This window comes from Amphiura filiformis, chromosome 2 (assembly GCF_039555335.1).
Source record: "Amphiura filiformis chromosome 2, Afil_fr2py, whole genome shotgun sequence".
Classification (NCBI taxonomy): Eukaryota; Metazoa; Echinodermata; class Ophiuroidea; order Amphilepidida; family Amphiuridae; genus Amphiura; species Amphiura filiformis.
This window is the reverse complement of record NC_092629.1, coordinates 24016837-24136117: the sequence shown is the minus strand read 5'-3', so window position 1 is coordinate 24136117 and position 119281 is coordinate 24016837. Positions and strand designations below refer to the sequence as shown.

The 119281-nt window shown below is 37.5% G+C and overlaps 2 protein-coding genes and 1 non-coding gene across 3 annotated transcripts; 2 read left to right on the top strand and 1 right to left on the bottom strand.

Moving 5' to 3' along the window:
- Nucleotides 1–34780: 34780 nt before the first annotated feature.
- On the top strand, nucleotides 34781–44141 carry LOC140146008 (CAP-Gly domain-containing linker protein 3-like). The gene is made up of 9 exons (XM_072167747.1): nucleotides 34781–35118; nucleotides 36213–36462; nucleotides 37027–37217; nucleotides 37893–38042; nucleotides 38501–38636; nucleotides 39080–39235; nucleotides 40133–40267; nucleotides 40816–40939; nucleotides 42207–44141. The coding sequence occupies exons 1-9, from the start codon at nucleotides 34876–34878 to the stop codon at nucleotides 42289–42291; spliced, it is 1470 nt and encodes a 489-aa protein (XP_072023848.1). The 5' UTR covers nucleotides 34781–34875; the 3' UTR covers nucleotides 42292–44141.
- Nucleotides 44142–63680: 19539 nt separating this feature from the next.
- On the bottom strand, nucleotides 63681–89377 carry LOC140146012 (uncharacterized). The gene is made up of 6 exons (XM_072167753.1): nucleotides 87854–89377; nucleotides 85203–85447; nucleotides 74787–74951; nucleotides 67177–67376; nucleotides 65738–65927; nucleotides 63681–64464 (listed from the first exon to the last, which is right to left on the bottom strand). Exons 1-6 carry the CDS (start codon nucleotides 87874–87876, stop codon nucleotides 63821–63823), a joined length of 1467 nt encoding a protein of 488 aa, XP_072023854.1. The 5' UTR covers nucleotides 87877–89377; the 3' UTR covers nucleotides 63681–63820.
- On the top strand, nucleotides 76665–76736 carry Trnaa-cgc (transfer RNA alanine (anticodon CGC)). Its single transcript has one exon. It is a non-coding gene; the product is annotated as a tRNA-Ala (tRNA).
- Nucleotides 89378–119281: the final 29904 nt, after the last annotated feature.

Here is a 119281-nt window from a genome sequence, read left to right as displayed (position 1 = left end):
TGGACAACACCTACTGATAAATATTATGACCATGTCGTGCATTTTGTTGATGATGTAGCTAGCTAGGCCTATTGAAGTTGAATCCCCGCGCACGTTGTTGTTGTGATGATTATTAAAACTTGAAGTGTTGAAAGAAAAGAGATATTAAAATTGTCTCTAGAATTAAGTTATTCACCCCCCCCCCCACCACCACCACCTTTGCAGCAAATAGAAGATACTTTCAAAAGAAAAATTGCTTTAAAAATGGAAAATCAAAATTGAAATCGTGTCAGACACTGTCTGACTTTGTTTCAACTCACAGGGAGGCAAATGGCCGGATCTTTAAAAACCGAATTTGAGCATAATATACGTGCATTTTCACCCAAATATTTGTATTACATCAATTTAGGATAGTATATAAAAGGTGAAATATCCTAAGGCAGTCGGCCATGATATATCGTGCATAAACTTGGCGCATTGTTTCAATAACAAATGGTATTGTGAACGACTCGCGGCGGCGTCCTGTTCACCCCCCCCTTAAAAAAAATTCTGAATTGCCTTTGTTTTGTATTTTGTTTGCTTAAATATGGATAAAGTTTGATTTCTGTTGTTAATCATGCAAATAAAATACAGATGAGAGATATCAATTAGTTTTATAAACGATTTTGACTTCTTTTTCATTAAGTGTATCGTTTTACCTCAAATTTATATCTTTGGCCGCATGCAGTTCGTGGCACATGATCAGTTAGCGCGCTGTAACGTTGTTTTTTTAAGTCACGCGTAGCCTATATCATTCGGTTCGAACCCCACCCAAGCCTTGTCTCACGCTTTTTTTTCTTTTCTGTTCTTTTCTACATTTTCCCAGCTTGTGTTTTTGAATCATATTAAACTGGTCAAAAACCCGTATTTCATTTTTTTTTTTTTATATGATTGGAGGATATGGGGGGGATTATGCAATTTTGTCGGTTTGTTAGGCCTTCATGCTCTCAGTCATTCCTAATTAGAGTTTTTAAAGCACACAATTCAAGTTTCAAACGTTTTTCTGATTTGCTCCCGATTTGCTATGTTGAGAAAAAACACGTACGAAAGATATAGGCCTACGTGATCCTAGATGATCATATTTTGGGAAATGAGCTTCCTTCCCACCCCCACCCCCTCCTCCATTACCAAACACCCCCCCCTCATCACTACCCCTATTCATATAGGCATATATAGCCTATACACAAGCAGTCATAGTTAATAATGATGACTTGTTTTTCACCAAAAGACCGCTGAAACAAATCTGATCATGGACCGCGAGATTTAAATGTTAACCAGCCAACCGGGCCAGCCAACCGTCACACGCGCGAGATTTAAATATTAACCAAAGGCAAAACTGTGCGAGGAGTAAAGGTTCAAAAAAGAAATATGAGGCAGTGGACAGAGGTGAAAACGGCCTATATCATTGCATCTATGTGGGGAGCAAGGAGTAATCGTTGTTCCACACATAAAAATATTTATTGGTAGGTGTTGTCCAAGTTTCATATGCTATGTGGGGTCATTGGGTGAGAGCATGATTTTTGGCATTCGGTGAGAGCAAAATGTAAAAAATATGGGGTCATTGGGTGAGAACATGGCCTTTTTTTAAATGGAATCTTTGGGTGATAGCCGAAACAGCGCTACAGAAACCGCGAAAATCGAATTTCTAGTTCTAAATGGCTTCAAAATTTAAGTTCTTTGATTGTTCAAAATAAGTAACAAAATCAGTGATAAATGAAAGTTGCTGTTCAAATTGAACTTGTAAGGGTCTTTGAGTGACAGATCAAATGGAAAAATAGGGGGTCTTCGGGTGACAGAGCATGTGTTCGTTAAAAAATCATGGGGTCTCACTTGTAAGGTGACCCCATATTGAACTTGTAAGGGTCTTTGAGTGACAGATCAAATGGAAAAATAGGGGGTCTTCGGGTGACCGTAGAGCATGTGTTCGTTAAAAAATATGGGGTCTCACAGCCCTACATAGGCCTACGCGTCACCTCCAAAGTTGGAGTGCCCCCCCAGTTGCAACACGTCCCGGTATAGTCATTTGTATTTAGTACCCCCCTGGGTTCTCCCCAAGTTTTGGCCTGAAATCTCAGTTGCCCCCCCCCCCAATAAATATTGGTCACCCTGCGGGTACACCAACTTAGAAGAGAAGCCGAAGAGCTGAGGGGATAATTCAATTGCTTCAGCTTGCTTCAGTACCCCCTCCCTCAAAACTCTCAAACTCCGGCCCCTGAAATTGCCATCCCCCTACTTCATGGCCAGCCAAAAATTGCTTCTCTTTTTGAGATTTTTTGCTTGCCAAAACATTCTTGCACCCCCATATCGAATACCGTAAAATGGGGTAACTTCGGTCAGCGGGGTAACTTTGGTCGGTCAAATATATTTTTTTAAATGGTCATATTTTCGTACAGCAATATTATTTTTAGTCATATTTGGTGTCAATTTGTTAAGAAATATGTTTGGAAGAAATAATAGTCGCTCATGTGTAATGTCCTTGAAATTTACGAAAAAAGCGGGATTTTTGACCAAAAATCAGCATTTTTTAAACATTTTTTTCAGAAAAAATAAAAATCGATATTTGTGAGCAAGGATGTGTGTTTGATTAATTTTGCAAGGTGTCAAATGTCACAAAAACAACAACTTGCCCATATTCAGCGAAGATCAATTTTTTTGATTTTTTTTCCTTCATGGAATGTAATACTGTGACCAAAGTTGCCCCAAAGGCGGGGTAACTTTGGTCAGGTCATTTTTAACCCCTAGGGCACCCTTGCAAAATTACTAAAAAATCTTTTTCAACTTCAAAGTGTAGAAGGAACCCTAATGTCACAAAAAAGAGTTAATTAGAAATATAATTGGTTTTGTTTGGAAGCAGTGGTTTAAAAACTCTGAAAAGTGCCCAAAGTTACCCCATTTTACGGTATCCATACAGTCAGTCTACTCTGAAGTACAAAGTCGGACGCGGACGCACATTGTGCCGACTTTGAAGGCATGCATACCCCGGATGCATACCTGCAGCAGAGACGCAGCACTACGCACTGTTAACGCGCTGTATACGCGCGCGTTGTCACTTTGTACTTCAGAGTGAACAAACTGTAGCCGGGCCCGGGAGCCACAGTGCCCGGGAGCACAGTAACCCATATAAAAAACACCGCCAGAATGTCAGAAATCTAGAAACGCTGAATGATGACGGGCTCTGTTTAACAGATGAAAAAAAAAACGCAACGCAAGTGGAAAGAAAAAAAAAAAATTTGTTTTCACAATCACAAATAACACAAGTTTACAATGATTTAATATTGGTAGTATAAGGTTAAAGGTAAGTTAAGATTTTCCATTGGGTAAAAGGGCTGTTTTCTATCATAAATTCCAAACCTGCTTATTTTTTCGATAATAAAAAGTAGGCAATTGCATGATTGTATTGAATTATCAAGTACAATGAAATTAGTAAGCTTAGGTAGGGCATGGAAGAAAGAGATCTCTTTCTTCCATGGCCAATAGGCAGCGCTTATTTTTATAATTAATTTAGGCACGCTCCAGTTGTAGTCACTATGAAATTTTTACACTGAAAATCACACTGATATCTGAAACGAACACTGAAAATTTAACTCAATGAACAGCACCACTGGCACTGAAAATAACACTGAAATAAAGTCTTATTCAGATTCCCTTTTACAAATTAAGCGTACTGTTAGCCGTCCAGCGCGTATTATTTTGCACAAGCTCCAATGCACACGCTTGGCGTCGCGCGCGTATACGCGATGGTTATGCTGTCAAAGGAAATCTGAATAACACTTTAGTTCTTTTGACATTTTTTTGTTATTTCTGTATGTAACCATAAGCCCTTTCACAATTTCGGAAAATTGCAACTGCGCATGCTCAGACATCGTCACACAGTTCTTTAACAAGAGATAAACACGAGGAGGCTGCAGTGCGTTTGCAATGGTGGCGAACTTTGCACTTCCTTCAAAAACATATTTTTGTAAAACATTTTTTATTCATTCCTACATATGTTAATATTTCCTGTGAAATACAAATATTGTGAGGGAATTAATGAAGACCAAACTCAGTCAGCGAAATTTCAGTACAAAACGTTTTTATGCAAACATCAAAGTTCACCTCATTGAAAATGTACAGTAGCCTCATGATCGTGTTTATCTCCAATTTTATCGGCAAATATTACCCATGATGCACCATGATCTGGAATTGCGAAAGGGCTTATTTGTCTATGAGAGGCAAACCTTAGTTAACACATTTGCTAGTCAGCCAAATTCGCCTAGACTGGGGCCCAAACACAATACATATATTTACATAGAAATTGAAAAGGACAGGCTGGTCAAGGAAACGTACATAAATTATATGTTTTCTATACTTCACTTGACCCAAATATATGATTTTTTATGGTGATATGTCAATCGCACATGGGATTTTAGAGGGATTTTGATAGCAATTCCATTAAAAAAAGCTGCTATCATCATGAGACTAAGATCTAGAAACACCATCGAAATGCTGTTTTGGGGAATTTTCAATATTTTGCTAGCAGAATCTTTTTGATGAAAGTCAATCTTTGACAAGATGTAACTTTGCTTCGGAAAGTGCTGTGACAAAAAGGTTTGAAGTTTTGGCTTTCTTTACTCAAGGGCTTTAATTTGATTATAAAATGATGCAGTTTGATGGTAAATTTGAATTCACCTAGCATACCTGTATTGTCCAACCACCCGTACTGAAAAATGGACTGAAACTCCTCTGAAAATCATTAGCCAGTCATTAATCCAGTGCTGAAATGGATTTAATCACACTGAAATGAGCTGGCCTGTTCTATTGTTTGGATCAATATGAGTGCCCTAGATCATTGCTCATTATAATAGCCACCTGATATATACCACTGAAAAATACACTGAAATACCACTGAAAACAATTTCAGTCTAACAATTTCTTTTGTTCTGATGATTTTCAGTGTTACCCTATCATTTTCAGTGTGATTTTCAGTGTAAAAATTTTATAGTGAGTAAACTACAAATTTCGAACGTTTGAGGACTTGTTCTCAAGTTGTAGGAAGTGCCATAGGGTGTCTCTTACTCAAGAACTCTAGCATCGAATGCGTAACTATCGTGTGCAAATTCGAAGCTAGAGTACTTTACTATGGTTTTTCGGTCGGACAGCGGTGCAATTTTTTACACCGGAGGTTATTTATTCTGTTAATGTTGAAATTTGGATGAAAGTTATTTCGATGAGACAACTGTATCTTTTGAGCAAGATTTGCATATTTTGGACAGTCTAAAATTTTGCTGAAGTGTAATTTTAGCAACATTTTTGATGCAATCGCCTGTCGTGATCGGCTGTGTTTACTTCTGAACTTCCATTGTTATACGGTGTCATGCTTCAGCGAATCCGACTAGATTTTGAATGCAATGGTCTCTAGCCTAGAATGTGAAGCTATCGGTGAGCAAATTCTTGGCTAGAGTTCTCGAGCAAGGTGTCTCCACTCCAGTGTAAACTGTTTTCATTATTAAATGTCGCAAAATATTAATATCGACAATAACAAGATTCACGGAAGAATAGCTGTCTACTACAGCGTCACTTTAATTCACCAGCGAATGTTGTCAGTTTTCACTCATTGTTCAAAATGTGACGTGACATGTACACCAAATACAGCCCCCGAAATGGTCTACCTTTAGCGGACCTCAACTCCAAAACATTTATGAATATTTCTTCCATACTCCAATTGTTCCAATGACATGTGGGCATTATCAATCATCATGCCATTCTTCCGTGAACGGCTGTCTACTACAGTGTCGCTATGATTTACCACACTGTTGATGTGCGTTCGAGAATCGCGCAGGTCCAGAACCGCGAAATTCTAGTTTTTAAATGTTTTAAATACTAGTACATACGTATACATGTAGTAGCAAACAAACTGAAACCAATTATCCTGCTGGATATGCCTAAAATGAGTAGGCCTATACTGTTGTTTTGTGCAAATTATTTTTCATTAGGCCTACATGTACTTGTTTTTTATTTGCCACTTTACAGTACCTGACATATTTTTCACTCAATATTGGTGCTCAAGAGTTAAATGAAACCACTGTTCTGTAGGAATGTGTACATTAAATTTATGATCACATTCTCAGCTAACACTTACTTCTGAAACATTGAAAATTACATTCTCTATTTTTTTCCTACAAACTTGATAAAGATTTTTTTCAATCCCCCCCCCCCCTCAAACTTTTAAGTTAAAACTGGAAAAAAGCTGAAAAAACTTTTGAAGTTACTATTATAGTTTACTAAAAATCATAGACTGAGACTCTAAATTTAGAGTCTAAAAATACATTCAACATCAGAGGGTTGACCTTGTTTGGGGACACAGAACAAGAAGCATGAACATGATGAATTGGTTGTTTACAAAAGACCATGAACAGCAATTAAACCTAATATACTTGACCATGGAGTCATTCCAGCCCAGTTCAATAATTTTGGCACCATACCTCTTAGATTTTGCTCAAATTTGGTATAAAGGTGCATGCAAGTAATCCCCCCCCTCAAACTTTTAAGTTAAAACTGGAGAAAAGCTGAAAAAACTTTTGAAGTTACTATTATAGTTTACTAAAAATCATAGACTGAGACTCTAAATTTAGAGTCTAAAAATACATTCAACATCAGAGGGTTGACCTTGTTTGGGGACACAGAACAAGAAGCATGAACATGATGAATTGGTTGTTTACAAAAGACCATGAACAGCAATTAAACCTAATATACTTGACCATGGAGTCATTCCAGCCCAGTTCAATAATTTTGGCACCATACCTCTTAGATTTTGCTCAAATTTGGTATAAAGGTGCATGCAAGTAATCCCCCCCCCCTCAAACTTTTAAGTTAAAACTGGAGAAAAGCTGAAAAAACTTTTGAAGTTACTATTATAGTTTACTAAAAATCATAGACTGAGACTCTAAATTTAGAGTCTAAAAATACATTCAACATCAGAGGGTTGACCTTGTTTGGGGATACAGAACAAGAAGCATGAACATGATGAATTGGTTGTTTACAAAAGACCATGAACAGCAATTAAACCTAATATACTTGACCATGGAGTCATTCCAGCCCAGTTCAATAATTTTGGCACCATACCTCTTAGATTTTGCTCAAATTTGGTATAAAGGTGCATGCAAGTTTAACTAAGATAAGTCCGAAAGGAAAAATTCTAATTCACTTATGCGTTTTCTACTTCTGGCTCAAATCAAAGATCTTCTGTCAAGGCCAAAAATGGGGCTTTTCTATGTTAAAGAAAATGCAAAGGCACTTTGAATGTGCTATATCTGCTTACATCTACAGCCTATGACCTTCTTTTTTGGTGGATTGGTAAAACTGATGATACACATCAGTTCTGTCATTGCTTTTGTTTATATTTTACGGGGGGCCAAACTTGGCCCCCTGAAAAGTCTCAAAGTTTGACATGTCATTTTTAGAGGCCCAGGGTGATTAAATAAAGACCAATATTAGTGTATATTTGATGTCGTTGCATTCTTTAGTTGCCCATGGCAAGATTCAGGCACATTTGAAACTTTTTGTGACCCCCATAGTCGGACAGGGGCCCCCAATATCGCTCCAGCCCATTTTTTGACCAAAATGAACCATTTTCAAGGGGGGAAAATGCAATGTGGGATAGGTGGTAGATTTTTTTAAACTAGATATTCTTAATCTATGGGACTCAATATTATTAAGGAATCAAAAACTTTTCTAGGGTCTTGCCTATATGAAATCGCACACTCAAAATGGGCTTAGAGACCGAAAATTAGACCATTTTATCATGGCTCGCATCATAAAGCCATTTAATTTGAACAACTAGTGACAATGAAGGGTGACTAGGTGTTGCTAAATAGCATTTTTGTGTTGTATGTTGATCATATAAATAAAGTAAAACGGATTGGATGCTTGGGGGTACTTACATTTTTAGATTGGCCTCCCTTAATTAGGCTCAAAATCCTGCATGCGCCCCAAAATGGCCCAAATTATTATGAACTCGAACAATATGTCTTTTCCCTCAGCCACCATGTAAACACAAGGATGAAAAAGTGTTGCTGTTGGCATATTGTGGTTTTATATAGATCAAATAAAGATAACATAAAGGATGGGATGTCTTGGGATACTTAAATTCTGAATTTAGACCCCCTAAAAAGGGTAGAAATCCCACAAATCGCCCATTTTGTAACAATCTCAGAACTAAAAGCCACTTTCAACAAGCCTCTTCTGAAAAACATGGATGACTAGGTGTTGCTAAATAGCATTTTTGTGGTTTAGATCAAAAAATAAATTTAACAAAAAGGACTGGATGTCTTGGATACTTAAATTCTTGAGTTTGGACCCCCTAAAATAGGCCTAAATCCCACAAATCACCCATTTTATACAATCTCGGAACGAAAACGTGGCCACTTTCAATAAGCCGCTGCTCAAAAACATGGATGACTGGGTGTTGCCAAATGGCCATGCGTTTTGAGTTGGGCCAGTAATGTGTTACATGTTTTCGAGAGATGAAAATTGCATGTTTTTTAGTTTATGCACATCTTTCACATATGTGACATGATCAAGGGGAATGAGTCACATGTCGGCCCTGGTTGAAAATGAGTTTTACATATGTTTCTAAAGAGGACATTTAGAGCTTTCTGAAACTGAAAACCCCATGTTGATACGACTTTTCTTTGCAAAGTTACATCAATTTATCAGATGCTGAAAACAATATAAAACAAAAGAATTTTAACACTTTCTTTGCCAATATCTCAAAATCAATATTAGCGACATCAGACTCATTTCCCATGATCGAGTCACATATTATTCCCAACATATATAAAAGTATACATTTTCTTGCTGCAAATGAACCAAGGAATCCAAAAATGCACTTTAAAATGGCACAGGGTGTAACACTAAGGAGTTATGAAACTGAAAATACCAAATATTTTAGGAAAAAATGTAAAATTTGACAAATTAAAAAAAAAAGTTAGCTTCACCCCACATATTTAAAAGTTCCATATTTGAATTCCTCTCAATCAGAGCTTTAAATACATATAAACATCATAGGGTTCAATAAAATTAAAATGATTTTGCGCCAGCCTCTTTCAAGGCATATTTTCCCATTGACTTCAATGTGTAACCCGCACGGAAAATAAAATATGCAAAATTGCTTCTAAAAGCAAATTAAATTACTGGAACATGATTGTATGGTGTTATATTATGCAGTTTTAGGTGAATTGTAAAAATGTGACAAAAGAAATGGACCTCTAGCATCATATGACCCCTGGGGGTCACTTTTATCAAATTTGCTCCTCCTGACACTAGGAAAAGTGGAACGGCGTCATTTTCCTATTTTTGGCATCAAATGGCTTCAAATGGCATCAAATAGCTTCAAATGGCATCAAATGGCTTCAAATGGCATCAAGGCGGAATCAGTGATGCCAATTTGGAATCAGTGATGCCAATTTGAATCACTGATGCTAATTTGGAATCACTGATGCCAATTTGGAATCAGTGATGCTAATTTGGAATCACTGATGCCAAAATGGAATCAGTGATGCCAAAATGGAATCAGTGATTCCAAATTGGCATCAGTGATGCTATCTTATCATCAGTTTGGGTGTCAAGTACTTTTTAAGCTGTCAATCAATCTCATCTTTTCTTGTTAGTTTATGTCTGTTTGTTTAGCACCAGTGTTGTGCTGAAACCAATGGGCTGTGAATATAAACAAGCAGCAGCTTCATGTTTGAGTTTTTTATGGCTCAGGGTCATGCAAGCCTATTTATCCTACATGCAGAGGCCTGATATATTGATTTTTTCCACATAATGTAAAGACAAGTACATTTTTTAAAAACCACAGGAAATCTATTACGGTAATAGTATTACTGAAAAATAAAGTGGAGTAGAACTGAGAAGTAAGCCAGAGACTTGTCAAGTATGTCACAGACTCCATTATTGTTACTCTGAACTTTTTGTATCTAAAATGAGAGAGTCTGCATATATTTATAAGACTAAGGAGCTTTTAAAAGTTCATATTTCTGGAGTTTTTAACAAGATTTGGGATATAGTTCCTAATCTTTACACCCTTGTATTGCCAAATTATTCAAAGTCAGAAGCAAATTTAGTGTTATAATTATGATTTGCTGCATTAGTTGAAAACATATCGTTAAATGCTGGGGGGGTAACACATTCTTGCAGTATTTTTACATGAATGTGCCAATATTCAGTTTACATTATATTTGATAAACAGTGCATTTGAATGACTTCTGCACTCACTATTTACTGATTGCCCGGAAAGCAAGTTTTTGTAACATGTGAAGCTTATTTTTAATGCCTGCACTCAGTCGATCCTGGAAATCTTTCCAGGATATGTGCTGCACTACTCCAGGCAGTATGCCATAATTACAGTACGGTAATATGTTTTTATTATAAAAGTGCTGTTATAGGAAGATATATTTTGACCTTTGGTCGTTGGACATTTTGACCTGGAAAAAATTGGTAAAAAGCTGATTTTTGCACCAGAGAAGCAGAATACATCATAGAACATCATATCCAAAATCCCCAAAAATCCTCCTTGGGGAATTCTTTTTATCCAAGATGGCAGCCAAAATGGCCGCCACAACATATAATTAGCTGTATCTCAGCTTCTGAAGCAGATATGATGATGATTTTAGTGTCTTTGGATAGGTTTAAGAGGTCAGAGAATTCAAATTTGTTAAAATCTAACACACTGATGTCTTCATTAACATTGGAATCCAAGATGGCCGCCAAAATGGCCGCCACCGCATATGATTAGACATATCTCCGCTTCTGAAGCAGATATGATGATGATTTTAGTGTCTTTAAATATATTTCAGAGGTCAAAGAATTCAAATTTGTACTTATCTAAAACACTGATGTCTTCATCCACTCAGGAATCCAAGATGGCTGCCAAAATGGCCACCGCCACATGATATAATTAGTATATTTTGGCTTCTGAACAATGATTTTAGTGTCTTTGAATAGGTTTTAGATGACACAGAATTTAGTTTTGTATTTATCAAAAGCAATAAGTCTTCAATCACGCTGTAATCAAAGGCCCTCAATATGGCTAAAATTAATCATGATTTGCTGGATATCTCAGCTTCTGAAGCCAATATAATGATGATTTCAATCACTGAATGCAGGTTTTAAGGGTCACAGAACTCAATATTGCAATTACTTAAAACACTGAAGTGCCCAGTTGCACTAGAATCCAAAATAGCTGTCACCACATGTGATTATCTATATCTCAGCTTCAAAGTAGCTGTCTTCATCTTCATCTGCAAGCAGGGGTATCTATTCTTCCATTATTCTTTACCAAACTTGCCAAAGAAGGAGAATTTTGTGTTTTGAAAAAGAAAACAAATAGGAGGGGGGAAAAGTTTACAGGGGATTTAAGGAAGATTAAAATAAAATGAATTTGGAGAACAAAAAGTGTATAACTAAGCATGTATTATAAAATATGAAGATGGGGATATTTTGGGATTAAAATAGATGGTCACTTATGCATGGTAGCCTGACAGTGACTGCTCTTAAGTGTCATTTGGAGAAGAATTATAATCCATAATTAAGCAGTCAAGTTAGCTCAATCAATAAGGCGTTCGACTATGGTGCGAGAGGTTGCGGATTCGAACCCTGGTGGTGTCTAATATGCTCTTGTGGAAAAATTGAGTTAGCTTGAAATTCCCCTGGACAAGGAACTCACTGCTAATTTGTCTCGTTGTAACCCGTACGAAACTCGGGGAGCTGATCCTGGTTGCGATGGTTATTTGTGGTATGTCTAGGGTGTGCGCTTTTGAAGCAGCAAAGTCCCTGATTTGTTGTTTAATGGTTTATGGAATGATGTGGGCCATAGTGGTCAGCGACAACCTGTAAAGTGTGCTGAGGCTTGTGGATCAACGTCTGGCGTTGTGCCTGTGCGTAGCGCACTATTAATCACTGCGCTTTTTTTTTATGTATACCTGTAGTCAGTTCTTTGGCTTTCACTTATCTCCTTCCAAAAACATTGATTGTTTTTTTGGGGGAACCATGGCACAAAACAGAGAAGAGTTGGGATCAGTAATTCTTCCCTGCCTGGGCAAAAGTGACTAGTGTTGGTATAACTATGCTTTGCATAATACGAACATTTTCTTTTCAGTAAGGGAAACCTGACTATCTAGGGCAGCATTTATGGCTCTATAGGAAGACAGAACCACCAATTAGCCCCATGAAATAAACATGTCAAAGTTTGTCTTCCCTTTAAACCTCAGCTTCAGATCAAAATCCTTGATTATCCTCTATGCAATAGTTCAGTGGCAAATGTCCAAACTGTGCCATGAGACTACTATCTAAAGAAGAATTTTAAGAAGGCTGACATAACAGTTTTTAAACAGGGGTGTAAGTCAACACACATAAAAAGCCGATGAAATATCATGAAAACAGGTAGCACAAAGCTCAAATTTGGCAATATTCTTTACTTTTCTACAGAGCAAGTGTGCAAAAACATGCTGGGGATCAAAACCAAGAAAGCTGATCTCTTCTTTTACCCCTGTTAAATAATACAGAACCTTGATGTATTTAACTATCCAAGTTTGTTCCCGTTGAACCTTTAGTCCTTAGATGCAATATTTTCGTGTTCAGACTGTGCCAGGAATTTTATGTTTGTAGAGAAGACAGAATAGAACCACTCACAATTAGCTAAAATATGGTAACAGTTGTATACAAAAAATTTCTGGGTCTGACAAATGCATTAGTCGTGGGAGGGAAAGAACAAGAAACAATACAATAAACAGAATTTATATAGCGCCTTAGCATAAGTATGAACAAAGCGCTTTAAACAAGAAGGAAAAGTATGGCACATGTGTAGGCCTATATAGCACACCATAAAATTTTCCCTTTTGGGTGCATTTCAAGCTTAGTGGGGAAGGATGTGGCCAAAGCCAGATAGCATGAGGAAATAGATTTTTGGAAGAATAGATACCACTGTCAATTGTCTCCTTTAAGTCCATTTTTGCGGCAGGAACATTCATTATTTCCACAAGGATTCCTGAAGGATAGTTTACATTTGAATCGTACAAACTTAAGCAAACTTTGTGGTTGTGATTCCTCGTTTGCAACATTTGAACATGGAAAGACAAGTTTGTTGAAGAAGAAAAAGCAATCGGAAAAGTTACAGCAGCTACATTTGTATAATCCTTGATGAGCGATCCTGAGGTGACAGCAGAACAGATTGGGGCCGCTGGCATCCCAAACAATAACTTGGATCCAAAGCAATGGGGTTGGAAACTCTCTGACACAATACTAGCACTGGTCCTTACGGTTTAGATGCAGCACTACAAAGCTTGCTGAAGTTGGTATAATACATTAATGCAAACTATCCTCCAGGAATCCTTGTGGAAATAACGGATGTTCAAGTTGCAAATATGACTTAAATGTGTCACAACTTGTGGAGATTGCAGAGGAGAAACTTGCCAAAATGCTGAGGCGATTATACTTGCAGATGAGTTTGCTTTAATTACATGGGGTGGCAGCTATTTTGGACTCTGTTGCGACTGAGCACTTAAGTAATTACAACATTCAATTATGTGACCCTAAAACCTACATTTAAAGGTTAAAATCATCATATTATTGGCTTTAGAAGCAGATATTTCATGTTTGATCTTAGCCATATTGAGGGCCATCTAGGATTACCATTTGAGTAAAGACTTAGTGCTTTAGAAAGTTTAGATAGATACGGAATTGGATTCTGTGGCACCTAAAACCTATTCAAGGAAACTCAAATCATTGTCATATCTGCTTCAGAAGCCAAAATATACCTAATTATATCATGTGGTGGTGGCCATTTTGGTGGCCATCTTGGATTCCTGTGTGAATGAAGATATCAGTGTTTTAGATCAGCACAAATTTGAATTTTTTGACCTCTGAAATATATTCAAAGACACTAAAATCATCATCATATCTGCTTCATCAGAAGCAGAGATACAGCTAATCATAATGCAGCGGCGGTCATTTTGGCGGCCATCTTGGAATTCATTGTAAATGAAGACATCAGTGTGTTAGATTTTTACAAATTTGAATTCTCTGACCTCTTAAACCTATTCAAAGTCACTAAAATGATCATCATATCTGCTTCAGAAGCGGAGATATATCTAATCATATTCGATGGCGGCCATTTTGGCAGCCATCTTGGATTCCAGTGTGAATGAAGACATCAGTGTGTTAGATTTGTTGAAATTTGAATTCTCTGACCTCTTAAAGCTATTCAAAGACACTAAAATCATCATCATATCAACTTCAGAAGCTAAGATACAGTAAATTATATGTCGTGGTGGCCATTTTGGCGGCCATCTTGGATAAAAAGATTTCCCCAAGGGGGATTTTTGGGGATTTTGGATATGATGTTCTATGATGCATTCTGCTTCTCTGGTGCAAAAATCAGCTTTTTACCAATTTTTTCCAGGTAGTACCTGTTTTTCACCTTCAACGACCATACTATATACAAAATTCTAATGCTATTTGAATATTTTATTCGCAAGTTCATCAATATGATTTTCCTAGTCAGATTTTGATCAACAGTAACACCCAAGAATTTAAATTTATCACATGATTTATTTCTGTGTTATCAAGTGAAGGTTTAAATTTGTCTTTAACTTCATTAGTTTTAATATGATTTCCAAATAGCATATATATATTGTTTTAAAGAAAATAATACATGTAGCACAACAGACTCATGTTTATTTTAAGGTTTCGTTATTTTTCTTAATTTATTTATTTTTAAATTCTTGTTCAGTTATTTTTAAGCTTTACAATAATACAACCAATTTTAAATCTATCTGATTTTGTTCCATTATTGGTCCACACCAGTCTTAAATTTGGTTCAAAGCAAAAATATATACTTGATTGCACTTTAAAGTATTTATATTTTAACAGTTAAAATTCACATCCAATGAACTTCTGTATTAACTTATTGATTTGTATTGATGACAAAGCAACTAAGTGGAAGCTATGGAGCTGAATGAGATATAGGCCCTACATCATGTAGTGGTAGGCGCTGCCAGGAGTAGTGGCAGTGTGAAAGATGGTCAGCGTAAGTTCCGCCAGGCGTACGTCTTGGTGTATGTAGCGAGCTAGCTGTAATATCCGCAAGGCATATGTTGCAATGTGAACGCTGCTATATGCCTGGCACCGGTGTAAGTTTGACCTTTTTGATTGGAATGACATTTCACATGGTTGCAAAAGGTCACGGAAACACCGGATGTATGGTAGCCGATATACGCCAACCAGAAGTTAATGCTTGGTGGAACTGGTCGGTGTAGTACTAGGAGTAGGTTAGGTGTAGACACGTGGTAGGAGTAGGGAAAATATTTGTGAATTTTTATCAATGTTAGCGCAAGTTTACGCTGGGTGTAACTTAAAATAGTTACACTATTAGCATGTGTAGTATCAACAATATTTATTTAAATTATATGTTAATTCAAAATGGTATTGGTTAAGTATAGACGAATCCAACGGTCAGGATCTGGTCGGACATCTTTGGCCTTGGGTAGCCGCTAGCACCAACCTGGTGTTTTGAGCGTCCAATTGTGCAAATAAAAGCCGCCTAACACCAAGAGAAGATGCAAGGACGAGGAGGGTTAATAGAATAATAGCTAATAATATATATAATGGAGATAATTCCAGAGGTAATCCCGTCGCATCTATTCATACATATAGTCCTTTTGTTCGCAAGTACATCAATGCATAGATACCGCGTGTAGTTTAATCCCGATTATTATGTCACTTCAACAGCGAATAGACCACGTAGAAGCTGTGTGTTTTGTCGAAGGGAACTGTATTGTGTTTTTAATCATTCATTGTCTACCTGTGTTTTCGCGGAAGGTGTAAAACGGGTGATGGAATGCAGTTTAAAATTTCCGCCAAGGCCGAATCATTTCACATTTTGGGTGCATTGTGGAGGGAGCCTAACCAAATTGGAGTCGTAGGAGACTATGATTTACGATCGTTCAGACATATTATCATAATCTGAAAAATCATGATAATATGTCAGACCAACAGAAAATCATTCCGTTTTACTACAAATAGGGCGAATTTGACAGTTTGCTCATAGATTTAAGTTAGATCATGTGTAAGTATTACAAATATTACAAAAAATCGGTTTTGAAAAAAATAAAAGGTATATTCTGAAAAAGATCGTATATAGGCTTTAAATATCAGAAATTAAAAAATATATCAAATGTTAATAATTTGTCATTAATTTAAATTTGTATTATATCGCAAATTTTAAAAAAAACCAGAATTATTTGATATCGGGAGGACATTCTTCGTATTCAGAATGCAATTCTATATGTCTGATGTCCTCTCAGGTCCCACAACAAATACTGTGCAAACGTTGCTATCCGTGTCCTTAAACATTCGAAACATTACATTACTCACTTTTGACTCACAAACATGGGTACATTGTATTGCCACCATGGGGCTTATGTTATGTGTATGACATCCTTTTTGTATAATTTCTGACAAATTATTACAAGTTCTTTAAAAATTCTAAGTAGAAGTACTGATAAAGTTGATGAACCTAAAATGTTAAGTGACGGTAGAGCTGTCATCCTTTACATAATCCCACAATCATCCACCATAAAGATTGTGAATTTGCTAGAAGTTTCCTGTTATAAAGCACTATTATAAAGCATTGTCCATGGGTGTGTGCAATTGGTTTCAATTTTGTTTCCTCACACCAAATGACCCTTAGAATAAAATGACATGAACAAATATTAGAATTTGACCCATTCCAGGAAAATAAACCTTCAATGCATTAAAAAATGTTTCCCCTCCTTTTTTCTAGCTTAGTTTGTCTATTTCTCATATATACAGTGGCGTACCGTGGCCGCCCCAACCCCGGGGGGCTGAAGAAGAAACAATTTTGCCGCCCCTTCCTTAACAGCCGAAAAGGTTGACCCAATTTTTTCACAGTCGTTTGAAAAAGTGAAGAAAAAGGATTTTAGGCACTAGCGCCCTAAAAGCAACCTTTTTTCAAAATTTGTCATGCTTTTCAATTTTTATGCCTTTTTCTTTCTTAATTAGTTTTGCCGCCCCCTTCGTTTTTTGCCGCCCTGTTTTTGCCGCCCTTAGGTCTTCCGCCGCCCTTCGTTTTTGCCGCCCTACTTTGACCCGGGGCTGGCGCTAAAGCCCCCAAAAAATACGCATGATATAAATATCAAATTAAAATGATTTAAACATTGTTATCAGCCAAACAATCAAACACACTAAATATCTAGAGGAAATTTCACCTCTACAGCCTCATCCTGGGAGTTTTCATCATCCTTTTGTACATTTTCTGACAAATTCTTACAAGTTCTTTATGAATTCTGAATAGAAGTACTGATAAAGTTGATAAACCTAAAATGTAAAGTGATGGTAGAGCTGTCATCCTTTACATAATCCCACAATCATCCACCATAAAGATTATGAATTTGCTAGGAGTTTCCTCTTTTTTTTTTTAGGGAGCACTGTTATAAAGCACTGTCCATGTGTGTCATGGGTGTGTGCAATTGGTTTCACTTTTGTTTCCTCACACCAAATGACCCTTAAAATAAAATGACATGAACAAATATTAGAATTTATGACCCATTCCTGCAAAATAAACCTTCAATGCATTAAAGAAACATTTTCCCTCCTTTTTCTAGCTTAGTTTGTCTATTTCTCATATATAAGTATCAAATTTAAACATTGTTATCAGCCAAACACACTAACTTGATCTGATGAGTCAAGATTAAAAGAGGAAATTTCAGCTGTACAGCTTCATCCTGGGAGTTTTCATCATTCTTTTGTGTTTTCTGACAAATTCTCACTTTTGACTCCAGGAATCCATGGTATCACAAATGGGGCTTATGTTATGTGTACAACCATGGGGCTTATGTTATGTGTATGACATCCTTTTTGTATCATTTCTGACAAATTCTTACAAGTTCTTTATAAATTCTGAGTAGAAGTACTGATAAACAGGGGTAGCATTAAGGCCGAAAGTCTGGTTGTTTTCCGTGTTTTTCACTCCCGAGCTTGCAGAAAATCCAAATAATAGTGATGGTAGAGCTGTCATCCTTTACATAAGGGTTCATACCACTAAATCGGCCTGTGAAGCGGTTTCCTGCAAAAGTTTATCATGACTATAGTCCCAACTTTGCATACAAATTGTAGAAAATCGGTACAATATTAACAATTTTAGTGTTGAAAATTGTGTTTTACTAGAACTTGTGAATGTGATCTCTACAAATTTGAAAAGAAAATGCACAAATTTGAGTGATGTATATGGCATCTGGCCTTTTTATATGGCGCTAATTTTCTCAAAAAGTAGACCTAAAATGTTGTATAATTTTCAGATATTAAGCAGAATTTTGTTTTGATTAAGATGATATCAAATATATGTTTCAAAGTTGGAGGTAACTCGACTTATGACCTGAAACACAACCTTTTTTTGGCACGTAAAGTCTATGGAAAGCTATTTTGCGGTCTGTACCCATAATTGCGGTCTGTGTGTCATGCTGAGACGAATATACCTATAGGTATTCGTCTCAGGTGTCATGGGTGTTTCAATTTTGTTTCCTCACACCAAATGACCCTTAGAATAAAATGGCATGAACAAATATTAAACTTTGTGACCCATTCCAGCAAAATAAACCTTCAATGCACTTAAAAAATTGTTTCTTTCCTATTTTCTATCTTAGTTTGTCTATTTATCATAATCTTTTATATATGGGTGATCAAATTAAAATGATTTAAAAACATTGTTATCAGCCAAATAGTCAAATATGCTAAATATCTAGCTTGAGTCAAGTTTAAAAGAGGAAAGTTTTTTATATTAATTCTGAGTAGAACTACTGATAAAGTTGATAAACCTAAAATGTAAAGTGATGGTAGAGCTGTCATCCTTTACATAATCCCACAATCATCCACCATAAAGATTAGGAATTTGCTAGGAGTTTCCTCTTTTTTAGGGAGCACTGTTATAAAGCATTGTGGATGTGTGTGATGGGTGGGTGCAATTGGCTTCAATTTCATTTTCACACACCAAATGACCCTCAGAATAAAATGACATGAACAAAATAATATTAAAATTTATGACCCATTCCAGCAAAATAAAAGTACCCCGGTATATTTGTTTTTTTACAATGAGACTTACAAAGTTAGCCAATTGTTATATTTATTTTCTTAGTTTGTCTATTTCTCATGGCTTGTATAGTAATCAAGTAAAAGTATTTTGTGATCCTAGAATCCTCTTTTTATGACGTTTTCAGTAGATATCCACAAAAAAATCTTTTCCCAAAAATTTCAGTAGAGATTCCGATTTTGCATTTAGAAGTTATGCATGATTATGTGTATTACACTGCTCCATAGACAATGTGTTGTAATTTTGTTCTAGTGTACCAGAATGAAATTCAAACTACACAATATTTATTCTAAACGAATTAACCATAACTGAACCAGGTCTCACTAAATCTCTGAAGTTGAAGCACTAGCAGTCTTGATGTTGATCATGGTAAATCATATGGAAGACTAAACCTAATGTAATGTTCAAAATAAATCAAACCAGACTCAATGCTGGATGATGGTGATTTCAAGTGGGATTATAATTCCTGGATGGCATCATAATGTAGATTGTCACCACTTGACTTGTCGTTAATCAATAGTTATCAATTGATCATCTCTGTCAATGTTCATGATAAATAGGCCCTTAATAATTTTTTTTTAAACAGCATTTTTTTTTCCTTTTAATTTTTTATTATAATACTTGTTTAATTCAAGTGCACTCAATTATTTTTTTCACTTACCATCAAATTCTACTGGAAGTGATTTATTGTACATATATAATATAATTCAGTTTTCATTAGGGGCCTACTTACATCTTGCGAATGGTAGTGAGCTTTGACAAAAATTGCTTTGATCATTTCATAGTGAGCGTGTAGAAGAATTCAAATATCACAGCTATACTTTTGTAGGTTCTGTGGTTCTTGAGTTATGTTGTAAAAAAGCTGAAACAACAACACTAAGCTTAATCGACTTAACTTGAGAATCATTTTATACTTAATGTATTAAAGGAGGATTTTGTGATCCTAGCATCCTCTTTTGTAAAAATTTTCAGTAGATATCCACGAAAAAAGCTTATTCCCAAAATTTCAGTTGATTCCGATTTTGCATTTGGGAGTTATGCATGATTATGTGTATTACACTGCTCCATAGGACACTGTTGTAATTTCGTTCTGTTATACCAGAACGAAATTCAAATTTGATGATATTTTAAACTCAACGAATTAATCTGCAAGAAATTGTTGGTACATAAACATTATGTAGCCAGAGGTTTCCAGTGGTATAAAAATCTAAATTGTTTTTGAGAAAAGTGGGGGAATGAGGCTGTGGATCAAGAAATGCCCTTTTTAAGTAAAGATATAATACCTTCAATGGGGGGCTTTTTGCGGTAATTTTAAGCAAAATTTGTTGATTGCCCCCTGAAATTCACTTTTCCCCAATACCCCCCCCAATAAAAGCGCCGCCACTGAATACCTTTTGAAACTAACAAAACACCACCCCACATTGTAGCTCTTATTTCGAACTATTATGACCATCTAATTTTGTTCACACCAGCCTTTTGCCATATAATTTCATTTAAATTAAGACCAAAAAAAATAGCTTCAAAATTGCTAATGTTAATATTTTTGTATGATGACCTCTTTGGAAATCAGTTCTACTACTATGTAATTTTTGTCACTGAAGTATTTTAAATCCTGAATAAAAAAGCACAAACAAATATTAAAGAATATAATACCCTGAGTCTGGGCCCTGACCAATGATTTGTTGTGCTATTAACTAAAGCTACTGACCTTTAAGAGCACAACACTCATGCTTAACAAATAGACACTTTACTTAAACAAAAGATGAGATTGATTGACAGCTTAAAAAGTACTTGACACCCAAACTAATGATAAGATAGCATCACTGATGCCAATTTGGAATCACTGATTCCGTTTTAGCATCACTGATTCCATTTTAGCATCAGTGATTCCAAATTAGTGTGACGGGATTCGAAATATTAAATATTATAAAGTAGTATCCTTTAATTTTATTATCCAAATCACGAAGTGCGCCTTTTTAAAGGCGAATTTTCGTTTTGCATTACGTCATTATCAATCAATCAATTAACTGGTAATAAGCCTCGCTGATTGGCTGCTTACCATGCGGTCGCCGGAGTGGAAATTTCCCCACTCCGGTGATGATCGTTTTAGATTCTGGCGTGGTGTATCTTAGCACGTAAATTGGCCCGGGTTTACCAATCAGACTTTTGCCGTTGTGTAGCGTGTTATTGGTGGTACGGCAACTTGTGTTACTGTTACCTGCTGCCCGGTTATTGTGACGCGTGGGACAGCCTGCTGGCCAGATTAAAAGCTAGTGTTGATCGATATGTGAGATGGTATTACTTTGTGGAGATAAAGTATATTCTGGAAGCCGTAGTATGTAATACAGATAAGACAAGTGCCACGAATAAATCAGTATACATTGTTGAAGTAAAACAAGCTATCACTGTAGTTTTCTTTGAGGTCCATCACAGTCTCCTCCAGTGCATAGCCGGATTCTAGCTCCGGCAAGCCCACCTATAAAGCAACTTGCTAAGTACCTAGCCGCTCGGTCCCGTCACAAGTGGTGGCAGCGGTGGGATTTGTTTTGAGATTAGGAGGAGTTGTGAGTTAGATGGACCCAGGAACTGCGGTGGTGTGAACGGAGATTAACAAGTCGAGGAAGTTGAGCTAGTAACCCGAAGTCTTGGAATACCGTGAATTTAAAGAGAATTAAAAGAGCAAGTTGAAGTAACAATAGAGGATCAGTGGGTGTATTGAGCAATGTCGGGAAGTGAAGTAGGCAAAGATGGCGGTAGCCCTGGATGGAAGGAAAAGTGGGAAGGAGCTCGGCCCGGTGATAGTAATGCATCAGAGTTAAAGTCAACGGAGGGCAAGGTTGAACTAGAGCAATTGGAGGAGGCAGGCAGTAATGAAAGTGATATTGAGAGTGAGTCTGGAAGTAGTTTAGGCGCTGTTAGTGACTCAGATATGTGGGACGAACCTGATGATAGAGGCGAAAGGCTGCACGATCTAAGAACATGGCTCGGAAAAGAAGGGATAGTACTTCTGAGGAAGGGAGACAGACTCAGAAGAGAGAAGTAGAACAGTTGCAAAGAGAGGTAGAAGAAAGACTCGAAATGTGTCTGAAGAAGAACCACCTGGTAGTGAGATTGAAGGTGATGGCGCTAGACAGGAGCGCAGAGGGAGACGGTACAACCTTAGATCTAGGGGATCTGAGAAGATGGCGTCAAGATTGGAGGCAAGAGAGGATGGTGATTCCCATGAGCAGGGTCAGGTGAGAGAACCAGGTGTTGTAGTGCTTGATGTGAGGAGTAAAGGGTCAGACCAGAGGTATGGGGAAATGCTTCAACGCCACCAAGCGAATACAGCAGAGTGTGAAGTGCTGGAAAAGGTCATGTGGGAGAAGGAGAAGGAACTCGCGGATTGGCGATGGGGGTGAAAGTGAAGGAAAGTAGTATTGAGGATGAAAAAGGGCTTTTGAGGAAGCAGCTCGGGATCATAAAACCTGGAGATGGCACGCAGGGAAGCAGGAAAAAAGAACAAGTGGAGGAAAATGCCGGGCAGAGCGTAAAATGCAGAAATTGGAGGCTGAAGCCCAAGTTAAGCGACAGGAGAGGCAAAGGAGGAAACAGGAAATGCAAAAGGAGGAAGAGGAAGGGAAACATGAGTTACAGATGATGGATCATAAAATACGGGTGATGAAACAGGAAGAACGAGAGAAGCAGGAGAGAATAAACCAGTTCTTGAGATAGTCGTAGAGAGCAGGAAGAGTGTGAGAGGGTGGAGCGAGAAATGGCGAGAAAACGAAGAGACTGCACAAGCACAACGTGATGAGCGGCAGTGGAAAGAATGGCAAGAACGAGAAAGGAATAGCAACCAGCAGGCACTTCAAATAGATATTGGGAGTCTGAACCGAGAGAGGGAACTAGAGGAATTGCGAGGCACGCAGTGTGAGCGTAAGTACGGGCCTGTGAATATGGCATGGCCATCCAGAGAAGGGGTGGAAGTAGGCTGTCAGACCGATGATTCCAATTCAGGAGAAGAAGTGAGACGGCAGTCTAAGAAACAAGGTCGGCAGGATAGAAGAAAAGTACTGCGCAAAGGGCACAAGGATGGTGACACTGCAGAGCAAAGCCAGCCACCCCTCTTAAGTCGTGATAAGAGACTGAAGGGGAAAAGCCAATTTGAGGCCAAGTTTGGATCCGTTTCGGGAAAGGCAAAAGCAAAGGGCACTCTGCATGGCCAGGAGACTAAGTCAGATCAAGTAGGAGGTAAACAGTCCAAGAAGAAGACGAATAAAGTACGGACATGTTCGAATAAGTCACAATTGGCTAGCGAGACTGGGACTAGCAGTGAAAGTGAATCAGAGTCCGACTTTAGGCCTAAATCATCTTCCAAGAGAGCAGCGGTGTCTAGGAAGAAGAAAGCGATGGAAGTAGAGAGTGAAACTGAGAGTAGCGATAGCAGTGGGAGTAACTCTGAAACAGTGTCCGAAAGTGAGGACAAGCCTAAGAAAGTCAGGAAAGGGGCCAAAAGGAGCACTGCAACGGCAAAGCTACTGAGAGAGTCCAAGGGGTCAAGTGACGATGAGAATAAAGCTTCCTCAGGAGTAAAGTCAAATAAGAAGAAGTCTTCAAAGGGGAAGAAGTCGCGGGGAAGGAAGAAAAATAAACCTGCATTGACATCCACGGATGAGTCCACCAGTGCAGACGACACAGTTAAGAAACGAGGAAGTATGAAGCCCCAAAGTTCAATGGGAAAGGCTCATTTAAGGACTTTGCCGCCCAGTTCGATGCGTGTAGAGACTACAATGGCTGGTCAGATAGGGAGGCAGCCTTCCAGATGTTTTCTTGTTGCCAAGATGAGGCACTGGCCACGCTGAATGTGAGCGATATTAATCCACGTGAGGCTCGTTATGCCAAAGTAGTGAAGGTACTTAACGAGAGTTCGCCCACGTGAGTGTCCGAGAATTACTTCCTGTCTCTTTCTCGGCGTGAGCAAAAGCAAGGAGAGAGCCTCCGTGAACTGGGGAAGCAGATCAAAAGGCTAGTGGAGTTGGCGCACCAAGTCTGAGAAAGCGGAGAAAGATTACATAGCTAGAGAACATTTCAAGAGGGCGATAGCTGATACAGAGTTGCGCAAGGAACTCTTCCGGTCGACCCCTAAAACTCTGGTGGATGCTATAGGGCTTGCTGAGAATGTAGAGTCATTCTGCAAGACGGAACAGACCAGAGGTCGTGGAAAACAGGTTGGCTATAGTAGAATAGCGAGTGAAGAGAAAGACTACTCACCCAGAGATTCTGAAGTGAGTGAGTTGATTGCACGTGTGAGTGAGATGGAGCGTGACTTGAGGTCAGTTAAACAAGCCAGACCTGAAGTTGCCTCTGGTAGGGGAGAGAGAAGTGATAGTCTTGGATACCAGAGCCAAGATGAGATGGTGAGGGTCTTGCTAGAGAAGGTGGAAGGAATGGAGAAGACGATGAGTGGCGTGAGCCAAGGTCCAGTTAATAAGGGTCCTCGGCCATCTCCTGCAGCAAAGGCACAGCAACCACCGCCAAATGGTAGAGTGAGTCCGCGTTCTCCAGCTCGTCAAGACTTCCCACGGAGATGCTTCAAATGTGGAGAGCCAGGGCATATGCAGAGGTCCTGTCCACAGCTAGCTGGTGAACGGGTAGACCAGTGGAGTGAGTGTCGCAATTGTGGAGGCCGTGATCATATTTGGTGGCAATGTGAACGCCTCGTTGGCATGTTTTGAGTGTCATCAGGAAGGACACATGTGCGGAATTGTCCTGCAAGATGGCAGGGAAACGAAACGAGGCCAAACCAAGGGTCCTGGGGGAGGCCACCTATGAGGAGGGACCAAGGCTGGAGACCGAACCAATTTGCGAGACAGGGGAACAATCAGAGTCAGACACCTGGGAGACCGAACTTCCCACGGACATAGGAGAATTCGCCTTGGGGATAGGGAGAATGAGCCCGGGAAATAAAGGATCTATGGGTTTCAACTGTCATACAGGGAGAGAGAGTAATGCTTTGTGTTGATTCAGGGGCCTCCAAAGTAACATTAACACCAGAGCAGTACCGTCAGATCCCGCAGGCGAGACGACCACCCTTGAAAGAAGAGAAAGTATACTTGCGACAGGCTGATGGGTCCAGAGTACAGATAATGGGATCAGCCTATATGGAAGTGCAAGTTGGTGGTCATGTTGAGAGTGTGCCGGTCTACGTTGCGCAAGTCAGCGATAACTTGCTGGGAACGAATTTTCTGAGGACGTGCGGAGCTAAAATAGATTTTGATAGTCTGCAGCTGATAATTCGCGGTGAGAGAGTGGATTGTCGCACAAAAGATGACAAACCATTGTATTCAAAGCTGGTTACGTCATCAGAGATTCGTATACCTGCAGAACATGAAATGGTGGTCCCTGCATGCTTGGCTGGTAACAGGAGAGGTAGCATGATGTGCTTGGTGGAACCCATAGATCAGGGGATAGAAGATGATGACTTAATGGTAGCCCGAGCCGTAGTAGACGCTAGCTCGGAGTTCATACCCGTGAGAATTATGAATTTGGGCTCAGAAGAAAAGGTGCTTAAGGCGGGAAAGGTAGTTGCCCGTTTGCTCCAGATTGAGGAAGAAGACGTTGAAGTTGAATGCGAACAGTCGGTTCGCAGATGTGAAGAAGTAGGAGCAGAAGTGGAACTTCCAGAGCACCTGACGGAATCGCACGAGCGATGTGCCACTGACTTAGAGCCTGAGGGAAGAGGCAGATCTTCGAGTTGCTTGTCAAGTATCAGGACATATTCTCGAGGGGCGAGTATGACATAGGGCGTACCAAGTTGGTCCAGCATAGCATTGACACACAGGGTGCCCAGCCTATTAGACAGCCATTGAGACGCTCTTCACCTGAGCAGAGGGCAGAAGTTGAGAGACAGGTGGCTGAGTTATTAGACAAGGGTCTGATACAACCTTCTGATAGTCCGTGGGCAAGTCCGGTGGTTCTTGTGAAGAAGAAGGATGGGTCAAAGAGGCTGTGTTTGGATTATAGGAAATTGAACGAAGCTTCCGTCAAAAGCGCTTACCCGCTGCCGCGGATTGACGACTCGCTCGATGCGCTAGGAGAGGCGAAGTTCTTTTCTACTTTGGACCTTGCGTCAGGCTACTGGCAAGTAGAGCTGGATTAAGATGCCCGTGACAAGTCTGCATTCAGGACAACAAGTGGCCTGTATTCCTGGAATGTACTCCCCTTTGGGCTGTGCAACGCACCTGCCACGTTCGAGAGGTTGATGGACAATGTGCTGGCGGGTCTGCGTTGGGAAGCGTTGCTGGTCTATCTAGATGATGTCATTGTATTTGGCCGTACAATTGAAGAGTCCCTGACAAGGTTGTCCTCAGTGTTTGACAGATTTGGAAGTGCAGGGCTGAAGGTCAAGCCAAGCAAATGTTCACTACTGCAGAAAGAGGTCCGGTATTTGGGGCATATTGTGTCCGAGAAGGGGATACACACAGACCCGGACAAGATAGAAGCCGTGAAGGACTGGCCGACGCCAGTTACACAGACACAAGTCCGTAGCTTCCTGGGACTGGCGTCATATTATCGGCGATTCATACGTGATTTTGCTGATACGGCTGCACCATTGCACAAGTTGACGGAGAAAAGTGCAAAGTTCCAGTGGAATGAGGATTGTGAGAAAGCCTTTGGCACATTGAAGGAAGCATTGATAACGGCACCAGTTCTTGCTTACCCTAAATCAGCAGGACAGTACATCCTGGACACAGATGCAAGTAATTTTGCAATCGGTTGTGTCCTGTCACAAGAGCAAGAAGGAGAAGAGAAGGTGATTGCATATGGTAGCAAGTCCCTGAAGAGAGCTGAGAGGAACTACTGTGTGACGAGGCGAGAGCTGCTAGCAATTGTGGAGTTCTTGAAGAAGTACAGACATTACTTGGGAGGGGGCCAAGTGAAGGTGAGGACAGATCACAGCTCCTTAAGGTGGCTGTCGAACTTCAAGAATCCGGAAGGCCAACTCGCCAGGTGGTTGGAAGTTGTGCAAAGCTTCGATCTCTGCCTTGAGTATCGCCCTGGTAGGCGTCACCAGAATGCAGATGGCTTGTCTAGGCGCCCATGTAAACAGTGTGGTCGATGGGAAGGGCAGATGGCCAAAGAGGCAGAAGAAAGCCAAAGACAGGAGGCAGAAGTTGAGGAGGCTGAGTTAATAGAAACAAATGAGATTCCTATGGCCACGAGTGAAATTGGGACCCAGACAGAGCCAGAACTCGAGCTGGAGAGTCGTGAGGGGGCTGATATTGCCCAAGTCAGCACTGAAAACGAGTATAGTAGCGGTGGAGAGCACACTCCGGTGGTTGAAGGAGTTGGTGTTATGCTGGACGCACCAGTGACAGAAGCAGCAGAGAACAGTGACACTGAAGTATGGCTAAGGCATATCACTACCATGCCTGAGGTTTCGCTGACTTCTATCCGAGAGGCTCAAATGGCTGATGGGACCATGTCACCCATTATAGTGTTGAAGGAATCTGGGGGTGAACGACCCAAATGGGAAGACGTTGCACATCAGTCAGCTGCACTAAAGACATACTGGGGCCAGTGGGACATGTTGACGGTGAAAGAGGCGTCCTTCTGAAGCGATGGGAAAGTGACGATGGCAAAGAATTCAAATGGCTACTAGTGCTTCCGAAGTCACTAAGGAGGAAGGCACTTGATGCACTGCATGCATCGAAGACTGCAGGCCATTTGGGTAGAGAGAAAACCTTGCCAAGGCTGCGAGAACGGTACTACTGGGTTGGTATGAGCGCTGATGTCAGAGTTTATGTGCGGCAGTGCGGAGACTGTGCCCGTAAGAAGAACCCTCCGTGCAAACGTCGAGCCCCGTTGCAGCAAACCCGTGTTGGAGCCCCTCTAGAGCGAGTGGCAATCGATGTCCTAGGGCCCCTTACAGAAACTCACCAAGGAAATTCATATGTCCTTGTGGTAGGAGATTACTGGACTAAATGGATGGAGGCATACGCCATACCTGATCAGCGTGCGAGACAGTAGCAAACAAATTGGTGAATGAATTTGTGTGCGGTTTGGAGTCCCCTAGAACTGCACTCAGACCAAGGGAGGAACTCCGAGTCAGAAGTTTTCAGTGAAATGTGCAAGATACTGGGCATCACCAAGACAAGAACTACCCCTTATAATCCGAAGTCTGATGGTTTAGTGGAGAGGTACAATCGTACGATAACCAATGCGGTGTCGCTAATGTTGCTGCCATTGCAAGACCAGAAGGAGTGGGACAAGTGTCTACCCTATGTGGGCTTTGCCTATAGATCAAGTGTACAAGCATCTACCGGTGAAAGCCCTAATATGATGATGTTAGGGCGTGAAGTATCTGCCCCAGTTGACCTAGTGTTTGGTGCAGTGCCCGGAGAGGGAGACTGTGCAACTGACTATGCAGAAGAGTTGAGAGAGAGAATGAGAGGTGTACACGAAAGGGCTAGGCATGCTCTTGAAGCGAGTAGTAGGCGCCAGAAGCGGAACTATGACCGTCGAACACGAGATCCTATCTATAAGGAGGGTCAGTTTGTGTGGCTGTTTGATGTCAAGAGGAGACCTGGCTTGTCCAAGAAACTCACCCTGCCATGGGAAGGTCCCTATCTAGTGGTGACAGCATTATCAGATGTCACCTTCCGCATACAGAAAACGGCCAGAAGTAAACCAAAGGTTGTGCATGCGGACCGCCTCAAACCCTATGAAGGACCAGAGCTAGAACCATGGGTCTTCGGAGCTCCAATCCCGACGGAGAAACAGTCTGAGTTGGAGACTGAGGTGGAAGGATTAGTGGAAGCACCTAAACCAGATGACCCTGTAGCAAATGGGGACAAACCTGTAGAGAGTCAAGAAACTGGAGAGAAGAGTGGAAAAGAGAAGAACTCAAGTACAAAACCGGACACGGAGAGACCTAGTATCTTGAGGAAACGTCCAATGAGATCGGAAGAGAAGAAGAGAGTCCAGTTCAATCCAGAGGTAGCAGTGCAAAACATCCCAAGATGGGGAAAAGGCAATAAAGTTCCAGGAAGTGGGCGTATGGTAAATCGGGTTGGAGACATAGGAGAACGTAAAGAAGCAGCTAATGCTAATGACACATATGGACCCCAAATGTGGGTGGGACGTCGGAACCCAAGCCGAGTCCGACAGAGACCCATTAGGTACCGTTAGCCTAAGAGAGTCTAGAAGAATGGCCGCAGCTAGTGGCTGAAGAAGACTAGGATCTGCTGTCATCAGAAGACCGACTCCATGTTGGACAAATGGAATTTTGGCCTCGGGCATGCCAGATGATCAAGCTGACTACCATTGCCAGGAACTTGTTGGCTTCAGGCATGCCAGATGATTAAGCTGAACTACCATTGCCATGACTGAGCCGGAAGGAGCATAGGACGCTATATTTAAAAATGTTGTAGAGTAAATTGTGTATATATATGTGTAGTGTAAGACAATTTCGAACCCCGTTAGTGTTTCAAAGATCACATTTTGACGGAGCGTCAATAATGTTGGGAGGGGCTGTGTGACGGGATTCAAATATTAAATATTATAAAGTAGTATCCTTTAATTTTATTATCCAAATCACGTAGAGCGCCTTTTTAAAGGCGAATTTTCGCTTTGCATTACGTCATTATCAATCAATCAATTAACTGGTAATAAGCCTCGCTGATTGGCTGCTTACCATGCGGTCGCCGGAGTGGAAATTTCCCCACTCCGGTGATGATCGTTTTAGATTCTGGCGTGGTGTATCTTAGCACGTAAATTGGCCCGGGTTTACCAATCAGACTTTTGCCGTTGTGTAGCGTGTTATTGGTGGTACGGCAACTTGTGTTACTGTTACCTGCTGCCCGGTTATTGTGACGCGCGCGACAGCCTGCTGGCCAGATTAAAAGCTAGTGTTGATCGATATGTGAGATGGTATTACTTTGTGGAGATAAAGTATATTCTGGAAGCCGTAGTATGTAATACAGATAAGACAAGTGCCACGAATAAATCAGTATACATTGTTGAAGTAAAACAAGCTATCACTGTAGTTTTCTTTGAGGTCCATCACAGTCTCCTCCAGTGCATAGCCGGATTCTAGCTCCGGCAAGCCCACCTATAAAGCCACTTGCTAAGTACCTAGCCGCTCGGTCCCGTCACATTAGCATCACTGATTCCAAATTGGCATCAGTGATTCCAAATTAGCATCAGTGATTCCAAATTGGCATCACTGATTCCAAATTGGCATCACTGATTCCATTTGATGCCATTTGAAGCCATTTGATGCCATTTGAAGCTATTTGATGCCAAAAATAGGAAAATGGCGCCGTTCCACTTTTCCTAGTGTGATCCTCCTCCTCCTGATCCTCCTCCACCCCGCACATTATGCTAATTAGATGCAAATTATTCAAATGTTAATAACTTTTTACAACTTTTTAAAGGTTTACTGTATTGGTCTCATCAAAAGCTTTAATATGACACCAAATTTAACTACATAGGCTGCATATTAACTGAGAAAATTAAAAAGTTAAACCCTAAAATGTCGCGCGCATGTAACATCTCCACCTATTTACTGGCCCAACTCAAAACGCATGGCCAAATAGCAATTTTGTTGGTTTATATAGATCAAATAAATGTAACAAAAAGGATTGGATGTCTTGGGATACTTAAATTCTGAGTTTGGACCACCCTAAAATAGGCCTAAATCCAAAAAACGGCCATTTTGTGGAATTTCGCCTATTTAGGCCCATTTTAGGGGGTCCAAACTCAGAATTTAAGTATCCCAAGACATAAAATCTGTTTTGTTTATTTTATTTGATCTATGTAAACCACAAGAATGCTATTTAGCAATACCTAGTCATCCATGTTTTTCAGAAGTAGCATAATGAAAGTGGGTTTTAGTTCAGAGTTTGTATCAAGTGGATGATTTGTGGGATTTAGGCCCATTTTAGGGGGTCCAAACTCAGAATTTAAGTATCCCAAATCCCAATACATCCCATCCTATATGTTATTCATTTGATCTATATAAAACCATAATATGCCATTTAGCAATACTTATTCATACTTGTTTTTACATGGTGGCTGAGAGGAAAAGACATATTGCTACAAGTTCATGATAATTGGGCCATTTTGGGGCGCGCGCATTATTTTGAGCCTAATTCAGGGAGGTCAATCTAAAAATGTAAGTACCCCATGCATCCAATCCTTTTAACTCTATTTAAATGATCAACATACAACACAAAAATGCTACTTAGCAACACCTAGTCACCCTTTATTGTCACTAGTTGTTCAAATTGAATGGCTTTATGTTCCGAGCCATGATAAAATGGTCTAATTTCCGGTCTCTAAAGCCCATTTTGAGTGTGCGATTTCATATCTAATGATGCAAGACCCTAGAAAAGTTTTTGATTCCTTAATAATATTGAGTCCCATAGATTAAGAATATCTTGTTTTAAAAAATCTACCACCTATCCCACATTGCATTTTCACCCCTTGAAAATGGTTCATTTTTGGTCAAAAATGGGCTGGAGCTATATTGGGGGGCCCGCGACTAATGGGGTCACAAAAAAGTTTCAAATGTGCCTAAATCTTGCCAAGGTGAACTAAAGAATGCAACTACATCAAATATAAACTAATATTGGTCTTTATTTAATCACCCTGGGTCTCTAAAATGACATGTCAAACTTTGAGATTTTTCAGGGGCCAAGTTTGGCCCCCGTAAAATATAAACAAAAGCAATGACAGAGCCCGTTGTTTTTTGTTCATCATGTGTATCAGCAGTTTTACCAATCCACCAAAAAAGAAGGTCATAGGCTGTAGAAGTAAGCAGATATAGCACATTCAAAGTGCCTTTGCATTTTCTTAACATAGAAAAGCCCCATTTTTGGCCTTGACGGACGATCTTTGACGAGCCAGAAGTAGAAAACGCAAGTGAATTAGAATTTTTCCTTTCGGACTTATCTTAGTTAACCTTTTATGCACCTTTATTTCAAATTTGAGCAAAATCTAAGAGGTATGGTGCCAAAATTATTGAACTGGGCTGGAATGACTCCATGGGAAGTCCAGACACTGGGTACTTGGTTCCATACATTACCATACTTCACAAACCATAATAGTTAGCACCCAATAAAACTAATTGGGTGGATTATATCTCAATTTGACACTCAAATTGCATCTCATATTGGATCTCAAATTGCTTCTCAATTCAATTTGAGATGATTACAAAATGAGATCCATTTTCCAAAATGAGATACTTTTGAATAGCAGTGCCAGTGAATGAAGTCGGTTTTCACTCATTTGTATTGTTCAAAACCTGACATGTACACCAATACAGCCCCCGAAATGGTCTACTTTTAGCGGACCTCAACTCCGAAACATTTGCGATCCCCAACCCTTTGCTTACCTATGGATGAATTTGTAGAAGTCTCTGTATCGTAAAAAGCCCGGTACAAACATAGAAATGGCCACATTGCTTCAGTCCCATTAATGAATATTGTTCCAACGTGGACGTCACGTAGTGCCGTACTATTACGCTGAATTTCGGTGAGTTTCGGTGAGGATGACAATTTTGACCTCCTCGTCTGTTTACAAACAGAGAGGCAGACAAAAGATCATTCCGCTTGTCCAAACACTCAAATATCAGAAGGATGGTCCACAATAGCGTGATTCACGTAACATGAATATGGATTAAAAAGCTGTCAAGTAGAACCATGTGCTTCTTTTGTCCAATTTGCCATCAGGATTTCATATGGAAACAGTTCAGACCCAGAACACGATCATGTCAGAAATTAATATTTTGTTCTGGGACTGATTATTCGGACTAAACGTCACGATGTATTTGTATGTATACATATGTTGTATGTCTCCTTCACTCACAGCCAGTTTGTGTCGGTCTAACGCTGATCGATCCTAACAAACACATGATAGCCACATACAGTCTGGCGCGAGACTAATTTCATCACTCGTGACCCTTTTCAAGAGTCATACGCATGCGCGATGGAGTTCTTAGACCCGCCATCTTGCCATACTTCTGCGTTCTGCTAGCGGGTGAGAAAAATTAGTTTTTGTTGACGTTTATCAAACAAAATTTTCGATAACGGGTCATACAGAATTTCAATTTTTGTTAATGAAGTTAATGAAGTTAAATGTTGTTTTGAGGAATAACAAAGCTTTTTCGGGAAGTTTTGAGTTTATTTCAACTGGTGGTGTAGGATCACAAGCCACTTGAGGTGAGTGAATTTGTGATGAGGTTTTCTTGTTTCAACGAGTAGGATACGAGACGTGGGCTGAAAAGATCATTGGTGGTTTTCTTGGATTCTTGAATTCACTGGTATCGTTTTAGACTGTCTTTACACGCGTAAATCAGATGCTATCTAAGTCTTTAGGCCCGGTTCTTTGCAATCATGCAATTGATTTTGAGTCATACTGTTTTCCTCCCACGTCCAAAATTGAGAATTGCAAAATATTTATTTATTTGAATTGTATTTTCATTTTCTCTGTAAAATGACATTTTAATTATTGTACATTAATTTGATACATTCTTACTTTGATCATCTTAACTACTGAACAAACAAATAAAACCCCTGCATTATTATCAATGTTGAATGTATAAAATCAATCATAATTGCAATATAATTAAGTCAGCAGTGCCAAAATATACTGTGACCGCTCCTTTCAAAATAAAGAAAATAATAAGCAATTAATAATTAAAAGTTACCTTGTGCCTTTTTAAAAATCTTAAACAGTAAACTAAGAATTAATTGCGAAGGGCCTATAAATTGACAAAAACCTGTTAAAAGGCTGTTTCAATTTGACCTATCCCAGTTGAAGTACAAATGTAACTACAAATTTCAAACATTTGAGGACTTGTTCGGTAGGGTGTGCTATAGTGTTAATTTGTTGGCAAATTTGCATTTGAATTTGCATATACATTGTAGTAAAATACTCACTTCAGTTTAGAAACCTGAGTGTCATACAGTGATTGCTCAACTTATGCTACGCATCAGCTTTTGTCCAAAGAAATACTTAATAGCAAGATGATTTGTGAGTGATTTTTAACCCTAGAACTACAAAGTGCCCCCCTTTCGTAGTTCTAGGTTGTACCAACCCCCCCCAAGATTTTTTATCCATCATAAAAAAATGCACACGTTTATGCCCAAATGACCTAAGCTAATCGTAGATCCATCCTTTGTGCTCATTTTAGTGATAAAATTTACCCCAGCCCCTTACCCAGGGGTAGGATTGGCCGTCAAAGATGACCATGGGGGGGGGGAGACCCACCATTGGCAGTAAAATCAATGATTTTCATTTCACTCTAGTAATTTTATTCCATTGCTTAACACGGTGTCATGCTTCAGCGAGTCCGACTAGATTTTGAATGCAATGGTCTCTAGCCTCGAATGTGAAGCTATCGGTGAGCAAATTTGTGGCTAGACTTCTTGAGCAAACTGGTTGTGGTTGTTGTTGTAATATTAGGTTTCTTTTTGTGTGTTTATTTTGCCTTAGGCTAAGCCAAGCACATAGAAACCTTGTTATTAATATTGCCAATTTTATCGCTTTGTTTGTTTTTCCAGAATGTGAATTTGAAAGATACAAACATGAAGAACAACTTGTAACCTTTGTACAAGCAACTGGCACCCAGTTGGGACAAGAAATTGGGACAAGTCGCATGACAAATCATCAAAAGTCGCCCAGTTAGGCAACTAAGCTGTGGCATTTGGCAAACTTGAGTATTCATCATGGTTGAAACAAACTCAACCACCTCTTCCCTAACCAAAAGAGCCACACCCATAATCCATCCGCCTGAGGATGCCCCAATGTGCACCACGTGTAAGAGGATGAAACTGACCTTCTTTGACCCCAGCTGTACAGACTGTTTGGATATAGTACAAGATCCAGATACAACCGTGGCGGAAATATTTGCCATCATAAGACAATGGATACCGCAAGTTCAGGAGCATATTTTCTTGTTTGGTCAGGAGGTAAGGCAACTTTATAAAAGCCAGTGATTTGTGGAGCACCACAGCGACGCCCTCAATTTTTATTGATTTTCTACTTTTTGCATGAAATTGTAATGTCCAATGGTGTATTAAAATACCATGCGAAAGACTATTAGCCTGAAGTGCTTTAATTACAGCAAAATTTAAGTTAATAAAACAGGAGATCTCCGGTTTTATTATGAGTTTACTGATCAAGTGGTGGCTATACACATTGCGTGTGTGTGTATTATTGAATCATTATTGATTCTGTGCACTGTGTTTATCAAACTAAAGTATGTTTGGCTTCTAATAGGCGAAAAATATTTGGTTTTTGTTACTGCACACATCGAATTAAGTTCCAACTCACGCTCACATAAAATCACATTAACATGCGCCAGTCACACATTATGCAACACACAATTAGCATAAGTACTGCACCCAACTGCGTGCACGCCAATACCCCGGGATCAATACACAGTGTTATGAGTCTTATTTTTTCGCCTACTATAAGCCAAACAAACTTTAGCCCTGATATTGTTGAGTAGTCAGTATTAAAGGGTAACCTGATTGACAGCCTCATCTCCCAACTTTACCTCATCAAAATGCTGATTTTGGTATCAGACAAAAGCTCATATTTTTCTCATTAACATATTGAAATTAGGCGTTCCAAATCAGGATATTTCCGGAGAAATCATCAAAAAATGTTGAATTAAGTCTCAACTGTGGTATACCAGGTTGGAGACTAATTTAACAGTTTTTGATGATATCTTCAGAAATACACCAATTTGAAACTTCTAATTTCAATATGATAATGAGAAAAATAGAATCTCTCATTTGATACCAATTTATTACATGATCATGATAGACTACCAGTATCACGCTGTATAAATGTCAGTAATTCCATAAACAATTATTCACATTTACATGTTCTTTTTGCATGAATGTTTGAAAGGGACAACATTTTATGTTATACGTAAGTTTTAAAGAATTTGATTTTCCAAATATATCAGGTCACCTTCCTTTAAAAGAGTAAATAATATAATAAACATTGACTTACAGTTAAGCTTCATTTTGCCTGATGTGCGTCTCTTACACAGCTCCTCAGTCGAGACTTCCATTTAGATGACCGCGACGGCCTGACAGATATGACCCTTCTGCACTATGCATGCAAAGCTGGCAGTCATGGATTTGCGGACGGAGAGAGGGCATTGAAACTGGCACGACAACTTCTGCGAGCCAATGCTGATCCCAGTTTTATATGTTATTGGACCGGTATGAATGCGCTCCATTACGCAGCTTTCTTCAATGCACCGCAGATGATAGAGCTTCTTCTAGAAGAGTGCCAAGGTAGTTTTTAACACAAGATTTATTTATCAATACTATTCAAATTGTAATTGGGAATTATTAGAATTGTTTGCAATGTAAACTACCCAGCTCTGATAAATGCCACAGCTCTTATGAATTCTCCCCATCCTTTTTTTAATGAAAAAGTGACCGAAATGCAGAAATTTCCATGCCAGTGGAATATATCAATAAGCATGGGGGCAGCCACAGGTTGTTAAAATCTGCTCCCTGCATAAACAATTTTGTGATATACAATTTCTTGATTCTTGAAAAATTACGAGAGCTCCGCTTGCTACACAATTTTATTCCCAGCCAGGATTTTTTTTAACCATCAATCACAGCCCTGGAATAAGCATGGGGGTAGCCACAGGTAATTAAAATCTGCCCCCTGCATATACAATTTCTTGATTCTTGAAGGGTGTTTTCTTAATTCATTGCATCCAAATTTAATTTTCAAAAATGCCTCCTAAAATTTGACCCTCATGGACCAGATCATGTCACAAATGGTAATCAACCAATGAACTGTCTATAGAATTCATATGCTTGATATCATGTTGTGTGTTTCAGGGTTCACACTGGACATTCCCTGCAGTGAATTCTACAACGGCAGCTGCCTTCATATAGCTGCCTCTGTCAACTGTGTAGATGCTGTCAAATGTTTGCTGAAACGTGGGGCCAATGTATATGCCAAAGATTCCATAGGAAGGATACCTATGCAGTGTGTGGCTGAAAACTGTACCACTGCTGACCCAGTACAGGTAAGACTAACATATACCCCCCCCAACACACCCCCACACATACCCACCCCTGTGTAGAAGTCATCAAATGTTTGTCAAAGTGTGGAGCCAATGTATATGTGCCAAAGACTCATTATAGGAAGGATACCTTTGCAATGTGTTGCTGAAACTGTAACACTGCTGACCCAGTACAGGTAAAATAAACTCACACCCATGTTCGCATTCCTATCCTACACCCATACCCACCCCTACAAGTGTATAGTGTGTATGTTAAATGTATATGATATATAGGAAGGAAAGCTTTGCAGTGTGTGGTTGAAAACTGCCGACCCAGTACAGGTAAAATTAACACAGTACACCCCCATGTTTACATCCACATCCCACACCTACACCAACCTATACAAGTGTATGTAGTGCATGTTAAATGTACATGATAAAGATTCAATATATAGCAAGAATAGTACTACATGTATGAAATGTTTGGCTGAAAACTGCTGACCCAATATACTGGTAAAATCAAATAAAAACACTGCCAACACACTTTGATGCTTTGATTCTATAAAGAATGGTGCATCATACATGTATTAGAGCATAGGTTGTTTTTGGTGTACATACTACATATGTAGCTGGAAATCGAATCTCCAGTGCTATTAAATGCAAACATTATTATGCTATTAAATTTATCATTTATTGCAGACCAGTAAACTTCGTCAGCTACTGGTGCCAGATTCACAGTTTGAAATTCCAAAGTATGAGAATGTGTCGTATAATGCCGTACCCAGCAAAGTTATTCTTGCTTCTCAGGGATTCAAGCTTGGAGATAGAGTATCGGTTGGCGAATCAAAGGTATGTATGGATGCCCACAATAGGGTAACCTGGGGAGGAGCAGAATGTGTTATATACTGCAGTACCCAGCAAAGCTATTCTTGCTTCTCAGGGGTACAAGCTTGGAGACAGAGTACTTGTTGGTAGGTCAAAGGTATGCACACAATGGGATAACCATACAGGGTGGGCCATAATGTGTCATATAATGCAGTACCCAGCAAAGTTATTCTTGCTTCTCAGGGATACAATCTTGGAGATAGAGTACTGGTTGGTGCATCAAAGGTAAGTATAGGGGTGCACACAGTGGGTTAACCAGAAAGTCTCTCATATAATGTAGTACCATTTGATGTGGTGAGGTGAAGCATCATATTGCAAAGGATTCTGGGAAGGTTAAGAATTCTTCTCGGACTATTATTAATACCTTTAAAAAAGAAAAGTGAGAAAAACTCATCTATGCCTGTTTTGTTTTATTCTTCCAGATTGGAATTTTGAGATTTTGTGGTAAAACTAGATTTGCATCTGGTCTGTGGGCTGGGATTGAGTTACAAGAAGCAGAAGGCAAGAATGATGGCAGTATACGAAGTGTGCAGTACTTCACATGTCCACCAAATCACGGTAGGTACTCATATTAAAACCTGGTTTGAAACCTGGTTTATGAGGTGGGATTGTGTTACAAGAAGCAGAAGCAAACATTTAGGCCTCGTGTATAAAAATGGTTCAAAATTTCTTAGAAAATTGATATGAATCATCTGTAAAGCAAAGAGTACCAATTTTCATTTGAATAAAGCCCCATTCAAATACATGTAGCTAATTTATATACTGTCAGTATGTAAGTTACAGATTCATGTTTTGAGCCTTATTTTGTCTTATATACGCATCTTTCGGCTGAACCACTAGGAGGCTATGATAACACATCTATGACAATGACAAAGGTACCAAAATCTGAATTTTGATGATTTTTACTATCGCCCGGATGAGCAAATCACTGAATGGGCCTTTAACACTAACAAGCTTTCAAAACACATTTATATTTAAAAAATACCTTTTTTTATTTTCAGGTGTGTTTGCTCCATTGAGCAAAGTCTCTCATCTGGGTACCAAAAGCAGACCGGGTTCTGCTAAGAGCAGTATGTCAGGGAAGAGCGTCAGTATTTCTAGAAACAATAGCCAAGTCAAGATAGACTTGTCCCAAGTCTCACCAAAAGTTGACACAGGTAAGCTTCAAATACACTAGGCCAGGTTCTGCTAAGAGCAGTGTCAGGGAAGAGTATTTTCTAGAAACAATAGCCAAGTCAAGATAGACCTGTCCCAAGTCTCACCAAAAGTTGACACAGGTAAGCTAGCTACAAATACACTAGGCCAGGTTCTGCTAAGAGCAGTATGTCAGGGAAAAGTACCAGTATTTGTTAGAAATAGTGGCATGTCCAGTGTCAAGATAGACCTGTCTCAAGACTCACCAAAAGTTGTATTTTGCCCGAAATCAAACAAGAATTTGCGACTTTGAGGTTGAGCGTTACAACAATTGCACATATAGTGTTTAAAGTGTGCATTATCAGAACAACACATTGCACACAGAATGTACAAACAAGAACACACTTTACATACTGGCAAAATAATCCAGACTCCAGAGAGATACACCCTCCGTGAGTGACACACAAACATGGCAGAGTTGGTACTCTTTAGGTCTAACATCTATGGTCCTATGACTGAAGAGGTTCATCAGGTCTGTTGATTAAACAGCTAATTAAAGTTCTTTGTCAAGACCAAAGGAAAAACTTACGTTTTTCTGCTGACAGTTTCGCCAGAAACCTTCTGGCTTTCTCAAAGCGATTGATGTTGTTATTGATCCATCTGCTTGGAGCGGGAATCCCGGCCGGATGTTGGAGACAGGAGTACTTCCGGTAAAACAATAACATCCGGCCGGGATTCCCGCCCAAGCAGATGGATCAATAACCACATCAATCGCTTTGAGAAAGCCAGAAGGTTTCTGGCGAAACTGTCAGCAGAAAAACGTAAGTTTTTCCTTTGGTCTTGACAAAGAACTTTAATTAGCTATCTATGGTCCTAGCCCTTATGTAACAAATGATTAAGCATATCTGTTATCTGTTTAGGTTTACGCAGCCGGTCAGCATCTGTGGCCAGTATGGTTAATGAGGACTTAGATGTTGGGGATGAGGTGATGATAGGTGGAAGGTCACCAAGACAAGGCATTATTCAGTACAAAGGGACCACCAAATTTGCCCCAGGTAAGCACCAGCTTATGATATGTGGATTGACCATGTTTTGAGATTTATTGATCAAGTTTTGGTTCTCGTCCTTTCCTGCCTCAATTTCTGGTGTGTTTTTTTTGTAGATTTTTCAAAAAATGTAAGACTTTTGAATACTTTAAGTTTAAAAAAGTTCATGCATAAGTTTATTAGAGAACAAGGATCACTCACTTCCAAGTCTTCTTGTGGTACTCGGGGGAGTTGTCCCTCAGAATTAAACTTTGAAGAAAAAGGGCCTCCACCTTTCCTCAAGCACTTTTGGAAAAGACCAAAAAACTACTAACAATGCTAATTTTACAATGAAGGAAAAAAAAAAACCCTCCCTCATCAATTCATGAAAATCCTCTGGATGAGAACCAAAACATAAATTTAATATATGGCCAAAAGAATAACATATTTAAAATTTGATGGAAATTGTTCATTATGGCTTTAAACATTCATGCCCAGATTGGTCAACTTGAAGAATTGTGAACAAAAGTCATATCCGCTGTTTCAATTTTGGTTTTGTATGTTTGTCTGTGTATTAGGTTATTGGTATGGCATAGAGCTTTCCACAGAGCAAGGCAAGAATGATGGCTCTATAGCAGGTGTGAGATACTTCACATGTAAACCAAACCATGGAGTCTTTGCTCCTGCCTCTAAACTTGTCAAGTAAGTAAACAAGGGGACAATTGCAGCACCTTTTTTTAGTGTGGGGACTATATATAAACACAGCCAAAAAAGAAAGTCTCCAGTAGTGCCATCCCCATTTAATCAGATTCGGATGAGTTTATGGCAAAATAATTTATATAATAATTTTCTATACACCTTCCTGCGAAGATTGATACCAAATTTGATATCAAAAGTTTAATCATCATGAGCAAAGGAGCCGTTGTTTGGAAATTCGTGCAATTTTAAAAATGACAAATTACTTAATTGACCACGCAAAAATCAATGCATGGTATCAGCTTATTATGTGGCCTGAAGCATGCCCGTACAGGAATCATTGTACACTTGCTCAAGCACAATTGAAAGAGCGGGGTATTTGATTTGCATTTTGACATGCATGGGCAAACCTTTAACCTGCCGGCCTATTCAGGCGACGTAATTCTTGGCACTCACGCTAGCTCTGCTACGTGATACAATTCCCTATGTCATTTTTAAAATTGCATGAATTTCCAAACAAATATTTCTATGCTCACGATGATTAAACTTTTGATATTAAATTTGGTATCAATCTTCAAGGAGAGTGTATAGAAAATTATTATATAAATTATTTTGCCATAAACTCATCAGAATCTGATTAAATGGGGATGGAACTACTGGAGACTTTCTTTTTTGGCTGTGTTTATTATTTGGGCTATGAATATATTTACAATTAAAACAATGAACTTGGGAATCTTTAAAATCAATCTATTTCATACACCATGGGCATGCCTGTGTGATTTAAGTTTTTCACAATGTACCCTAAACATGATTTGCCCTGTAAACAAACCCCCTTCCCAAGGATATAGCATTGTTATACATGAACACTTGTAGGCGGGAAGGATCAGACAGGGATGAATTCACAAAATCGTCTTCTAAAATTGTCGTGCCCCCTTATTATTTTTCATATTTTATCCCAGAATATCTAAGATACCGCACACCATAACACTTGCCCTTATCATATATATCTAACATTAAACCCTTTTCTTAAACACTTGCCTCATTTTTACTTATAATAATGATGTCGCCTGTGTTATATGAGACGATAGATGCACGACAGCAGCTAAAAACAGTTCTTTATTCTCTAAATCTTAGACTCAAACCCTAACCCCAAACTATCACCCAAATCACAGGCACAGTTATGCCAGACTAGCTTGCAGTGTATGATGTTGCAATCTGTCAGGGGTTGTATTTTCACTAACATCATTTTTTTCTCAAAATGTTTTGTTGTCAGGTCGCCTAGTCCAGGTCGATTAATGCGTCAAAGTTCAGCAGGAGATAGTATGTTGGAAACTAGCATCCAGGAAGAAATGTCATGATACAAACTCTTCCAGGCATTTGTGTTAAATGATTGTGTAAGTTATTTTCAAGGAAGTTATACACCTGGTGAGTCTGGATGGGAAGTTTAATCCATATCATATGTACCCTTTCTCCTGTTTTACATCAATGTTGGGCAGGAGAAAAATTTCCTGCAATTGTGGCCCCTGAACATGTTTAAAACAAAACTGCCAAAAGGTTACATCAGAGGTTCTGCTTTTAGCATGTTCATCAGGGGCCAACACCTAGGAGGTTTTTCCTGCCAAACAACTATTTATGGTACAAAAATTAAGCAATATTTAAATCAATGATATAAGAATTTTTACAAATTAGGTATAAAACTTAAACTGCACAAAACTCTTGTGTGACACCCTGGAAAATCTGCTCATGTAAGATTCATACCAATGCAAACAAAACTTAACTTTAACTGTTGTACAAAAAAAATACTCAGACGGGCTGAAAATTTACCTCTTTTACAGTATTTTTATTTAAGGTGCTTAAATTATTAATATTTAAGAAATATAGGCGCAGTAGCCTTTATACACTCAAATAATGTGTCCGAGGCAGTACAGAAGCGAGGTCGAACCCATTTAAAGGTTTTTACTGGAGAGGACACATTATTTGGGTGTATAAAGGATAATATTACATCCTTTATTTCTATTAACACAAAATAGTGCAATTTAAAGAGAACATATCACTATTTTGCCCAAATATTTTAAGTTGTTTACTTCAAGGTGGAGCGAGTACGCATATCCACATCATAACTCGTTGGTCGCAACACATAGTGGCGTACGTGCAGGAAAAATGCAAAATACGTTTCCGAGAAAAAACACGTTTGAAGGATATGGTACTATAATAACATAGTCAGTACTCCTCCAATATTATCCCTCACTGGACCGATTCCATTTGAAATTGAAGTTAAAGGATTAAACTATTAAACTGTAACTTAAATAATTAAAAAAGAAAATTTTTTATAGGATATATCTAGCTCTTTACCTATATGCCACTATGTGAAACGGACGATTTTGGGATTTCGGCATGTTTTTGAAGCGTAAGTCGCACGTGGTCGCATGTCATAAGTTGGGTATGCAAAAAGGGTGGAGGGATTACACTTTTCTGAAAATTGTGATACAAATTTGATTGGCTTTCCGTAACCCCATATCCTACAGCAGTGGTTGATACCTCATTTTAAGCCAATTTTTATACTCTTTCAATCTACTGAAGCATATAATTATACATTATTCAGTAAAAAAATCACATCAGTTGAAATGAAAAATGCCAGGGGTGGAGGAGCAGGCGGATGTGGAGCAGGCGGATGCGGGAGTGTGCAATAGGGCCTATGTGAAATTTCACATGTCAGCATGTCATAACTACTGGTTATTTTTTCAAATCTAGTGAGGGTTTGATGTATTGACAGCTTTAAATGTTGAATTTGTACAACTAAAACAATTACTGACTACTTAAGGTGGTACTACACCCCCTGATAAATTTTGTGACTAATTTTGCATTTTTCTCAAAAAAGTAACTACAAAATTACTACATTTTGTGTACACACTGGTAACAAAAGTTATGTATATTATTGGGGTAAGGAATCCAATATACTTCACTGAAATTTCAGTGATTCAAGACAAAGGGGTTCATTATATAAGTTAAAAAATGAGGTACATTCTAGCGGTACCTCTTTTATCATAAATAAAGTATACCGCTTGTCTCGAGTCACTGAAATTCCAGTGTAGTAACTTGATTCCTAATATTCCTATAATTTACATAACTTTTGTTACCAATGTGTTATTATTTTTTGAGAGAATGAGAGAAATAGTCACAAATTCATCAAGGGGTGTAGTACCACTTTAAATGGTTATAATGTTCCATTTTTTTAAATTTTTAATGAAATCCTAGTTGAATTTCAGTATTTTTAGCAACATGCTAATGTACATTTCTCTTCTTGATATTCATTTCTTAATACTAGAATAACTGCCTCGCTAATTACTCGTAAAAAGGTCATTGACCTTCACAATGTAATTAACATACGTACAATTATTTTAAATAGTTCATTTGAAGCATTAATGTATTGAGACCATATCCTCCAAATCTGATGACATTCTTGCATAAAATAAACATTTTACAGTCATTTTTGTAATTGAGGTCCGATTTGAGAAAAACGCATTTGAAAATTGAGATTTACATAGACACCTGTGTATTAATTAATTGGTAATTAAGCATTATCTCAAAAATTAAGCATGTGATAAGGTTAAAAATGGTGTTAATTATTAGATGTTGTCAATATATACAACATATCCAAAAATAATTTTTTGTCATTTTTGACCATGTAATGGAAATTGTACCCAACTTATGACATGCGACCACGTACGCCACTATGTGAAACAGAGCATATCAGACTTTCAGTGTCTTTTGTACCATACGCCACGTCATCCGCCATTATGTGAAACGGAAGATTAGGGGTTTTCGGCTCGTTTCTGAAGCATACGCCACATTATTGACGGATGATGCTGATTCTGCCTAAATGTCGATTTTTGTGAGTTTCACATAGTGGCGTATGTTGATCGTACGTCAGTTTGTGAAACGGAAGATATTGGATTCTTACGGAATTGTTAACATAAGTCAATTAATTAATTAAAGTTATTAATTAATTAAGTTTAGTTGAGCTTTCTTACTTGAAGAACTTGATATTTAAAAACGTTGGACCAAATTTCCTAAAAATTACCAAAATCACTCTACGCCACAATGACTATGTGTTGCGACCGACGAACTGAAGTGCGTATTGCAGAAATATTGTATGCATAACCAAGTGTAATGCTATGCTATGTGTAGAATGTGTTATGACACCTGACCCATTATTGCAGAATAAAGGGCTCTCATGTGATGTGTTTTAACATATCAGAGAGCATGATTTCAAATAATGGGCAGCCCGGATAATAGAAAATGTATTGAAGGATTTAATGGTAAATTTTCTTGCCTTAAGGGCTGGGGTATGAACATTTGGACAGTATTTATTTTGGGACATTAGAGCACATCAGACATATCGAATTGCATTCTGAATACGAAGAATGTCATTCTGATATCAAATAATTTTGGTTTTTTGAAATTCGCAATTTAATACACATTTTATGGCAAATCATTAAAAATTGATATTTTTGATATTTAACAGTACTCGAAGTAAACTTTATAAATCTGATGATTTATATTAACGTATGTAGGTGGGATGAATGTCGACGATCAATTGAAAATTTTGACCTTTCGTATTGAAGATATGGATATTTTTTCCCAAAACACCAAAAATAATTAGGTCTTTTGGGAAAAAAATCTATATCTTCAATATGAAAGGTCAAAATTTTCAATTGACCATCGGCTTTTCCTCCCTGCTACATACACTTTAAGAATATATCATTAGATTTATATAATTTACTTCGAGGACTGTTATATATCAAAAATTTGAAAAATATCAAATTTTTATAATTTGTCATAAAATTTGTATTATATTGTGATTTTCAAAAATGAAAATTATTTGATAGCAGAAATACATGCTTCGTATTCAGAATGCAATTCGATATATGTCTGAGGTGCTCTCATGTCCCACAAAAAATACTGTCGAAATGCAATAAACGCTCATTTTAGATCCCTTAACTCAACATAAATGAAACAAATCTATATCAAGAATTGATGTACTAGAAGCTTTTTTCAAACAAATTATATTATTTGAACCCAGTGACAATGGGTATAAACAAGTTGTTTCATATTTGAGGGTCAAATTTTGGTATAGAATGGACAGGTGGTTTCTGATTTCTGGCTAAGACTCTGCGGCACCAGGATTTTTTTTAGTCTTTGTCCTCTCAGACAACTTATCCTGATATGATACTGTACATGTCAAATACTTCGACCTCAAAGGATTTTTACAATGACCAAAGTTGTTTTTAAATTGCGGTAGAAGAAGTATCCAAGTGCTCAGAAGTTTTATTTATCAAATGGTCCAATCTGTTCATTTTTTTTATACCTTGCAAATATTCGAGTATACATAAATGAAAATGACATAAGAACTGCTAATATACTCCATAAGTTTCAAACAAACAAAAGCAAAGTTCCCTAATCCTTAGTTTGTATATATCCTACATGTGCATATATATTTTACAACTTTATGCACTTGGATATGTCCTCCACTGCAACCATCAATCCTTCCAATTATAAATCCCATTTCACACAAAAGCCTAAAATTTGTTCAGTAATTTACATGTGTGTACATGTACATGTAGTACAGCAAGAATACAAATTTATAAACATTTTAAAGAAATCTTACTGTTCTTTGTCTGCACTAGAAAGAAAAATATCTGTGTTAGGGAACAACCCAAAAGTTCGATGATGTCCTATAAACAAAAGTGCGTTTGTTAGGAAGCTGGCCCCTCCCTCCCTTAGGCCTCCCTGTAAAGTAAGTGTGAAATATTGAAAATTGCAACCTCAAAACGTCAACCTTACCGATATTTTAACTAGTTTTTTACAAATGTAATCAGACTTTCTGACTCCTTCCGCCAACGAAAGGACTTTCGTTTATAGGATGTCACCGACAAATATGTCCTGATTTGGATGCCACCAAAAACTGCTTTTGTTGCAGACCCCCTTATATTAGTGATTTTTTTGATGATTTTGTGATGTTTTGTCAAAATTGCTCAAGTGGATGTAAGGGGTTTTGAAACAAAGCTCTTCATTTCTTTTCCACAAAATGTTAGTATTCAGTCAGATATGTCCATTTTTAAATTTGGACCTGCACAGATTATTCAAAACAAAAAACAAAAATTGCTATTTATTACCAGCGCATATGGCAATGCACGTCACTCTGTCTATTGTGACTGAGTTTGGTTCTTTTGATGTGTTATGACCTTCCCGCATGCTGTGTACATACAGTGTTATATGGGTATCACAAATGTGCTCGATCATAATGAAAAAAAAACATGAAAAGACGGTTTATCATTAAATCTCAGATTTGGTCAAAAATACAGCATTTTTAAGCTGAGATTTTTCAGGGTATTAATTTTCAGGTTAATCAAAGTACATTAAATTAGTGTAAAAATCCAGATGTCTAAAAAAAATTGAGGATGGTTTTGTGAGAAAATCTTACAATATGGCTTTAATCAGCACAAATGTGTGTGTGATTGCAGTATTCACTAAAGTTGGTGCAATTGTTTGTAAATAATTTGAAGTTATGTGTATATATCAAGTTTCAAAATGTGCAATATTTATTAAAAGCTTCGTACATTCTCTCTTACAAAAGGTAAACATCATATGGGAACACAATAATTATTATCATAACTATCATAGTCCCAACAAAATTTGAAAAGGGGTGGGGGATTTTTGCATAGGAGGATAAACTGAGGCCTCTATTACTGAAGTTTTGATTTCAAAGGTCACACGTTTGCATTTTGTCAAATATTTTTCGATTTATTTTAAAAAGTATTTTTGGGGAACTTATAAGTTGTGGACCCTATAGTATACAAAGCAAGCAATGCAGATTTGTCTGGTGCACTTCATGGAATGATTGGCCTTCATTAACAGATATGGCAGTACTTATGATGCTAACCTTGTCACTGCCATAGACATACCACCTAGACCTATGACTGCCCATCCTTAACCATGGCAGTAGGTGATGCCACGTATCCAAGGTGATTTTGGTCGGTGGTCGGACGCGAGAAATAAGCGTTCATGTCTGGAACGAAAAAACGTGATCGTTTATGCGTGATTGCTGCGCCGTTATCGCCTCGCCAAATGCAACATGTTCTATAGACGCGAACATGTCTGCTTGTTTGCGTCCGGGGTGCGTCCTTGTCAAAATCGTTGCTAAGCAGTGTTGACTTCACTACGCAAACCAAAGTCATAGGTCTAGGTACTTGTTTGTCTGGGGTCACTGCAACAGTTATTATGATAATAATCACTGTCATACCAACAGTGGATAATAACCTTTTCCATAGCAACATTTTATCTATGTAAACAAACTTCTACTACCAAAATGAAGAAAAATAAACATCTTTGTTTTTGTTTGACACTAATACTGTTTGCTTTCTTTTATTTATGTATTTGAAGAGCTTATTTCCAAACCTTGTAAGTCCACAAACACATGTTTCTGATTTACCTGTGCGATATTGCAATGGGTTGTGATGCTATAGGTATTATAATTTCAGTTGGATGCACCATTACAAAGCAAACAGTGGATGTACCATTACAAAGCAAACAGTGGATGTATGCACAGAAACAATACTGTGTGAGGCCTTTGATTCCCAAATTAGAACAATAGGCTGCATATTGTTAACCAGCATTGTGGTAAATAAAAGCTTGTTGATGGTACAACTCATTGTTACTTATGTCAAAGTAATCGTGATTGTATCACACAAGTAAATGAGAAACATGTGGTTGTGGACTTAACACAGTTTGGAAATAAGCTCTTCATTAATTATGTTTCACTTAAAACTGACTGATAAGGCTATTCATTTCAGCTGAAATGGCAAATTCATTTTTTATTTCCTTTTTTTTTGCCTTAAAATCATAAAATTCTGAGAAATCTTTTGAAGAAAATTTATTTGATTTGATACTCGCATTGTTTAGGTATAAAACAAGTGATATTTGTGCTTCAGTTCCAGTGAAGCACAATTTGATGCTGTGTACTTAAACTTTGAACACTCGCAAATGACATTTGAATTCAAAATTAAGTTTAAATTTTTTTTTTTAAGCATTCCCCTTTGTTTTTGAAACTGCCAAGGGTTTTGAGACTCATAGCATTATTTTTTTAGCCTAAGTGAAAATATGATTATTATAGCTGGATGCAGTCTTTAAACCTTCAAAATCATTGAGGAGCTTGTAGTAACTTCCACCTGGTGAGGAAATTGTGGCATGGCATATTGCTTGGGCCTAGCGCTGTTATGGGTGAGATTATTAGTTATGCATATAATTAACATGACAAAAAATCCACTTTCATATGATAGCATATACTACTGTTATCATTATTAGTATCACAACTGAATTTTCCTCATGTTATGTTAAGGGGCTGTGTAATAATTAAGTGTACCTCCAGAGGGTTGAATTCTCAAAATTGTGTCAATTTGTTTTTCCCCTTCCTGCCCTTTTTACATAAAAAATTTCAGTTGAAATCAGTAAACCCTATGGAAGACTTGACCAAATAATCTCCCTTTATATAGGGATGTTAATTTCAAATAGAGTCGCCCATTTCAGGTAACTCAATGCATATACTCCCTGTGTGAAAGATAAAGGTTATGTGTTCATTGGGGTGTATGGATTTCAACTAGGCTAGTCCAATTACGAAAACAAATCATATTTTAAACGCACTTTAAAACAATGACATGACAGCCATACAGAGCTTGAAAAACATGTTGTGTTTACCTTACATGTGCAAACAAGAACAAAGTTCACATACAGTATTTTCGCACTGGTAATGTCACATTTGTAGTTTGAAGGCTGCACTATCAGTAATTCACTAAATCAGAAAATATTATACAAATATTGAATGTTTATGAGTTCAATGGTAAGAATATTTCCAGAGGTGAAATATGGACTGTTCCAACAAAGCTTTGCTGATGAGTTAAATGTAACAGTTCATATTTCACCGAATGTAAAATCACCAGGAAAACAAAATAAATTATAAAAGATATCTAAATGCATATTTATTTTGGAAGCAACACCCGCACCTGTAATAGGTGAGCCGATGTGGAAACCTCACACTATACGCTTGCGCGTCTGTCAGCGTTTCTTTGGTAGCTCCACATCCGTGCAATGGAAAAATGACTATTGCACAGACACTGAGTGCATAGTCCTTTTGCAGCTGGCCTGTAAAAATAGAAATAATTAGTAGTTGGCCAATCAAATTACAAGAAAGTTTGTATGAGTTATAAAACAAATCATCAACATTCAGAATTTTGTACAAAATATATTTGTACTAACTACACACATTCTGCAAGTGATTAAGTGCTCATAAGGATGCTGTTAGCATTTTAGATTTTAAGTCAAAAATAGATGTTTTTGGACCAGACGTGTTAAGGTGGAATTAAGTTCACTCCATATGGACACTCATTGGACAGCTTAATCAGTTCTTGTTTGCCACAATCACACACCCTCCCATGTTGAGGGCCTTTGTCCCATGGGCCTCTTTCAACTTGTAGTCACTGTCATATACCTGTAACACGACATTCATCCATCCAATTTCAATTAATTATATTTCATTTGCTTACACAAAACTGAAATTTCATTATTGTTGTCTCTGAACATTAAAATTGTTCTGCTCATCACTCCCACTTTGATGGGACTGCTGCATATAAAGCATGCAAATGTGTACATTTCATGTTTAAATGACCCAAAATTAAGTTAATTTAGGCTTACAAGTAAATGCAAAGTGTGAATATTCAACGATTTTGTCCTGGTATTTGAATCCAGGGTGCCAACTCCCCTCCCCATGCCCCACTGGGTTGGGGGCAAACAAAAATAGGGACAACAAATGGAGCCTGCAGTATAGTGCAGGGGTGGCCTTAGGGCCTCTTGTGGGGTCCAGCCTACACCATAATGTAGGAACAAATTCAAGCCCCAGTAAAGGATGAATAACATAGCATAACATGTGTGACCAGCTCCAACAAAACCCGGAACAAGTCGCCAGACATGTTTTTGAGTTATAGGCCTTTAAGCTTGTGTTATCTCTTCGCTGGGAAGTTAAGCAGTATAACGAAGAAGAAAAGATGACATTCCCATAAAAAAATTAAATTTTTGAATTCTTAACTTCATGGTATTTGACTGTGGGACTAAGTGGACTTTACAAATCCTTGAAAGTACATTGTACTTATTAAAAAAGAGGTTTATGTAATCAATAATTAACAGTTGAACTATGATAATCTGTATTCAGTCCTGTGCAAGGCATGAAACTAATTGACCTATTACTCAGAATAGCAATTTGGCAAAAATATCAAGGTACCATTTACAAAATTGTCTATATCTTGTATTACACAGCCGTGACGTTAGTCACGGCTGTGTCTTTTTTCACAGGTTCTTTACCTAGCCGGGACACCGCTAGGTCTTGTGATGCTATCGGATCTTTCTTCTTTCTTCTTCTTTCTTCTTCTTCTGGCAACATATTTCAAAATGCTTCTTCTCTTACATGTTACATCCTACAATGACGTCACTTGCACATATGCATCGGCTATATCCAGTGTCTATTGGGTGTTCACAGATTTGGGGTCAAAGGTCATTAAGGGGTCATTTCCGGTATAAAACCAAATATCTTCAAAATGCTTCTTCTTCCACAAATTGCATGTGATGGTGACATGCTTAGGACATGTGACTTGACTTTGGTCGGTGTCTATAGGGTGTTCACAGATAAGGGGTCAAAGGTCATTAAAGGGGTCATTTTCGGTCTGAAAGCTAAAAAAAATTCAAAAAATCACTGTTTTTACAAAATACATAGCAGAGTGTTGTCATTAGCACACATGCATTACTACTAACCAGGGTCTTTGGGGTGTCTACAGTTTTGGGGTCAAAGGTCATTAAAGGGTCACTTCCGGTCAAAAACCAAAAATCGTCAAATATGTTCATTTTTTTAAATCTCAAAACGTAACCAGACCAGAGTGACATAAACTTCATATATGCATTAGTGTTACTCGATGTATGCACGGTATTTTTATTATTTTGGTCAAAGGTCATTTAGACGTCATTTCCGGTTTGAAGCTAAATAACTTCAAGAATTTTTATCTCCATAACTAAGCATTGTAGATTTTTTTTATTTAAACTGTAACAATGCATTTTCTCGGTGTATATGAGGTTTTTTTCATATTGGGGTCAAAGGTCATTAAGGAGGTCAAAACGTCAAATTTGCAAAAAAAATGTTTAAAATTACGGAAAAGTAGCTGTATCTCAGCCTATGGAAGACGGATAAAGCCCCTACATGCTACAGTGATGCACCATTAATGGTGTAAGATGTCCATAATAGCCGGTCAAAGGTCAAACTTTAAGACTGGCATTTCCGGCCCCGGCTAGGTCCAGATCTGTAGCCAGATCTAGTTCTTCTTTCTTTCTTTCTGTCAACCATTACATTTGCTCTAGCACTCACACGCTTACATCGATTTTAACCTAACTTGGTCACAATAATCATTGACCGTGCCCCTACATGTCATATGAAACTTGCGGGGTCAAAGGTCACGCAGGGGTCACAGGGGTCAAAAACGCGATTTCACACCAAAAGGCATCTGCTCCCACAACTTACGTCGGACAGCAACCCCACTTGCACACATGTATTGCTATTACCCAGTGTCTATGTGGTGTACACAGATTTGGGGTCAAAGGTCATTAAGGGGTCACTTCCGGTATAAAACGAAAAACCTTCAAAAATTTTTATTAGCTAAATAAAACATAGCACAGTAACGGTATGTTTACATATGATCTGCAGTCACCCAATGTATATGTGGTATTTTTTTTTTATTTGGGGTCAAAGCTCATTAAGGGGTCACTTCCGGTATAAAAAGAAATACCTTTAAAATGCATCTTCTTCCACAAATTATGTGGGACAGAGACGCCACTTGCACACATGCATTTTTATTACCCAGTGTCTATGGGGTGTACACAGATTTGGGGTCAAATGTCATTAAGGGGTCACTTCCGGTATAAAACGAAATACCTTCAAAAAATTTATTAGCTAAGTAAAACATAGCACAGTAACGGTATGTTCACATATGATCTGCAGTCACCCAATGTATATGTGGTATTTTTTTTTATTTGGGGTCAAATCTCATTAAGGGGTCACTTCGTATAAAACGAAATACCTTTAAAATGCATCTTCTTCCACAGATTCTGTAGGACAGAGACGCCACTTGCACACATGCATTGTTATTACCCAGTGTCTATGGGGTGTACACAGATTTGGGGTAAAAGGTCATTAAGGGGTCACTTCCGGTATAAAACGAAAAACCTTCAATTTTTTTTATTTGCTAAGAAAAACATAGGACAGTAACGGTATGTTCACACATGAATTGTGGTTACCCAGTTTATATGTGGTATTATTTTATTTGGGGTCAAAGGTCATTAAGGGGTCACTTCCGGTATAAAACGAAATACCTTTAAAATGCTTCTTCTTCCACAAATTACGTGGACAGTGACGCCACTTGCACACATGCATTGTTATAACACAGTGTCTATATGGTGTACACACATTTAGGGTCAATGGTCAGTAAGGGGTCACTTCCGGTATAAAACGATATACCTTCAAAATGCCCCTTCTGCCACAAAAGCATAGCAAAGTGATGCCACGTGGACACGTGCATTGACATTAGCCAATGTCTATGGGGTTTTCATATATTTTGGGGTCAAAGGTGATTAAGGGGTCACCACACGGCTGTGTTCGTGGTCTTAGACCACAGCTAAGTCTAGTTGATATTGTATTGTATTGATGCTATTTATATCATTTCGGTATCATTTTAAAGCTTAATGTCTGGTGCTTACATTTGTATTCAAATCATGAAATGTCAAAAATGTGACTTGTTTCTGGTTTTGTCAGAGTGGGTCACATATTTCTGCAACATTCACCTTTGTATATGAGCTGACTGGGGTGCAACAGCAGGGATAGGGATGTCACCGAGAATAATCTCCAATGACACCACCACTTCAAAAACTTGTGAGACAACAAATGAAAAGAACATGACAATAAAATATATTACTAACTTCAAATTGTACCAAATATTTATTAATTACCATCATTATTTACAGAAAAGCACACTGGTATTTGATGTAAAAAATATAATTTTACGTATTTAATGAAGATGCTTCTAAATTAACGAAATTAATAATTCAAAACAAAATGCCTTGTTGGTAATATTCGGAAAGGTCAAGTCTTGAGAAATAAGACAATCACCTCCGTTGATGGGCCATGTGATGAACTGTGACTTAATTGCTGGGAATTCTAGTGTTATTACTTGGCATTTATAGGCAATTCTAACCATGCTCACCCAAACCTTGCATGAATTTTTTTATTCTTTGCCAAAAATGAGTACATAGGCCTAATACTAGTAACAACTGTCATGGTTTTTCTGATCATTTTAAGCCGAAATAATAAGGTAAAATGAAGAAAAAATATGGGCTCCATCCCCCACTTTTAATCAAAAACCTTTAAATTTGACTGTAATTAAAACACCTCAGGCTTAGTCTTTCACTTGGTATTTTGGGCATTACATTCATGCAAAAAGTAGAAATTAAAAAAAAAAATTGAGGGTGTCACTGCGAGCAAATCACACAGTATATGGCTTATAAAATACACAGCAGCTGAAGGGAGTATCCCATTATGCTTTGCGGTACCATAATAGAACTGAATGTGCCATAGAAAATGTACACAAAATCCCTCACTTCAACTTTAAATAACTTGTTTCAATCAGGGAAGCTTAGACTTGTTTGCAAAAATATGACCCCTAAAGTATTGTGAAACTATCCATAGCTCTCAATATCGATGCGGCTCTTGTTTATATTTTGTATACATTTGCTATGGGGCATGCAGATATACTGCAATGCATGATGGGATACTCCTTACAGCTGCTGTGGCTTTAATATAACAATAGTGCTTTAAGGCCCCAAACCAAACAATATGCAAGACAATGCATTTTTTACAAAGTGCCAAGTTCACTGCATCTCTCTCTCTCTCTCTCACCTAGATAATTATTTTACCCACAATGCACTCTGTTATGAATTATCATTATCGTTTATCATGAACTGTAGATGATTTCAGCTGATGACAACTTTGGCAAAGAAAAGTACATGTAGACATGCATTGATTATCATGAAGGGAAAATGTTTGAATGCTAACAATATGATCTGCTATGGATCCAAGCCTATGAGGCTGTACAATAATTATGTTTACCCCCATGGGTGCTTCCTTCCTTTCACCAAAAATCTTTGCCCCCCCCCCCCACCTTTTGACAGTGGTTGATTTAAGAAAAAATGCCCTGTCAGCAAAATATTCTGGGGGCCCAATAGTAAGGAGTTCAATTCACTGGTGTGCCTGGACTTTTTGGCAGGGGGTGCATGGGCAAAGAAAAAATTATTGCAAATTGGCAAAGTGCCAAAACCCCTTCCCTGTAGTAATTCAATGGGATTTTCAGATGACAAAAAGTTCATAAATCAAAAAATGCTTTTTTGGAAAAAATTAAACTTGGCAAGCAAGGTTTTCTCATCAATACACACATCCTATATAATTTTCAAGGAGTTCTGTGCATGACACCATAGCCGATAAAGCCACCTTAAGCTCAATTTTACTGAGATAAGTATGGGCTCCCAGCTCGCAAACATTTTCTGTTTCATACTATTTGAAGTAAAAGTTGATACACATTGGGTTTTGTGCAGGTAAATTTCAAGTTGCAATTTCACTATTCTATACACCCAAACACTGAGAACAAAGAATTTTTGACCGTTAACACATTTCTACACCTTTTTAGGGCGTATATATATATATATAATTTGCCCAAATGTCTGTGCCAAAATTGCTTACCCCCCCGGTACACATAATTATTGCACCACCCTAAAGTAAGCAATGTATATCTTTGAATACACCAAGCTACATCTTAGCTAGCTACCCATCCAACCGTCATTTTGGACGGGCAGTTTACTCCTTTAGTCAGGCAGGATTAATGTCTCTGGCAGATGCTAAATTCTAAAAATAATGATTGAATAAGTTCTATGAACTCAAAACAAGACCAGACTAATAAATCAAGGCTATAAAAAATGTATTTGAACTGACTGAACCTGAAGAAGGTGCTTGATGTTTTCAGGGTCAAATTTTGGACAGAGTTTTGGTGAAAATGACAGGCACTTGTCAAGACCCTGAGTTGACACTTGCAGAATCCTTGACAATAAATTAAATTGTACCATATCATGATCCTCAAATGTGTACATGTCATAAAAACAAATTTGGTGTCATTTTATATCCCATTTTCTATTACTAGTTTTCACCTTGACCTCAGTGCCTATCATTAAGAGCAAATTATTCTAATTGCGAGCGTTCGCTCAAAGTAATGCTTTAAACATGCAAGAGTTTAAGAGATGTTAGCGCAAAACAGCTATTTCAATGCATTAACACAAATATAGTACAATATTTACGGCTCAAAATCTCAAAAGTAAAGTTTTAACTGCTCAAGGTAAATAGTGGAAATAGGTCACATGTAGTTCTAAGGTGCGCAAGTGCAATCACACATTATATCACTCATACATAAATTCTAGACAGTTCATTGGTTGATTACCATTTGCCATTTTTACCATCACCCACTCCGTGTGATAGTCTTTACCATCATGTGCTTTGCCGTAATGCGCCTGCGCCTGCGCCAAGCCGTGCGCTGACTCTTGGACTCGCCGATTTAGTTATGGGGTGGACCCCAAAATGTGAAGTATATCACCGCAAAACATGGTGTTATGTTGATGAATAAATGTATTTCCTACCTTAAATAGTATTTTAGTAATAGAATTTATGTATGAGTGATATAAAACAAATATTAACTGTCTTAAATTGTGTAATGGTCGAAAATATAATCACTTTCGGTGAAAGATGTATTGTTCCATTCCACTCGCCGTTCCGGCTCGTGGAATGGAACAATCCATCTTTCACCTCGTGATTATATTTTGACCATCACACTCATAGACAGTTAATATTTGTATACTATCGCATACCTTAAATCGTCCGTCTGAGTGCAATTTATAGCACACCTCAATTCCTAAATTCTGACTGAGTGCAATTTAATACAGCACATCTGACAACCCACCTTATACATTTCCAGAAGATTGATTTGTAGCAAGTTATTTTCAAAACTAAATCCCTGGTAGTTTCACCAAATTTCTGTATATTATTTTTCAAAACTGTGTATAAAAGAGCGTTTTAGCAAAATACAGTTAATTTTCCCCAAATTTCTCATTGATTTCATGAAGCAAAATCAGTCTGAAGTCGGACATATTCAATGTTCAGTTTCGTACAAATGTATATGATTGCATTTGTAAAGCTACATTTTGCAGAAAACCCCATTGCATTTGGACAACCAGTTCAAAAGATGTGAGCAGTTTTAGGTTTCCAAAACAATAGGAAACAAAATGAAATAGTTCCTTTGTTTGGCTATACATTGTATCTCAAAATCAGTATTTCCGACTTCCGATTGATTTTGCTTGATCACATCACATATGCGTAAAAGCATAGCACAATTAATAATACACCATTAAAATAGAAATTCAAAAAATCATAAAATATATTAAATACCATTACTTCTGTGTTTTCAGAGCAATCGAAAACAACATTACAAATTTAAGCAATTGTATGCACATCTTCTATAGCATGATCCTGATACTGTAATGCAATAATAAATTGTTGTTTGTCCTCCATCCACCGACCCTTTATAAAGGGTCTTGAAAATATCTTGAAAAGACTGGAAAAACAAACCAACCCATCCTTTTTCTGCAAAGAGGTGGAAGACATCCAAACAATTATTTTTTTATGGCTTAAACATGGAAATGTTAAACTCCAAATTCATAATTTACAAGTATCAAACCATTATAAGATTTTAAAAGCTGCGTGAAAAATTGAACTTTTATACAAAATATTTAAAAGTTAAATACAAATGATTATTACATTATACCAGGTATAGAGTTGTTTGTTTTTATAATTAATAGTACTTCAAATATAATAATTTATATAATTAATATACACATGTAGTACTTTGTACTTCCATATAAAAATAGAATCATATTTAAAATCAATAATAAACATATAATATCAATAATAAATCAATTATAAACCAGTGGCTCCAAAGGCTTGTGGATGCAAGCTGCAGGCAACCACAGCTCTGAATAATGACCTGGAAAATCAAATTCTTTAAAACTTACATATAACATAAAATGTTGTCCCTTTCAAACATTCATGCAAAAAGAACACGTAAATGTTCCTTGTGAATGTGGCTAATTCCTTATGGAATTACTGACATTTATACAGCGTGATACTGGTAGTCTACAGTGTTTTTATTAATGATAATCATAATGATCATGTAATAAATTGATATCAAATGAGAGATCCTATTTTTCTGATTAACCTATGAAATTTGGAGTTCCAAATCGGTATATTTTCGAAGATATCATCAAAAAACTGTTGAATTAGTCTCAACCATGGTATACCACAGTTGAGACTAATTTGACAGTTTTTGGGTGATTTCTTCAGAAATATACCGAGTTGGAACGCCTAATTTCAATGTGTTAATGAGAAAAATATGAGCTTTCACCTGATACCAAAATCTGCATTTTGATGGGGTAAAGTGGGGGTTGAGGCTGTCAATCAGGTTACCCACCTTTAAAAACTTTCTTATACTATAGAGCCAAAATGGTCTCCTCTAATGTCAAAGTTCATTAACAGCCCTACATGTAGCTCCAAATTTGTCCTCAGGGTGTGGAGTATGAGCTTTTGTACACAAATTTTCAAAGGTCATTGTCTGAATATACAAGCATATTGGGGTTAAAGGACTGTGCCCCGATGGTTGAGAATATTTAAGATCATGGTGAATTAGGCCAAAAAAAATTGTTTGATTGACGTAACCCGACCAACCCTAAAAGTAGGTTCGACCCTAGACTTTAATTTTTGGCCAAAAAAAGAAAAAGAAATTAAAAGAATAAATAAAATTAATTAATTAATTTAATAAAAAAAAAGAAGAAAAAAATCAAAGGCCTTTATCAAACATATTACAGCTTACTGATCAGTAGAGGTGGTCAAACTTTTAACCTGCTGGTCAAAAGATACAAATTGTTTTCCCCCATTTCCAACTAACCCATCTTGTTTCTCCAAAGAGGTGGAGGACAACAAAACCATTATTTTCTATGGCCTAAACATTGAAATGTAAAATCATATGTGACACGATCTGGTCCATGGAGGCCAAAGATGGCAAATTTGAAATTGAGATAAAGGCAAAAATATGGGATAAAAAACAATAAAATACATAAAGAAAATACACAACATAAAACCTCAAAACTTTAGAACCAAGTATGCTAGACCGTTGGTGTTTTCAGTATATGATAGCCTAATCAATTTTCAAAAATGCCTCCTTTGGCCCCCATGGAGCAGATTGTGTCACATTTACATGTACAAATATCAAATCAATATGATTTTTAAAGCTGCATGAAAATTGCAACTTTTATACAAAATATTAAGTTAAATACAAAAGATTTAATACATTAGGAATTGACTTGTTAAATTAATAATATATATAGTACTTCAAATATAGTACTTTATATAGTACTTAATAAAAATAATTAATACATGTAGTACTTGGTACTTCCATATATAACATCAGAATCAATATTAACACCTCTAATGTCAAAGTTCATTCATACCCTCATTTAACAACACTGGACCATTTATCACCCTGATGTGACAGTGAAGTCATCATGGTCATTGCGCCTTTGGTTGGGTGCAGCTTCAAATCACCACACATTGACGTCACTGCCACATCAGGGTGAAATATGAAAGCAAGAGCTCCAAATTTGACCTCAGGAGTGTGGAGTATGAGTTTTTGTACCTAAATATTCAAAGGTCATTGCCTGAATATAGAAGCATATTGGGGTTAAAGGACTGTGTCTTGATGCATGAGCATGTTTCAGGTCTAGAGTCAAATACACAAAATTATATTGCTGATAAAATATGTGATTGTACAATCATGTAACTGATATTTTTCAACAGTTTGCTGGTGCACTTTTATTCTTGCATGGTTTCAAAAATGGGTCAAAAATATTTTACAGATTTAACCAGTTCTCAAATTAACTGCAAGAAGTGCAAAACTTAAACCTGATGAATATTTCATGCTATATAGATAATATACATGGTAACACAATTAACACTTCATTGGAAACTTTCAGTTTCATATTGAATGAAAAACAAACAAAAAACATAACAGTTCTATACAATTTGTAACACATAGTTATTAGGTGAGGTTTGGGGGTGACAAGGACTCCAAGATCACCCCCTAAACTGAACCGAGTAACAATTTCATAATACTGTACAAATAATCTACATATATTAATAACAAGCAAAAAAAATTGGGGGTTAATATTTGGGTGGGACATTTGTACTCAAACCTGTCTATATGATAATCCTCTCTAGGCCTAATTCTGCAAAAGCTTGAGTGCTCAGCCAGCACAGTCCCTGAAGCCAGCATTTTGGCATATCTCAGTGAAATCTGTGTTTCAATGCCAGCTTGTTGCCTGTTATTGAACCGCCATGATTGTTCTAAAACAATTGTCGCTGTGCGAGTCATCATGCAGAGCTGCGCATGCATATGTCCTTACTGACATGAAACGGTGCATCAATACGGCGTATATACATGCTCAGTCGGTATGATACGATATGTGACACGATCTGGTCCATGGGGGCCAAAGGCGGCAAATTTAAAATTTAGATAAAGGTAAAAATATGGAGTAAAAAACAATAAAACAAAGAAAATAAACATCAAAAAGCTTCGTACCTTTAGAACCAATATGCTAGACCTTTGGTGTTTTCATGATAGCCTAATGTTTGTATATGGTGATAATTATAGTAACTCAATTTTCAAAAATGCCGCTTTGGCCCCCATGGAGCAGATCGTGTCACATATGTCGGTAAATCAGGGTGCTTATCCAATGAAAACACAGGAAACTACTTGATGGTATGATAGTGATGTGTATAGTGCACATAGAGTGTTAAAGTAAAGCACCACAACCTTATACATATTTTCCTGGGTAGGATTAGGCCTATATATGTTAACTGAAGGTAGGGTTGGGCGAATCACCATAATTTTTTTGAAACGAGTTGTTTCTATGGCCAAATTTGCCGTAGAACACATATCCGCTAAAATTTTTGACCTCCGATGACGTTTGACCCCACTACTATTCAAAAATTCAAAATGGCTGCCAAAATGACATCTTTTTGCTTGTTTGTGGCATATTTTAATAGATACATAGCTTCAATGTGTCTTATTTTATATTTTTAGGGTTGAGGAACACAAGTTTGACACTTTTGAGATGATTATCTGTACGCTGTACACGTTCAGTCGCCAAAAATTCAAAATGGCCGCCAAAATGACGTCATTTTGCTTGTAATAGCTTATTTTAATAGATACATGGCTTCAAATAAGTCTTTTTTATATGTTTTTGGATTTGCGAGCACAACTTTGACACTTATAAGAAGATTTGGAGTACCCTGTACGAGTTATCAGTTGCCAGAAATTCAAATGGCCGCCAAAATGACGCTATTTTGCTTGTAATAGCATATATTGACAGATGCATGGCTACACATATGTCTTTATCTATGTTTTGATGTAGGGGAACACAAATTAGACACTTCAAACACAATTAGCAGTATCGTATACCAATAATGAGTTGCCAGCACTGAATATCATTCAATTTTGTTGAAGAAAACTGCTGCAAAGCAGGATTAGTTTACATGTGTTTACATGGCATGTCATATTTTTTTTATTTTTCCTAAAGCAGCAATATCTACTGAAAAGTTTGATTCTGGGTTCTTTGCATTTTGAATGGATTGTCACAGTTCTTCACACGCAAATTTCACCATTTGAATCTACTGTTGACTTTCATTTGTCGCATTTGACGAATATCTGGCGTTACTGTAACCCTGATTTTGCTAAGTAGGGTTTTTTTCAGTTAAGTGTGAGAGGATATTGATAGAATCATGTATCACAGTATATGTATCTAGAAGTTTCATGGTTCTAGCAAGTTTTCTGTTTTCTTCACGAGTGTTAGTCGCTTTGATATTTTAACCGTCTGCGAGTAATTGCATCTGAAACACTGTCAGAACTTCTTGCCCATTTCCATTTTTTTACGCTTATCAGCATTGCTAATAAGTGTTGTGAATGTCTGACGGTTTGAACTGATCGACGTGGACCCACCACTTGCTACAATGCACTGATCATGCAGCTGATAAAGTCTCAGAAACATTGAACAGAAAATTGGAGTTCAGAAGCTGCCAAACATAACTGCCGTGAGAGAAAGTGTTCATCTCACGTGGATGTCATTGTGCATACATTGGCCCTTATTGCGATTTGGAAGCTACTATCTCCAAGTCATGCAGCTCACTCCATATCCCTCTACAATGAATAAACTTCATGGATGGAGACACAAGGTATTAACAGTACTGGCTTCAAAGGGTTCATATCAAATAGATTTGGTAGGATTGTTGAGATTGCTAAGGAGTTCTAGTGTTGTCGGCAGTGTCCATCATAGACTTCTTTGATGCTGTCGTTGATACATGTATCAACTCAAATAAGTTAATTTTTCACAGACGGTGTCCACGTACGTACAGAACGATTGGTTCCTGCATTGAAAACTATTCTCAGCTGATTGGTGCTTTCATTTTCCCATTGATAGATCTCATGGTAATAGATGACAGAGACAGCCATGTCGACAAAAGTGTTAAATCTAGAATATGAAGCAGAATTGGCTAAATTTGACGTTCGCATTGTAGAAAGTGGTGACATTTTCGTGCGAAGAACTGAGACAATCCATTAAAAATGCTGTGTATCCAGAACCAAACTTGTCAGCATATATTGATGCTTTGTTGCAAAATATCCTAGTGTAAAATGCAAAATGCAGGTTGCTCACAGTAGAAATTACAAATGCAATGACATATCATATAAGCACACATGAACTAACCCTGTTTATATTTCTACTCCTTAGAGAAGTAGATTTCAGCAGTTTTCTTCAACAAAATTGGATGATATTTTAACGCTGGCAACTCATAATTCATGAATGGTACTGCTAATTATGTTAAAAGTGTCTAATTTGTGTTTCCCCCACATCAAAACATAAATATATATTTGTAGCCATGTTTCTGTCAAAATGTGCTATTACAAAGAAAATGACATCATTTTGGCGGCCATTTTGAATTTCTGGCAACTGATAACTCGTACAGGGTACTCCAATTCTTATAAGTGTCAAAGGCGTGCTCCCAAATCAAAAACATGTTTAAAAAAGACTTATTGGAAGTCATGTATCTACTAAAATATGCTATTACAAGCAAAATGACGCATTTTGGCGGCCATTTTGAATTTTTTACTAAACTTGTACAGGGTACAGATTATTATCTCAGAAGTGTCAAATTTATGTTCTTCGGCCCCCAAAACATATAAAAAGACACATTGAAGCTATATATCTAATAAAATATGCCACAAACAAGCAAAAATATGTTATTTTGGCAGCCATTTTGAATTTTTGAATAGTAGGGGGGTCAAACGTCATCGGAGGTCAAAAATTTTAACAGATTTGTGTTCTACGCTAAATTTGGCCATAGAAACAACTCGTTTTAAATCACTTTTGTAAAAAAAGTTCAGATTCGCCCAACCCTACTGAAGGGGCATAGCACTAGTACAGCCCTGTAATATTGATTTTTCAAAGTAAAATGCTAATACCTTTTTCAATACATCCAAAGGTCCAGAGAAAAAAACGAGGTGTCACTAGAACTGAAACAGTCATTAAATGTTTTTTTCCCTCCTACTCCTCTTCTTCACTTTCTTCAGGAATGCCATGATGTCCCACAACAAACGCCACCACTGACGCATGATCCAGCTTACCAGGTAGCGACCGCAAGTGTTTTCTTATATCTGCCACTGTCTCTTTAGGCGTATCATGTTCTTTATGTTGTTTAGCGCTTTCTAACACTGCATTCGCACTCTGCTGCGCAGATCTTTTGTTGTTGGTGTTCTCTATCGCAAACTGTAGCAGTTTGCTACACACCACTTGCGCTGAATGTAGATCATCATTTGGCATGTTATCTGTCCTCAGTACCTCGTTCATCATAAGCTCAGTTTGTTCTTGCCGTTCCGCTGGACTAAACACCGGTTTCTCATGTCCGCTATCATGACTGTTATCCTCTTTGTCTTCGTCTTTAGGTTGATCATGACCGGGTTCAAGTCTACATCCACTACCGTCAAATTCTGGCGATGCTTCGGCTTCACCTGCGATCACAGGGTCAAAGTTGTCAGATACGCCGTCACTCGTAAGGATCACAATGTCCCCTCTTTTCACCACGGAGATGGAGAAAGTCATATTTGTTAGATCTGGGGCTTCTCCCAAAGCGGGTCCAAGCGCTCCATCACAAAAACGAATATTACGGTGGCTCTCCATATCTCTGCTACCTGCATAACAATAATGTAGAACAAAGTAATAGCTAATAAATGAATCAGAACAAAAACGGAAATTGATATTTTAAACCAGGACATTATTGGATTTTGACAAATATTTTTGCGATTTCATACAACAGGCATCCACAAATGATGCACCCCATTTATAGAGCACATGTACAGCTTGTTTAAAATATATATAACAAATAAAACAACATACATGTCTTTCATTGTTTTCATTCATGATGACAGCATTCATAAATAACTGCTACGAAAGAGGACCTTCCATGGAACTGCCATGAAAGAGGACCTTCCTTGGCTAATTTAAAATGACTGCAACCTTCCTCAGTTTTTCCCTGAATCCCATCAGAGGCTGCATTTCTTAGAGCGCCTCTAATTGGTTAATTGTATGATATATTCATCTGAGTAATCAATCAAAAACTTTTAAGCTAAATGCCATCCCCTTCGGTCCTACTAGGCATTCTTACCACATATCTCCGTATGGCTCTATATGATATTGGCCTCTTTGTAACCAATCAAAATAGTTCGCAGAGGCAGATAATTTCACTGGTGGTGCCCAAGGGATTAGCCCTAAACCCACGCTGCAAGACAAGCCACTTCCTTTATGGATAGTAGCACATTTGGTTCACACTTATAATTATTTACAGTATGAATATGAATTTGCAGCAGAGCATTAAAAAGCTCTTCTGGAGACTTTAAGGAGAGCTGTTTAGAGCATCACAATAGAGTGTAAGGAGAGAATGGTCAACTAAGGAGAGCTGAAAATCAGTCTCCTGTAGCAGGAGGTGATTGCAAAAAAGTACAACTTTTTTTGGTATATATTTGTTGGTATACAGGGCTGTCAACTTTTTTGGAATTGCTTGGTGTGAGACAGAGACGTACCGGGAACTGCGGACTCCCAATGTTCATTTTCTACCATGATTATTTGAGCCACGGCGCCGAGAATGTGAAAAGCGGGGGAGATTTACAACCTAGGCATGAGATTATACTACCTTGGCGTGAGACCGTGAGAAAGTGACCCAATGCGTGAGACTCACAGCCAATGCGTGAGAGTTGACAGCCCTGGGTATATTTGGTAATTTTTATTACTATGCACTATAAAGCCTTACAATCTATTGTTCGCTCTCTGACACCATGCTCCTCACTGAAGAGTGAAGACATAGGCTAAGCTATTCCCAACATTGACTGTGCATACTACAAACTCTCTGGAGTTAACCAGGGGTACCACTACTGATAAGACCAGGGTGGCTAGAAAGTAGAATCTTACCTATTGTGAGTTCTCTGACACCATGCTCCTCACTGAAGACATAAGCTAAGCTATCCCCAACATTTACTGTACATACTGCAAAGTCTCTGGAGTTAGCCATGGGTACCACTACTGATAAGACCAGGGTGGTTAGGGTTGCTGTGGATCCTATTACTAGTTTTTGTCCTTCGTCTATAGATTCCCTCATGATCTGTATAACGAAAATATAAAGTGTAAACAAGACAAGGCTACATTTATGTTTTGCCAAATGGGCCAAAGTCATTACAATATTATTATCATGGCCCAATGATGGCTTTAAAAAAATTAGTGATTTGCTATACTGGTACCAGGGCTGTGACATTTGTATTCAATCCCTGTATAAAAAGTGAAGTTACTTCACGGCAATTTGATTGACAGTTGCTAGGCATTTTCAGCACACTATAATTTTACATATGTGTGCACGACAATGACTGTGAGTACTGCTTCAATAGTGAAGCAGACTTATCCCGTATTTGATTGACAGTTGCTGGGCATTTTCAATTCACCAAATTTCTCCAAGATGGCGTATATCGAGTGCTATTTTTAGGACCCTAAATTTCTAGCAAAAATACAGCTTATTTAGCCAAAGTCAACATGGGGTCATCGGTTTAAATATTTTCCAAGCATATTGAGCTAGCACTCTTCAGCTACTTGGTTTTTCACAATATGATAAAATGGAAAGAAACAACCAAATGATTGTCATTTTTTGTCAGATTTTTTAATGAAAAAATGTGATGTGTCATGTCAAAAGGAGACACTTTTGGGCAGGATCGTAAATGGAGAAATAGCCAAAAATCTGCCCGGGGTGATTTTTTCACAATTTAGGTTTGTTGCGAATTTGTGATGTTATTTTAAAAATGTTAAAAATATTGTCTGATAGTTTCAGACCAGAATATACCTGGCATCATGTATTTTTTGAGACATTTTTCAAGGTAATTCCTACTCTCAACATTGTCAATAATATTTTTAAAGGCTGATATCTCAAATTCCAATTTTATAATACCATAACTTAAGAACTCAATATCTTCGCTTAGGAATGTCCGATTTCATTGAGGAAAACGGCGCTGTGGAGCAAAATATCTCTATATTTAAGATATGTAAAACCTTAAAATTGATAACCTGCCCAAAAGTGTCTCCTTTTGACATGACACGTCACAAATATGCATCACCTCTTCCAATCTCCAATGTCAATTGGTTTTCAAGTTGAGAATAGACTGGCTAAACATGGGTCAATACGTCATGAAATAAACATAATTTGCAGGCTCTGATGTGCCCTGGTCATTAAGGTACTTTCTATCACTATCGACCCATGTTGCGCTGGATAGCAAATCAGTACAAATAATTGAAATGGAAGCAATGCATTGTGGGAAGTGTAAGGTATCTTCCCTGGCCAGCAGCCATATTTATATTAAAATACTAACCCTGAATATATCGGTGGTATTATGTATTTGGCTTGCGCTATCCTGTTGATACAGGTTCCTCTCTATGTACTCCATACAGCCTTTAATTGCACACCTTGCTGCACGTCGTGCTCCATAACCCCACCCGCATCCATCGGCGAGACCTAAGATGGCGCTGTTTTCAGTTGTCTTGATCGCGATAACATCTGCAACAGGATCACCTTTAATAACAATTAAAGAAAAATACAAAATATGTTGGTAAAAATAAATGTGCTCTAATAGAACCCCAAAATGACCAAATCAAGTAAAATGAGGCCAATATTTTGTTAAAGTCCATTTTCAAATTTTTGTGAATATGATGATCTTGCAGCTTTAATTTGATGTAAGTTAATGAAATCAATATGAAATTCAAAATGCCAAGTTATTTGGCACCAGAAGAAAACTCTTATTTTTCTCATAATCCCGGTGAAATTTTAGGCCTAAAATATATCTGTTTAGATGCTATGAACAAAAATGTGCAGGTAACAGGGTAATTTCCCAATTCCCCATTGAGCTCTATTTAACCATGACCTATTTTGAAACATACAAGATGGTGCAAACTATTCTTTCCTTGACTTGTGTTTGCAAGAGGAACAATTTGAAACCATTTTGCTTAAAATCTGAGCGTTTTTACAGATCTGACCTTTGACCTCTGCTTATAACTTGAGAACAGTACATATCACACCATTTTAATGTGATCCCTTTATAAACTTTGATGACCTTTTTCCACCATTTTGGCAAGAAATTATTTTTGGCCCTTTCTCATATCAAGAGTTACACGAATCTGTGCCAAAATATCTGTGCTTTTCCGGTAATTAAATTGCACATGGTTTCACTATTCTACAGCAATTATGGTATTTTACACCACATGATACATGACTCAAAAACAAAATAATTTGCATACTCACATGAGGATGTTGTTATTTGTAAATTAATATCTAGGCTTCAATAAAATGATACCAAATATGGATATAACTAAAACTTGTATGATATGTTGTGTCAACCAAAATTTCCTGCTTATAAGTTATATAGTTGTCAGGTGCACACATTAACTATATTTTTCTTATTTGGAATATGCGGCACATGATTATTTGAAATATTAACCACATAACTATTGAAAACAATAACAAGTTTTAAATTTAATGTAAAATACTGTACAGTGATATTACTACAGCATAAGGCTCTTGAAACTCGATTTCCGGTTTCCCGTAACTTTTTTTCAGTTCATAAGATATGAGGCAACTTTTTCATTATGACACGGTTTCAGATTTGAAGCAGGTTTGACTGCCAAAAATGGCAAAATATAAACTTTCAAAAAATATTGTTTTAAATATGTTTTCTAGACTGAAATTTTGTGCAGAATTCATTTCTGAAGTCAGAAATGCACAATCTGTCATTGTTTTCCTGATATGAGCATTACAGTAGAGGCATATGCTTTTGACGGAAATAAAAATATGAGATCCAAAAGTGACAACATCATCACAACATATTTAAACTCTATTGGCACACTTATAAAGGCTCTGTGAGGCTCACATCATGTTGTAGTGCAAGTCTGACATCTGATTGGTGCACACACATTGAATATAGGTCACATGATTGCGCAATATTACAGGTACTAATTGTTCCCGATTTTGCTCAAAAATGGGGTGGCGAGTCAATTTGTTAAAAAAATTAGAACTAAAAAATATGCATTTTAGCACAAGTTTGGTACTATATCCCTGTAGTACTGTCATGGGAATATTAAACTGATTAGTTCTTTACACATGTCGCCCTCATATTTTTTTTTGCGATTTTTCGAAATGCCAAATTTTACGTAATTTACAGATGTCACAAATTGTTAAAAAAATTAGAAAAGAAAATTGAGAAGGAATGGAAAGATATTAATGTTACACCCAAGTAGGAACTTATACTGTGCATAACTGATTAGTTTTTCAAGCCTATAGCTCTTGTAGTTTTCTTGTAATCCCGATTTTTATAAATGGCAGGAATTTTTACACATATCAAAATTTTAAGGGGTAGGGGAAACATTTTTACATTTTGCAAGTCTTTCCCTTAGTTAAAATGAACAAAGTTAGGTATCAAATGAAAGCCCATTCAACACTGCATAGACTAGTAGGTCATGAACCATCACTGTATAGCACCTTCCTATCAAGAGTTATGATTTTTCAAATCAATTTTTTGGCCGAAAACGGCTTATTTTGGCATGTCAATTGTCACAAGGCATGTCATATTTGAATGATTTTGGCGCAAAATGATTAAGTCAATCACAAAACAAATGCCTGAATCCATCAAATAGTACCCTCAGCTGATATGTTAACATTTTAAAGGGCCATATCTATGTATATTGTAGACTCTATGAGTATACAAAGTTGGCATGTGAAAATTTTTGTCACCCAAAAAGTGTGTTTTTCGGGCAAAATCGGCCACAAATCAACATTTTGTAGCAAAACGATGTACGATGCACGCTGCTTTTGACAAAAAAATCATGTTCTACAAACAATTTTACCCTAGAAAAGACACCTTAGAAATTAAACATAGCTATTTTCACTCTGGGGTGAATTTTTACACACTTTGGCAGTGAAACCTGCTTCAAATCTGAGACCATGTCTTATTCATTATTTTGACGATTTCCATTTCTTAATTACTAGATCTTGGAGTTGCCAGTTGGTTTTCCTCCAAGGGATTTTTTAGATCCCTGTTTCATGTATATGTCTAAACCGCTAATTATTGCTATAAATTATTAAATTATATGCATTTGGCACATGAATTACTTTATAAAATTAATCTCGCATCTATTTGCGCTTGTACTAGTTGTGAGTGCAACCGCTTCATTGCAAGTTATTGTGTACACACGGCCTTGATTTTCTGAATTTTTCCAATGTTGATTTGAAATGGTATACTTGCATGGGTCCATTTTACACTAAGGAAAAATATTGGGTACTTTTTGTAAGTTCTTGTATGCAGGTGATAAAACTTGAAATATATTGAAATATAAGTGCCCCCGTGAAATTGATACAATGCATCATTCCATGCATGACACATTAATTTAAAGTCACATGCCTAGGCTTCATCCATTTCTATTTACACATATAATATCTGAAGCGAAACCAAAAACACACAAACAAGTTGATCAAGTCATTGTTCTAAATTTTGACCCAAAACACATTCTACTGTGTACATATATACTGACACCAAATCATTCATGATAATCATTATAATGTCAACAATGCGCTCTTCCAGTTGAAATCCATACATGTACACATGCTAGACTTGCATGGCCTTTACTTTAGTTAATCTTCTCAAAGCAAAGTCCAAAGTTGCTGCAAATATTCAGACCCAATGGTTTAAATAACTATGTTTATTTTCTCATTTCTATGGCATAGAGCTTATAGCAAAAGTATGTTTTACACACATGGTGTAGCCCAAGTCTCAAGTTCAGTTTGGTCACCGATAATCTGAAAGTGGCCCCATATTTATACCAATTTATCCAAATAAGTATACATGTAAGTTTGTAACACAGTTTTGTGATTTTTTTTTTTATCATTTTACACATTTTCAGACCAATATTGACTAGAAAAGGGGCCATAAGGCCCAAATATTAGACTCATATAAATGTACAGAGTGCACATCCCTTTTGGTCATTTGTACTTGCCTGGCTATATACATGTACCATCAATTCTGGGTAAGCCTACAATGTATATAACCAGTATTTGTATCTAATCAATGAAAAATTATATAGATCCTGTTAATTTTCACACAAAAACTTTTGTGGAAAAAATAACCACATAACAACTTTCATTTGGTATTTCCTGTTAAATTAGGAATGAACATGTCATGTGAAAACACTCCCCAGTAAACATTCCAAAAAATTCAGTCCACCAGCAGTGCCAAAACAATCAAAGAACTGGCAGAGTATTCACATAAAAACCTCAAGCCACATCCACCTTGATTTTCTTTCACTAGATGTTTTGTTTATTTTTAATTTATTTATTTGTAAAAGTACCACATTTTAGCAAGCTGTTTTTTCCTCACATCATTTTTCAACAGGTTGACAATAAAACATACTCAACAGTTTGCAATAATAATATATTAGCAAATTAAGCAATGCATTAGCAATGTTACATTTTAAATTTGTATTAATTCTAAGGCCAAAAAAAGTCTGTCTCAGATACTTGCACCTATTGCTATGTAAACTCCAATTAGCTTTAGTGCTATGCATTGGCTGTAAATTCTTTTTTTCTCATGTTCAATTTTTTTTTATTTCCTGTATCGTATCGTGATCCAACTTGTTCTTTTTTTCAGTTTGGTTGTTGTTTTTTGTACACATTTCACCATGATTGTAAAAGAGACAAAAAACTATGTACTGTTTTTGAATATCAAACAGTACATAAACATTGTGCCTTGACTGTAAAAAAAAATATTGCATATCGCGTACCGGTAACTCATTTTCTCCACACAAAAAAAAAAGAGAAAAAAAAAGGAAAAGCACATAAGCTTTTTTGGCCTTATATGGTTAAAGCAGGCCTTCTCAACTAGTTTGTTTGAAGTGCCAACTGGTAAATTTTATGCGAGGGAGCATGTGCGCGACCTAACTCTTGGCGGGTGGGGTCAATTGCGAAATCCCTGGCCGCGGGGCTCCAGGGGGCAGCGCCCTGGAAGCTCTAAGATTTTAGGGCTTTCTAAAGGCTCAGATGTCGCGTTCTCACCTTCTTTTTGTTAAAAATTTATGTGAGAAAAAATTAGTAAATTTACCGTGCGCCACTTCAGTGCGCCACTTGACCAACTCCAAAGCGCCACAAGATGCACAGCACGCAGTTGAGAAGGCCTGGGTTAAAGGTACATATCTTTTATTTACTTCACTAACATGTTAACTTCCTTTTGTCATGGTGAACTTTGGTAGAATTCAGAAAGTTCAACTACGGCAAAAGGAAGGAAATTACTAATGATATCAATGTCTTTCTATGATAAATAGCAGATCAATACACCCTTTTATCATTTTAATAGGGTTGTCAAAGTTCAGAGCATTCACCTTCAGATCACAAATCAGGAAGTATCAAACATTTTTGGGTTCAGATTTAATGAAGACAGTAGTTATTGAAACTTGTTTACATCCAGTGTTTGGAAAATCAGACCTTGACATTTCAGATATGTGCTATTCCAGTTGAAATCCATACACCCCCTATGGAAGACATGACATCAGGACCCAAGCATGTCTCCACACGGAGCGACCGTTTAAACAAACAAACAAACAAACAAACAAACAAACACAGGGCTGACAGGGGGTGTAGACTGTAAATGGGGTTACCGGAATGGATGACACTGTATGATAACTCTATTTGAAATCTACACCCCTGAGTGGGAGAATAAGTTTAAGGTCATGTCTTATGGGGTGTTTGGACATCAACTGGAACAGCTCATTGAATTGATAATGGTATAAAGAGTTGAAACTCAATTATACTTTGTTGCACAAAATACCGTATTTATTATGCATCATTCAAGTCTATTCTCGCTTTCATAACATTGTGAAATTGGTATTACAATTTCATTTAGAGGTTAATAACTGCGCATCGGTTATTTGGAGGGCATTGTGCAAAATCTAAACATTTTGCCTTTGGAACCGAGGAATATCCCGAGGGGCGCAGCCCCGAGGGATATTCCGAGGTCCAAAGCAAAATGTTTAGATTTTTCACAATGCCCGACATATAACCGATGCAAAGTTATTAACCTCATTCATAACCGTCACTTTGATCTTTTAACTTTACAAAATAACACAAAATTTTCTCAAAAGTTTGTAAAATAAACAATTTTACATCTTCCCTTTCCCAAAATCGATCAGGCTAAAACAAAACGACCAATAACAAAAGTGCGTGTCAGAATCTGTGCAAATATGGTAGCGCCGCAATCCAAATACGGCAGCCAGCGCTTTCGCGCAGTTCGTTGGACGCACAATGGGCGCACGCAGAAGTCAATTGTGTGCGACATTGGAACAATTACGCATTTTGCGGTCAATTGTGAGATATTAATGACCTCGATTTGCGTTCAAGCTTTTCACAAATAATAAAATATGATTGGATCGCACGCATCGCGTTTATTAATGAGGTTATGAATTTTGTACCAAGTATACCTAAATATAAAGGCACTACATATCGTCAAATATCAGATTGAGCATTTTTGTAAAAAGAATTGAAGGAGTTAATACCGGTATATAGTCTTCACAAACACTTGTAGCTACATGGGTTGCTGTTTTCTTCCATTCCGCCAATTTATTCATGTAAAATTATACATTCAGCACCTAAATAATGACACTTTTTCTTAATTTATCTTCACTTATAAGGGGGCTGCTATTTTCTTCAGAAGGGGATGGGTCCCAAATATACTGGGGGAGTCAGAAAAATAGGGGGGGGGGGGTCATAAAATGGACCAAATTGTAGGGAGCCACAAGATGACCACAGATGTGTGTTTATTTTATTCAAAAGACTGATTTCAATACAATTTTAGCCTGTTTAGGGGGTAATGTGTATTGGTGGAGGTGGGGGGTCATAAAATTTTTGTTGCCGAAATGGGGGGGTAACATTTTTATTGACACCGACTTTTTGTAAGTTTGGGACCCCCCTACCAAAGAAAATACCAGCCCCCTAATCTATTCCTGCAACAAATGTTTATTTTGTAAACACTTTCTATTCACTGGGAACACCGCAGATATGGGAAAGTATGGCAAATTAAAATGATCTATAGCTAAAAGACCTTTCTCTCTACAGGGTTCTATTTTTAAAGTACAATGTACAGGATTTCCATAAAAAGTAGATTCTTTTTGTTTTTCACAAAATTGATTTCAACAATCATTATGTCCCCTTTTAATTTTGAGCCAAGCAAATGAGGTACTCATTCCAGTGCCTATAATTCTTGTCAATGCGTTTATCAGCTCGCCAATCGCTATAATTGGGCAGAACTTCACTCAGGGACGTAGAAGACATATATATTTTTAAAGAAAATTTAACAAAGTACACACAGTTTATACATCAATGATTAACGCATGCAGCTGAGGCATTTCACCCATCACTATTTTCATTGGTGATAAATATGGTAAATTAAACCTGGACAGTTTTATTTTTAACATTTAGTATATCGGGGAGGGGGGGAGGGTCCAAGTTTACTGAAAAATTGGCATATTGATGGGGCCTCTTTCAAATTCTCAGTGGCACACCTACCCAAATCATATATGTGTGAGTACCCCCCAGGTTGACCCTTTCCCCCGGGAAATTTGAGAACCAAGAACTGATTTAGGGCAAAATTGGGGCTTGATGAACTGTCATTTCAACATTTTTGATGGGTCTTGTGAACTAAAATTGGGCCAAATTATAGGCTTTGGAGCTACAAAATTCCAAAATTTTCCAAATTTCGGCTAAAGAGCTACAATTGTCAGAATTTGAGGCTCAAAGAACTGGAGCATGATCCAAATGTGGGTCTTAAGGAACTGACGGAGAGCCTGAAAAAGGGACCCTTGACCGCCGCACATACCCATACCACATTTACATGTGAGTGCCCCCTCCGGGCCCTTTCCTAGCTCTCCCCTGCTCTGGTTTTCAGCTTACCTGTGCATTCTTTGTTGTCATCCACATCATCATTCTTGTTCTCATAGAGACTAAGGGATATCCCATATGCCCAGTCTTTCCTAAGGTTCCATTTGTCAATTCTCCTTGCTTGGTCATTGTAATTTCTGCCGCTACTACTGTGCTGGATTGACAGCTGACGAAGACCTGTACAGAAGAGAAAAAGTGAGAAAATTTGAAATTGATTAATCAGAATATCTTGGCTGGTTCCATTGGTCAATTCTCCTTGCTTGGTCAGTGTAACTTCTGCCACTACAACTGTGCTGGATAGAGGCAAAGTCCTATACAAAAGAGCAGGTGAGAAAATGTGAAATTTATTAATCATTACATCTTGGCTGGTTTCATTGGTCAATTCTCCTTGCTTCAAGTTGCTTGGTCATTGTAACTTCTATCACTACTGTGCTGGATATTCAGCTGATGAAGACCTACATGTATGTACAGAAGAGAAAAAGTGAGAACATTTGAAATCTATCTTGGCTGGTTCCATTGGTCAATTCTCAGGGCCTCACATTCAAGGATTCAACATTGAAAGGGGGATCACAATAATACAAATGTATAAACTTCAAACTCCCATGGGGGCACCAATATTGATGTTTGCATTATTTGACACCCTTATTAAATTTCTCTCCTAAATTAAGACCCCTGTTTGTTGTTCCAATTACAACACTCGATCACTTGACTATTTCCCCCATTTTCCCTATTTTCTAACACAATCCTCAAGATAATTTTCCATCCGTATGTGTACATGTATGTGTATGCTATCAATTTGGTTCAAGTTTTGTAAAATAGATGCCATTCCAAAAGTATCATTACTAGGAAACTCAAACATGGTAACAATAATATTTAATTATTAATATTGGCTGTGTGAAATCAGATAGGTTACAGGTAGTCCGAATAATCAGACCCAGAACATAATATTAATTTCTGACATGATCGTGTTCTGGGTATGAACTGTTTCCATTCGAAATCTTGACGCCAAATTGGACAAAAGAAGCACATGGTCCTACTTCACAGTTTTTAATCCCCTATTCAGTATTCATGTTATGTGAATCACTCTATTGTGGACCATCCTTTTGATACTTGAGTATTTGGACAAGCGGAACAGTTTTTACAGGCCCTTTTGTCTACCTCTCTGTTTGTAAACAAACGAGGAGGTCGAAATTGTCCTCCTCGGCGAATACGAAAGGCAGCGTAATAGTACGGCACTACAGGCAGCTTGAGCTCAACACGATCAAGTCTAGCTCATTCACGTAGCGGTTCCGTTGTCCCACTAGCCTTATAAACGTAGATTGCATGGCGATCGGAGTGTTCGTCAGAGCACCTCGGACTATATCAAGTCTATCATTGACTATCATGACTATGATGGCATGGCATGCTGTTCATGCATGAAACTAAATACTAGTTGCTGAACAGGCTTTGACGAGTAACCAAGTATTGGTACTTGTCAAGTCATGCAGTTGGCAAACATGACAAACACTCATTGCACTGAACACACACGCTCAATTTACGGTGATGCAAGCATGCTTTAATTATGCCATCAGCGCGCATATATAATGCGAGTAAGCTTTTTGTAATACAATCATTTCTATACCTTACAGTTACAATCCTTTATATATGTGCTTCGTATTATTTGATTTTGTCAAGACAAACAGTGAAAAATCATGCAAAAAGACTCGTTTATTATGAAACACACCGTCGGCTGTTGTCGATTTGCCTCACTAAATGGAGCTCGTAACCAATTAGCAATATCTATTCCCAGTTGTTTATTTGTAATGATTTTTCTAGTATGGAGATAAGCATGGAAACCACCCACACAATGTAAAGGTTATATACCTTAGTAATCGTCCGCAAGGTTGCGTAGGGGTTGTAGCTCAGTGGTAGAGCGCACGCTTCGCATGTGTGAGGCCCCGGGTTCAATCCCCGGCAACTCCATATTTTTTTGGTCAATAAAAATGCTAATTTTAATGCCATTAGTCAATTGAAACTGGAAACAAACAAGTTCTCAACAATTTCATATTTTTTTTTCCATTTTCTTATTAAATCCAAAAGACAAATATATTTTCATCTTCTCTTGCTTTATTTTTTTTGTTTTGTTTAGGCCTAAAGTTTTTTAATATTTCCGCCTTTTCCTCTTATAGCTCATCCTTCCTTCCTTTTCATGTCTTTTCTTTCCATCTCGTTTCCTTTATCATGTTTGTTTAATTCGTTTTTCTTTTAATTATTTCTTTAATTCACGCATTCTTTCTTTTAGTTTCTTCTTTTCTTGCATTCTTGCTTCTTTTTTGGCATTCTTTCTTTCTTTAGGTCCCTAATTCTTTCTTTTTCCATTTTATTCTTTCGTTCTCTTTCTTTCTTATTTCTTTATTTTTCCTTTCTTTCATTCTTTCTTTTAGTTTCTTCTTTTCTTGTGTTATTGTTTCCTTTTTTTGGCATTCTTTCTTTCTTTAATTCTTTCTTTTTCTATTTCATTCTTTCGACCTCTTTCTTTCTTGTTTCTTTTCCTTTCTTTCTTCTTTTTCCTTTGTTTCTTTCTTTTTTTCTTTCTTTCTTTTTTCTTCTTTCTTTCTTTCTTTCTTCTTTTCCTTTCTTTCTTTTTTCTTTCTTTATTCTTCTTTCTTTCATTATTTCTTTTAATCTTTTAGTTTCTTCTTTTCTTGTGTTCTTTCTTCCTTTTTGGCATTCTTTCTTTCTTTATTTCTTTCTTTTTTCCCATTTCATTCTTTCGTTCTCTTTCTTTCATTCTTTCTTTCTTTTTCCTTTCTTTCTTTCTTTCTTTTCTTATTTCTTTCTCTCCTTGGCCTATCTTTCATTCTTTCCTTTTCTTTTTCCTTTCTTTCTTTTTTTCCTTTCTTTCCTTTCTTTTTTTCTTTCTTTCTTTCTTTTTTCTTTTTTTCATCTTTCTTTCTTTCATTCTTTCTTTTAGTTTCTTCTTTTCTTGCTTCCTTCTTTAGCATTCTTTCTTTTTCCATTTCATTCTTTCATTCTCTTTCTTTCTTTCTTTCATTCTTTCTTTCTTTCTTCTTTTTTCTTTCTTTCTTTTTTCTTTTTTCCTTTCTTTCTTTTTCTTTCTTTCTTTCTTTCTTTCTTTCTTTCTTTCTTTCTTTCTTTCTTTCTTTCTTTCTTTCTTTCTTTCTTTCTTTCTTTCTTTCTTTCTTTCTTTCTTTCTTTTTCTTTCTTTCTTTCTTTCTTTCTTTCTTTCTTTCTTTCTTTCTTTCTTTTCTGGGTGTCTGTCTGTCTGTCTGTCTGTCTGCCTTGCTTGTTTGTTTGTTTGTTTACTTGCTTGCTTGCTTGCCCGGGTTGTCAGATTGCAATAACAATAAATAGCAAAGCAAAGTAAATGAAACAAAATTTGACTTCACCCCCCCCCCCAAAAAAAAACACCCTATAAACATTTTAAAAAATGCGAATTTGAATATGCGACTGATTGTTTCAACAGAACAGCCTTTTTGTGCCTTTCTATTAAATACATGTTAAAACTAGATCCAAAGTTAACAAAATAAAATAATTGTTAGTTCTTATACGGGTTCTTATTATCCATAACATGTAAATAGTGATCTTTGATTGAGTGAGTGTTCTAAAAAGCGAAAATCATTTACTTTGTTAGTACTCCGTACTCCGTAAAACCTCGTCTACAAGCATACAGAGTGTTTTTGATGAAAACTAAATTAATACGATACATGCGTAAATTTGATAATACAATAGATTGGTCTTACAATAATTCTTGTTTGTAGGATGCTTGGATCTGTAATGTATTTCCTCAAATTCCATAATGACACCTGGATTAATTTAGCTTTTCTCAGAAACACTCTATATGTTTGTAGACGAGGTTTTACGGTATTTCAAATAGAACCCCATTTTAATGAATTCATGAGCAAACATATCTTGTTTTGCTCAGTGATTATATCGACTTTTTATCTGCTCTGTGACATATAGCAGGGCTATGACACTCAACTCATTTGCATAGCAAAATGACCCGTCTCCTCTGCAGCCAATTTGGTTCCGCTCCATCGAAATCAAGAGAAAGGCGCTATAACTGACAATAGCAATAATAGCACTCTTATTCACATGTCTTGCGATCGCGCGTTTCTGCCGTTACTTTGTATGTATAATCGCAATAATCGCACCGCGATTTTGAAGAATTGCTATTTGTGCTATTAACACTTATATTTTTCAAACCTAAAATATTTCTACAGCAGTAAAACGGCTTAACGTGGTACGCTATTCGCGCGATTATGCTATTTTTCCCTAAGTACTTAAGAAGTAGTGCTATTCGCGCGAATTTGCGATTTTGGTGGTTGATTGATAGGCCTAGATCTATATAGGGGGTTGCTATTCGCGCTAATTTGCGATTTTGTACTTTGGTCCATTATGATGGGAAAAATACCTTAACCCTGAAGCGCTATTCGCGCGATTATGCTATTTTTCCCTAAGTACATAAGAAGTAGGCCTAGTACTATTCGCGCGATTTTGCGATTTTGGTGGTTGATTGATAGATCTACGGTATATAGCGGGTGCGCTATTCGCGCTATTTTGCGATTTTGTACTTTGATCCATTCTGATGGAAAAAAAATGCCTTAACACTGAGGCGCTATTCGCGATTATGGTATTTTTCCCTACGTACTTAAGAAGTAGTGCTATTCGCGCGATTTTGCGATTTTGGTGGTTGATTGATAGATCTATATAGTGGGTGCGCTATTCGCGCTATTTTGCGATTCACGGTACTTTGATCCATTCTGATGAAAAAAATGCCTTAACACTGAGGCGCTATTCGCGCGATTATGGTATTTTTCCCTACGTACTTAAGAAGTAGTGCTATTCGCGCGATTTTGCGATTTTGGTGGTTGATTGATAGATCTATATAGGGGGTGCGCTATTCGCGCTATTTTGCGATTTTGTACTTTGATCCATTCTGATGGAAAAAATGCCTTAACACTGAAGCGCTATTCGTGCGATTATGGTATTTTCCCCTACGTACTTAAGAAGTAGGCCTAGTGCTATTCGCGCGATTTTGCGATTTTGGTGGTTGATTGATAGATCTATATAGGGGGTGCGCTATTCGCGCTATTTTGCGATTTTGTACTTTGATCCATTCTGATGGAAAAAAATGCCTTAACACTGAAGCGCGATTATGTTATTTTCCCCTACGTACTTAAGAAGTAGTGCTATTCGCGCGATTTTGCGATTTTGGTGGTTGATTGATAGATCTATATAGGGGGTGCGCTATTCGCGCTATTTTGTCATTTTTTTACTTTGATCCATTCTGATGGAAAAAAGGGGTATTTTGTCGATGAGTACTACTTTTCTGGAAATGGGGTTGGCGGTTCGGGGAAGGGGTATATTGTCGGTGAGTACTACATATCTAAACATCCTCGTCCTGACAACTCTTTCAGAGGATGGCGACTTTAGACACAGCGGTTATATTATCGGCAAAGAGAAATTTAGAATCTGGTGTGGAGGGTTTTGGGGTGGGCGGGCAACTTTTTCAAAGGATGGCGACTTTAGACACAGCGGTTCTCGGCTAAGAGAAGTGATGTTTGGTTGGGCGGTTTTCGGGAAGGGGTATTTTGTCGGTGAGTACAACATATCTAAACATCCTCGTCCTGACAACTCTTTCAGAGGATGGCGACTTTAGACACAGCGGTTCTCGACAAAGAGAAATTTAAAATCTGGTGTGGGGCTGGGCGGTTTTCGGGAACGGGATGGTCATATCTAAACATCTTCGTCCTGACAACTCTTTCAGAGGATGGCGACTTTAGACACAGCGGTTCTTGGCAAAGAGAAATTTAAAATCTGGTGTGGACGGTTTTGGGGTGTTTGCAGAAAATTAAAAAAAGGCGATACAACTCTTTCAGCGAAATGATGTTTGGTTGGGCGGTTTTCGGGAGGGGTATTTTGTCGGTAAGTACAACATATCTAAACATCCTCGTCCTGACAACTCTTTCAGAGGATGGCGACTTTAGAAACAGCGGTTCTCGGCAAAGAGAAATTTTAAATCTGGTGTGGACGGTTTATGGGTTGGGGTGGTTTTTAGAAAAAAAGCGATAATGTTTAGGAAAGGTGTTCGTGGATAAAATAAGAAGTCAATTATATACTCATTTACTGTTTCATATAATTAAAATTGTGAATGCTCAAATTGCGAATGCTTTGTATTTAATAAGAAGGAGCCAATATATACTCATTTACTGTTTCATATAATTTAATTGTGAATGCTTAAATTGTGAATGCTCAAATTGTGAATGCTCAAATTGCGAATGCTCAAATTGCGAATGCTCAAATTGTGAATGCTTTTTAAGTTAAGGGGGACATATGTCAATATAACAATTTTCTTTATTTTACACATTTTTGGCCTTGTATGTTCCTAAAAACATTGACCCAAGATGTTTGGGGTTGGGCGGTTTTTGGGAAAGGGATTTTTGTCGGTAAGTACTTCATATCTAAACATCCTTGTCCTGACAACTCTTTCAGAGGATGGCGAGTTTAGACACAGCGGTTCTCGGCAAAGAGAAATTTAAAATCTGGTGTGGACGGTTTTGGGGTGTTTGCAGAAAATTAAAAAAAGGCGATAATGTTTAGGAGAGGTGTTCGTGGATAAAATAAGAAGGAGCCAACAGATACTCATTGTGGGGTTGAAAACTAAATCTGGTTTAGGGAGGTTTTAGAAAAACGCAAAATCGCGTGAATAGCACAGGCTTGAGGTAGGCCTACGATACGGTAGGTGATGTACAAAAATGCAAAATCGCGTGAATAGTTCATACTTGAGGTAGGTGATGGAATCAGCGAGATGAGCAAAATCGCGTGAATAGCACAAGCTTGAGGTACTGTAGGTGAGGTACAAAAACGCAAAATCGCGTGAATAACACAAGCTTGAGGTACGGTAGTACAAAAACGCAAAATCGCGTGAATAGCACAAGCTTGATTTACTGTTTCATAAAATTAAATTGTGGGGTTGAAAACTAAATCTGGTTAGGGAGGTTTTAGAAAAACGCAAAATCGCGTGAATAGCACAGGCTTGAGGTACGATACGGTAGGTGATGTACAAAAACGCAAAATCGCGTGAATAGTTCATACTTGAGGTAGGTGATGGAATCAGCGAGATGAGCAAAATCGCGTGAATAGCACAAGCTTGAGGTACTGTAGGTGATGTACAAAAACGCAAAATCGCGTGAATTGCTGTTCTGTTTATTCTGTGCTGTTATGACAAGAATCTCGCTTTCACATTAACTTGTGCTACTTTGCGTTATTCTGTGTTCTTATGACAAGAATAACGCTTTCACATTAACTTGTGCTACTTTGCGCTATGACAAGAATCACGCTTTCACATTAACTTGTGCTACTTTGCGCTATTCTGTGCTCTTATGACAAGAATCTCGCTTTCACATTAACTATATGCTATTCTGTGCTCTTATGACAAGAATCACGCTTTCACATTAACATGTGCTACTTTGCGCTATTCTGTGCTCTTATGACAAGAATCACGCTTTCACATTAACTTGTGCTACTTTGCGCGATTGTTGCTATTGTCAGATTTAGCGCCTTCATGGAAATCAAGCTGGCCACGGAGGAGACTACCCTCCTTTGTGTTTGTTCATTTGTGTATGGAGAGCCCTTCTTGGAGTCCGTAATGACTTAGGCTACGCTCTCAGCTAGAGTCCGACGCTGCATTGCACTAGAAATACCTTTTCTGTGAAATCGCTACAGAGCCAACCGGGAACACGTATTCGTTTTGAAAATTAGTATCACCCTTGTGGCCCCCGTGCAGTGGAAAACCTTACTTCTTTCATTAAAAGGAAATGAAAATGAAAAAAAAAACACGGATCTACCTGTGCACCTATAAAATGGGCACAGCAATTTGTCTCAAATATGAATGAATTTTAAGAAACATACGGGATATGATGAACATTGACCTGACGCCATGATAGTAGGATCTATTAGTCGTTTTATATACAATGTATATACCGTATTGTCATAATACCAATATTTGTCATTATATATAATGAGTAATATTTAGCAACGTAAATGTGCAGTTCATATGCACAAACGAATACTGATCTTTATGATATTCAGGTTTTTGTACATCACATAATAACATGTCACATAGGAGGTCATACGTGTTGACCTTCATCTATTGTATTTGTTCATCTGTGTATGGAGAGGATTAACGCCATTAAAACTCCATCAGTATTAGGGCGTAGTTCAGTGAACTCACCGTATTGCTATTCCAATTACTTTGATAATACAGATAATAATGTATTAATGGGTCGAGGCGATTGCATTGAAAAACCTAATAAATTATTCACAACAGTTACGTAATCAATCGATAGCGCGGACACTTTTCATTTGCAAACCACCAAAATTCGTGATCTTTAAGCGTTGGAAAAGAAACCACGTGAATAGAGTGCCCTCTCAAGAATATCAACTCTCTGCATATAGTCTGGTCACGAATTGCTATTGCATATGTTTATAAACTCAACCCAGAAAGTATCGAAACGATTATAGATGGTCAGATATATCGGGAACTGAAATATATCGCAAAAACTTATTTAATGTATATAAAGCGCAGCTATCTCCTGCGCATTTTGATACCTCTTTTGTTGCTCTATACGATATCATTTGGTCGAGTTATCAGGTTATGGGCGCTTGAGTGGTTTCAAGTCGGATTTTGAAAGTTGCACTTAGCTCCTATTCAAGCCAAATGCATTGTACTGTTACCAATAAATGACCATTGCTTTTGTCAGCCAAATTCAAATGAGTATGTGTGTCGCCTGCAAAGAGCCCTGACCTTAATCCACTACACTCTCAGAACATTGGATAAAAAATGAATGGGCAGAAAACAGTTGGTAAAAAAATGCCCAACAATGGTTAAGATTATTGAAGTTGGGCAAAATACAGTTTAATACATGGATGGTCAAACCTGTCAATATGGTATTTACACAGGTTGGGTGAATTCAGAGTTTAACCAACTGTTAAGCTTACCGGTTGTGGTGGTAGCTGTCGTCGATAAAGCATCGTAAGTCTTGCTCACAGTCTCGGCCTCACACACACTTAAACTAAGTGTTATACCCGATAAACATGATAAAATGATGTACTTTATAATATAATTTCCTACCTTCAAATGTCTCCAATTGAAATCCATTGTGTACTCATTTAACCTGAGTCTGAACTAACCAACATATTGGTTAAAATATGAACAATGAAATGAACTTCCCATTCATAGTGTTTAACCAACTATTGGTTATATTTTGCCCATTTTGCCCAACATGCTTTGCCCAACTGGTTGGTTACCGTAATGTTAACCAGTAGTTGGTTAATGTTTTAACCAACCTGTGGTTATATTGTTAACCAACCCAGGTTGGTTAACAATATAACCAACTGTTGGGCTGTTCACCTGTGAATACATAGTTGGTTAAAATTTTAACAAAGTTGGTTAACATTTTTAACCAAGTTGGTTAAAATTTTTAACCAATGTTCTGAGAGTGTAGAACACTTGTGGGACACCCTTAAGAGGAAAGCTAACAAGGCAATCAAGCCTGACCACCTTAGAAGGTCTTCGGCGCATCCTGCTCAGGAAATGGCGAGACATTGACCAAGGAAAGATAAGACATCTCGTTCAGAGCATGCGACGACGAATCCAGGCAGTGATAGACAGTGATGGTTGGCACACCAAGTATTGAGATGTCAGCAGAAAGAGTTCATGAGATAAGTCAGAGATAAGTAACGGGTAGCAAGTATTGAAGTTGGACCATCCTTTTGATACTTGAGTATTTGGACAAGCGGAACAGTTTTGACAGGCGTTTTGTCTACCTCTCTGTTTGTAAACAAACGAGGAGGTCGAAATTGTTGTTCAGCTTCAGAAAACTACCCTTATTCTTGAAAATTGGTGTTTTTAGACCCTAAATGCGTCGATCGCGTAGCTTGCTTTGCCTAAAAATACACCCCTTCCTTGGTTTTTTGATCATGCATGCGTACAGACCATTTATGTGAGTGCCCCCCCCCCCTGGGGTTTCAGACCTCCTTGTCTTTCAACACAGTTGCTCAACCATGGAGTAAGTTATGGTCACAAACTTGAAACTTGGTGTCATTTTTGACAGGAATGATCTGAAACAATATGGGAAAAAATTCAGATTTCAGCTATTTCTGATCATATATATAGCCGTTTTTGAAAAGTTTCCTAACTTTTTTGAAGACTTTATTCAAGGTAACGTAAGAACCTTTGTTGGTTCTACCCGTGACCCTCGTTATAAAATTCTGAGTGTATGCAAACAATTAAGCGGAATTTAGACTCCATTGCTGAGCGACGAGCATGGAATTTGCTTTGCGTATTTTCCCCAAATGCATGCGCGCTATATCGCTCGTAGCGATCAGTGGAGTATAAATGCAGCTTACTCTTTTTGCTCATACCTTTTTCAGTGGTAATGACCGTATTTTCTTCATCCTCTTGTCCTTGTATCAACTCTTTTTCTGACTCATCGTGTACTACTCCTGCATCTTCCACCACTATATTGGTAAGACCGCCGTAAGGACCAGAATACGCAGATAAGATGTGTTTGGAGATGGTGCCGATTTTTCGAGGTGGAATTCGTGTGTAATCTCCACGTAAGTATTGGATTTTTGGCGTGTTTTTTAACGTTAGGTTAGCAATGTAACTGCAAAATTAAGACAAAAAAAATTAATTAGTGACATAATTTTAAACTTCAGTGAGAACCTTTGTTCACAAGCTTAGGTGCGCAGACTGCCCATGGATCTGCCATTTCTCTTCTGTAGCGACTTGGATCAGACCCCTGAGCATATATTTTCCTTGTAGGCCTATTATTTATATTGTTTCAAAGCAAAATTAGGGGAGTAATAGGCCTATATTGACTAATTATTGTGCAACTGTGAAATACGTTGTTTATTTGATCCATATTCACCCCCACTTTGTGTCCCACTTAAAGCCATAATGTATACGATCTTATAATATGAAATTGGTAACTTTTTTCAAACCTGATTTTTTGCATATTTGTAATGTTTACACATGTCCCAACTTGCACCTAAATGGAATCGGCCAAATTTGTTGTCTGTGTAGGTCAACAGAGCAAAGTATGAGATATTATCATAATTTAAAAATTATGATAATATGTCCTACCATAGAACTGCGTGTTGAATGGCCAAAATAACCAGTGGGGTTTCTTTCACTTTACCTTGTTATTCCAACCTAAAATGGACAGCAACCCTTCTCGTCAGTTATTACTAATATTATTTCAACATTTTGAATAAAGAATAACAAAATCAAAATTTGACGGAAATCGTACATCAAGGCTTTAACCCACACTCTCATAGCTCTTGAGAATAAATGGGTATAAACTGCAGTTTAATAGTACAGTTTAACAAATTAGTGAATGTTTTTAGTCATCCAGTAGTTTTTTTAAACAGAGTTTTGTAAATAAATCTTACACTGAAACTTCATACTTTTTTTGTTATTGCCAGTGTTAGACAGGACCTCGTTATATACTGAGCTATTTGTAACACGTTATATACTGAGCTATTTGTATACTGAGCTATTTGTAACTCAATGGGGATTGCTAATTTTCTATATTACATTTACAAACCAAAAATAGTCCTCTACAGCTTTTTTGGCGATTTTGTCCCGATATTATTGAGCACGAAATTGTCAAGTTGCGTGCCCGGGTTGCGTGGTGGAAGGGCCATGCGAGTATTGGGGGGGCTTTGGTGGGGGGGAAGCCAAAACGAAGGGCGGGCGGAAGAAGAAGGGACGGCAAAAAGAATTAGTAAAGAAAAAGGATAAAACTTTTTGAACAATGGTATAGGCCTACTATTATAATAGGCCTACATCAAAATGTGTTACTTTTTAGGGCGCTATAGCGCATAATCCTTTTTTCTTTTCTTTTTTTTGCTCTGCACTTTTTCAAACCACCGAAAAAAAATTGGGTCAACCTTTTCGGGCTGTTGAGGAAGGGGCGGCAAAATATTGAATTTTCTTCAGTCCCTGGGTAGGCCTACTAGAGCGGCCACGGTACGCCATGCACTGGGAAGGGGGGCACTCAACTTCAGAAGTAGGCCTATAGGCACACGTGCATGTCAATATAGGCCCCTTTTTGTAGCCGAATATAGGCTACCCGATGACCTCAGTTATTAGTAATATTCCCGAAGTCACAAAGGCCTAACAGCACCTCTGTTCTAAAGTTGAATGACCCCACCCCTCCCAAGTTTACTGAATACACTCGTTCCGAAAACGGTTGTGTTTAGCCCAGTGGCGACACATTGTTTTCCTGGGAGCAGGGGGGGAGCAAATTTAATTTTAGGGCGATGGGGTCAAAAATCATTGCCCTATAGGAAGATTTTCAACATGGGGGGGGGGCTGAAACTTGAAAGTTTATTTGTGGGCCACACTGGGGGTGCGCGATGGGATTTGCCCCCTCGCAGTCAGAAAATTTTGCAAAATATAGGTCACAAACACCCATTTTCCCTCTCGTTTTATCACAATTTTTTAACTTCACCTAGGATTATGGGGGGGCTGAAAGGTACGGTATTTCAGCCCCGCACCAAAATTATTGAGGGGGCTGAGCCCCCCTCCCCCCAGCCCCTCTGGTTCCTAAGCCTATGAAAATCATAAAATGTCCGCAAAATTCTCAGACTAGGGGAATTTCCCTGACACCACTGCACTGGTTTAACCAAACATGTTGTCAGCAGGGCTATACCGTAATGTTCAACCTATAGACCGCACATATATTATTTCAGTGACTTGCACTTCATAATAACTTTACGCAATTAATCCTCGGTTTTAGCATTGTTTTAGGGTTTTTAGGGGGTCTAAATTATTTGGCGTATTTTAGGGTTAGGGTTTAGTTAGCTTAGGGTTAGGGTTTAGGGTTAGGGCGAAGGTTGGAATTATAGGGTTAGGGCTAAATTTTTGGGTTAGGGTTAGGGTCGGGGTTAGGGTTAGCGTTTGTGCCAAATAATTTAGACCCCCGAAAACCGAGGAGTGCCTATTGCATGCAAAATTAATAATAGGGCCTTGCATGCACACGTCGAATTTACTTAACAACTCTTACCCAAAACCCATCGTCCTGAGCATCTTTGTAAGCCCATTTTCTGAATCTGAAAGACTTCTTCTTCTGTCTAATGGGGCCTTGGACCTAGTCAGGGTCCTGGCTAAGCTTATATCAGATTGCGATCTAGGTCTATCTCCCGCACTCGGCCTTTTTTTCCAGATGTGAGGGTGCAGGTGGGCACGTCACTGAGCGTTCTCTGGGAACATGATCTTCATCCATTTCACAACATATATTGGTTCTTCTACAGGTGCAACAGCAAACTTGACAAAAGATGTTAGGTTTTGTTCTCTCGATCTCCATTCAGTTAATGGTAAAAATAATTGTAAATTTGGAACGAGTCACCTCGATCACGTACACCTATTTCCTATTGGCATTGAATTGTGCCTTACGTAAACACGCATCGTACATAGCCAATGACATTCGTACAACAGTTTGTGCAAGATGGCCAGTGTTTTAATAGTAGGCCTAGTACTCGATTCAGTAATCAGGAATTCGATCAGCTGGTTTTTCCTTCCGGCAAAAAAACCGTCATTTTGTAAAATCCTGGTATCCGAGAATTGACAATGTTTACAGGGGAAATCCCGGTGAGAAATCCCAAATCCGGTGATATTCGCTGAACTGCGAAGGTCCTACGTATATCACCACACGCAAAGGTTATCGTATTGATTTGTATTATGTCACTTGTAGGCCTAGTGAGTAGCCAAGTCCTCATGAGTCATTATTGGTATCCGACTATTGTCAATGAATTTTGGAAATCCCGGTGGGAAATCCCCAAATCCACTGGATAGTGCTTTCACAAGTTGATCTGAACTGAGATTCGTTAATAAAAGATGATCGTTTGATGTGATGCCGGAGCTCCCATCCATGCAGTATTATAAATTACACGTTTCGGCATGCAGCTGCAGAAAAAAATGGTGACAATTACAGTAGACCGAAAAGGCCTACCAACTCTCGTACCAACTAGGCCCTACTATACTGACTAGGCCTATCAATTCGTCACCTAGGCCTATAAATAGTAGTCCATGGCTTTACAGATATTTGATCCCGTATTTGATACGCTATCAGTGGAATTGCATTGGTCCGGGTCTATTTTGATGACAAACTTCCGATGGATGAATCCTGATTCCCGAGGATGAATATAGTCGGTCCGTAGAATAACCCCGCTGTATATAATAAAACAATTATAAAATCCGTGTTGAAAACATGAAGCGCTGAATGTACATATATAGCTATTGAGTGACAATATCCCGGGATATATATACACACACATATATATATATAGCACTGTATTCACATCGTTCTACTGTGTGGTACGCCTGGCTGGTACTGATCAGACTGAGCCGTGTTCCAATGTCAACATAGCGTTGCGTTGTTGTTATCATCATAAATTTATAATAATTCCATATCTGAATAATTTCTATTATCCCGTGTTTGTTCAATTTATCTCGTGTTATAGTTTAGCACATGCTGATGGCCTTTGAACGTTTGTAAATATCACCTCCACATCACACACTGGAGCTTTCATGCCTGTTATTGTGACCCGACAAGGTCAAGGTTAAATATGGATACATCTGATACACTAAACGTACACTGGGCAATGACAATTTTCACATGTACAATGCCCATGTACATTTAGTTATTAAAACACATTGGCAAAAAAAATACACGGAAGTTGAAATAAAAATAAAAATCATGCGCTTTATTTTCGTCTTAATTTCGTTTTTTACAGCTTTTCAATGTGCATGTACAATAATTATATTTATGATTTACTCAGATGATGATGATGATGATGATGATGATGATGATGATGATAGGCCTAATGACGATGATCCAATTGGTCTTGCGCATTTTGCCCGGGCAAAAGTGTCATTTCGTGTACAGGCCCGTATCCTTAAACCTTTTTAAAAGCAGATCAAGTTGACCGCTAGAATTTCTACCGTAGGCCCAAACGACTAAAGCGGGACTAAAGCTATTTTCGTCAACAGAGTAGATCCATCCTTTGCGCTCATTGTGATAAAAGTTTTACCCCCAGCACCATACCAGATGACCAAGAGGGGGTTGGTGAAGCCCACCAACTTTCTAAGGGATCGTTAACAAACACTTTTTAGGGGGGCCTGATGCAAAAAAGGGGACCTGACAAATTTTGATCCCTCCTGGGGGGGGCCTGAAAAAATGACCATAAATTTTCCTGGGAAAATTGAGTTTATATGCTTTTCTATGGGGTTGAGCCATAGAAAGGGGGGGGGGGTCTGAAATTTTTGAGGTCTGTAAAGGAGGGCCCCGAAAAATTTTCGAGATGAAATTTTTTGCATCAGGCCCCCTAACAAGTGTTTGTGAACGGTCCCTAATTTCTCAATGATTTTCGTTTCGTCCTTGTGAAATTATTCCAAGACCTACTGACTTTTACTTGTTAGTTAGGTAAAAATAGTCATTTCCTTTAATATTTAGGAGAAAATTTGGTGAGAATCGCATTAATTTTTTGTAAGATTTTTAGCCGAAAATCAATTTTGCCTATATTATTTTTGTACATAGCCAGAATTTCCCAAATTTGCATGGGCGCCCACACCTGTGCAATAATTATGAGCCCGGGGGGAGGGGAGGTAAAATTGGGGGGGGGGGGCGAAAGTTACATTCACATAGCCTGCGGAGATTTTGAGGAATCTTTGACAAAGCGTTATTGACAAACATACACCGAGCACAAAGAAACAGAACTCTCCATCCAAGATACCCCTGGTATACATGGTATACAACAAATATTCACCATTAGAAACGGCGTCAAGGGTAGCGTCAATCATGTCAATGGCGCAAAAAAACAAAATTAACGCAACTATGAAAGCAAGATTGTCACAAAGTTGATAAATAATGCAAAATCTGCTTATTTAACTTATATAGAACTTACCACAGCAGACACTAAGCAAGTGTTTCAGACACTCAATACTCTGCGATCTGTTGAACAGTGGCTGTAAGATCCTCCTTGCTTATGACTCGTGAGTCTTTTGAGTTTGCAATTTTCTTCAAAAACAAAATTGCTCTGATTCGCTATGGGCTTGAATGGTCTTGAGAGGCTGACACAACCAATAGTGAAATATCATATCCAGATGATAACCCAAGATTGTGCACTTTCAACCAGGTAAGAGGAAGTAGGCCTGTCAAAGATCATCACGAATCTTTCCAATAAACAGTGTAATTTGGATGTTTTGCCAGCTTGGTTATTAAAATCGGATGCCGACACGCGTGCACGCTCACCACTCCACTGACCAGTAGGCCTAGACCTATTATAAACAGGTCCCTTGTTTTGGGAAGTTTTCCAATGAACATAAAATCAGCCATTGTGACACATATATAATAGGCTAATTAGGAAACCATGATGGAGAATGGTGGTAGAATATATGATGCGCCAACTTCAACCTCCTGCTTTGCTCCTATTCCTTCTCCCTTTTTCCTACTGCACGCTCTTAACCTTCTCTTCTGCATGCTTCCTTCCCTCTTTGCTTGCTTTGCTATTTCTTACTATAGGAGAAGTAGAAGAAATGTATGAGGATGTGAACAAGGCGGCGGAAGAAAGTAGAGCGACCTACACCATAGTACTGGAGATTTCAACGCCAAGATAGGTAGACATTGGTAGACGTCAATCCGGAGAGGAATCAATTTTACCAAGACCTAATATATAGCTCTCATTCTACATGTTCTAACCAAAGTAAACCAAACTTCTTATCTCCAGATCAAACAGACATACCAAATGTAACTGTTGAGCCATTCCATGTCAACTCCTGGGATTTTGAGGGGATGATCACTGACCAACCAACCCTTTTTGTTGATGTGGCTGGAATGACTCCTATGTAAGTAGGCAAGCCTAACTGATGTTTTTAATGCAAAGTCATCAAGACCCCAAGCCACTATTTCTCAGAAATGTTGTCCAAGAATATATTTTCAACATACCTAAAGTTGATGGTGGGTCAAAATGTCTGACATTGGTTTTCAAGGGGGGGGGGGTCAAAATGTACAAAAAATGTACTATTGGAGTTTTGCATGGGTAATATCCAGCTAAAATTATTCTAATTGACTCAATATTGGATAAGAGTAATGTCCTACCAAAGGGTTCCGACTGGCAAAAAAATGGACAAAAAATTATTATTGGAACTCTACATAATTAAGTACCCCAGGATACATACTTTTCAAAGTTGTAGGGGGTTCCCTTTATACATTTATGGACCTCCAAACATCGTCTTTCGCGTTGCGACACATTTTTTACGCTGATCCCCCTAAATTTCAAATTGATGCCACGGGAAAACGACATAGCGTATGAAGCTCAAATTTTCAGGATTTTACTTTCTCATCAATATCTACCCCCACACAGGAAAAGAAAAAAATTGAAGAGGTGCTGCGGTGCACATCCCAGGAGTTGACATGGAATGACTCTGTTAAAGAAGTAGAGACAACAGTAAAACAAATGAAAGACAACAAAGCACCTGGCACTGATGATATATCCAGTGATGTGTATAAGATAGGAGGTGCGGAAATCATCACTCAATTAACAAGACTCTACAACCAAATATTGACAGAAAAGAAGATACCAGCAGCCTGGAAGGAAGCAAAGATTATTCTTCTACAAGAAAGGAGATAAAGAGGATATTAAAAACTACCGACCATTAGTCTGCTATCATGCATATAAAATTTTCACACGAATCATTCAGAATAGAATCAAGATAATCTTTGATGAAAATCAACCTAAAGAGCAGGCAGGTTTCAGAGAGGGCTTTTCAACAACTGATCATCTGCATGCTTTGAACCAACTGATTGAGAAAGCAAATGAGTATCAGCTCAGACTGTCCCTGATCAGCTGAAGCTTTAATGTATAGGCTATATAGATTATGAGAAAGCTTTTGATTCGGTGGACCATAGTGACTTATTTGCAACCTTAAGAAGGATTGGAGTTAACGAAGGTATGTTAAGATTCTAGAAGACATTTACACAAACGCCACGGCTACAACCCACATAGATAAGGATGTCTCCAAGCCTATCCACATACAGAGGGGGTACGTACGGCAAGGGGACACAGTCTCTCCAATAATATTCACAGCTGCCATGGAACACATTTTCAAACAACTTGATTTAGAAGAAAGAGGTATTAACATCGATGGAGAATGGTTAACCGACCCGAGGTTTGCAGATGATGTAGCCCTTACATCACCATCCGTCAAAGACTTGGAAGTTCAGCTAAATAGTTTGAACACTGAGAGCAGGAAAATTGGACTAAAACTACACAAAGGGAAAACGAAATACATGACCAACTTTGACACTAGAGAGTCCATTGAAATTGACAATGAACCGATAGAGGAAGTAGATAGTTACAAGTATCTGGACAAGACAGTCAAAATGGAGAACAACACAAGAGAGTGTGTCTTACTGAGAATCAAGGCTGGCTGGTGTTGGCAGGTACAAAGACATCCTCTGTGATAAAACGCTACCAATGACATTGAGGAGGCGTATGTATGATCAATGTGTGTTACCCACCATGACTTACGGCGCTGAAACCTGGTCGACAACTAAAGATCTAGAACAAAAACTCACCACGACACAGCGAGCCATGGAAAGACGTATGCTGAACATAACTTTACGTGACAGAATCAGAAACAGTGACATAAGAAGTAAAACTGGAGTCAAAGACATCATGGAAAGGATCGGTGAAGAAAAATGGAGATGGGCAGGACATGTGGCAAGAAAAAACGACAACAGATGGACAAAAAGAGTCACCGAGTGGCAACCAAGAACAGGAAAGCGTAGAAGAGGAAGGCAAAGACGAAGATGGCGAGACGACTTAACAGCATATAGAGGCACCACTTGGGCAAGGGATGCGCAAGACAGACAGAAATGGAAGATTCTTGAAGAGGGCTTCATACTACAGAGGATGAAACAGCCTAGGTGAGGTGAGGTGAGGTGAGGATGGACTCTAACGAACATGACGAACTCAAAAGTTAGCATTTAAAAGTCTTTTCAAAAATCACGGAGAAAGCAGTTCTTTTTCAGATCGGATCACATCTCGCTAATAATGACTTAGATGAACAATTTCAATCAGGATATCTCGGGCAGGATATAAACCAGCACTGAAACAGCCCTACTCAGAGTAAGGAGCGATATGCTGAATGGCATCAACAGAAAGCACGCCGTCTTCCTGGGCCTCCTGGACATTTTTAGGGCGCGGATTTTGATACCTATATATATATCTTATTAGCAGAATAACCAACGTTTATGGCATTACTGAAACAGCTATCTAATCAAGAGAGATCACTTAAGTTTGTGTGTCAGGAGCCATGTCTGAAAGCCTTCCTCTGCTTTATGGGTAAATGTCACATTTAATACAAGCCATCACGATATTAGGGTCAGGGGTTACTAACCCTAACTCTAACCCTAACCCCTAACCCTAACCCCCGTAATCTCTGACCCTAGTATTATGTCGTGATTATAGCTGATTATCTCCCGGGATTATCTGTCTTCAATTAGACTTCTACCGCTTTAGGTGGACTTCCACATCTTGCATCAGCTCGGGAAATTTTGTACGTTGATCCTATGGGAGCAATCATCCGCCGCTATATACACTATACGCGAATGATGTGCAACTTCATATTGAATATTTGAATTCGACCCTAGAATTCCGGGTGATGCTGCTGTTGTAGCTTTTAAGCTCCAGGCTTGTATTCCCGGAGGGGGTTCTCCCTGGTTGAAGGTAGTACGGGGATGGGGGCACTTCAATTTGAAATGGATATAGGTGTAGGGCTGGTGCTTTCGCACTAAGGGCATTCGGTGAGAGCAACATGTAAAAATATGGGGTCATTGGGTGAGAGCATGATTTTGGCATTCGGTGAGAGCAAAATGTAAAAAATATGGGGTCATTGGGTGAGAACATGACCTTTTTTTAAATGGAATCTTTGGGTGAGAACCAAAACAGCGCCTCAAAAGCCTCGAAAATCGAATTTCTAGTTCTAAATGGCTTCAAATTTCTTTATTTTTTCAAAATAAGTAACAAAATCAGTGATAAATGAAAGTTGCTGTTCAAATTGAACTTGTAAGGGTCTTTGGGTGACAGATCAAATTGAAAAATAGGGGGTCTTCGGGTGACAGAGCGCGGAGCGAGCATGTGTTCGTAAAAAAATATGGGGTCTTTGGGTGACAGCGATGCTGAAAAAGGGGTCTTAACAGCCCTACATACGCGTCACCTCCAAAGTTGAGTGCCCCCCGAGGATGTGCCACGGTTTTGGGGTACCTTTTCAGCAATTTTGGTATATCGATGGGTGGGTCAGTGGAGACCAATGCGCGAAAATTTGGGCAAAAGTGCCCCTAAAAGCACCCAATTGAGGTAAATTTGGGAGCTTTTTGGGTGTTTTTTGTGGAAAATTGGTATACTGATGGGTGGCAAAAAGAGCAAAAAGTAGAGAAAGTCAGCATCCGAAAGTCTGCGTGGCACATCCCCGTAATTTTTTTTCGAAGAACCCCCCCGGGCTTGTATTGTAGAACTTAAGATCTGGATGAGCACTAACAAGCTGCAGCGAAACGAAAGCAAAACAAAGTTCATGGTGGTAGCTTCAAAACAACACACCTTTTTACTGTCACTTTAAACTTGGGACAACACCGCCATCATATATCGCTTCAATTATAATAATAAACAAGAATTTATATAGTGCATAAGCAAGGCATCAATGCGCTTTACACATAAAAATGGAGAGTACATTAAGGGGGTACTACACCCCTGCCCAATTTTGTGCATATTTTTGCATTTTTCTCTAAAATTATAGTGCATTGGTGACAAGTAAGATATGTATATTATAGGGTCAAGGACTACAACTACTGCACTGGAAATTTTATTTCAACACAGACAACAGTTGTGGAGTTACAGTCAAAAATGAGGGAAAACCAATATTTGATCAATAAATCAATAACTACTTGCCTTGAGTTGCTGAATTTTCAGTGCAGTAGTTGTAGTTCTTGCCCCTATAATATACATATCTTACCTGTCTCCAATGCGCTATAATTTTTGAGAAACATGCAAATATAGGCACAAAATTGGCCAGGGGTGTAGTACCCCCTTAACAACATCTTAAAATACAAATTACATAAGCAAATTTATAATTAAAAACTATAATAGCAAACCTGTAAAACCAAATAAACACAAGCTAAACAAATTATACAACTACATATCATACAACATAGTATAAACAATTATGAATAATGTACATTGCCTCGATTAAAATGTCCCCTTTTCTTGAATGGATTTGAAAATATAAATATTTAAGTTACATTATGTATAAAATAGCCTACATTGTTGTCATTCACCAATTAATTGTAATTAGTCATTAAATTATATGTCAGTATGTCAAATTTTTTGAAAAATTATTCTCCATTCAAAATTGAAATAGGACACGTGATACGGCAGTGTGTCGAATAATAGTTGAATTCATAACCATATTGGCCACTCAGCTGTGATATACCAAAATAGTGGTGTATGTCACATATTTGCGACATAGTGGCGTATGTCAGTGATATGCCACTATGTCGTCCAAAACACGGGAATGTTGTATAGACAATTATTCCATTGAGTGAGATACGCCAAACCTAATAGTACTTAATTAATTAATGACAGGCATGTCTTGAAAGTTTGTCAGAATGTAGAGCTTTAGCCTATACACATAGATTATGAAACTTATCTTATCTCACTTGTCAACAATAGCTAATACATCGGTGTGTCGTCCGAGCGACTATATTTTACTTGGTCGTCCAGTAATGTATTAAGCTACTACTACATAAGCTTTGTTTCAATAAAATCGGTGGTCTACAAGCGAAGATGGCAAATTGTGTAAAGAAGTCCTAGCTCTTGGGCCACTTTAGACCCTCCCTCGGGTCCATGGAGAACGACTGGTAATGTAGATTATACAACATTAAATAAACCCGATACATGGACCCTTCCAATGTGTAGGCAAGTTGCCTTCCAACTCCCAGCATTTTGTGGGAGTTCAATTTTACCGATCCTGGGTCAGACGAGTTTTCTATATATCACGTCCGTGCACCGTGGTCTCACTGTCTTGCCGTTTGTGCGGGCGTTTGTGTAAGCGGCTACTTAGCCTGACCAATCAATGTAGATCTCAGCAAGCAAGGCGATATTTGAAATAGGTTTTCATTGATAGTCTATTGATCATAACCAACGCGCGCGCAAAATGACAATAGAACTGGGTCATGCATGTTATGTGCCTACCATATTTGAATTGACAATGAGGCGGGGCTATCATAATTGACGCCACAGTCACGTTACATAGCTTGATAATTATTTGGAAGTCAGTTTACTATCAAAGCGGAACAGTCTGTGTTTAGGAGGGCTAATTTGCTAGCTTATACTCGGCCCCCGTTTTTTTTAAAGAGCATTTTATACTGATAAAACCGACTTTCTGACGCGTCGGTAGGCACATACCAGTCACTAAAGTTGAGACTATGAAGGTGGATATAAACTCAACCCAGAAAGTATCGAAACGATTATAGATGGTCAGATATATCGGGAACTGAAATATATAGCAAAAACGTATATAATGTATATAAAGCGCAGCTTTCTCCTGCGCATTTTGATACCTTATTTCTGATTTTTTGCTCTACGATATCATTTGGTCGAGTTATGGGCGCTTGAGTGGCTTCAAGTCAGATTTTGAAAGTTGCACTTAGCTCCTATTCAAGCCAAATGCGTTCGTCGTGTACACCCCCCCCCCACACACACACACACACACAATCAAGTCAAAGGACACCGATGTGCTCGGTTTACTTAACCATGAACTTTACTTTATTTTACTCCTTCGACTTCCAACTTCAATACTTCCTACCCTTTTATCTCTGACTTAACTCATGAACTCTTTCTGCTGACATCTCAATACTTGGTGTGCCCACCGTCATCACTACCTGGATTCATTTATTTATTGGTCACAGTACAATGCATTGGGCTTGAATAGGAGCTAAGTGCAACTTTCAAAATCCGACTTGAAGCCACTCAAGCGCCCATCGACCAAATTATATCGTAGAGCAACAAAAGAGGTATCAAAATGCGCAGGAGAAAGCTGCGCTTTATACACATTAAATAAGTTTTTGCTATATATTTCAGTTCCCGATATATCTGACCATCTATAATCGTTTCGATACTTTCTGGGTTGAGTTTATATACTTACTTTGCCTTTTCCACGATGGCATCAATGATGTTTTGAATCCCCAAAATGATCACATCTATTTGTACATGATAAAACTCGACAGTCATTATTGTCAGTGAACAGTAGCTAATCCTGGTTGCAATGGTTAATACTCCTATAGGATAACCAGGGTAATAGAGTCTACTCTCAACTCAGTTTAAACTGGATTCACGATGAAAGATGTTTTGTGCCGCGATGATCAATGGTTTATTTTTGTGTCGTAAGTCCGGTTTACTGAAGAAACGAAGGTACGAACTTCGCACATGTAAATTTCGCAGAAGGACATCCCATGCACGTGGACTGACATGTAAACAACAGTGGACATGTCAATGACAATGATAACCCACAGTATGACAATGATAACCTGAGACGAATATGATAACCCACAGAAAAAAAATCGTCTTCCCATGGTGCATTGCTTTAGTTCAGTTCAGTTCAGTTTTTTTTTCCATATCAACACACATAGATTATGTGACCGTCTACTACAAACCACCCGTAAAGTCGGCCCGGTCAATTTTGTTTTATTTCGTGTTTAGAAAATATATATCTTAAGCTTTAAAATGTGCAATTAAAGAGTTTCCAAAACAAGAGGAAACAAAAGGAAATATTTTCTTTGTTTGGCTATATCTCAAAATAAATATTTCTGAGTTCCGACTGATTTTGCTTGATCGCATCATATTTTATACTTACAAGTCAGAATACAATTTGCCGACTTTATGGCTCATTCGTGGTGTACGGGCACATATAATACAGAAAAATCAATCGATAGTGCTGACACTTTTCATTTGCAAACCACCAAAATTCGTGATCTTTTAGCGTTGGAAAAGAAACCACGTGAATAGAGTGCCCTCTCAAGAATATCTACTCTCTGGTATAGCTGTTAAAACACCAGCAATATGAAACACTAAAGCAGTATGCAGACTCCGAGTATTAGACGTACAATATTGTATTCAACATATTACATAATACGTTATTTAATCTATTGCCATTCTATTTCCAGTAATGTTTAAGTTCTAACGAATGTTTGATGACGTAAAATCGATAATATGTTATGTATAATATCATATCTGGTAGAAATATATTATCGATTTTACGTCATCAAACATTACTGGAAATAGAATGGCAATAGATTAAATATTCGTAGATATGTTACATACAATATTGTACGTCTAATAAAAAGTGTGCATACTGCCTAAACCTAAACCACCAAATAAAGTAATCAATAGATGACAGATTTTTATCCTGCGTATTTTGATACCTCATTCGGCATAATGCGACTTCATACCAATTTGAATGAAAAGAGAGAGCATTTCAAACGTGATAAATTTGGATATTTCCTCCTTTGGGTGATTTCCGTCGGCTTTTCACCGAGATATTTCAAGTGCGTTATAGGGTAATGTAACAGACAAGACGGGGAAGACATCTGATTGTCAATGCACTATCTATTGGCTACCTTTTTTGGTAATTTATGTTTAGCTATCGATTTTGTTGTAAGTGTACGTGTACTTTTTGTGCTTATTAACGAGCAAGTGCAAGTTATGGCGGCGCGACTTGATGTTGGGATAATCCTAAATTTTAGGACGTCAAACCTATAAGCCCACCCCCTCATGTTGGCAACTTTAATCATATATAATATCACAAGCACAGTGTTGTTTGACTTCGAGCAAGCACAACATTATAGTCAACTATAAAGTCCAACTTTGTGGTTATCCAATAATGGGGTAAAAATGTTTACCAAATTCAACTTCTTATGGGGACATATCCCCACACAGACAGTACAGACAGTGGCGTAGTTGGGGGGGCAGGGGCCAGACTGCCCCCCCACACACATACTACATAAAATAACTGCATCTACGACTGCATAGCAACTGCATAGCGAAGGCATTCACTTTGGTAAGGGTAGTAGTAGTAGTAGAAGAACCCCAGTTGAATCCAGTTTGAATATCAAAACTGGTTTGCTATTACACTTCCCTTAAACCAGTTGAAACCAGTTGATATTTCACAACTGGGTTTAAATTCCAGTGAGCACAGTTGGAAAATATTAAACGTCAAGTAAAGTTGATATTTCCAACTGCATGGTTTAAAAAAATTCTAGTTGAGCCCTGTTGAAAATGTCAACTGGTTTTGAATTCCAGTTGAGTCCAGTTGGAAAGGAAAATTTTAACTGGTTTGTAATGTCAAGTGATACCAGTTGAACCCAGTTGATATCTCCAGGAGATATTTCCATCTGGTTTTGAGTTCCAGTTGAACCAGACTAGGATTGTACTATGCTCAAATGGTTTGACCAGGATATGCGCTACCAGGACTACAATGACAAAATCATGTCTGGGATAATAACATATAATAGTCCAAGGATGCAGGAGAATTAGTTTCTATCATGGATTGTATTGTAGGAAAAACAACTCCATGTAAGAATTTATCTTATAAATTTGGAGTATTCATTGGATTGGAAACTTCTCTGTTAAACTATGTTGAACTGGTAATGCAACCCGGATCCCAGGTGAAAGCATTTTAAGCATTGTAGATATGGTTATTCCAAGTCGAGATCAAACCAGTTCAACTGGGATCAACTGGAATTTTGACTTGACCATTTAAAAAAATAAATAGGCTTATGTGTCACTTATTGGAGATGCCTATGCATGTATGATGGGAAGACGTTACGGTGCTTCTACAGTGATTACATCCTATCATGCCTAAAGGCTTGTATGAGTATTATTGATAAGTGTGCTTCTACAATTACTATGTTTTTGTTGACTCCAAGAGATAAGTTTATTTTGAAGAACCATTTAAGTGATAAGCGATGAAAAGAAAAAGGGCAAGGTCCAGTCGAATTTAAAACCATAATGTACGATTTCGCTCGATGGACGCGGTAAAATGTGTTGCCGAAATAGCTACAGATATTTGTGGAAGTTCATCAATGCCCTGAGTATAATAGGTGTTGATTTCTTACAGTTTTTTGACCTACCTGCCTTCGTTCAGCTGAATTTTTAGCAGAAACAAACTCTTCGCAACCAGCTAGAACTTACTCATGGTGATTCAACCTCGCCAAGGTGGATGGGGAATTCTTTTCTAAGTGCTGCAATTTGTTTCTTTAGTGCAATTTTCTTCAACATTCCACTTAATTCTTCGAGCCTGACTTTCTCTTTACCTACTTTTTGCTGTTTTTTGTTGCCCATCAGTATACCAATTTTCAACCAAACACCCAAAAATCACCCAAATTTGCCCTAATTGGGCACTTTTAACACGTTTAAGGGCACTTTTGCCAGAATGCGCCCAATTGGATCGATATACCAAAATCGCTGAAAGGGTACCCCCAAAACCATGGCACATCCCCGTATACCTTCAACCAGGGAGATACCCCAGGCTTCTGACAACCTCCTTAAAATCAACACTCACCAATCTGCATTTTGATAGTAATCTACTTCATATCCAGAGATAATTAAGACTACCTTGGTAAAGGAATCCACAAAGTTGGTTACGGCATGCTTTGGAACCAATAGAAAGAATATAGGGATGAAGATTCGACCATTAACAAATTTATTCGTCGATTCATACTCCATATTTTCGACGTCAAATATTCGATATCGAAAACGCTCATCAAGTACCCGTTATTTAAGCCAGTTTTAGTTGATAGAATACCGTAGTCTAATCAGTTCCCCTTTTTGATAAATCACATAAGCGTTTTCGTTTTAACCTTACATACAACACGCCGATGGTACTCACCACCACCAAATTTTGTCTTCAACAATCATTCGTTAGAATTAGATAAAAAATGATTTGAAAAAATGGTGGTGGTGAAAAGACTTATGGAATTTATCAAAAAGGGGGAACTGAATAGATAATATCAGCTAAAACTGGCTTGAAACATTAAATAACGAATACTTGATGAAAGGTTTTCGAATAATCGAATATTTGACGTCGAATATGGGTATAAATCACCCTCTGAATCGACCCTTAAATTAGCAACTATTTTAAACTCTTGCGATTGGGTAGTTCACAGCATCTTGCGAATGGTAGTGAGCCTTGGCAAAAATTGCATTGATCAATATTTGTAGCGAGTGTGTAGAAGAATTCAAATATCACAGATATACTTTTGTAGGTCCTGTGGTTCTTGAGTTATGTTGTAAACATTGGTAAAGAGGGCTGAAACAACAACACTGTGGTAAAACGTTATACATAACTCATTAACAACAATAAATCAAGCAAGTATAAAGATTTGTAGAATGAACTTTTGGAAAACATCAAATTATTATTTTTCAATAATATTATTGATTAAGATAATGAAAATCGATTCTTTGGCTGCTTCGACCAACAATACCCCATCTACCATTAATGATTTTTAATGGTCGCATTTTCATCTCCGTGTGTTTCAGGGATCCCGTATATCCTTTTTTGAAATTGTTTGCATACATTTTAGTGCTCGACATAGAATAAAAAAGTCTAATAAAGGCTTTAATGTTTGAATCATATACTCGTAAACAATTTAACAGTTTCAATATGGGCTATTCAGGTTGAAATCCATACACCCCTATAGAAGACATAATGCCTTAAAATATCCCATACGTGAAGTGTAGATTTCAAATGGAGTCACCCATTCAGGTGACCCCCTTTGAAATTCACACTCTCCGTGTTGAAGGTTTAGGTCATGTTATCCATATCTCGTGTATGGATTTCAACTGGAATAGCCCAATTAGATTTATAGCGTGTAGGCATATAGGGTTACTGTTAAATAGAGCAGTTTTTGTCTTCCAGTTATTCATCCAGTAAGTCTTGTCATCTTTCGTTTTCACGCAGCACTTAGTAAACAGTCATATCATTATTTATAAGTTTGTTTTATTGGTCCAAAATTTACCTTACGATGTTATGACGAAATGCTGAGAGGGGCACTTATTTCTTGTAATGTGTTTATTTGGTCAATGCCGAAAGCCTTTGTACATGGGCAATTCTCGCTATTCGCAATAAGGGCGCCGCCAGCGGTTTGCGATGTAATCGTGATGTGTCATGGGAAAAGGTCGACATCCAAGTCCGCGCAATACGAATATTACCATGCTATTACATAGGAACACGTGACAATATTTTTTAGTTTTTTATAATTAATTTGTTTAATGTGATTTTATTCTTATTAATTCTTTATAATGTGACTATTTATTTTTTCTCTATCGATTTGCGTGTTATACCGTTATATTGACAAACTAAAAAATATTGTCACGTGTTCCTATGTAATAGCATGGTAATATTCGTATTGCGCGGACTTGGATGTCGACCTTTTCCCATGATACATCACGATTTTCCCATGATACATCACGATTACATCGCAAACCGCTGGCGGCGCGCCGTGTGGGGAATAGCGAGAATTGTTGACGACGTGTCATCGATGCGGACTAATTCCACCACTCCTCTACACTGCGCATGTATTTGTATGCTTCGTAGTGACGACTGATTATTTTACAGTTCTTTTCGTGACAAATATTCAATTCATTGTGACAATATCACGCTCCGAAGTTCTAAAAACAGTAAATTCGGTCAAAAGGTCAATTAGGATACAACTGCGCAGTCCCAGAAAGTGGTTGTAAAAGCCCGTCACTTTTTTTCCATGTCGTCTAAATGTGCGCAATGAAGTTGTGCGCATCAATAAAGTGCGCAGTAAACATGGTAAAGAAGTCCGCATTGATGATATGTCATCAGAGCTCTAATCAGAAAGGCTTTTAGGATTTACCGAAATGTTGAATTGGACCCATTGCGGGACCCATTGCACTAGTGGAAATTGATAATGAGAATTCTTTCAAAAGCGATGACAATTGGATAATACTATGGAAATTGAAAATTGACTCATTTCTATGAAACTTTCAACCCATCCAAAAAATTTTCAATCATCATATTATACGTTGATATTATGCGAGTTTTGTAAGGGTTAAGCTTTTTAATATATTTCTTTCGAATGCTGAATAAACATCTTTATTGCATATAAAATATCTGCATATAGTGCGTTTGTTACACACACCTTTTACACCGGGTATGTGCAGCAGATTGAGGCTGAATTTTCAGCTTTTTTGATATTTCTTTGAGATGCAACAAGATTATGTTGTTTACACAGCCGTGACCTTATACACTCTGCTGTTTTTTTCTTACAGGATCTCAAGTTCTTCTTTCTTCTGTCAACCTTTACACTCTAGCACTCCCACAAACTTTCAGCCGACAAAGCCTGTGTTGGAGCCCGTGTCTCTTCAGCTGCATAACAATTTTGGCAAAGTAAACAAAGTTCTTTTTCATATGAAATAATTTCAACAATATTGTATATTGGTGTATTTTTGTCACCTGTATAATTAATGGTTCATTTATTGGTTGCAATTCCCCAACCCATATTCAATACAATAAGCTTACCTAACAATCCAGACGATGCTAGTACAGTGCTTGCTGACCCAAGGATGCATGCATTTTATTGTGTTCACGGTCATATCTTGCTCTTAACCTTAAATAAATAAATAAATAAATAACAGTATTATTTTCAGGTCTACTTTGCAATTAAGAGTGCTCAATCCCATTTATACAGGCGAGCTTAAAACCAAATTTCAAAGTACAGGCCTCTGGAAAGGCAACCGTTACTCTGAGTTTCACGGCATACCCTCACTTTCGATCATTACCCGATCATTATCCGTCTGATGATCGAGTACCCAATGATCGAAAGTGAAGGTATAATTAATTAATAAATAAATAAATAAATAAATAAATAAATAAATAAATAAATAAATAAATAAATAAATAAATAAATAAATAAATAAATAAATAAATAAATAAATAAATAAATAAATAAATAAATAAATAAATAAATAAATAAATAAATAAATAAATAAATAAATCCATCTTGTTTATTTATTTAATTAGTCAGGCGAATTTTTACGGTATTAAGGTTTTTCTTAATATCTCAAAGACAACTTTGATGGAGCGGGACCCTTCTTCCTCTCAGGTATTCAATCATAGAATCGATAGAACCCGATTGAGTGTCACCTAACTTTTAAAGCCAAAATGTATGATTTCGGGCATTTTTTTAAATTCTTGCCTTTAAAGTATAATATTAAATTATTAGTACAACTGTCCATGTGGTTTTCTGATCAATTTAGCAGAAATAATTATGAGGAAAGGCCACTTACATGCTTAACTGTGGAGCTCTAAATATAATGGTCAACATCCAACCTCTGGCAATATGCATGAGGTGTCACAAGATTTGGAATAGATAGACACTTGTATAATGGCATAAAAACATAAAAATGAGTAACATATAGCGAAGACATTTTCAAAGTACTTTTTATCGTAAAATGAAATGAATAATTCACATTATTGGGCTGAATTCAATTTAAAATATATGTAAATAGTGCCCTCAATGTGCTCACAAATATACAGTTTGTAGAATAAAATTGCCACAAAAAGGCAGAAAAAGATGAAAAATTTGGCAAAGAAAAGAAAATCTAAGTTAAAAAAAAGCGAAAAAATAAATGTGTATATTAATGTGATAGCTGTTGGTATTGTAAAGGTCTAGAATTGAAGATTATGTTATGTGTTGTTAGAAACATTACTGATCACATCAAACAACTGTGGGATATAATGGTCATTAATAGTACCACCATTGGGTATTGCAATCGTGCAAAAAGAAGAAATTCAAGACAAATTGAAGACGTCGCTGTGAGCAAACGACACATTATTACTTTAAACGAAAACATCTACTGAGTATTTTGGAGATGTTTCAATATCAATATGGCAGCGAGTGTATCGCAGTTTTCTAATTATCAAATGTTTATCACGTTTATTATTTCATAATGGGGCTAATTGTCTAAATCGCACACTGTATTCCAACGACCATTTCTGTATATTATTCAGCTGATAAAAAGCAGCCAGAAAATTGATCCTTGTGCATTTAACACTGACAACAAATGGTAATGATCTTGACGATACAACATTGAACTTTTTAACAGTACGAAGTGCTATCTCGAAAGCTCCATACGGCTGGTCACAGGATGCTTCTAGGGTGATCCCATAGGGTGATCGTCTTTCGTAAATAAATATGCTTTCATTCAGATGAACTACTGAAGTCGCTATACCAAAGACTGTTGGAGGCAGCTGTAGATGCCATTGTCTAAGGGTAGATCGATTGAATGAAGAGCAAATACACAGTTTACCCTCAACGCCTTCATCACGACATTCATCATATACGCCATACGTAGAAACTCGTTCGTAATGTATGAGATGAATTGAAGATCCGTCTTCATGGCCTGCATAGTTTGACGAGGTCGTATTTACTTGGACAACGATAAAGAATTTGTCTTCAGTTTGTTGAGCGCTGGATCCAGCTGGGAGATGGACGTCCATTTCTATGACAGTGGAATTCTGTTATTATTGTAAGATAAAAACGTGTAAGAGATTTCATGGTTCAACAGCTTTGAAGACTTGTACAGTAATCCCAGCAAAATAAGAAATAAATAAAAGTGAAGGATAAGTTATTCAAATTGTCATTGGCATTTTTGAAATGATAAATAATATTTGGAAAACAAACCTCATTCAAATACATGTAGCTATATTTTATCTACTTATATAAGTAGATTTTACGATGCTTCGGATGAACAAATCACTGAATAGGCCTTTAAGGTCAAATATAGTGGCTTCATCAATATCGGAATAGCTATAAGACAGGTATACAAATAATACGTGAAAGCTTGTTCTCTGAAGCGTGTGTTTCCTATACTAATAGCTGAAAGGTCATTTGTTTGTAGTAATCAGACATTAACCAAAGTCAATATCAAACAATGTAACCTATCCTCAAGTCCAAGATAATTTTAAAGCAATAGTAGCTGTATGAAAAGATATTCAAATGGGAAGGACCCGGGGAAGGAATATGTACAGTACCAAGGTCATATTTTAGTGAGAAGAAATTTGTCCAGGTTTCCATATTACAATCATGCCAATGGGAAGGAATTTGACCAAGACCAAGGTTTTCCCATCCGATCTTTTCTCCGACAGTCATATCACGATAGTCATATTAAACCTCACCAAACGGCTGTCGACTGCAGTCGACAAGCTTAATTTTTTTTTTTAAGTTTCAGAATTGTAATTTTTCATGACCGTATTTGGAATCAGTATGCAAAATGCATTAAAATGAGTACAAACAAGCCTAGGAATGGGTCAGTGGTTTTTGCTAGAGATAGCTTATGATATTTGTGACAATATCTCAAAACCTTTATGATGAAGCCTATATAATAGCTAGTATGCAGAGAAATTAAGTATTGCAATGTAGAACAGAAGAAGTTCGTATGCATTTTATACTCACAGCCATAAATGTCTCCTGTACGTTACCAATCCATTTTCCAACTAGTCGGACACATGATCCAAACCCCGACGCGCTATCCTTATTTGCAGAAATAAACTGTTCTTGAATGATGTTGTTGATTTCTCCCATAGCAAAATCTGCCAGTACTTTCACTCTGGTATTATTAGACACCGTATGACTCACACTGTCTTCATCACAAATACACTTCCCATGTACAATTCCTGCGTTCATATTCCAGCAGGATCGTTTGGGATCAATTGGATGAAACAATCCATTGGGATGCGAGTCATATTTCTCTTCTCTCCGGAAAGAATGGTTGTCTTTTACAGGCGATAACGTCAGCAGAGTCTGTCTTAAATCTATAATGTTAACTATACGGTCTTGGTTCACTTTCAGTGCATCCAATTTACCTTTACCAAGTTTTTCTTCTAGATTCTTTGAGGCCATCACAAAGCAAACTGGATGTGCTGCTTCAACCAAACCTTCCCCCTTAGTGCCACTCACCATAGGTCCATATTTCAACCCGTGATCTCCAAACATTAGAGTAAGTGTATTGTCCTGTTTACTTAGAGATCCTATTAACATAGAAAGACGTTCATCTAGAGTTTGAATGCGTCGAGCGGTAGGTTCGTGAGCTACATTAAAATCCCAGTAATTGAAGAATGGTCTGTTGGCAGATATTAACTGAGTTTGTAATAATTCCATGGAATCTAATAAATAATCATTCTGATATTTTCCATTGTAGCAAATTCCTCTATTACCTATATCAAGCATGGGATTTTCCACTTTATCCTTACATAATATTTCACAGTTGGCTAATGCGATGCCGACTTGATCGATCCCTTTTGACATCAATATTTCATCCACTTTACTCACAGCTTCCTGAACATTATTGGACAGACTTCGAAGGCTAAACATCATTCCGTGTATTTTTATACCAAGATTCCAACAAAGGTCATTGGCAAATGTTACGTAATAGCCACCAGTTTGGTATAACTTTAAGAGATTGCCGAAGCCGATTTTAGATTTATCGTTAGCTTTATCGTTTCCTCCCGTAAAAGCTATAGTGTTTTGAAGCGTCGAACCATATAAACTTTGCATCAGATCATAGTTAAACACATGAGCAAGTTTATTTTCCTTGACATTTCTTAAAGCATTAACAGAATTTGGCAGAGATCTGAAGAAATGACTGTGAGATGTTGAATCTAGCCAGATTACGTTGATGTTTATTGCATCTCGACAGGTTGCATCTATACAGGTATTTGGTGTGAAATACTGAGGCAACAACAGCAGTTGATTAGCAGTTGTCTTGTCGTGAAGGATACATCGAAGAAAACAGAATCCATAGTTGCCATTGCTTGAATTCTTCTTCAGAAGATCAAGGAGGATGTTCTCCAGAGTGCTAATGTCCTTGATGGGCTTCCACGAATGCATCCAGGTATCTTGGTTGAATAATCCTATAGAGAGACCAGACTTGCAGACATCGGTGAGACATTTAACTTGATGGGTGTCGACCTGTAGTCAGAAAAGTTCAAATTTACAGTCACAGCCTAGTTTCTTTTTATCTTCCAGCTGAATCCTTACAAAATAATTCAGATTTCTCGTATAGTAAAAGGGACAATCCTGAATTCACAGGCCGGGATTCGAACCCTCGACCTCGGGCAATCTCACTGATTATGACTGAGTCGAAGTCTTAGACAGCTGCGCCACTGTGCTCCTTAATTGTATGATGTGTAAGTATCATAATATTTGCTACACGTGAAATAAAGTCTGCACCAAAAGTAACTGCCCAACCCCTTAACCCCCCCCCCCCAGCGCCACCACTGGGCCCGCGTACTGATGGTATTTACCGAAAAGGTGAATTATCAGCCTTTGAGCAAGACAAAGTTAACATCCAAAAAAAATAGTACCTCAATTTGGCAAATAGTTGTTGTCCATTGATTAGTGCAGTTTGGTTTGGGTTCAGAGAACAGGAGTTTGTTGATTAGCTCACAAGATTCTTCAACCGGCTTCTTTCGCTTACAAGCTACATATGGAGGGTTATTCGTCTTCGGATCGAATCGCGGCAGCTTGCACGTGTTACCGAGAACTCCTTTGAGAGAACGTGGCTGTTTAAATAAAAACATCCCCGTGAAAGTCGATAATTTTAATATCAGTAATAACGGTTGGTGAGTGTAACATTAATGGTCTAATACATTAGTGGAGAAGGCAAATTCCCCAGAGCAGCTCTTTTCAGAGCCATCGACTATTTTCAGAGGACGTGTGTCAGTCCATAGAATGGTTCCTGTCAAAATCACTGAATTTTAAGAAGGGCAGGGTTTACCTACTTAAAAAAATCTTCAGTATCTCTAGTAAGCACGGGCTCCGGGCAATATATAATCTTTTTAAGTAGCCATTCCTTCAATATACGAGATAAGGGGCAATCTAGGCCATTATGAATCTCTGTATCGATATCGAAGGAGGAGTTGACATGAACACAGACTGCATAACACCTAATAGCTTTAACCCGAAAATGTCAAAGCTAGTAATGACAGAGAACTTGACAATTTCCAACTCTGTCGGCTAACTAGTTGATAATCCTAATTTATACGCAGTTCGGTTGCTTTGTTCTTTACTAAGCCTTACTCTGATACCAGATGGCCCCGTTTGAAATTTACCCTTCTTGTGTGGCAGAGTAAAGTTCTGTCTTACATAAGGGATATGTGTGAATTTCGACGTAAAAAATACGCGCCAGGAAATTCGTACCTCATTATGAATCTTCTCCATGGATTGTTGACCCGATGCATTGAAATGAAGTGGAAACCATGGTAAATCAGATGGCACATCCTGTATGAAAGAATGGGTGAAAAAAGTATTCATGATGATAAGCTTTAAAAAATTGTGATGAGGATTTAGGATTTTGTCTTAGATCACTGGTAGAAATTTAAATTAAATTTCCACTAATGAATTACGTCTCCAACCAAGACATATGTTTCTATATTAAAATTTAATATTATTGAAGACCTCGCTATTAATGTGGCTGGCTTATACAGAATATAAAAAAAAAAAAAAAAAAAAAAAAAAAAGGTTTACAGGTAGAAGACGATCTACATTTTGCGATGTTAAATCAATGTCATTTAAAGGCCCATTCAGTGATTTGCTCATCCAGACAATCGTTAAAATCATCCAAATTCAGATTTTGGTACCATTGTCATTGTCATAGATGTGCTAACATAGCCTGCTAGTGTATCAGCCGAAAGCTGTGTATTTAAGACAAAATAAGGCATGAATCTGTAATTTATATACTGACAGTAACTACATGTATTTCAATGGGGCTTCAACTTTGTCGATACTGCTGTTTTTGCCAAAGTTGTCATTTCAAAAATACCAAAAGACAATTTGAATGACTTCACTTTCAACAATTTATAAACAATTTAAATTTTAAAGTACACCTTTGTTTCTTTATTTTTGACAAATTGAATATTTTACATCTGAAATTTAATCATTCTTGGAGCTTCTTGACTCCTGACGGGAACAAAGAAAAGACAACATCCAAGAGGAGAACATTCTTTCGTTTTGAACTTGAAAACAAATGTCCGTAAAGCTGTCAAAGACGGAGCGTTGAAGCTAAATGTGTTAAATTACTGCTTTGTTATATTTAAATCTCAAAATAGAACTGAATAAGTTTTATTCTCTACTTATCAAAATAGAATACTGCATCTGTATGCTACTATGGCTGGGCCTAATCAAATGCTTTGCTAAATGCATGGTGGTAATGAACCATGAACAATGCGCGGAATGCGGGGTAAGTATTTAAGTTGTGAACTTCACATTTACAAGGGTACTAACTTACTATGCCTACATAGATTGAGTCATGAAAAGGACATTGGTTAACATTAACTTATGTTATTTGTGAAAAAATCTACATGCAAAGTTTTTGGGTTTAATTCAATAGTACATCCTGTATGACCTTACATTTACCTGGGTATGCTGTGTAATGTCTTCTACAAACCAAACACCTGTCGGCAATCCTACTGCACAAATGACGACAAGGGCAACAACTAGTTTAAACAATCGTCTCCTTCTGCCACGTAGAAAATTCATCCTGCTATCTTGGTCCTGATGAGGAATATATTGAAATGCAATACCGATTTTCTGAGAACTATTAAGAACAGGCATCATGTGCTATATATCGATTTCTCCGATCCGTCAAAATCCCAAATTATCTAAGATAGGAGAAGGTACTAAAAATGTCGTGGCAAGCTTCAAGAAAAAGTGCCGCCTTAAATGGTTATAGATATTGGAAAGGATTTTTTTTACTGTTTTAGAGCATTTTTACTGGGTTTTTTTTTGAGAACATTGCTTGTCCCCTTTCGACTTGCCAAACACTTGATTGCCCCCGCCCTTTTAGCTACAAACTATTGTCCCTCCCAATTGTATCCTCCCTGAGGCTCATAATTGCATACTATGATAGGAACTTATGAATCGTGGCAACTAGCCGATTTAGCGTGGTGCCACAGGTATAACGGGCATTTTCAGCCATAGCGATACCAATACAAAAAGATATAAAGGAAAGCGGTGTAGTGTTAGTTCGAATGTTGATGTCGTCCAAATTGTATAACCTACAATCCGCGAAAATAATAGTTGGCACACCTGTACTAATTAATTGAAATACGTGCCCTATCACAATTGGAGAGGATAGTAAAACAAGCATGCGATATATGTGACGCACACACTCCCCCCTGTATCTCACCCTTCCCCACTCCCCATCATTCAATGTTGGAGTGTCTCACGGACCTGTTCACAACATGGCTTGGTCCAACATTGAATTGGGGGAGCGGGGGCAGAGATATACCAAAAGACAGGCAATGTGTGCCAACCTTTTTTTCGTGGATTGTAGTTCACTTTTTGCAAAGTACATTCGTCCCTTTAACTTCACTTTTACTGTAATCTAATCTTCCAAAGGGTATCATACTCATCAGTCTACTGTGAGCAGCATTTGGGCTCTCTCAGTTGAAATCCATACACCCGGTACCCTACATGGTAGACATGACCTTAATATTCCGGACAGGGAGTGTAAATTTCAAATTTGAAATCTACACCTCCCTTTGCATGGATCTGTACAAATGTACTTGTATACCCACATTTATATAAAAGGTATTTAGAGTAACATCTTTTCAAAATTTACACTTAAGTATCCACTTTATATACATGTAGGCCTAATACCGAACACCCTTAATAACATGTTTGAGTGATACACGTCTACAAGTCAACATGCTTTTTGTTTGAGCTTGGTCCCATCAGGACCCATGCGTGCCTCTGCATGGAGAGACAGTTTAATCAAACAAACAAACAAACAAACAAACAAACAAACACTTACCGCATTCAGAGGGTGCAGATACACTTTTTATTCGGACTGGAGTCCCTTTTTCTTTGGCATATGTTTTCTATATGAAATCTTAATAATATTGAGTACTGGAGTGTTTTGTTGTGACCTGTACAATTGATGAACCATTAATTATTCCTAAACACCGATCCCATATTCAGTACAATGGTATCTATAATAGCCGCACCATCGAGGCGATGCTGATAGGGTTTACTGGTCCAAGGGGCCTCGGAATTCCATTGTTAAGATCACGATCAAATCTGACTATTTACTATAGCCTATATACTAAGGGTTGATTTATGACTTTTTATTAGACGACGAATATTTATACACCAAGTACAAAATTATTTGCTATTTAATTTATTTCTAGCTGTATATAATATTCACAGCAAACACAAAAACGTTTAAATTTTTTTAAATAAGTTATATTTTGACATTTGATTCAGGTAAAAACTTTTTTATGATGAGTTATTTAAAGGCCATGAAAACGTTTTAAAACTTTTTGTATGAAAACACACTACAACAATTTTGGCAAAAAATTGCAAACAATTTTTGCCAAATATTTTGTCAACACTTAAATAAAATTATGTTAAAATATTTGCACCCAGCAAATACAGAAATGTTCTTAAAATGTTTTCTTCAAAACGTTTTAATAACATTTAAATGTCGGGTTATATAAAGGTATTAAAACGTTTTGAAAACGTTATTGTAAATATTTCAGGCAAACATTTTTCGCAAAATATTTTTCAACCCCAAAATAACATTCTGTTTAGAATGTTTTGTATCAAGTTTTCAAAAATGTTTTGGAATGTTGTTAAAACGGTTTTATACCCGACATTTAAACGTTTTCTGTAAAACATTTTGTGTTTGTTCGGGAGTAGATTGGTAAAAAATCTTTTTTAATATTAATAATGTTTTAACGTTTAATATACCGATATTAAAATGTTTTCTGACAACTTTTTTTTAACCTTTTGCGAATGATGTCGAAAAGGTTTTATGTTTTCTGGGTTTATAATATATTTCCAACAGATCGTCGGTCGTATCACATACTGACATATTCGACACTTTTATAATTTTTGAGAAAATTGGTTTCATAAGTTTGTTATGTTCTACTCTATTCACCAAAAATCATGCCTCAAAGAATTGTAATTTTTCATTACCATATTTGGAATCAGCATCAAAAATACAAGAAAATGAGTACAAACAAGCCTAGTATTGGTTCAGTGGTTCTTTAATTAGCTCTTAATATTTTGAGAAAGTATCTCAAAACTTGGATTTTTTATGTTGAAGGCTATGGTTAGCACGCAGAGCATTAATTATGTCGTATTTGCAAACAGTCTCTCCTCCCACCACCACCAAATGTACAACAAAATGCACAAATGCGTCAAAATATGTCGATTGCGTAAAAAAATGCGTCAAAGAGTAACGAATCGCGTCAAAAATGCGTCAATGCGTCGTAATATGTATCAAAGCGTAACGAATCGCGTCAAAATACGTCAATGCGTCGTGAAATGCATCAAAGTGTTAAGGGGGCGCAACACTAAATAAGCGTCCCATAGGATAACGTGTGATTTCGGCCTACTTCGAGCGCCATTCCTGGCGTCCCTGCAATACTTGGCAAAATAAATTTGGTATCAAATTAAAGCACTGTTTCTGTAGATTCCAAAACTTTTGTCGGTATATATCGATGACCGTTGACTTTTTTCGCTATTTCGCGGTGCAAAAAATATGGCCTAAAAATATACTAAATTCACCACTCACATTTCAAAATCGGAAGTTGTCTTCATCCGCCACAGAGAATTGCTTTTGAGATAAAATGTCCGTTTTTTTCTGCATGTTATCATTGAAGACACTTGTCGAATTCATATGAGCTGATATTGAGTGATTTAAAGTGAACATGTCGGTAGATTATTCATTGACAAGCTCATTGACTCATTTCACTCCACATTGACTCATTCCACAGCTCATTGACTCATTTCCCTGAGAAAATTTACTCATTTACATGCTCATTTACTCATTTCACTCCTCATTGACTCACTTCACGCCTCATTGACTCATTTCACTCCTCACTGACTCATTTTCCTGCTCAATTACTCATTTGACCGCAAAATTGATACGTTTTGTGCAATTGGCGCATTTTTTTTTTTTTTTTTTCCATTTTTTGGGGACTTTTTTTTGGTTTTTTTGGCATTTTTTTTAAAATTGTCTCAAAATAGCGGCATTTCCGGTTGACCTTTGACCACTTCCGGTTGACCTTTTCAAAATCGCGGCATTTCCGGTTGACCTTTGACCACTTCCGGTTGACCTTTGACCTCGTGACCAGGAAGTAAACGTCCCTGTAAGCCCTATTACTACTGCAAAACCTTGAAATGTCTGTATCACATAACGACGAATTTGCCGATCATCTATACTGCGCAAGCCCAGTATGTCGTATCTGCAATTGGAAGTATTTGCCGTTTCACATAGTGACATATTTGCACGACGTATTTGTCATTTGAACGGCAAAATTGTCATTAGTCTTTTTTGCATAGTGATGTTTATTATTTAATATTGATATTTTGCAGAATAATCTATGCTCTGATAGTATTAAATGAATTACATTGAAAATATAGTATATTTGCGTACATGAAAGTTCATCTGTGTTTGTATAAATCATGATTTTAATTTAAACTTTTGATCCAAGCACAAGGAATCTTTCATTAGCGAGTGAGTGACTCTATCAGGTCATGATTTTTTTGACCTTTTACCTAATAGCAGACTCAAGCAGACTGACAGAAACAAGCAGACGGCCTTGTAGTCAAGAGCCACCAAATCCTTTAAAATTATTAGATAGGCGAGATCTGCTTGTTCTCTGTTGACAAGGGGTAGTCTTCAGTGAACGGCTCTTTTCAGAGCCATCAGTAGGCAAGGGGCGGTCTACATGTCTCAGTCTTAGGTACTTTGTCCTGAAGAAGTCAGAGTCAGAGAAGAAAGCTTGACAGTTCTAAACTTGTCCGACGTAAAAGCATATCCCACAATTTGTTAAATGATAGCTGTGTCAAAAACAACAAGGAAGAGAAATGATTAGTTAACAGGGAAGGAAATTGGTAAAATGTGGTTTTTGTTTCAGTTTTGTTTCAATTGTCAATGTGCTCATATGTAAGTTGGGATTTAATACACAATTTCTTATTATAGAGCAAGTTTGCTTTTATTTTTCGAATCGAAAGAATAAAATTCAATTCTTATCCAGTTATTTAAATATTTTGTTTTTTAAAATTAACCGTGATAATAGAATATTGTCTGCATGGGTGAGTAAAAAATGTGCAATCGGGCAAATAATCGATATTTACGTGCGAACGAAATAAGTTGAACTTTCCCATTGTTGAAAGTTTCTATAAATGCCACACCCTTCAGTGAATCGTTTTACTGTTTTGTCCACGAGGCACCATGTATTTTGAATGATAGCACACAGTGCGCAATAAAGACATCAGATCTGAAACTAACTTTAACTTAATTCAAGGTGGTTTTTTTGCGCTCTTTCAATTCCCTTTTTTTCGGTTCAAACACTGCTTTCTAACATTACTTCATAACAAGTCCGTCATACACCCGACACATTCTCCAGTTTTTCTATTTCCGGTATGACCAACGTACTGGATATTTTGAATTTCAGTCCACTTCAATTTGCACGCATTTGCTCTCGACATTTAAACAACCCTCCCACAAATGTGGTATCTCTCTTTTGAAGAGAATGAACAGCTTTGAAGTAAATAATGTAAAGTAAAGTAATAATGTTTCTACTACTCAAACATGCCTAGGGACAATAACACTTTGAGTGTTCCATTCTACTTCAGTGCCAATGAGGTTACGAAGATAGCAGTTGATTTAAATCTACCATACACAAAGTGTGCAAACTTTCAACATTTAGATGTCTCGTGGGCAAACATTAGCATTGGGTATCGCTGAAAACCTAAAAAGTTCAACTTGGTTCTGTGTGAGATTGCCCATGTTTAGGGAGCAATTTGAGACCAGTTTGGATGAATTCGGACCTTAAACTTTTACTTCTCTTTCAAAAAGTTTAGACATTTTTGGCCCCATTGTGATTTTTGGCCCCATTGTGACCTTCGACCCCTCTTGAGTACCAAACAGGGCATATAGAAAATATAACCAATCATTTGTCGTGTAAGGATGCCAAACAAGATTGGTTTCACTAATGTATCCAAATAACCCCCCCCCCCCCTCCAAATACACACAACTAATGTGCACTATTATGTATGCTAGTTGAAAATAAAATTTCTGAATGACGATTGGGTCAAAGTTTTGGGCTTTGAGAGCACTGTTTGGAATGTGGAAATTATTTCTGGAACAAAGTCAGGCTTTGGAAATTTCTGTTGAGCTTATCAATTCTTAAATTCACAAGCCCCAGTTCCTCAAAATTAAGGTCCAGCCATGCCTACTCCCCATTCCAGAAAAATACAGCACTAATTTTTCGGTATTAAAGAAATATTATCAACTTCTGCCAAATGAAACATAGCTCAATCCTAATCATTCAGTAGTCCTAACTGGCAACATTAGTTAAATTTCACTATTTGGTCAAATTTAATAATTAAAGGCCAAAAACATGCATTTTAGGGTGTTTTTCACATGTTGTGACAATCAAGTCTAAATACTTGTACGGATTCTAATTTCAATTTATGCATTCTAATTTCTTATAACCAACCATTCAATAAAAGTAACACAAAAAAGTGAAAATTAGCAACATTTTGACATATATTCAATAGACTTGTTCCAAGTCTTTGAATTTTGTGACTCAATTGTCATAAAACATGGCGAAAATGCATGTTTTTGGCTCTTTTTTCAAGAAATCCTAAGTGAAATAGTGAACTATTTCTTTTATCTCCAGTTAGTATTAAATGAATGATTAGGAGTGAGCTATATGTTTCACTTTGTGTTGGTCACGCTGGCATTTGAGACATTATCTGTACGTTTAATATTTAGCATAATCTAGAATCTTTTGCGAAACTTTTAGGGAGATTTCTGATAATCTCTTACTGAATGACCCCGTTTTTTTGTATTATTCGTTATTCAATTTTTTCAATTTTTTTCAAAATATTTTTAACATTTCTGAGAATTGACCCAGTCTCACTGAATGACCACTTTTTTTGGTAAGATTGTCCCCAGTCTTCAGTCTCCCCTTGTTTGGGGCCTTCTCACTGAAAGACTCTCCTGTTTCGGTGTCTCCCCTTTCACCGAAAGAACCCTAGTTTGGAACTGCTGTCCGCACATCCCCGTCTTCTATAAATAGCAAAACATTAGATTGAAAAAAAAAAAAACCCAAAAAAAAAACCCACAAAAAAAACCAACCTAATTTCATATTATTATTAGATCGAACATATGGCTTTAGTACCCTATCAAAAAGCTATATGACTGCAGTCCTCCCAGCACCTCCATACCCTGAACCCCGGGCCCTCAACCCGTCATAATCCTCCCAAAATTGCATCACAATGTTGGTATTACTTTAATCATAAACTCTATTGTACAATAGAATATCCCAGTTAAAATCAATACACCTCTTAGTATGGAGGACATGACCTTAATCTCAACACAAGGGATGTATATTTCAACTCACATTGATTTCAACTGGAATTACCCATTCAGGTAACATTTGAAATACACACTCCCTGTGTGGAACATTAAGTCATGTCTTTCAAAGCGATTGTATGGATTTGTACTGGAACAGCACATTGTGGGAAATCCCGTATGAAACTGATTGACGTAATATCACGTGGTTACTAATGTAAGCCAGGCTGTAAATAAGGTGACGCTAAAGTGTAAAATGTCTTTTTTAGATTTCAAATCTGCTGGAAATCAGGCAGAAAAGATATTAATTTCTTTTAAAAATCAGAAGGGTTGAGTAGTTTCTGACATGTGTGAGTATCAGGAAAAGCTGCGATATTATTGTCATTATTATTATTTTTTATTATTATTATTAGTGTTATTATTATTATTATTATTATTATTATTATTATTATTATTATTATTATTATTATTATTATTATTATTATTATTATTATTATTATTATTATTATCATTATTATTATCGTAACTTCCAGCAAACACAGAAATATATTTAAAACGTTTATTCAAAACGTTTTAATAACATCTAAATGTCGGTTATATTAAAAGGGCATTTCGTGCTCCACAGCCTCACCCCCCCTTTTTTTCAAAAAAGTTGAGATTTTTATACCATTGGAAACCTCTGGCTTTATAATGATTATATACCAAAAATTGCTTGCAGATTAATTCGTTTAGCAATATCGTCAAATTTGTTCGTGGATATCTACTGAAAAATGTCATAAAAAGATGCTAGGATCACGAAATACTCCTTTAAGATCATGAATACGTTTTTAATACGTTATCGTAAAATATTTTGTTAAAACATTTTTGCAAAATGTGTTGTTAACAGTTAAACAACATTCATTTTCTATTAGAATGTTTTGCATCACGTTTTCAATAATGTTTTATAAATGTTTTAAAACCCGACATTAATCCTTTTC

What these genes read in the sequence shown, in the direction of transcription:
- LOC140146008 (XM_072167747.1), top strand. Translation starts at nt 34,876, where the DNA reads ATGGTTGAAACAAACTCAACCACCTCTTCCCTAACCAAAAGAGCCACA. An exon ending in CACATGTCCACCAAATCACG is followed by an intron (nt 38,637 to 39,079) that starts GTAGGTACTCAT and finishes TTTTATTTTCAG; the next exon opens with GTGTGTTTGCTCCATTGAGC. An exon ending in CCTGCCTCTAAACTTGTCAA is followed by an intron (nt 40,940 to 42,206) that starts GTAAGTAAACAA and finishes TTTTGTTGTCAG; the next exon opens with GTCGCCTAGTCCAGGTCGAT.
- LOC140146012 (XM_072167753.1), bottom strand. Translation starts at nt 87,876, where the DNA reads ATGCTCAGGACGATGGGTTTTGG. An exon ending in CTCAGGACGATGGGTTTTGG is followed by an intron (nt 85,448 to 87,853) that starts GTAAGAGTTGTT and finishes TTAATTTTGCAG; the next exon opens with TTACATTGCTAACCTAACGT. An exon ending in ATACCACCGATATATTCAGG is followed by an intron (nt 65,928 to 67,176) that starts GTTAGTATTTTA and finishes TTCGTTATACAG; the next exon opens with ATCATGAGGGAATCTATAGA.